The sequence below is a fragment of the Gavia stellata genome, chromosome Z (genome assembly GCF_030936135.1).
Source record: "Gavia stellata isolate bGavSte3 chromosome Z, bGavSte3.hap2, whole genome shotgun sequence".
Classification (NCBI taxonomy): Eukaryota; Metazoa; Chordata; class Aves; order Gaviiformes; family Gaviidae; genus Gavia; species Gavia stellata.
This window is the reverse complement of record NC_082637.1, coordinates 56,158,506-56,302,684: the sequence shown is the minus strand read 5'-3', so window position 1 is coordinate 56,302,684 and position 144,179 is coordinate 56,158,506. Positions and strand designations below refer to the sequence as shown.

The 144,179-nt window shown below is 45.3% G+C and overlaps 2 protein-coding genes across 3 annotated transcripts; one reads left to right on the top strand and one right to left on the bottom strand.

Moving 5' to 3' along the window:
* Window positions 1–28,244: 28,244 nt before the first annotated feature.
* Window positions 28,245–35,237, top strand: LOC104251619 (protein NipSnap homolog 3A). Its single transcript, XM_059834304.1, has 6 exons — window positions 28,245–28,325; window positions 29,736–29,943; window positions 31,877–32,038; window positions 33,599–33,748; window positions 34,136–34,222; window positions 34,337–35,237. Exons 1-6 carry the CDS (start codon window positions 28,245–28,247, stop codon window positions 34,411–34,413), a joined length of 765 nt encoding a protein of 254 aa, XP_059690287.1. The 3' UTR covers window positions 34,414–35,237.
* Window positions 35,238–41,569: 6,332 nt separating this feature from the next.
* ABCA1 (ATP binding cassette subfamily A member 1) lies at window positions 41,570–120,882 on the bottom strand. 2 transcript variants are annotated; one of them, XM_059834142.1, is made up of 49 exons: window positions 120,803–120,882; window positions 115,102–115,195; window positions 111,043–111,184; window positions 110,038–110,159; window positions 91,672–91,793; window positions 87,416–87,607; window positions 80,050–80,136; window positions 75,257–75,497; window positions 74,528–74,667; window positions 73,721–73,837; window positions 70,521–70,709; window positions 69,460–69,665; window positions 69,192–69,368; window positions 68,380–68,602; window positions 67,805–68,026; window positions 66,986–67,190; window positions 66,335–66,448; window positions 65,685–65,856; window positions 65,017–65,148; window positions 64,367–64,506; window positions 63,205–63,342; window positions 62,440–62,660; window positions 61,898–61,970; window positions 61,155–61,357; window positions 60,037–60,085; window positions 59,012–59,125; window positions 58,519–58,670; window positions 57,938–58,062; window positions 57,441–57,539; window positions 56,088–56,277; window positions 55,838–55,932; window positions 53,206–53,238; window positions 52,534–52,639; window positions 51,754–51,828; window positions 51,162–51,331; window positions 50,074–50,251; window positions 49,410–49,525; window positions 49,177–49,321; window positions 47,803–47,926; window positions 47,048–47,177; window positions 46,803–46,923; window positions 46,553–46,615; window positions 45,983–46,089; window positions 45,066–45,207; window positions 43,645–43,779; window positions 42,813–42,916; window positions 42,593–42,685; window positions 42,171–42,414; window positions 41,570–41,966 (listed from the first exon to the last, which is right to left on the bottom strand). In XM_059834142.1, exons 1-49 carry the CDS (start codon window positions 120,866–120,868, stop codon window positions 41,826–41,828), a joined length of 6,789 nt encoding a protein of 2,262 aa, XP_059690125.1. In that variant the 5' UTR covers window positions 120,869–120,882; the 3' UTR covers window positions 41,570–41,825. The 2 variants fall into 2 exon arrangements, with proteins under 2 accessions (XP_059690125.1, XP_009810137.2); XM_009811835.2 differs by having other exon boundaries at window positions 58,519–58,667.
* Window positions 120,883–144,179: the final 23,297 nt, after the last annotated feature.

Here is a 144,179-nt window from a genome sequence, read left to right as displayed (position 1 = left end):
GTTCAGTGAACAGTAAAAAGCCCCCCCAAAAATCCCACACCCCAAACCCAAACCACTGTACACAAAAGCAACTGCAAGAATTCATGTCTGCAAAGGTGTAAAAACCTGCATTTCCGCTGTGGCAAGGGCAAACTGTAGAGCTACAACACAGCAACAGACCATGCAAAAAGGGGTATATATCTCCCTTTAACTTAGACATAGCTCATTGACCCTGCATGATTATTTCCTATCACGTATTTAAATTAATTTTACAGCTTTCACCTAAATTCTTTCTGAGTCTTATCTAGATTTAATGGAAGTTATTTGGATCAGAAATTTGAGTGAAGTTTGATCTGAGCCATCTTCTCCCTGGCACAACTGAGGCAGAAGCTAGAAGTCACACCAACAAATTTCACATAAGCTTCCCGCTATGCAAGCGCAGGGAGACTGAAAAGATGTTGTTGCAAGAGCAGACTGTTTGCTTGTTAAGAAAGAGTGAGGTAAGGAGTGTCAGCACCAGCATCCTCAGGCAGCTGTGGCCCTGTGAATGGTCAGGAGCCACCACACAGTTTCAGCCATGGCAGGAAGGCAGAAGACACCAAAGGTGATACATCCCCCACAAGCAGCACAACGTAGGCCAGCTGGCACTAGTGTCCCACTCGTGAAGAAGCTCATATTTCTTTTTCCCTCATTAGGCCACAGCGAGGTCACAGACGAGAAAGCTGATGAAAACCAGAACTTGCTGGTACTAGAATTCGTTTTCTTTTGAGAAAAGGGCTTTCCTGGTAAGGAGTCTTCCTTTAACACTGAAATGCAGCCATACCCCAGGCTTAAGTGCATCTTGCCATCACACTTGGCATTCATTCAGCCTGGGAGATACAGTTATTACCCCAATGACCCTTCCTGTTTGAAAACTGTTGTAAAAAAATAATGAGTACAATTTGGAGATAAGCCACCTCTGCCACTGTGCCATTTCACACTAAGAAGAGAAAGCAAGCCCCATTCATCACTTGTGCAAAAAGGGAGGCTTGCACTGTGCTATTTGGCTTGTTTTCTTACTGCTCCCAAACTACTTTATCACGGACTCAAGATGACGCCCTTTTGTTCAGTCCTTTCACCAGGTGTCAAAAAAATTGCTGTGGCTGCAATGTGAAGCGCTCAGCAAGCGTGACAGTGACCAGTGTGCTTCTGCCTTGGCAGCCCATCCTCAAAAGCCAGCTCCAGCCTGGTCTCCTTAGGCTTAGCCCAGTGACCGCAGCACTGAAAATCTTTCCGTACAGTTATCAAAGCAAGCCATGTCAAACACCACGCACTTCCCGCAGCCGGAGCTGGTGGCTAAGGTGTGCGATGGAGGTGGAAATGCAGAGCTCCTGCTCTGACAGACAGCTTGATCTGGTGCCCTGGAAGGTTTGTTTGCTTACAGCATCCAGGAAGTACAGCCAATTCAGGAGCAATTCAGGCTTCAAGGGCTATATAATACCCGAGCTCCTCTGACTCCTGCCTCAACCCTGTGGCAACCTAGCCTGCACTCAGAGGGCTGGCCCTCACCCCACCCTGCTTTTAAGCCCCATCCACGACCTGCCTTGCTCATCTCTGTAATGCAGACAATAAACGCTCAGATGCATTAGCATCCCAGGAGCCTGTGGCCTCTGACAGGAGCTGGTGCAACAGCAAGAGCCATCTCAGAGCAAGGAGGAGCTGTGCTCAGAAAAAGCACCTGGAATCATACCGTAGAAGCATATTTCAAATAGTCCCATTCCTGAGAGGAACAGGACACTTAATGGCTGGACTGAAAGTGTCAGCCAGACACTTAGAGTTGGTCTCAAATAGCTCTTTCATCCCATGGAAGCATACAATTTCTATCCTCCCAACCTCATCTCACTGCAAACACAAAAAGAGGACTGGAGACAGCCTCTGTTACCATGCGTGCCAGAGGACAGGAATCCCCTCAGAAAGATTCAGATGTTTAAGACAAAAATTGCTCAAGACCTAAATTTGTCCATATGCGGCCCCACTTCTCTGCATGGTGAGAAGAACACATACCCCCTTCTCAGCCAAACTTCCAAAGGGAAGGACCCCTACGTATTTTTACAATACACTGGGACTCAATGAACACCCCAGGCCACGGAGCGGATCTGGGTGGGAAAGCCAAACCATGAAATCCCTGCTCTGCCAGAAGCCAGCTTTCCATCAGGAACCAGCTGCAAAGAAACATCCCTTCAAGGAGAACTGGTGGCAGATGTCGCTCAGCCCAGGGATGCCGCTCCCATCTCTTCTGGCCAAGCCCACAAACCTCGCACCGATCAACTCTACTGATCAACTCTACCAGCTGCTGCATCCTGAGGATCACCAGCACTTGCGTCGCAGAGCTGATGTGGAGCAGAATACTCTGGCTGGTGGCTGACTGCCCTGACCTTTGAGTTTTGGCAGCAGTTCACAGGTTTGCCCAGCCTCAGCTGGAGCACAGCAGCTTGGTAGATGGCTCTCTGGTACCCTGGGGACCCACCTAATCTTACTCTCCAGACGCTACCCCCTCCCTTCCTTCCTTGGGCTCCCTTACCTAAGCCACTACATTGTGCTACCTCTAAATTATCTTTAAATCAGCACCCAGCAGTACCCAAGGCTCTTGCGCTCTCTCAGGACCCTTACAACTAAACAGAGGAACTCCAAAAAGAAACACATGCAACGCCTCAGAAAAAATCACCCCGGCTCCCAGGTCTGCCAGCCCATCTCTCCATGGAGCAGGGATCCTTTCAAGCAATCAACTCTGCTGCATGCACAAGGACAGTTTATCAGCCATGGCCAAAGCATCCTTCCTCTGCACCAATGGCCGCGTGCAGGATGTGACTTGTGCCGCCTCGACTCAGCCACAATGCTGAAGCTCCCAGCATGGAAACAACTGTTTGTCTGCAGAGATGCTCCGTGGCACTGGTCCACGGCACTCCCACAGACAGACTGCCTCTTCATCCTACAGGAATCAAACCCCAAACCATCTCTTCTATCAAAGCTGCAAAACAAAATGCCAAACTTTCCTGGTAGGATGGGCAAGAATAGAAAGCGCCATTTTTGGGGGGAAGCAGTAAGGGGAAATACTCTGAACGACATCCAGATCTTTCAGCTACGCAGCTTGACAACAGCAAAGAAATTCTTGCTGAAAAAAAAACACTAGCATGTTCATTAGGATCACTGCTCTTTTCTTTCTCAATTGGATGGCACAGAAATAGCAATAGTAAATCAGATAATCTGCTCAAGCACCAATAGCACAAGAGGACCCCTTTCACACAGGGAAGTTGTGCAAGCACTTTCTCTATTTATCAAGAAGTCCTAATTTTTTTGTTGTATCGAGTTTTGAAAAGAGCAGTGCGTAAGTTTCTTGGAATTGTTTTTAACATTACCACTACCGCAGAGGATTTTCTTATACTCTTTTCTGCAATGAACCAAGGCTGTAATTGAAGGGGAGCATTTGCACAGGGATTCCTGCTTGGTTTAAGCTCACCTTCTCTCCCACCAAAGGCACACCCCAAAACCAATGCCTCTATAGCCAAACTCTCAGTCCATGTAAATCAACAGAGCTAGGTCAGATTCATGGCTAGTATTGAACTGGTAACATCTGCTGAAACACATCAGCTAAGGATATGACTGATGGAAAAGCATTTGGAGTAGACAGAGATTTCTTTCTGCTAGCTAAACCAGAAAGGCTTGGATGATTCTCAGCAGCCTATTATAAGTGCTTCAAACACTGGGTGTGCAACCAGCAGTTTCATTAGAAATATTGCATTTGACTTTCTGTTTTAATGGCCCTACACACAGACAGAATTAAAGCATGACTGAAGCTGCAAAAGCAGTAGTAATTGCAGTTGCCTATTACACACCCAAATCGCTTCAATAACACGTAGATGTGCTCTGCCTAGCAAAGTACTAACTGGCACCCTGTGGGAGCCAGGTAATTGCTGTTTATGGCACGGAAATACTGCATCTATATGGGAAGTTAGCATCTTCGGTGAGTTTGTGTGAAGTTCAAGCTCATTACAACTCTATGTTTATGGTCCTGTTGAGAAGCATAGCTCTACTCCCCAGCAGCAAGGATGAAGGTAACACCACAATTGCACAGGAGCTTCCCTGCGTAGTTTACTGTTCTAAAACTTTACACCTTTGGTGAATTCATCTCAACCCCACTCCTCCCCAGAAAGCACAATGCTACTACTCAGCCAAAGATGCTGGCTTTTTCACGACATCTCATTTAATTTGAGAATTTGGTGTGATTATGAGAGCTCGTCCGTGCAGCAACAGTGCTGATTTGTTACACAGACAAGTTACATGGAGACAGAAGCAAAACCAACCACACAGGATGCAGGTTGGAGGTCCCAGCCCTGGGGCAGTGCAGCCTCCCTAGTGCAGTTGGTGCCTCTGGGGATCTAGCAGTAATGAGCGCAGAAGCAGGCTCTCAGCTTTTTTCCTTTAGGGAAGTGTGAAAAGGAGAAAAGAAAGAAGGAGAAAAAGAAAGAAGGAGAAAAAAAAAGGAGAAAAAATAAAAAGAAAAAAAGAAGAGAAAATAAGAGAAAATACAAAAAAGAAAACAAAAGAAAAACAGAAGAGAAGAGAAGAGAAGAGAAGAGAAGAGAAGAGAAGAGAAGAGAAGAGAAGAGAAGAGAAAAGGAGAAAAGAAAAAAGAAAATGGAAAATGGAAAAAAGAAAACGGAAGAAATAAAAGAAAAAAGGGGAAAAAGAAAAAGGGAAAAGAAAAAAGGAAAAGGGAAAAGAAAGATGGAAAAGGGAAAAGAAAAAGGAAATCAAAAAGGAAATGGAAATAAGGAAAAAGAAAGGAACTGGAAATAAGAAAAAAGAAAGGAAAAAGAAAAAGGGGAAAAAGAAAAAGGGCGAAGAGAAAAGAAAATGAAAGGAAAAAAAAGGTAAAAGTAAATGAAAGGGAAAAAGTGCCCCCGGCTGAGCGCACCCCCCGCACCCGCACACGCCGCCCCTTACCGCACCGCCGGCTCCTTCCATCTCCCATCGCCGGCCGCGGCGTATCGCTGCCGCCCTCCCGCGAGGCCGTGCCGACCCGTGCCGTCACGAGCCGAGCCGAGCCGTGCCGTGCCGCGCCGAGCGGTGCCGTGCCGTGCCGTGCCGTGCCGCGCCGGGCCGTACCGCACCACACCGCACCGCACCGGGCCGGGCCGGGCCCGGCCGTGGCGCCCTGCCGGCCCGCAGCGCCGGCGGCGGAGCCGGGCAGCGCGGCGGCGGGCGGCCCCAGCACGGCGGGCGCGGCGGGCGCGGGCGCGGAGCGGGCCGGGCCCGGCGGGGCGGGGCGGGGGCGGGGCTCGGGCCGGGGCGAGAAGGGGGGCGCTGCCCGGGAGAGGAGGGAAGGGGAGACGGGGGCGGGGGCGGCGCGGTGAAAGCGGAGGGGAAGGAGCGCACCACGTGTTCCTCAAAAAGATTAAAAAAAAAAAAAAAGAGGAATTATTTCAGGATTACCGAACGCAGCAGAGTGAAAAACAGAAGCCAGACGGCGTGCCCACAGCCACGGCGCTGGGGAGGGACACGTCCAAAGCCGGCGGGGGCCAGGACATGCCGTACTCTGCTTTGCTCCTAAATCCCTTCCCTGCGGCTCTCGCAGTTGCTGCAAAAAAAACCCAACTCAAAATCCTTTTCCAGCCCTGGGGCTTTTCTTTGCAGCCCGACTTCAAAAAGCAAAAGAGCACAGATGTCTTTGGCTTAACCCCATCTGAACGTTCAAAACTAATTTTTCGGGGTTTTTTTCCACAGTTCACTGGAAGTTCTCTTGCATCGTCAGGTTTCTGAGCACGCAGGCACATTGCTGACCAGGAACTCTGCAAGTTGTCCTCTTTAATAAAAGCGGGGTTTCCCTGTCGGAAGCTGCACTTCAGAAAATACCCCCAAATCTGACAGGCCCAGTTAGAGGAGTTAGCTACACAAGTAGCTGACAGACTGTAGACAGAAGGATGTTAGTTTCTGTAGTTTCAGCATATTTGCGTTTTGTTCAGTGGCAGTTGAAAGCTTTATTTTTTTTAACCCACCAAAGTTGAGGATAGGCTTTCTGGAGCACTCTGGAGCAAGGACCAGGGCTCGCTGAACACTTTATGTTTGCTCCTTCCCCTGCACTGGAAACCTAAGCTGAGTGCTAGGTGGAAGGCAAGGTTGTTCCAGCTGCTTTCCTGTTACGGAAGGCTTTGGACAGTCCTGGTGGTAGAAGTGCATCACCATGAAGTCATTGACGTAAGTACCACACCCGGACACAACAGCATCTCTCTGGCTGAGGAGAAAGCGTAAGCCTGCCTTGTTCCCCATTGGCCTCCCAGCTCACCGCTGGAGACACGCTCCCTGCCAGCACAGGGTGACCTCAGCCTTTCAGTTCTCCAGCACCAAAAAAAAAAAAAAAAAAATCCATTTCTGGCAGGATAAGGGTAAGTCCAGGCATAAGGCATGATGCACCCTGGCCTGGAGCTTTCCCTGTTTGGCAGTAAGACAGGGGTAGCAGCACCATCACTCTGCTCTTCCAGCTTGTCTGGAGGCTCCATCCAACAGCATCTTCCCATGCTCCTTCCAATAGGGCTGCGGCACGTAGAGCTCACACTGGTCCTCCTAACCTGAACCCCCTCTTTCTCATCACCTGCAGCTCCATGCTTACCCGAGCACTGCTGCTCCTGCTTTCCACCCATGCCACCCTGCAGAAGACTGCACTGCCTCCGTCGTCTGGGTGCCTTAGGCCTGTGTACCCTCTATCTCGGATGGCATCCCACTCTTTCCTGACAGCTTCCCTATCCCAAGCCTCCCGCTGGCTCCCCAGCACCACAAGCCATGCTTACCCACACATCCCAGGAGCAGCACAGGATCCACCTCCTGCCCTGCTCAGCAGGGTCTCCACCTCCAGTCATTTCCATCCTCCGGGAACAGTTGGACGAAAACCTGGTTTTCCATCCCCCAAAATGGCTGGCACAGGTCCCGAAGAGGTCCCTGCACAGGCCTACAGGCACCGCCTCATCCACCTCTGCCCCGTATGTCAGGGCTGTGCCAGCAGCACATGGGAGCAGCATGTCCCTGTGATGCAGCCCCATGCCCATCCGTCCATGGCCGACACATGCCCATCCGTCCATGGCCGACACATACCATGGACCACAGTGCCCCAACGGGGCAGGATGATATGCTGGAAGGCTTCACCACTCTTCCCCAGCCAGGCCTGCGATGCCAAGGCCCCGGCAGGGTTTTACTCCATCTGTTTCAGGCACCTCCAAGGCCCGCGGAGCCAGTACAGGGGCACAGGCTGCACATTCCCCATCTGTGCCACACCTGAGCTGACTAATGCAGTGAAAGAAGAAACCACCCAGCGTCTGGGTCTCTGAGGAGGTGATGTATGTGCTCTGCCTCCCTCATCCCCGGCAGGGCTGAGGTAATGCCGCTGCAGGCCAGGAGGCAGCTGGGAGCAAAAGTCAGGTTTGAGGGGAGGGCTGGTGCTGCCCCTCGCAAGGCAGCTGCCCATCACCTGGTCCTAGGCACCTAGGTCACGGCTGCGGCCGCTACATTCCAATTTGGTTTTTTTCCCCTATTTGAGTTCAGTCGAGAAGAATTTGACCTTTTCTCTCAGATCCAGGCATCTGGCCTGAGTCACCCAGACATTTAGGCTGCCAGGAATATGTTCTGTGCCATAGGACTGGGAGAGGAGAGCATTTGCTAGCCTGGGGGAGGATGATCCTGCAAGCCTCTGCCACGCTAGCATCTAGCTGTTGGTTTGCTTCACTGCAAAGGAGGGTGATGGGGTTTGGCACCACCTGTCCTGATATTTGTACAAGAGAAGGCGGTATTTCTTGTACCATTGATCATCACTTTCTGCAAAAAGGCCGTATTAAATCCCAAAACATTACCGTGAACAGGCAATCAGCAGAGAAATGGGGTGGGTTTAGTGCATTTATGAAGGAATATGTATTTTTTGTCCAAAGGCTTGATTTAAGTTCCAGTTAGTTACATCAAAAAAATGATTGCAGCAAAAACTGACACAAAAACTGGCAGCTTACTAAGTAGTTATGAGGTCTTGTCACATCTACAGAGTGCACTGAATTGCTTAAGGATTTAAGTTCAAGTATACCACATGTATTTTGACACAGCCCAACCTAGAACAAAAAAAAAGAGGCAGGCACCCAGCAGTCAACTTCTGTGAAGATGGCAAACAGTCAACTCTGCAGGGATGTCCAGCCTGTTTCAGTGGTCAAGCTGCTGCAAAACCCCCAGCCAAAGGCAGTCATGGGGAGCCAACACCACGCAGGTGACCCAGCTGTGGCCTGGGCGCTGGGCTGCGGTTCAGCTAGGCAAACAGGGCAGGGGAAACCAGAGGCAACGTCAGAAATTGCTGGCTGCAGCAGATAGCAGTGTGAAAGCACCACAAGGGACAGCTGGATCTCACAGCTTGGTTAAGGGGGCGTTGTGTGAGAAGTGGCCACACTGCACAGGCAGTTGCTGGAGATATTTTGGGGAGTGGAACCTTGCAAGGCCAGTGGTGCTCCAGTAATCCTAGCAGTTGAGGTTGTTTAGGCAATGGTATTGAAGATACGAAGTTTGGGTATGCCATGTGGAAAAACTGGGACCCGTATTGAAGATACGAAGTTTGGGTATGCCATGTGGAAAAACTGGGACCCAAGGCAAAAAAGTAATTATGGTGGATTGCTTGTTTGCAAGGAGTCTTGGGTGGAAAATGAGAGGTCAAGAAACAGGAAAATGGGTAAGTTACACAGTGCCAAGGGGCTGCCAAGGTGTGCTCCTCAAGCAGCTCCACACTTGATCACCAGAGTGGGAGCAGGGCAGCAAACCAAACCCATTTTTCTGTCCATACCACATGGATCAAACCTGCCTCTGGTCACAATGTGGGACCACAGGGTGCTTTCCCTTGCCAGCAGGGCAGAACCTGCGTGGATGCATGGATCAAGAATCATGGCATTGCTGTGTCAGTGCCTGTTCTAGGCAGCTGGCACCAGCCTCTTCCTACCACTTCCTAAGGCAAACATTAGTCGTCTGGGTCAAAAATTCATGGCTGAAAATACCTTCTCTCACCATCCCACCCCCTCAGAAAAAAAAGACATGTATTACAATCAGTGATCTGTAAAGAATAACCAATGCATAAACTCTGTAATCTTTTGCCTATAAAGGTGCTCTCTTGCTCATTATTCTCCTCTCACAGGGAGATGAGAGGAGTCCAGGAAACTCACTTCCAATTTATTCCTCCTCATTCAAGAGCCAGAAAACCACATGTAAGCCATCATCCAGGTACTCTCAAGAAAATGGCTCAGGACATTTCATTTCAGATCAAATAGCGATTCTCTGTTTCCATGAGGGAGAAGGCAGCTAGCAATAATAATAAAAAAAAATTACAATAATAAAAAAACCCAACCAGAAATACCATTATCTGCAGATGGAAAGACTGAGTTAATCATTTATTGGATTTTCCTCTGGGTGTCTGGATTTTTCTGGACATATCTGGGAAAACATTTTTTTGTTTGTTTTACTCAGAAAAACAGAGTCACCATCACAACCCTCTCTTTCTGAATTAAGGGTGGAAAAGTAGCTGCAACAGCACAAGGGGAACAGCAGATTATAGTAATGCCCAGGGTGACAGCCACAGTGGGCAATGGGTTAATGCATGCACGGACTAGTTACGTTCTTCATGTGTCTTTTTCCTTGCAGATTGTCAGGCTGGGTTGGCCTCCCACCCGAAGCTCCTGCAAACTTCCCTTTTAGGGGTTAACTTGACTCTTGTCTTGCTCCTTCCCCCATTGACAATCCTTGAGAGTCTTGCCATGCCCAGCACTCCAGGAAACACAATTTTTCCAGACCCTCCATCTCTTGTCTCTAGAGAGTTTTCACTTCACTCCCTTCTCCATCTGACATGTTCCTTGGGAGGAAAGGAAATGACTGATACTCCCTGCCTGGGGAGCCCTGTAACTGGCCAAAATTAGAGCATTTGATGGAAATCTCAGAGGCTTGTTATTCCACCCATCAGACTTCGGGGATCTCCAATTTGACATTTATCTCCAAAAACCAGGGACTTCACACCAAAGGTACCTCCCCAGCTGGGCGAGTCTTTAGAAATCTCCTTATTAGCCCAAGCCAAACTGAGGGACACAGAAAACCCTGCTGAGTGTCCCTGCTTTGGCAGGTTCACGGTTACCTCCCAGGTCTCTGCTGTCACCTGCTCTTTTAATCTTAACCTTGGTACTCACCCATCTCTAGCAAATCTCTTTTTGGCCTTCTCTTTAGCAAAGGGCTGCAGGGTCCTGAAATCAGCCCATCTGCAGTGGGTCTGTACTTTCTGAGCAGGCCACCAGTGACAGCCAAGAACACCATCCCTTCCCCAGCAAACAGATGCAGCTCCTGGGATTTTGTGTGGGACTGATGAGCCCACAGCAGGGTCAGGTCCTAAAATCTTTCCCTTGCCAACTGCCTCCAAAAGTGGCAGCCCCATGCAGCATTCTTGGTGTCACCTAGGGGCCCTACTAAAAGCTCTCCAGAGTGAAGAACCCAAGGAAGGGTCCCACTCATCACGAGGCTGGCCATGTTCTTCGCAAGCACCTCCGAAAGTGACGGAGAAATAGTCGGTAACCCCTGGGCTGCCAAGCCCTACTGAGTTCTGCTCCTGCTACTCCCCAGCACTAAGGGTGCAACCCAGCCATCCCTCTGGGTGGGGGAAAGCCTCGCATCCTGCTTCTGACAGGGAAGCAAGAGGACAGGTCTAGGAGTCCAGGATGCTCCAGCAATGGGAACGCCAACAGTGGAGGCAGGGAAAAGCAAAATTCAGCCAGTTCCCAGGAGCTCAGTGTTGCTTCTGTGGTTCGATCTGTGCTAATGAGAGAGGTTTCTAGGGATCAAATCACCAAGACTCCTTCCCTTCCTCCAACTTGCCACATAAAGGGTAAAGGAGAGAATCATAGGTTGGTTTATTTGCAGTGTCATCCATATGGCAAAGGGGGATTTGGCCTTTGGGAGGATAGGATAGAAGAGGCTTTTTACTGCCTTCTAGCACAAAGCATGCATCACACCAGCGTCATCAGCCCCACAAGTCAATCTGACATGCACAGCTCCTCAGCTCTGTCCCAGAGGAGATACTGCCTAGCAGAAAAGCAAAGGAAGAATATAAGGAAAGAGAGACCTTCCTCTCTCAGTCTGAGGCCCACAGCCATATGTTCATTAAGTCAACAGCGCTTTGTTGAATCAGATTAATAAATCAAATGCCATCTCAACATAAGTCTGCAAAACCTCTGTCTTCCTCTCAGAACCTCATCTGCCCTGGACTCAGTGATTCCTCTGCTGTCCCTGCCTTGTGCCTGGCTATGGTAACCACATGGATTCACTAGCAAAGTAGCCCATCTAGACTAAAAAGGACAACAAGGAAGAGTGTTTTGCATGAACATCAGCGGAGGTGTTCAAAAGTGCACTCAATCAAACACACAGGTAAGGGGAGCACACTGTATTTGAGCAAAACAGAAATGTTCCAGGTGGTCTTTTCTCCTCCTGAATAACATATGAGATTCTAGAGAATCACAGAATCATTAAGGTTGGAAAAGACCTTTAAGATCATCAAGTCCAGCCATCAACCCAACACCACCATGCCCACTAAACCATGTCCCAAAGTGCCATGTCTACATGTTTTTTGAACACCTCCAGTGATGGTGACTCAACCACCTTTCTGGGCAGCCTGATCCAATGCCTGACCACTCTCTCAGTAAAGAAATTTTTCCTAATATCCAGCCTGAACCTCCCCTGGTGCAACTTGAGGCCATTTCCTCTTGTCCTATCACTTGTCACTTGAGAGAAGAGACCAGCACCCACCTCACCACAACCCCCTTTCAGGTAGTTGTAGAGAGCAATAAGGTCTCCCCTCAGCCTCCTCTTCTCCAGCCTGAACAACCCCAGTTCCCTCAGCTGCTCCTTACAGGACTTGTGCTCCAGACCCCTCATCAGCTTCATTGCCCTTCTCTGGACACGCTCCAGCACCTCAATGTCCTTCTTGTAGTGAGGGGCCCAACACTGAACACAGTATTCAAGGTGCGGCCTCACCAGCGCCGAGTACAGGGGCACGATCACCTCCCTGCTCCTGCTGGCCACACTGTTTCTGATACAGGCCAGGATGCTGTTGGCCTTCTTGGCCACCTGGGCACACTGCTGGCTTGTCTTCAGCCGGCTGTCAATCAACACCCCCAGGTCCTGCTCCGCTGGGCAGCTTTCCAGGCACTCGTCCCCAGGCCTGTAGCGTTGCATGGGGTTGTTGTGACCCAAGTGCAGGAGCCGGCACTTGGCCTTGTTGAACCTCATACAGTTGGCCTCGGCCCATCCATCCAGATCCCTCTGCAGAGCCTTCCTACCCTAAAGCAGATCAACACTCCCACAACTTGTTGTCACCTGCAAACTTGCTGAGGGAGCACTCAATCCCCTCATCTGGATCATCGATAAATATATTAAACAAGACCGGCCCCAAAACTGAGCCCTGGGGGACTCCGCTTGTGACCGGCTGCCATCTGGATTTCACTACATTCACCACAACTCTCTGGGCCCGGCCGTCCAGCCAGTGTTTAACCCAGCGAAGAGTGCACCTGTCTAAGCCACGATTCGCCAGCTTCTCCAGGACAATACTGTGGGAGACAGTGCCGAAGGCTTTACGGAAGTCCAGGTGGACAACATCCACAGCGTCTCCCTCATCCACTGGGCGGGTCACCTGGTCATAGAAGGAGATCAGGTTGGTCAAGCAGGACCTGCCCTTCATGAACCCATCCTGGCTGGGCCTTAGCCCTTGGTTGTCCTGCACATGCCCTGTGAGCGCCCTCAAGATGAACCTCTCCATAATCTTCCCCGGCACCGAGGTCAGGCTGACAGGCCTGTAGTTCCCCGGATCCTCCTTCCAGCCCTTCTTGTAGATGGGTGTCACACTGGCAAGCCTCCATCATCCGGGACCTCCGCTGTTAACCAGGACTGTTGACAAATGATGAGGAGTGGCTTAGCAAGCTCCTCTGCCAGCTCCCTCAGTACTCTTGGGTGGATCCCATCATGGTATCCTTTCTAAGGAAACGTTAGCCAGTCTCACATAAATCATTCTGGTCTTGACCTCCAAAAGGAGATGCCAAATACTGCCACTGTATGGTATGCTATGATCAAGAGAAGCATATATTTCAAGCCAAGATACTATGGCTTTCCAGTTTTGGCTTTGTTAGACACTGGCATCCTCCTGTAAAGTCCCCCTGTACAGTTTTCCCCTTTTCATGTGTGACTTCTTTCTCCTACCATAGATGGTTCAGACTGGACTGAGACTGCACACCAGATACCAAGCCAATGAGAGGTGAGGGGAAGGGAACATTTATTCACTGGCCTTTTTTTTTTTTTTGGTAGGGTAAATAGCAGCTTTTTACAGCACTACCAGTGTCTGGGAAACCCGAGTCAGAGGAGGACTTGCTGCAGCTACAACTATGACTGCACTGACATGCAACAAACAGCCTTCAGAGTCAGGCAAATGTAAGGCACATCACCCCACTGTCCTCCCCAAAATGAGATCATTATGGCCCGCAACTCTGGGACATTCGTGCAGCAGCCACTGCCTGAAATACTGCAGCAACAGAGGGAATCAACACCACTGAGAAGAAAAGTACTAACAAGATCTGTTTCCTCTGCTTATACAAAGCTGCAACGGATGTGGATGACAAACAGCTGGAAACAGCCGGACGCATCCATACCCCTCCCCAGCTCTCCCCAGGCGGTGAGCACGCATCAGTCACAAATGATGGGTGGAAGGTTAAATGGCGACAATTAAGCACATTTCACTGGGACAGAGTAAGCCCAGCCAACGTGAACAGATCGATAATGACTTTGGTCGGAAGTGGAAGGTCTCTGCAGGCAGGTCTCTTGGCAGATTTTCTAAATAAAGGAAGACACCATTTGTTCCCACAGCAGACAACAGGAGCCAAAGCCGAGAAAGACTGGAGCCGGGGGTATTGTGTGTCTGGCCGGAGCATGACACCCGAGACAGTCACTATCCGGGTGCAGCACCATGGTAACAGCTGCGGTTTGCTCTGCAGAAGGCTGTATCGCCCGGTGTGTGGGGGGCTTCTCCTTCTGTAGCTGGTTTCCTGGGGCAGCCTGCCACACAAGGCAGTGGCATAGCCTCGTGGGCTAACATCAGCCTTGAAGGGTCATCTGAAGAGATGGAAAGTCCTAGGACAGCGAGAACTCCAAGGTGCCTGGGAGGACGGAGCAAGAAGGGAGGCATAGCTTTGCATCAGGTGACAGGAAGCGTATGCCTGGCACTACCCACTGAAGCTGTGGGTAGAAAATGGGCTACCAGGGGAAGATTCCTGTCCTCTCTTCTCGTGTAAATCTCCCACAGTTCCCTGCTCCTCTCCAAAGCAGGACCCCAAGACCTCCTTTCAAACTCTTCCTCTCTCTCTCTTCCCTCCCCAAATGTCAACCTCAGCATGCATCCTCTAGATTTACACCTTCTCACGTATCACCCCACTTCCTCACAACCAGCCCCTCCTCTTGCTCCTCACAGCCCTGGCCTCCTACAGCACTCAAACCCAGACGGCAACACAGGAGCTCTCAATCCCCCTGCTCTCCTGCTACATACTGCTGCTGCCCCCTCAGGGAAAGGTCCCAGCCCCACTGCTGTACATCCCCAGCCTCATGCTCCCTACCACCCCAGAAATCATTTATCTTATTATTATTGGTCTTTCCCCAGCTAATTGTTCATTCCCACCCTGCTTCTAGCCAGAGACTGACCCTCCATTAACGAGATGGGCACTCAGCCTTGACATTCAACACTACTTGAAGTAGCAGGAAAGCTGCTCTGCACCCCACTCTCGTTCCTGCCCACCATCTGGAAGTTGTGCCAAATGCCACATCTAGCCAGGCCCACCCTATGCAGACGGAATGCTCTAGACAAGAAGCATAATTTTCCATTTGAGCTTTTTTCCTACATTTTTCCCCCAAATGAATTGCTGCTATCAACTTCGCTCCCCCCACCCTTTACCTCAGCCTTACTCTTCCACCAGCAACTGGATAAAACAGCTCCTGCTGGTTCCTGTGCTATAGCCCTCAGCATTAGTTTTCATTATTTCCATACATCTTCCTCTGCACCCCAGATAACTGTACTAAAAGCCAGGCTAGCAGGCTATACAGCACCTATCTCTTTTCTCCCCTTACTTCCAGGAAATCCTCACCAGGAATGCAGAAGGCATGAAATGAACAATATAATACTCCAGCATGGAGATCCAATCTCCTGCAAAGCAGGTTTTATCTGAACAACCAAGGGCGTTGGTGGGCATTGCCTGTCATTTCCCACTCCCTATCACTCACCATCTCCATGTGGATCCAGCGCCTACAGGTGAAACAGATGTGCTGCTCCTGACCCCCTCAAATCCAAAAATCCTTCTTTATTCTGTTTCCGAAATCTTGATTTTTTTTTTTCCTTCAGCATCATACTGACTTCTTACAACTCCATCAAACCAGCTTTACAACTCCACCACTATCTCAATATCAAATCCAAGTCCAAATTCAGCCGAAAGAAAAAAGCCGATCACTCCCACAAGTATGTGTTCCAATCCTTCACAACTGTTTTAAATTTATATTTTTAAATTAAGATGCTAGATTTTTGATAGCTAGTGCAGAAGCAACATGCTGTTTTCTTTCCTTTCCTTGATGTCAGAAAGACTCGTCTCCTGGCTTGAAGAGCTTGCTGGATTCCTGTTTTCTGAGAGAAGCAGAAGATGAAGAGGTATGTATGGTGATGAAATGATAACTGTCTGAGACAGTTGTGGGAGATACAAGCTTGGTTCAAAGCCTGCTGGAGTCGATGGAAAGCTATCACTGACTGCTTTGGCCTTTGGAGTCTCCCTTGGTTCTAAAAGCTTTAGGTTCTTCCCAAACTTTGGATTTCCAATGGCTGTCTTAAAAGTAAATTTTCAGTCTGATTCTGATGCTGCTGAGCACATTCAACCTTTACTGCTTTGAGCAGTAGTGGCAAACAGTCAGCTGTGCTCAGTATAAGGCTGTTGTACAAGTGTTTCCAAGTGCAGGACAAACAATTCTTAATTATAGTTTTTAATACTAACAGACTTCTCTGAAGTCCAGGACACACACTCCTGAATTAATCCTCATACATCACTTGTCAAAAAGGCAAACCCTAGCAATCTGACTTCTCAGATGAAACAACCAAGGTAGAGAACTTAAATGACGTGATCAAACCGCAGATGCAAGTGAGTATTACAGTCAATATGAAAGGCTGCTTTTTGCATGCTGTCTTTCAACTTGGCGCCTCTCGGTCCCTACTAAACACATGGTTCAGTCCTACTGAAGATAGTCACATACATGAAATTAGGCAGGCACACCACTGCCTTACAAAACTGGGACCCAAATATCTCTGATTCACATTCACATTTTTAGACACTGGTCAAGCACGTGCTGAAGCATGAGCTCCAGTGCATTTAGCACATCTGAAGTGGCCACAAAATAGCCAGCCAGCCCAGACATCTCAGGAGTGAACTTTGCTGAACTGAGCCCTCAGAGAGGGCCTGAATTTCTCTAGGTTGCCTAAGCTTGAGCTGTTGGAACTGGGTGGAAAAAGAAGAGAATGATATTCTGAGGCACTCATGTTTGTCCCTCCTTCCTCCTGCTTGAATGGGGAACACCTTTCAGTCAGTGACCTCAGATTAATAAACATGACTCACATCTTGGATTTGAGTTTGAGGGGATTATCTGAGTTGGATGGGAGATTTTTGCCTCTTTTTGTAAGTCAGTATTTGTCAACGTGTTAGCAGCTCCCTTGATACCAACAGAAGATCACTGTTTTCTGTAGATAAAATATAAAGGTCCAGCTTTTCCAAATAACTCCTCATGCAGCAAATCTTTAGACACACCTAAGAGAGGCAGACGGAATGGCACTGGAGGTTAGCAACAGCCAAGAGAACAATGGAAAACCCTTCTACTTCCCATAATGGGAATGTGATTATTGCTAAAATAACTTGCCTAAATAATGGACTTGCTTAATTAATGGCTTTGATCTCCAAAGAAAACAAATACTGCAGGCTTATGATGACACAAAACCACCATCTCATCTGGTGGCATGACAGGAATCCTTTTTTGCATTTCCTGCATCCTCCCTGCATTTCCTGCAGGGAATGCATTTTTGGAATGCAACGTGAACATTCTAAAGGCAATCTTTGTATAAGAGCTATGGGCCTCAAGCCATACAGCTGTACTTGATGCAGCCTGAGGATTTCCAGGTTCCTCACCAAGGGTCTCTTCTGGATATGAAACATTCAAACACATGAAAAAAAGCATTGTGGCATGTGCACTGAGGTAACCTGGCAAAAAAAGATTGCCAGAGATATACTTTCTTTTTTTCTTTAGAAAGCCATGTTTGAATTTAGTAAGGCCAGATCTCTGGGATCCAAGGGATACTTTACAAGAATTGGCAGGGGTTGGGCATAGACTCCAGCAATTTACTTTGGCCAGTGTGTGTGGCTGGAGGTCTGGCAGAGGAAGGTATTGCAAGTGAACAGATCGACATCATCTGTCTTGATGGCCACCACAAGCATGGGTTTTCCTATAGATGAGTGCCCATAGGTCTGGGACATGGTAGTACGCACACCATACAACCTGTTGTCTATGACTAATGGATCTCAAGCCACCAAGATCTCCTCTAAAGATGGTAAGACAAACCACCAGTTGAAAACTCTCCACATGGACTGGAATCATCCTTAGGGGAAGGCACTATGTAATTCAAATGATATTGCAGTAACAGACTGGACAGATACAGGGAAAACTCGTATCCTTGGAGTGGACTGGAGAATGAAAGCCATCCTGAAGATGAACACAGGGGAATGCTTTCAAAGACCAGAGCATATTGCAGTAAATAAGGTATAGTACAGACTGACGTGATCAAACCACAGATGCAAGTATTACAGTCAATATGAAAAGGCTGCTTTTTGCATGGCAATAAACCAGATGCCTTTCAACCTGGTGCCTCTCGGTCCCTACTAAACACATGGTTCAGTCCCACTGAAGATAGTCACATACATGAAATTAGGCAGGCACACCACTGCCTTACAAAACTGGGACCCAAATATCTCTGATTCACATTCACATTCTTAGACACTGGTCAAGCGCAGTGCTGAAGCATGAGCTCCAGTGCATTTAGCACATCTGAAGTGGCCACAAAATAGCCAGCCAGCCTTGACGTCTCAGGAGCGAACTTTGCTGAACTGAGCCCTCAAGAAGGGCCTGAATTTCCTTACAGTACAGACCACCCAAAACTATTGATATAGCTACTGTTTACCCTGTGGGAGAGACCAAAATGTGCAGAATGCTTTCTAAGCCTCACTCCTTACCCAGAAAGTTTCCAGTTCAATCCAAGTGATGTTTTTCTAAAAGCCGACATTTTACTATGAATCACATGACAAGGAGCCTAATAAAGGTGCCCTGGAATGCAATACTTTGTACTGTGATTCTGCTGTTCCGCCCAGAATCACAGAATCACAGAATCACTAAGGTTGGAAAAGACTTGTAAGATCATCAAGTCCAACCATATTCTTCAACCCATCGCCTTAACTTCTCCCTCTAGTCCCAAAAGAAGGCACCATCACAGATGGGGACCAACCCCAGTCCTTCTGAACTCAGTCCCACCCTTCAGCCAGAAAGGCGTCTTCATCTCCTGTGCCTACAGTCTGCTGAAGCAGAACCGAGTGCAGTGCTGAACACTGGATCAATGAGGATTCAATCGGACCAGGCTGGGCAGGGATTTTATATTCAGTGTGACCCCCCAAGGAGTCTGCTGGATTTGGCCTCCTGGTTTTTGAGGTGCAGGCTTTCTCTTGAGTGCTTGACTTGACCAATTCACAGGCAGCAACAACTTGATTAAACAGTGCTTGTTTTAGCCTGGTTTTCTATGAAAACAAGAGCTTACGGGGTTATGCTACCTGTTACCTGTTTGTTCAACTGTCTGCTTCCTATAGTATCCTTTGAACTGGTTAGCTAATTTAAAACAAAAGGAGGACAGAGGTCTCAGGGAAAATTAGGTTAATGGAAGTCAGCACTTTATGAATGCTTGTTCCGAGGGAAAGAGAGGGAGAAGCACATCCCTTTGGGCAGCAATCAGCATTGGCAAGTGGTCCACTCATGTAGGCACTTTTTTTGCCTGCCAGAGGTATCCACCAAGACACAAAAGGGAGATGCGAAATACTGATAGGAGTGCATGAGCCAGGGCCAAAAAAGTGAATCGTCAGGAACAGAGACTTAACAAAACATACTTTTTGTTACCATTGGTAGACGTTCCTTGTGATTCATGTGCCCTGCTAGCAGGCAAACAAGGCCACAGTTTTCTTGGTGATGCAACAGCAACAACACAGCTGATCCATTTGAAATTCTGACAGCTCTAACCAGAGGACTCCTTCATTTTCTTTGCTGCCAGACGGAAGAGCTCCTGGTTACCAAAGGGCAACTCTTTGGTAAATACCCAGATTACTGCCTCATCATCACAGGCAGAGAAGGAATTATGAAAAAAACGGCTGAACCAAGTTATGGCATGACATTCACCATTGTCCACCCTTTCCTAAGTCTATGTCAATCTCAGCAAAAACTTCATGGCATACAGGGAGCAGAGCTACATTGCAATGTTTAATCCTGAGGCACCCCTGGTTGTTTCGGTAGTCACTCAAAATGTAGATGGCTCTTGTGGGCTTTCAGCGACAAATGACTGGCTCTTGGCAGTAGCTGCTTATTATCAACACACTGTAAAAATCTCCAGCTATAACTATGAGTAACTTTCTCTCAGAAATTGACATTATCTTAAACAAGATATCTGGGGGGGAAACCAGAAGTCAGGTAGTCAAAAATATCTCAACCTTCTTTAATCAGGAAATAAAAGGCTATAAGCCATCTAGCATTTCAGAACTTGATGGCGATTAGGAGGGATGGTGATGCATAAGTACATTACTCAGCATTTGGTCAAAGTGTTACTATTTTACAAAATGGTATTTTTACTGGTTTTGTCCCCAACATGTCAAATAATCCTTCAGAGCAGAAGGCAGAGATCTGCTACATCCCTGCTGGCTGCGGACTGAGGGATTTCTTTAAATTATGTTCCCACCAGCCTTTCATGCTGCATGGACCCTGCTTGCCTCATGGACTGTTACTCTGTAGTCCATATTCCACAGGTTAAAAATGCTAATCTAGCCCACACCAGCTGTGTGAATGCATGAACACCATTTTAACCATCCCTATTGTTTCCAGGCCTGGATATCCTACTTTCTCCCAGGCAATCTTTTCAAATGTTTCACTATCTTAACAAGTGGAAAACATCTAATCTAAATTTCCCTTCCTGTAATTTCAGCCTGCTGCTTTTGTCTTATCCACCAGGGACAGAAAGAACAGATTACACCTTTCCCGCCTGAAGCAGTCTTGTAATTACATGAAAAAGGATCACATGACCCCCGAGTCTCCTCTTCTCTAAATTAAAACAATCCTGGCTTTTGTTTAGCCTTCCTTGTAAGTCCTTCTGCCTTGGAACTTATTTGTATTGAGGCAGTCGTACCTACCGGATAAAGCAAAAATGCAACTGTCTACTTTCTCATTAGAGCTGAGTAGTGATTACTGCACTGCATTGATTACTGATTACCTGTCACCAAGCGTGAGGAAAATGTTCCGGGCTTATAGACCATACATTTTTGCGACCAGGAGCTGGAAATAACTAGATTCAAACGCAAGCTCTGCTGCTGCCAGTCCGTCTGGTCCTAGGCAAACTAAATCCCAGTTCACAGCTCCTTCACTTGTCAGACAGGTCTAGAAATAACGATTTGCTTAACTTAGCATAGCATGACCAAGGTAATATAAAGTTGGAGATTGTGTAGATGTTGTAAAGTCTGGTGGAAGAGCCCACTGTTATGACAGACTTCTACATGGATAGGTGTTCTCTCTTAGAAGTTATTTAAAAAAAAATTGTTCTGAAATACTACAGGTGTCTTTAAAAAATCGAAGTTCTTTGACAGTGACTACATCAAACTGCTGGGATATCAGCAGCTTCCAAGTAAATGCGGGGAAGTGCAGGACTTTGGAATACCAGGAATCCCACGGGTAAGTATTGATATTTGAAGCCCTCTAAGTGAATGATTAAACCAATTTACCTAACATTGCTGTCACTCACGGGTTTCCTAGCATCAAGCTGTCTCAGGCTGCTGGGGGGATTGTCTCTACAGTAGGTGTATTCCTCCTCCCTAAAAGATGATTACGAGTATCAGAATGCTTTCTGGTTCAGGCTGGTCTTTTTATTTTTGTATCACTGCAGGGAAGATCCACATGGAATAACTCAAACACTTACTGGTAAGACTTTTCCTCCAGACTGCAACTTCCTATACAATCACCTTCCTTTAGTTGTACAAGCCAAGAGACTCTGTATCAAAGCTTTGTATGGAGTTTTACAGGCTTCCTAACCTAAAAAGAGAAGGATTTGGTTTATTCTGGTTTTAGTACATTAAATTATAACAGAGATCTCTCTGCAGTAACAATCACAGAGGCCACTGTTTCAGAGCATTTTCTGAAATAGTGAGGGCACATTAAAAGACACCAATGTTGCTTGTTTTCACTCTTTATTGAAAGAATGAGTCCTGCATGGCTAGACATAAGCAAGCAAAAAGAAGCCTGTATTTTTTTGTAAAAGGGAGTGTGCACTGACGTAACTTACAATCTCCAGGTGAGCCAAGCCCGCTTGCAAACATTCTTCACATTGCATGTCCACTCAATTCATATCTGTCTACCTACAGTTTATTCAGGCACTACACAGTCACTCCTGTGTGGTAGCAGGAGCGCTGAGGTGTATCTCACAGCTCTTGCTGCCTAGTACCACTCTAGGGATTGCTTTGAGGAGCATGGTGGCAGAACTTGTCTGTTGTGCTCGCAGCCTCCATCTACTTAGCCCATCAGTTTATTTAACCAAGCCATACCCTGCTCAACATGTTCAACCTGTGGTAACCACAGCTCACTCACAGGTAGATGAAGTAGTCCAGCCTTCAGCTGTGCTCATTGCACCAGGATTCAGACTGGAAGGACAGAGATAGCAATGACACCACGCTGGACAGATGTGGAGGTAGCTGACAAGTACTGCTGCAAATTTCCCTTGTGTGATTAGCGCAGACCTGCAGCTCATTACCCTAAAGAGTAGAAGTCCCTCTTGAATTTTGGCAAGAGACATTGTGTAACAGGGAAACTTCTCATCTTGCAGTACCAAGAAAAGCAAGTTTTCTAGGGCTTGAGGGAAGAACAACTAAGGCAGAAACAGATACTGATAACAGTATTCATTTCAATGCAACTCCAGGCAAAGGAAGCCTTGAAAGAGGTTATTTACAGAGACTCTAAGAGAGAACAACTTTTCCAGGCAAGTGGGTCAAGACTGTTTTTCTATGGGAAAGACAGGTTTATCTAAGCAATGCATCAATAATTAGGAGAGGTGGGTTACCGGACTTGATAAGTCAGCCTTGCTTAGAGAGAAATCTCACTCATTATTTTGGGCTTTTCATCGATGAAAAATCCTCCAGGACTTAACTTCAAACTCAGGAGTTGAATTAGGGCAGAGGAGCTTGCTCACAACAAGACTTGCTGCCTCTAACCCCAAGGAGGCCAAGCACAGCCATCACAGAGTCCCTTTCATTAACAATGCCACTGGGATTTTCACTGCAGGCTGTGTGGGTCCATGTCCTAAGTAGCACTACTGGTATTACAGTGGGTCACAGATAAAGAGCAAAATACCTAGAAACCACATGCTTACTACGTGCTAGCATTGATGGTTCTCCACCCAGGTTAACCAGGCCCACAGTAAATCAGCAATGCCCTTTTTCCACATTGGGCATTGCAGGGGTCAGGCACAGCAGGGTGGCAGGGGGAAAAGGGGCTAGCTGGTCAGTCAGGGCTTCCCACAGGCACTAGCACAGCAACAAGACAATGTGAGGGGATGCACTCATCTGAGTGGCGTGCTTGCATTCATCTCGGATCCAAAGTGGAAGAGGGTAAAAGAAATCACTCAAGAAAGGCAAGGGGTCCCTATTAGCCTCCCCGACTCTCTTATGCCTGCCCAGGATCATGTCTTTTCTCCACCTCTGGGCTGGGCCTGGCATGGGACTGCAAGGTAAGAAGGTGCCTTCCCCAAGTAGCTGTCTTGTGTTGGACTCCATCTTCCTTCACACAAATCTGAAACAATGGGTACTTTTGCTTGTCTCCTCCATCATGTAAGGCCTCATACAGGTTACGAGGTTATGATGCACAGTATTGTTCCACCCTCAGCTGAAGCCATCCTGGATTTCTCCAAGTTAAACATGTCCAGGTGTGTATGTAGAAGACCAAGTAGAAGACCCAGAAAATACCTGCACAAGGAATGGTAGGGTGGCCCTGAAAGACTGATCTCTACCACCTGGCCTTACCTGCTTTCATACCAGAGAAGTTGGAGCCTGCCTTAAAGCAATACTTAGCTCCCATCTTACACTCACTTCTCTGCAAGAAAACCTGGCTTCAGAACACAAGTGCAAACTTATCTAAATCCCAGAGAAAATCTCCCTCTGCATCTCCAGAAGAGAGCTACTGTATGCAGAAGAGGGAAGCAAGTAAGAGAAGGCTGTAGAGAATTTTAACTTAGGAAAGAGGACCTGGGTATTTTATCAGCATCCCTTCAGGTCTTAATTTTACTGGGGAAAATGTTAATTGAGCTAGTTAGTACCTGTGAAGTGAAAAGTCAACCCAGCTAGGTCTTCCTCATGTAAACCTTCATCTGCATACTCATGTTGTCTCCTTTCCATTCTCTTTGTAGCACATACCTCCCAGTTCTCAGCTGCGTCGTGCCTGAAATATCCACAGTGGCAGAAGCTCCCTTATGTCACCCCACCTGTCAAAACATGCAAGCAGAGCATTTATTTTTTGCCTAATTAACTAAAAAGGGATTGATTAAAAGGAGTATTTCACTCTCAAATTTTAAAAATATCCTTCACAAAGCCCACCTAGATATTCTGAGAGGAACAACAGCAATTACAGTGGCCAAGTAATAAGCATAAGCAATTAATACAGTCTTTAAATACTTTAAATATAGTATTTATGGCCTCTTGATAGGAAAGATTTTTTTTTTAAATCAGAGGTTTGGAATAAAACCATTTTACTGTACAAAAATGATTAGACCATGTCAGTGTGTGTGTTATCTTTAACATGTCCCTTCTTCTGGAATATTAAACCATTACAGATTTCCAGGCAAAAAAAAGAAAGGAAAAATCTATTCACCAAGCTTCTAAGAAACACATCTTCTGAAAAAGAACAGGGAACACATCTGAATGTTTTCTTCTGAACTCAATTCAAATAGATATAGTGACCTGTTACTCAGTTTGTGCTACAGTTACTTGCAAGATGAGTGGAGAACGCTTGATACAGTAAAATTTATCTATCTCCTCCTAGTGCCGATACAAACAATGACACAAGGCGTCATAACATCAAACATCAGGCCCAAATGTTTTTAAAAATCAAGCAGCATGAAGCAGCTCTCTAACTCCCTTCCAGATAGCCATAAGCGCCTGCCCTGCCCTTTATGTTCTTGCTGTGCAGCTCTGACAGGCTGTGGTCTCTCAGCCAGGCCAAGACAGATGATGGACTCCACCCTGGTGTGGTTAGGGGCTGTGCCAAACGTCGGCGCATACTCGGGTGTGAAGTGGATAAATCTGGAGCGGACAGCACAGACCTGCTTCTCAGACAGAAAAAAAGCGCTGTGTTGCTCTTCTACTGCCTTCTCCAGCAAAGTAAAAACATGAAACCAACTTTCTCAATGCTCATTCACCGCCTGGTAGGGCACCTGAACATGCCTCTGGTTCAAGCATGTCCTCAGGCCCTGGGTACAAAGAACACGAACATGACTCTTACCACTGGTAAACACAAAGATGACAGTGGTTCTTGTAGGTGTTCTTATCTGTGCCACACAATAAATATTTATATACAATGCAGATTGTTTTCACGAGATGAGGAATGCAAATCAGCGAGGAAAAACAGGAAAGAAAAGGTATACCGAGTTTGATAAGCTGATTTTCATATGGAACAGCTGAGAGAATGGAAACCAGAGGACATTTACGTGTTCTGGCCTACTGGGAACATACCAAGACATTACATTACATTCAGGAATGTTGCCTTGTGTACAAACCAGGAAACCACTTGTTGCTTGCTCATCCAGCAGCAGAACTAGAAAGAGGAAGGACAGCACTCAGTGTGAGAGATTTGTGAAAACATAACAGTGGAAACCCCCTGTATTACACCTACAAGTGTAATTACTAAACAAGCTCGTTGCACACCTTCCTCAAGCCTACTAACGGCACTGCACTACGTAATGGAAACCCTACTGTCACTGAAAATGAGTGGTGAGTTACACCCTCCTGTGCTTTTCAAAATTGCCTTTCTGGGGAAAGAATTTAAGATGAAGAATTTATGGAGAAATAGAAGGAAACGTCCTTGCTTTAGCCTTCATGCAGTAAGAAACTGAAAACTGTGATTCACAAATGGGAACATCCCCCCTAGCAACGGATCAGGTACTGTGCTTTCTCATTTTCCAAAACTCTGAGTCACTTTCTCTGTGTTTAAGCAAACATCACGAATGAAGTTTAAGCTGATCTTGAAAGCATTAAGTCTTTTGGTACAGATGGTTACCCTTCTTTCATTATCACCATCTCCACTTAGATGTACTCCACTTAGAGTACAAAGGAAATAAAAACATCCTATGCAGTGCTTGCCCACATTCACAAGTCACACACAGGTCAGATTAAGCGTTTCCTGTTCCATGGGGAAATGAAAATGGATGAAAATGTTGCATGCGGGGAGTACAACACATAAATGCACTAATGCACACAAATTGCCTTCTTGCATTTTGCCTCCGTGGAGCTTTGGCTTCCATCAGTAACAAAAGTTTTTAATAAACCATTTCAACTCAGGCAGCTGTGGCAGTCACAGCTACATACGTTGAAAATTTCATTTTATTCATCAAATTCAGTACCAAAATTAAAACTTCCCACCAAAAAGCATTTGTAACAGATACTATCCACTATTATTTCTTCTACAAGATCAACACTGTCATTCCCAGATGTCCAATACCATCTGTGAGTTGTGAAATTTATGTCTATGAAGCACAGCTCCAGTTTACTATTCTGTGTATTGGCAGACAGACCCGTGAGTGGCAGGCAAGAGTTGGAGGTACAATTCTCTCACTTCACCACTGGCTCTGCCACATCCACGCAGAAAGAAGACTATACCCCTGGACTTCTAGAAGAACAGGAAGGAGAAAATACCAGGGGGTACGGTGATTTCAAGTTCCAGGCAAAAATGCAGAGCTGAAAGAACAGCCTTCTCAGTGAATTTTATCTTAGCCACTTCCTTAGCTGCACTCATAAGCAGTTTTCTCAAATTTACTTGCTGTTTAAAATAATTTGCTGAATTGTTTCAGGGAATAACTTCCAGCCTTCACTCAGTTCCAGTGCAGTTTGTTGTGTATTTTAGCTCTGCACTGTGTTGAACTGTTTTGCTCAAATATGAAAATCACTTTCACTTTTCTATTCCCTAACTACACAAAAGAAATCTAAAATCAAAGCTTATTCTTGACTATTCAGGTTAGCAAGAACAAAACCTGCTTTTTATGACTACTCAATTCAAATCGGGGCTTGTGTGATCATTCCTGATGAGAAAGCAAACACAGAAAAAGTTCAAACAATAAAAATAAAAGTTTTTAAAAATGTGAAGGAATTTTCCAGCACAACATGGCTATGAACAACCTTACTTCATCCGTATAATAAGATAAATAAAGGAGAACCTTAAATATTTCGGAGTTTGCCATCTCATTCCCTGCCTTCAGCTGAAATACAATTTGTTCATAAGTGAAAAAAACCCCACGTTAAACCAATCTTAACCAGCAAAAACTGCATCAGTAATCACACTTCACGTGTGCTTCTGCTGTAGAAACTACGAGAATTATTCATGCCGTACTGCAAAAACACTTTAGCATGTATCATGCTCAGGTCTTCTGATATAAAAAACATAATCAAGAATACCACTTGCAAATGAACATACACATGCAGTGCAGACGCTTCATGCTTTCCACTCCACTTTTTCAATGTGTTTGTCAGAACTACTTTTTCTGTCTCATTTTAATTTAGACAATCTTTCTTCCTGGGCATGTCTTTAATGAAGAGAAAAATTGTCTGTAATTGTGAGAAAAAGCATGAAAGCTCCATAGCCACAAATCCATCATTTCTCTCTTCGCCTTAATTCCATGCGGAGGCCCTCGAAATCAATTACTCGGGGTGGAGGAAGGAATGTGCTGTCCCTATTAAGAGGAATCATGAAAGGTATTGCCTTGTTAATTTAGGTAATCTATCATAAACCACGCTTTGCTAGCAGCTGATTTGTCTCCCACAGGTAAAACACTGGCTGCACTGACACCAATGGAAATCGTACCTTTACATTTGTTTAGGCCAATATTTAATTCCGCAAAGATACTCAGTCTCAGCTATCACAAAATCCCACCCTTAGGTAACCGTGTGGTAGTACAAACTATGCAGTTGGCCATATAGCTGCAATGGGGCGACAGTGCTTGGCACTGTGCACTCCTGCCACAAAGCTTGGATTTACCCAAAAGAACGCTACAGAAAAAAGCCACAGGGCTTTCTTCCAGAGGGGGACAGCGGGCGGGGGGTTTGTATCCCTACAATTTGAAGTTTGATCCTGCAAATGCTGGAAGGCGAGCGATTTACTGAAGGATTTGCCCCAGGGCAACCTGTGGGGGATAAAGAGTCCCGAGTCCCCCCCAAGCAATCAGGATACTTTTTTATGGCATTCAGGCACTCCGGCAGAGACAGAGATACCACATTTCAGGCACTGAAGCCTGGTAACTTGAACGCGCATTTGTTCTCGGCCATGCATCCACCCGTCCGTCCCATCCATCCCACTCCCGCGGAATAAAAACCAGGAACTAAACTCCCTTCGCCGCGGTTCAGTTTGCCGCTGACCCACGCTGCGGGTGGGGGGGGGGGCGCGGCGGGGGGCGCTGCAGAGGCCGCCGCAGAGGCCGCCACAATGGCCACCCCAGCGACGCCCGGGCCGCCCAACGGCCGCCCCGCCGAGGCAGGGCCTGCCGCCTCGCCCGCCCCGCCCAAGGGCCGCCCGCCCTCCTCCCTACGCAACCGACCGGGGACCGCTGAGTTTGCCTTCCGCCCGGCCTGCCGCTCGCCATGCTGCCCCCGGGAGCGCTCCACCGGCCCCTCGCCGCCGCCGCCCGCCTGGCCCAGGCCCGGGCCCGGGCCCGCCCTCAGGTAACGGCCGGGGCGCTGCGGGGGGAGCCGAGCGCGGCGGCGGCAGGCAGCGGGGCCGGTGGTGCGGACCGCGGGGGCGGCCGGAGGGCGGGGTTTGGGCCAGCGGGGGCGGGGTTTGGGCCGGGCGGGCGGTGCCCGGCGGTCCCGCCGGTGGCTCTCGCCCTCGGGGCGGGGGCTGTCGGTGTCGTGACATCCTCCTTACCGGGCCGTCGGCCCCGGGCCTTCTCCAGAAGCGTGTGACACGTTCTTCGGACGGGAGAGGTCCGGAGCGGGCCGGTGTTTGCTTGAGCGGCAGAAAACGTCTAGGCTTCTCTTTTCCTGCAGAGACCGGGCGTCGGATGGGTGACTGACAGCCGACTGCGCTCTTCATTGGTCACCATAAGTGTAGGATTACTGCTCGTTTAGGATCCTGAGGGGATTTAGAAACTATAAATGCTAAAAGCAGCTGTGACACATGACAACCAAAACTAGATGTGTAATACTGCAGAGGGTCGTGGGGAAACAAGACCTTTGGTCTTGGCCGTCTGTGCTGTGTGGTTTGAGCTGTACAGTGCGCACGCCTGCTGATGCTCGTGAAATAGGTCATGTCCAAAACCCATCCTGCAGCCGTGTGGGCTAAGGCCAAAGATTTGGTTTGGCCTTGGTTTTTCTCATTTTATGGGAGAGGTGAGTAGCATGTTCCAGGTTATTGAGGCAGTTGCAAAAGTAAGCGTATTCTGGGACGTCTGAAGGGTTTTATGTTGTCTGAATAGAAAACCCGTTCTTGACCAGCCTCTGGGAAGCAGCCAGTGAAGGGCAAGGATGCAGACTTTAGCAGTCTTGTGCTGGAAGGAATCGGCCTTTTCCCAAGCGTCGGTATCTTTTTCTTTTTTTTTGCCAACAATGTCTAATTTGCTAATACTGATGTAAGATAGTAATGAGAAAACAGATTGCAGTAGCGTGAGTTGGTCAGGTAAGGGCAACACAGGCAGATGTTCATGTTGCCTCTGCTTCGGTGGCATCAGCAGCCTTGCCTTTGAGTAATGTGTTGAGCCAACTCTCTTTTTATTGCTTTGACTTTTTGCATCCTGCTGCTGGCTTCCTGAGGAAGGGGTATGAGGAAGGAAAATCCTGCTTTGTTATGGGCTAATAATTAAACAATTGAGTGTGACAAATAAAAGACATGTCATGGTCTGCTGCACTGTCAAAAGGAATTGCGGCAAACAATGCGCATGGGAACTATTTCCAAAGAAAAAAGTCTCAAGATTCTTTTGTAGTGGAGATCACAAAGTACTCCCTCTCCCAGCCACCAGTAAAAAAATTGCGGCTATAACATCTCACTGTTTTAAAAAAAGTCTAGACATTAGACAGAAGACCGTTTTGTGGCTTGAGAATTAGTTTTAGTTATTTTTCTTAACATCTTCTCTTCAGATACTCGCATCCCTTGCTACAGGGCCCAGACAAAAGAACAGCATTTTCTACGAAATTCGCACATACGATATTAAGCCGTCGAAGATGAAGGAGTTTGTGGAAATGGTCAACAAGTACTTTCACCTTCGCACAGCTCACTCGGAGCTGGTGGGATTCTGGTCTGCAGAGCTGGGAGCGATGAATAAGGTTGTCCACGTTTGGAAGTACGGTATGCTCAGCATCCCTTTGAGCTGCTCTGCTTTCTCTGTGCTCCTTGTCTCCTAGGCAAAAAGGCAAGGAGAATGCTTACCTGGCTTTTATTTGTTGCTTTTACTGTAAGAAAGTGTCAAAAAAAAATTGTTCCTGTACCGATTACTGAAAAGAACACTGCAGAGCCTGTCAGGACAATTTTGATATGTTGGGATGAGAGAGTTACACTGTTCTTAAACAGCGATCTCTGCTCAAAACAGGTGTAACAGAAGAACTGCGGCAGAGTGCTTTGTTCATGGTAAATATTTTTAATTTAGGGCCAGTTCCTGAACGACAAATGTCTTCAGAATTGCAAAATGGATGGAAAAAAGTTTGAGACCTCCTTAATAAAATAATACATATAAGTGCAAACAATTTATATGCAATCTGTGTATGTTTATATGCATGTGTGAGTGTTCTCAAATTTTAGTTCGGTTTAACAGTCACTCCCCTAAAACACATGAGCATGCTTTTTGCATGCTCAACTGTGCGGAGGTGGGAAGCCACTCCGCCAGCCCTGACTTCCCAAGCACACAAAGCGTTTCATTGCTGCTTCAGCCTTGGTAGCAACCGGCTTCTTGACAGTATAATCAACTTTTTATGTTGTTGCAGTCGGTGCTGACCTGGAAGGTGCTGGTGAGCCAAGAAAAGCTACAGTTATGTGAGAAACTAGGTGTGCTGGCTGTGCTCTTTGTGGAGCCCAAGGGAACTTGATACTTTGTGGTTATGGAGAGGTGGGAAGGCACATGGGTATAATTTCTTTGTATACCTGTTGCAGTCAAGGGTATATTTGTATGCTGAGACAGAGAATTTTGTTTCTGAAGTCGTCAGTCTGCTCACTGAAATCCAGCATGTTCACAGTACCTGTTTAGAATAAAGAGTCACCCTTTTTGTCCTGCAAGGGTAAAGGGACCAGCCATCTGTCGACAGGAGTATTATGAATTTGCATGCATTCATGGTTAGTAAATTGTCCTGCTTCTCGGAACTTTTTAGCCATGTTCTTTCTCTAGAAAACCCTCCATTTTTAATAATCTGTGAGAAACTTTTAAAATGGAAAACTAAGGGAAAACCTACAATTTTTATTCATTTCCTAATGGTGTTTACATGTGTAAGGTACAACATCCTTTCTCCTTGATTCATCAGACCTCTGCTTATATCGTTCTGGTAGTTAAAAATAATTGGTGTATTTTTCTCTCGGTCCCAAGATACTGATATTTCTCAAGGTTCTTCCCATTCTCAGATGCTGGATTTTTCTCTTGTATTATTGAAGGCTGTCTGCATAAACATACTGCTTAAGATGCCACTGCAGCCTCACCAATTGAAGTTCAGACACTCTTAATTCAGCGGATTTATTTTTAGTTTAAAAAAAAAGAAGAAAAGGATTAGGTTTTGGGCATTTAATAACTTTTTATGTAGCTGAACAAACAAACATTACTTCTACACTTGTAATTTTAATGTCATTTTATATAAGCCAAGACTAATGTTTTTCTTAATTTTCTCTTGGTAGGCTAATATTCCTTCTGAATTTTCTTTTCCACTTCACTTCCTTATCCACTGTGCTTTCTCTGAATCTCTTTGCCCTTGGTAACTATTGCCATGTCCAGCAGTCCCTGCAGATGCCATATATGAATCTTTCTTAACAGTAATATCACTTAATGTGTTTTAACTATTTTATAAACTTTCTTGGAAAATTTGGTTTGGCTTGAAACCATTTAAATCTAAGAGCTAATGCAAACATTTTTGCAAAGTTTAAAGGAAACTTACCACATCTGCTTTGAGCTAATACACTGTTTATAAATTTCGAATTTACATGAGTAGAGCTTGCCTCCTTGTAATTATACATTTTGATTGAGTCTGATGTGACATTATGTGCATTTTTTCGTAATTTTTTTCTTTTTTTTCCCTTCTTACAGATAATTTTGCCCACAGGACAGCAGTGCGGCATGCACTAGCTAATGACAAAGACTGGCAGGGAAAATTCATCTCCCCAGCTCTCCCCTTGATAGAAAAGCAGCACAATGAGGTTGCTTATCTGGTACCCTGGTGTCAACTTGGGAAGCCTCCAAAGGGAGGGGGTGAGCTTATCTTCTCTTTTGCTGATTACTGATTAATTAAGTTACTGATGCTGATGGACTAACAAAAAATGGCTTAAAGTTTAAACCAGGTATTACATGGTTTTATAACCCTTTATGTAACAAGTGTATGTACATAAAGCCATGTGAAAAAGGTGACATAACACAGATGAGGGACAAAGTTTTTAAGAAGGATTTTACACTGACTTACATCAGTAATTCACTAGAGCCCTGATCGTTAAGGTTGTAAAGAGGTGTGTGAATTGCCTAAATGAACATGCAAAATGGTAATGGGGTAGTAGTGGTCAGAGCAGTGGTCCCAGACTTGCTTTGTCCATCTGTCAGTGAGAGAAAGTTACCTGGAGACACTAAAGACAATGAATGTTCTCTTTTACAGAGGTTTTTCTCTTTCATCAATTTGCTTTGATGTTACTGGTTCTTTCGCATAATAGTTTTAAGAAAAACAAAATATAATCCCTACTTTTTAAAGATACATGCACGTCAAGCATACTTTATAACAATCATAGATTAGATGTAGACGTCCTGTTCTGACATATTTTAATTCTGTGTGTAGCAAATGTGGTATTAATAGTATTGACTGTTCCCCAATTTATGAACATTTGCAGATTTTGTTGCATGGAGTGACGTCAAACAGGCCTTGCTTTAACCCTCAGTATGTGCATACGTACAGTAACCTTTGTTCTTTATTTCCCTGTGATTCTGAATTTTATGCTGTTACAATTTAATTTGAAAGCAGTCCAGTTTTCTCTTACAACTGGAGAGCTGGGTTTTCAAACACTTTGTTCCCATTTTAGTTTATCTCCAGCCCGTTGCTGGAGAATGACACCAGACATACATTGCCATATGCCAAGTGTCTAACTTTCTATTAAAGTGTCAGCAATTGTGATCTAGAGTAACTACCTGACCAGAAAGAAGACAGATAACGTGTCTTGTAGCAGGACTGGAGTTTTTTTGGCAAATCATGCCATTTGTCTATGAACAAGGGAGATTGTTTGGCAGAGCAGAGATGCTAAGCTAGTCCTGGTCTGTTGGTTATGCCTTCAGATCTTGCTGTGACCAATTGCCAGGAATCAAAGGGGTTTATTATGTCATAAACCACTTCAATGCCAGAAAACATTGCCAGTCTTAGAAAAGGCCATCTTGCATTGTTCAGTCAGCCATCCAAATCCTGCAAACATGTATGAGTATTTGTCATTTCTGCAAAGTACTCTGAATCACCCCAGATTTCCAGGCAACATTGAAAACTGCTAAGTTGGGCTTTGTATGGAGCCTTCTGTTCCTCAGGGTCCTGGTACTTACATTTGCACTTGAACTGTCTCCAGTTAGTGAGCCACTTGCGTGTGCTCTTGTGAGCCCCTGGATGCTCTGAGATAGTGTGCATGCTGGGATGAAGGGGCAGTTTCATGTCCTGCTGACCCCAAATGGCAGGGAATTGCAGTACTGGTTTCACAATAAGTATGTCATGGCTGTGACACACAGTTTGAGAACTGGCATATTAATTTGTATTTCTTTCCTTGAGGTTATCTTTGCTTTTTCTTCCAGGAGTATATGAATGGGTTACTTTCCAGATGAAGCCTGGTGGGCCAGCATTGTGGGGCGAAGCATTTCGAGCTGCAATCAATGCTCACATCAACACGGGCTACGCCAAACTGATCGGTGTTTTCCACACAGAGTATGGATTACTTAACACAGGTACTACTCAATTTCTGATAGAGACTTTGGCATGGGAAGGGGTGGAGGGAGAGGGGTAAGCCCCTGTCCTGGATCAGGATTGGCCCGCTTGATGAAAATGTTGATGTGGATCACCAAAGTCCTGTAAACAGTCCTTGAACCCAGCTTTGTGTATTGGGTTATAGGTTTAAGCCAGGTGCTGCTATCTTAAAAGACTCTCAGATCTGATGTTAAAGAGTCAAACGTTGCAAAGGCTCAGCAAAGGCTCATCCCACCACTTACTTGCCTGGAGAATTGTTTCTGCTAACTGCAAGGCATCAAACAGGTGAAGGCAGACTGCTAGGACTTACAGTAGATGTTGTATTGCAGCATAACAGTATTCAGCTGACTTTATTTGTACTTTCTCAGTCCACGTGATCTGGTGGAATGAGAGCCCAGATCACCGGGCAGCGGGAAGACACAGCGCCCATGAAGATGCCAGAGTGGTAGCAGCTGGTAAGAGATGATGGATCCAGAGAACTTACTCACTAGTGTTACCTGCATGCATCCTGAGAAAAGTCTTATTTCTCATTGGATTACTGTCTTAATTAAATATGCATTTAATTTCAGTGCGGGACAGTGTCAGATTCTTGGAGTCCCAGCAAAACATGCTCCTGATTCCTCTGCAATGCTCGCCGCTGATGTAACTGATGGCAGAAAGGACAAGATGGCAGTGCTGTCAGCAAGTGCCATCACATGGATTGTCATACCCTCATGAACTGAGCCAGCTGTTCTTCAATTTACAATAAATGGATGCCAAATGCTGATCGCTAGCAATGTAAATCAGTAAAATTTTCCACCCTGATAGCAATTGCTAAACAGAAGTTTATGGTGATGTTCCTACATCCCCAGGAAAAAGAACTCGAGCCATATCACTTATGGCATGAACCACACTTCACCTATCTTTTACTTTAAACCCTCAGTTCTTAATGCTTTACTGCATAGCTAGATCACTTACAAAACCTAGTTAAGTTAAGCGCTCGTTTCCAATATTACAGCTCAGGGCTGGTCTCATTTTCGTAACATACTTTGGTGACTCTTGTAATTATCGCATCTGGGCTATTGCAAACTGGTTTAAGAAGGAATACCCCTGCATATCTGTTACCCAGTTGTGTTTTAATCAGTCTGCTCATTGGGATGCTTTGTATTACTTCTGAGTAATGTAAAACGTCAGTGTGGCTGGAATTGCCCCTAGGAGGTGCTGCAGTGAAGCTGGTCAGGTAGTGGGTCCTGATTAACTCCACTGTGAGAAGAACATTTATTCACTATCTTGTTACAGTTCACTTCAACCCTTTTTTGTTCAGTAAATACATCCTCAAAACTGTAGATTATACCCATAATGCTTTGCCTTAGATATGAAAATATTTGTTTAGGGTGCTGAAATTGGATTAGCCCTTCTTGTTCAATGTTGTATTGGGTTTGTGTGGCAAGGTTTTGGTAGCAGGGTGGGGGGGCTACAGTGCTGGCTTCTGTAAGAAGCTGCTAGAAGCTTCTCCTATGTCCGACAGAGCCAATGCCAGCCAGCTCCAAGACAGACCTGCCGCTGGCCAAAGCTGAGCCCGTCAGTGACAGTGGTAGCGTCTCTGTGATAACATATTTAAGAAAGGGGAAAAACAACTGCGCAACAGCAGCCAGGGAAGAGAGGGGTGAGAATATGTGAGAGAAACAACTCTGCAGACCCCAAGGTCAGTGAAGAAGGAGGGGGAGGAGGTGCTGCAGGCACCACAGCAGAGATTCCCTGCAGCCTGTGGTGAAGACCATGGCAAGACAGGTTGTTTCCCTGCAGCCCATGGGTGTTAACGGTGGAGCAGATATCCACCTGCAACCCGTGGAGGACTCCACACCAGAGCAGGTGGATGCCCGAAGGAGGCTGTGACCCCATGGGAAGCCCGCGCTGGCACTGGCTCCTGGCAGGACCTGTGGACCAGTGGAGAGGAGCCCATGCTGGACAGGTTTGCTGGCAGGACTGGTGACCCCGGGGGGACCCACGCTGGAGCAGTCTGTTCCTGAAGAACTGCACCCCATGGAAAGGACCCACACTGGAGCAGTTCGTGAAGAACTGCAGCCCGTGGGAAGGACCCACGTTGGAGAAGTTCATGGACAACTGTCTCCCATGGGAGCGACTGCAGACTGGAGCAGGGGAAGAGTGTGAGGAGGAAGGCGCAGCAGAAACAACATGCAATGAACTGACCTCAACCCCCATTCCCCATCCCCCTGTGCGGCTCGAGGGGGAGGAGGTAGAGAAAACTGGGAGTGAGTTTGAACAGGGAAAGAAGGGGGAGTTGGGGGAAGGTGTTTTTTTAAGATTTGGTTTTATTTTTCATTACCCTACTCTGATTTTGATTGGTAATAAAGTAATTTCCCCAAGTGCAGTCTGTTTTGCCTATGACAGTAATGGTGAGTGAGCGCCCTGTCCTTATCTCAACTCGTGAGCCTTTCATTATGTTTTCTCTTGCCTGTCCAGTTGAGGAAGGGGAGTGGTAGAGCAGGCTCAAGGGGTGCCTGGCATCAAGCCAGGGTCAACCCACCACAAATGTGTAGTCAAACACAGCTTATCTATACATGCTTACATTCTTTGAAACACTTTGTGCCTGTTAAAAGCCAAGTAAATTTGGATAAAGCATGAATTTTTAGTGTTTACAACTCAACGCTCTTTTTTTTAAACTGTGAAATAATAAACCCTATTCTTCAAGGACAGCATTCGGCAACTCTTGCATTCTGGTCAACAACAGTCTTCATAATAGTTGCTTTAGAGCAAGTGAGCTAGAATAAGTAACACATGGGCTGAGAAGTCAAACATGTTTGTGTACAGTTGTATGGAGCACCCTCTTCTGCAATTGAAAGGTAACTGGCAGAGCGCTTCTCTCTGGAAAAGCAGAGGCTTTTCCACAGGTTAATCACTGACTTGCACTGAGCAATTGCTTTCACATCTTTACTGAAGTGTCTTTGTGCAGTCTGCCTAATGACGATTATTGCTTCTGTAAAGTGCATTGAGATCCCATGGAAAACACTAAAAAAAAAAAATAGCTGTAGATCATTATGCTTATGTCAAAGGTGCATGGATGGCATCCAGCTTCTGCAGTAAGGCAGTGTAACAGGTCCCAGCTCCTGTACCTAAGTCTTCATACCCTCCGCCTTTCAAGAGAGCCATCTTTAGCATTCTCAGCGTGGAACAAGCACTACTTCAGAGACACTTCAGGCCAACGGCATCCTGGCCTGTATCAGAAATAGTGTGGCCAGCAGGAGCAGGGAGGTGATCGTGCCCCTGTACTCGGTGCTGGTGAGGCCGCACCTCGAATACTGTGTTCAGTGTTGGGCCCCTCACTACAAGAAGGACATTGAGGTGCTGGAGCGTGTCCAGAGAAGGGCGATGAAGCTGGTGAGGGGTCTGGAGCACAAGTCTTATGAGGAGCGGCTGAGGGAACTGGGGCTGTTTAGTCTGGAGAAGAGGAGGCTGAGGGGAGACCTTATCGCTCTCTCCAATTACCTGAAAGGAGGTTGGGGTGAGGTGGGTGTTGGCCTCTTCTCCCAAGTGACGAGTGACAGGACCAGAGGAAATGGCCTCAAGTTGTGCCAGGGGAGGTTCAGGCTGGATATTAGGAAAAATTTCTTTACTGAGAGAGTGGTGAAGCATTGGAACAAGCTGCCCAGGGAAGTGGTGGAGTCACCATCCCTGGAGGTGTTCAAGGAACGTGTGGACATGGCATTGTGGGACATGGTTTAGTGGGCATGGTGGTGTTGGGTTGATGGTTGGACTTGATGATCTTACAGGTCTTTTCCAGCCTTAGTGATTCTGTGACTACTGTCTTACATTTTACAAACCAACTTTTTAAGGTACAAATGGCTGATAAACCAACTTGATTCAGAGTGTTGCCTTATGGCAGTTAACTTAAAAGAGGACTTTTTTTTAACAACAAAAAAATGGATTGAAAAATGGAACAGGGAATTAATAGGACTTTTTTTTCCACCCACATGAATGCAAAAATTAAGTTGTTTTATTGTTTACTGGAATAAAAAAATAGAGAGGTATACTAAGAACAGTATAATTTTTTTAGTAAAACTATTTTCTTTGTCACCAACACTGGGAGTAAAGAATACTCAGGATGTTAGAGGTGTGCTTTATTCCAAAGTTCGTTGTTTTCTGGCAAGAGGTTGATAAATCAACCACATTACCCAAAGCACCAGCTGGATACTAGATTAAAACAGAAAAGCCAGGACATTTTAATTGGCTTCTTATCTCAGGATGAATTTTCCTGATGAGTGTAACTTCAAGAATTGGTTGGATTCTGGAACTTAATTGGTTGACAGTGGGACTACCGGCAGTAGAAGGCAAAATTTTAAAATCAGTTTGAGCAGTTTGAGCAACCAGACCATTATTCTGCTTTCATTTGTAAACTGTTGTTCAAAATCAACCTAGTATTAACTTGAGTGATCTTCCTTTAATTTCATATTAGCCAAGGGTTAGCTAAGTTTAGGGTATTTCAGATTCTTTATACTCAAACATAACATTTTGGTTTGTCAGTGAAAACAGGTATAGGGAATTTTTAGCAAAGAGGCAGCACAGTTATCAGTAGTTGCAACTTGCTGCATCTCTATAATGGTAATATTCAGAGGCAGGTACCTGACTTGGGATTTAAACATCCAGGTAGGTTTGTTATGCTCTGCAGCTGGATTTGACAGTTACACCGATCACTTTTTTCAGGATTTGCTGGAGACCTTTTTATTTACTAACTTCAGAAGCTTAAAGTAGCACTTGCCTTTCAAATCTTATACTACCTCACTTACCTTAAAATAGCATGTGCCCCATGCTAATTTGTAGAGATACTGGAACTTGCCAGTACATTATGCATCAAAGTTCACAACAAAACAAAACTGGGCAAAACAACAGCTGCTAACAGCACTCCTCAAAAGAACATATGCAAAAATGACACTTTGAAGACCAATGGTGCTATAACAGCTTTATTTTTTACTTAATACAAGGCAATTAGAGTGCCTTTTAATACTTCACATAACAGTTATTAGCAAATACAAATATATATACTTTTTCCTGCTTTTATTGAAAATGTCCACTTAAGGATTTAACTTAGAAATTTCAGTTGTGAAATATCTCTAGATTTTTGCAAAGTTAACAGATATTCCAGTGCAAAAATGGATCCCATTACAGATAGCATAAAGTGCTTGGAATGAAGGACCAACTATAATTCAGGAGGGAAGGATAAGCACAAGTGGTGGCTTAACCATGGGGAAAATACAACTCCTTACTGAAATACAAATGTGTTACAAAGAGGGATGCAACATGTCAATAGTAATAAAGTTTTAAAAGAAGCTAACACCTCAGTGCAGTTTCATTATCAAGAGTGGTTCATATACTGTATGTGACTCTAGAGTGATTTTTTTCCCCAACAGACACTTAAAGGAGTAAATTAGTGGCTCTCTAAACTTATTCCATTACAAATCTTCATGTGAGAGTTGCATTATGCTGTCTGTTCAGTACGAACAAGACAGATCGGAGCTGTGAAATATCCATGCTTACTGTAACATTTTGTCACAGACAGCAGACTCTGTACAAGCATGACAGTCACAGGGCAACAGGAATCAAGAATCTCTTTTTGGTGGGCTAAGGAAAGAGGATGATTTCCCGCTAAATTTATCATTTACATGAGCAATTACAAAAAGCAAACCCCAGCCCTTTCAGGACCAAATCTGAATCCTCCTAGAACTCATTCTAGTTCTACATGCAGTAGTTTGGTGCAGTGCAGAACTTAAGCCCTTCACTTCGGTGACTTAATGCTGATTTGTAATAGTGATTTTTAGCAGTGGTAAGCCTTCAATACATGCTACTTGTTTCAATGATACCATAACACACCGGCAGCCTGTTATAGAGAAGTTATGGCTTTAGCTCAGCTCTCTAGTAATTTTTATGCATCTGGAAGTCTGGTGTAGTCATCACCCTGTAACTCATCCCCATAGGGTGACGATACTATAAAGGTAATAACAAAGCATGTTTTAAGTGAGGTATACCAATCCCCATTACACTCCTTTCTCAATCCCCTTAGCAATGTATTATACAGATAAAAAAAATAGTATGAAAAAGGCACTTCAGCAGAGCATGTAGTAAGCTCTTACTTTACCCCAAGGCAGGACACAGCATGGACTGGGAACTTGTGCTAAATATTTAACTGTCTGTGTATGAAAAATGCTGAATTGGTCAGTGTTATCAAGTATACCTGGAAATACATAATCAACCTTCTTCAGGCTCATGCCAGCCTCTTCACTGTTTGTTGGGCTGCTACGGGCATTCACAGAAGAAAATGGTCCATGATTGATTCATGGCAGAGTAGCATCAAGAACTAGTACAGACCCTGTATGGGTATTTAAGGCGGAGGCATGACATACAGGAATAGCCCAGGAACTGCACTTGGGTTCAAACCACATTACTGAACCTATTTTCTGAATGTAAAAGCAAGACAGAGGGGCCCATAAGTGTATTAATGAAAGCATACTCTCCCATGACTGTTGTACAATGTGAACAAGAATTGGTTGTTCTTACCATATAATATCCCCTCTAATGTTATTCTGGCTTTGTAAAACTTTAAAAATTATTGACTGATGTAACTGTAGCACTACTATTTTGAACTATCTTGCTCTTGAAGGGGATTTTTACTGAAGCAATTTGTCACACATATAATAAGGGTGTATTCTCCAGTTAGGGATCACCTAATGACTGAAACTACACTGCACAACAGAAGCAGAAACTTACACATTGATCTAATGTTATATCAGTTTCCAAATGGGAAAATTTAAGGTGAACGACTTGCAGTAATTGCAGATAGCGGCTGATTGCTAGAGTCTGGAACTTGGTCAGATCATGAACGTAGCTATCGCTGAATGGATAGAATGAGAGCATAGCATTACAGGCATAATGCAAAGAAATACTGTGGCTACAAAGATCAACTGAAAGCACTTTCAATCCCTAATTATGCTACCTACCTATTTAAAGTCATAAATAATACTGTTAAAAAAAAAAATCTACATCTCATTTCTAGTTTTATCTGGCAAAGCCAGAAATGGCAACATGCTTGTGCTAAGCAATAACTTCAGATGATGGGTACCTTTCTGGTGCAAAGCAGGGGTTAAAGAGCAGATATTACATATCTGAGTGACATCTCGTGATTTAGAATTTGCTCTTGGCATTAGCAGCTTGTACAACTACTGAGTTTGCTGCTGTGGTCCAAACCCTAGGTCTGTTTCCAACCCACTTTCTCCTACTAGGTGTTCATGCAGCTGCTGCGGTACCTCAAAGGAGCAGGAAACTACTTAACTACACAAAAACCTAGTCAGAGTAGGTTATTGGTTGTGATGCTGGTGGGACAATCCTGTGCATTTGCAGGGTTCACAGTTCTGCATATCACCACTTACTGACAGAGATGTATGGATATGATGGCCTGTCTCTTGCCATCCCATCTGCACAGTACTGCTTTGTGGCCCCAGATTTGTCACCAACTGACCTACACCAGTCTAGGAAAAGCAGCTGGTCAGGTAAGTTTTCACAACCTAAGGCTACAACACTGGTGGTGACTTTTCTTGCCACTGACTGTCTTGGTGCATTCATTGCCAGCAATGGATATAGCACCAGGAAATTCCCACTCCTGACATGATTGTTTTAAAGACTAAAACATGCATGTCTAAAATACCTATAAATAACCACTGGCCATGATTCCTCAATGAACTATGTTTGCAAGCCTAGTAAAAACATACTGTACAGGACAAGATACAGTATGGTTGAAAGCCCACAGCATCGAGTGGGTGTTTTACCACAGCTTCAGAGTTATACTGTAATGAGCTAAGTTCAAGTCTTTCACTTGAGAACAGTACAAGACGACTCCACGAGGCACTGCCCCTGTAAAGGAATTTTGTTTTCATTGCATTGAATTGCATTGCATTGAATGGTTATCAGTAGAATGTCCAGTTTATCTTCCTCTAGCTTGTTCTTTGGGAGTATCCTACCCCAGGAAAAGGAAGTTTGCATTCTGCTCATCATTTCTTTGCCGAAATTGGCTCACACACAACTTTCTTTTACCTTCTCATCTTGCAGGAAGGAATTAAGGATTGCAATGTCTACCACAGTCTGGTTTTTGTGCAATGACAGGTCCTTAGTGTGGTCATCGTCGCTTTGGTCCTTAGCAAAATTTACAAATACCTACAAGAAAAAAGGCCATGTCACACATCACCCTGGATTTTCATTAATTCTGGGCATTTTATACACTGGGCTTCCTAAAATAGTCCTGGGATTCAGTACTCTACTCTGCTGAAATGCCCTTAAAAGATAGAAATTCACCGATTTACCAGGCCTTCCTACCTCTGCACAGAGACGATTCTGGCAGACAGGCTACTAAAAACTTACTTGGTCAAGTGTGGTCTGAGAAACGGAGTAGTCTTCTATGTGGAGTCTCTTTTTGTTCTGGGAGAGAATACTGAATATTCTGGCCAGGGAGGATGGTGAAGAGGGAAGCTGGTACTGCAGCATATTCCGATGCTTTTCCTTCAGGACACTTCCAGGGAAGGCATGCCCAAAGAACTCCTCAACAGGCTTCAGGTCTGGGTTTGCCCCTGCAATTCTCACCACTATGGTGTAACCATCTCCAAACCTATAAACAAGAGGGACACGTACAGGAATTAAGTGTCTTTGACACAGAAGTGCAGCTTAAAATCCAGCAGCACTTCCCATAGCCAGCCTAGCAATGGGAATGCTGCATGAGGAATTAAGCCTGACTGTATCCCTAAAAACATGGACAACTCTGGTGGAAGTGAAAAGAAAATAGTTACCTGTTCTTCAGATGCTGGACGCTGCCCAAACACCTGAATCGCCCATTGACCATTATCGCCATTCGAGTGCACAGGGCTTCACATTCTTCCATGCTGTAGGCAGAAGTAACTTCATTAGCACTGCAAGCAGCAATGAAGGGCAGAGCAGCCAAGCAAAGTTTAGCATCCAGCTGTGGTGGATAAAAAACCCAGGGTATGATACAAATGGGCTACTACTTGCCTGTGAGATGTGAGCACCACTGATCTCCCCTCTTTGATTACACTCAGAGCACAGTTCCACAAGAAACGACGTGCTTTAGGATCCATCCCTGTTGTTGGCTCATCCTGCAAAACATACACAAAAACAGGTTGTGCTGTTACATTCTACCAACATATACCTCATCTCTGAAATGACCTGTCCATTCTGATTATGCATACTGGGAAAGATGAAAATAAGCAAGTTTGACTCATTTTCCAAAATGAGAAAATAATTTATTCTCCAAATTTTGAATTAGCAAACATCTTTTTCAGAATTGAGAAGTACTGCTTATTGTGCAATTAGAACATGTTGAAAAATCCAGTTCTAAAACAAGTTAAAGTTAATTAGCTTGTTTAAATAGAGCACTAGACTACTTCCTCCTGTGCTATGAACTTTAGTAATTCTAAGGTTTGTCCTTGATTTTTATGTAAAGAATCCTAAACTATTTCCAATTTTCATTGAATTACTAAAAACACAGGACTGATTCTCCTGCACAGTAAGATTTGCTTGTGTCCAGCAGGAAGGCTGTAATTTTTTTGTAGGTATAGAAATCTTTACAGCAGTACTAAGGTGGTGACAATGCTACACAGCTGGCAGTTTGGCATCATGTTTGAGACACCCACTTCCCCAGGCACATTGTAGCTTGCACCTACATTTAAATAGGGAATCTTTATTTCCATGTGCTCTTTGCTCACATTTAAGTGACTAATAATGTATTTAAACATTAGTTGGCCGTGAAATATCTCATCTTCATTTGAACCTGATTTTTCTGTTTTCCAAGGAAAATGTTAACAAGCAAAGGTTGCAGACTCACCAGGAACACCACAGGTGGCCCTCCAATGAGGGCAATGGCTGTGGAAAGCTTGCGCCTGTTCCCTCCACTGTAATTCCCTGCATATTTTTCTCCATATTTCACAAGACCCAGCTTCCGAATTGCCCACTCGCCAACCTACAGCAGACAGCACAACACCATCTTGAACCAAGCACAGCAACATCTACACAATGAGATTTTCCTTATGAGCTTTGACTTTAAAAACATTGAGAAGGGCCACTCATCTGAGGATCTAGTGTGGCATGGATATGGGTTTTGAAACAGCCTGTTCACCTCTAGATCAGGATATATGCAATCCTGACACTGGAAGGCCAAAAAATCAAGTGGCTGCAGCTTATTGGCCAGTGAGCACGAATTCAACATCAGTTGAGCCATGTTAACCACCGGTGTAGTGCTCTTGGCAGCACCGGCTTTAGCTAGCTTTCCAGTTGCTGTGGGCTTGCAGCAAGGACACAGTGACTACTGACACACAGCAATTCCACTATGGTGCATCTTAGCCCTTCAGACAGATGGGGAGGATCTGGTTTGTTACTCAGGAGTATTACTACAGGTGCCAATAGGCAGGCATTGTTGACCTGGGGACCAAAAAGTGTTAGGGGGAAAAGAGTCAAAGACTACTCGGATCACACCCAGAACTGTGTCCCTTTTTATATGGGGCTGGTGGGAATATCACACAGAGAAAACTCACCAGCAACCTTTGAAGGAGCTTGCAATTTTCACCCATCATCACTACTCTCAAAGAGTGATTCAAGCTAGCTGGACATACCCTAGGCACCAGATCCGGCCCTATCCAAAGCACTGGGTAGAGATGTCATCTTCCTACCTACAGCAGTTCCTGTTCTGCAGCACCCAGGACACCATAAGTGAAAACTGCTGTTAACTCAAGGAAACAGCACTGAGAAGGGTGCTGTATGGTACTGGCAGCTGTCATTAATTGCCTAAAGACTGTTAGTGTAACCTCATGTCTGACTGCTGAAATAGCACCACTTTAATGATGTAGCATGATCAACTGGAAAGATGTAACAGCCAGCGTGAGGCTTCTGTTAAGCTGTAGAGTGCTTGCTCCCTGGGACTTTGAAGAATTAACTCTTGACAGCAGGTGAGGCTGCAGCTCCACAGCCCTTAAACTCTTAAAGGAAAGAAGTCATTCAGTGGAGAAGTGCACCCACTATAAGAATGCAGGACCTAAAGTATCTATCCGTCTGTTTGTTATTTATTACACTTTTCTAGGCAGCACTCAAAAACCATAACAACTTTGGTTGGCCCTGGAAGAAACGCATGGTGGATTTCACCATACAGTATCTTCAGCAGCTTCACATCATAGCATTGCATGTGTTGCAGAGAGGGTGCATACAAGCAGGAACAGTTGTTCACTGGGGTGGGTCTTATGGTGTTCCATTTACCTTGCAGACTTCTTTCTCTGGAACACCTCTCAGGAGCGCAAAGAACTCCAAGTGCTCTCGCCCAGTCAGCAGCTCATTAACAGCATCGAATTGTGGGCAGTAGCCCATGTTCTGATGGACTTCTTGGATGTTGGACAAGATACTGTAAAAGAAAATAACCCTCTGTTAGGATTTCACAAGTACAACGCTGCTATTTTAGGTGTTAAAAGGAGGGAAGTGAAACAGTGGTTTTGGCATCACTGAACTAACAAAAATACAGAATCCTAGAAGTCCGTCTTGGCCAAATTATTTTTTCTCTCTCCCTGTCCTCCCCCTTCTTTTTTTAAATATGACATTTAAACAGTGTGCCCAGGTGGCCAAGAAGGCCAATGGCATCCTGGCCTGTATCAGAAATAGTGTGGCCAGCAGGAGTAGGGAGGTGATCGTGCCCCTGTACTCGGCGCTGGTGAGGCCGCACCTCGAATACTGTGTTCAGTTTTGGGCCCCTCACTACAAGAAGGACATTGAGGTGCTGGAGCGTGTCCAGAGAAGGGCGACGAAGCTAGTGAGGGGTCTGGAGCACAAGTCTTATGAGGAGCGGCTGAGGGAACTGGGGTTGTTCAGTCTGGAGAAGAGGAGGCTGAGGGGAGACCTCATCACTTGATCTTACAGGTCTTTTCCAACCTTAGTGATTCTGTGATTCTGTAAACATGAGAGGGCAGGTATTCAGAAGTGACTACCAGACTAAACCAATTTTCATAAGCTGCTGAAGTACTTTGCCAGACTTGGCAAAGGGCTGAAACAGATTCCAGAAGTTGAAAAAGGGAAGAGTGGGGTAGAGTTTAGACCTTCTAGAAGCAGAACTAAGCCTGTGAAAGCTGAAGGAGAAAGCAGCAAAGGACACATACAAAGCAGAGGAAAGATGCGTGGTCTTTCACCTGTTTCCTTTGAGGAAAGCTTCACCTCCTGTCACATCTGTATCACCAGTTAGCATCTTAAAAGTGGATGACTTGCCAGCACCATTTACTCCCAGGAGTCCAAAGCACTGGGGATATAAAAGAGCAGATGAGCACAGTGTGTTTGAGAACAGAATTCAGCTGCATTATTTTCAGCACTGACAAGATGGGAGAGAGCAAACTTGACCCTCAGGACAGCTGGAAGGAGTCTTCAGTGCATTTCCAGAAAAAAACTTCTGGACCTTCATTTTAAGTATAAATCTTTAGACTGGGAAAAACAACGAACTGTGGTGTCACCTTGGCCCAGTGCCACCACAGTGTATCTGTGCCAAACATTAGAGGGTACCAGAGTTTGGCCTCTGGTCCCAGACACTGGGAGTTCAGTATCTTCTTCAAAGGCAGAGAGACACAGAATCAGAAACTGCTTCAACTTCCAGGCAACTTCCTTTGCTGTAATTTGAATAACATCTCTTTCTGATCTTACCCTACCTTTTACTGTCTGTTGCTCTTAAATACAGCAGTAATAGCAATGAATTTGACAAATAAGTTTACCTCTCCAGGGGGGATTCCGACACAGATCCTATCAACCGCTGGCTTTCGTTTCATTCTGTAAATCTGAAACCAGAAGAAAAATAATGAGACGGACAATGTCAGAGAAATATAACTAGAACTATAATTATTCATATTCAACACTCCAAACACACTCCAGTTTTGATCCCATTAAATTCCTCTGAATGAGGCTTCTGGTGAACTGCATCATGTTGTGCCAACAAGTCTTAGGAACGCAGAACATTTCTGTCACCTTGGTTAGCTCCTTGATTTCCAAAATGTCACTCTGTCCTCCTCCACTAATTATCCTCTGTCTCTCTCTGGTTACATCCTCATCTTCATCATTCACCGGAGGCAGTTTGGCGTAGACGGGCCTGGAGAGAGCAACATGACAAAGCTTTAGCAGAAGATGACAGGACCTCCATAGTTAATACTCCCCCCACTTCATGGGGGACACCAATGAAAACTCCACCTGGTGAAGTGGAGCAGAAAACCTGCCTGGGTTTGATGAAGAACCTGTACTGGATGAGCACTGTGATGAGGAAGAAGACAACACCCTCCACTGCCATGGCAAAGAGGTTCCTTCCCACTAGGTCCCACGACAGAGGGGACACGAAACGATTTTCTCCTGCCAAAATGAGATGAAGAGCACAGTCACCTTTCCAGAGCAATGGGAGCAGGCTAGCATTTCTTTCTGCAGAGCTCACCAAGTTGGGCACCGGTGCAACCGGAGAGCAGCCAGTGGGAGGAGGGAAGGGACAGACCACACAAGGGGCCAGTTGTGGCTGCATGCACATTTCTTACTGTAGTAGAGGTGGGACTTGGGCCCAGAAAATTTCCTCTGCCAAAGAAGCACTGGCTCACCTTCCCAAAAGGTTAGTGAAGCACAGAAAGACTGTGACTCAGGCCTGGCATCTGCATCCCAGAAAAAAATACCCAGCTTTCCAGAATCTCAGCCACTCCTTACACTTGGCCTAATGATCCTTTCCATACAGTTGGCTTTATGCATTTTTATTTATCGCCCCTAATAACTCAAAATTCTGGGGATCTATCTACCAGGCTCCCTTCATTCCTTGTAACAACCTAAAGAGGACAGCTGTGGAGATTTGCCAACTTTGATCAGATCTGTACTGCAAATCATGAACTTTCAGTTCCTGAGAAGTCAGAGGAACAAAGGGTGCTCATCCAGAGCAGACTCGCACTTTCCCTGTTCAGTTCAGGCCACTGTCCCTGTGATACACAATTTCACTTACCAAACCTCTCCAGAGCATCAGCCATGGCCTGGTTTTTGACCATGTCAATGAGTCCCCGCCCCAAGCAGAAATGGGGGAAGATGAGGAAGACAGACTTCAGGATGTCATTGATGTTGTTCAGTTTCTGTTAAGACAAAAATCAAGTGCCAGTGAGCCATCTGACCAGAAAGCAGCCACCACCTGCCAAGTGTGACCCATGTTGTGATTGACCCCTCCCTCCCCCACATTGCAACCCGACAAAAATTCAAGGATTAGAAATTCTCTCCCAAGAGCCAGTGCCATGGCTCCTCTGGACAGTCAGTGTTGTTGCGTTGCTCAAGATGCTATTTATACAAGCAAGCTGCACCAAAGGAAAGATTCCTCTAAATGCTCACAGTCTAAAAGGCAGTGTCTGCAAATGATAATGTGCAAAAAGGCTACATACAGGTTGAGGGGACAGGGAAGTTGTGCTTGCACGGATTGGTTATCTCAGAGGCTGTGGGTAGCCCCTCCCTATCCCATATTGGAGGCTTTAATCCTTTTCCTTTGTTGCCTTCCAGTTGGCTTAGCCCACGGGTTGGTCTGACAGCAGCCTGAGGAGAGGTTCCTGTTCTGGCAGGCACTTATCTTCAAGCACGTACATGTTTTTACTGTGCTAAAACAGGCCTTGTAACAAAAGGGACCATCATCAAGGACTGCCTCATTATACCCTCAACAGGTAACTCCCACAGGGTCTCCTCAGCCTCCTCCCACAAGGAACACTTCGCACCAGTGTGGGTCAAACAGGGCCTGCTAAGACATCTTATGTTGCATACATGCATGAGAGGAACTTGCACCTTCCCCAGTAGGCATCTGGCTTTGGAAAAACTGAAGTGAGGAGCGTAAGTTCCTAATACAGTTAGAGAGGTATCTACCACAGGAGGCAAAGTTGAGGACAGCTAAATGCTTGAGTGCTTGTAGCCTGTAGTACACAGAAACTGCCCCTTATGAAGAACATACAGGAAAATTACATTTCAACGTAAGAAAATATATTTTTTTTTTACCCTAAGGGTGATTGAGAACTGGAAGAGGTTTCCCAGAGAGACTGTGGAGTCTCCACCCCTGGAAATGTTCAAAACCTGATGGCCCTGAGGAACCTGCTCTACCTGACCCTGTCTAGAGGTTGGACTAGACAATCTCAGTAGGTCCCTTCCCACCTTAACTATTCTGTGAACATTGCTGAAGAGGGCTTTAACCGATTCCCATCAGAACCTGTGTTTAAACTGCTGCAGTAGCTAACACGTCCAGGCCAGGGGCTAGCCTTTCTGGAGAACTGGCTGCTAAAGGCAACATGGTACCAACATGGAACTAGACTGTAGCAGCACAAGACAGTGAGGAGCTTCTGGAGAAACATACGTTGTTGGTGAAGAGCTCCAGGACAAAGGTGGCCACACTACCATTGATACCAATGAAGAGGTTCACACTGGTCAGCACAACATATGCGGTGCTAGGGATTTTGAACACGAAGGAGGCTGGATACATGAGAGGGGTGATGGACCACCTGACAAGAGGAAAGGCAGCAACGTCAGGTAAGCACCTTCTGAGTCTAAGAGCCGTCACAGTCATCCTTCTGATGAAAAATCTCTTACCCATAGAGAAACAGAAGGAGAGCCAGCACAGGCAAGTTGGAGGAGGATACATAGGACTTCTGCTGGAAGCAGATGAAGATGATGATGACTAGAGTGGCTGGAACAATGTAATTGCACTGGAAGGGGAAAAATATGGCTTTAGATTTGCTTCCAGATGACAAAATAATGAAAGGTGTCTTTCTACTCTGAACAAACAGTCTTCAACATTATTCAGCGTTCCCAAAGCTCTTTCCAATAGGAGACTCTTAGGAGTGTCACATGTGTGAACTACAATGTAGTACACATGAGTTTACATTTCTTGGTCCCTCTAGAAGTAGTCAATAAACTCTCAGAGGTTCAGGACACCACAGGTTGAAAAAACCTGCTTTGAACAGAGCGGAACAAAGGCTACATAAGCAAACATTTTGGGGCGGGTATTTTAAAGTGACATAATAAATGCTGATTATTGTGCTTATGGTTGCCCTCCCATCCTCTGTTTCATGTTCCTTGTCCCACTGAGGTGAACCACCACCCCAAAAGAGTCAATACAGAAGTCATAGGCACAGCTGTTATTTACTGAATTAACGTGATGCCCACTGGCCCCAACTGCACTTTGCACTTCAGTGCAATGAACACCCTGCAACACAGAATGGAGGACAGTTTAGCACAGTCACAAAGCCCTTACCATATCCCAGACAAAGTTGGCCAGCCAGTAGATCACAGGCTTCACACCACTGATGAACTGCAAGTGTTTAGCCTTGCTGACACGTTCCTGGATAAGGAAGACCACAAAGCTGGCAGGAACAAAGGACATGGCAAAGATCACACAGATGGAGACTAGGACATCCACGGAGGTGGTCATTCTGGACAAAAAAAAGAAGAAAGCAAAGTGTTTGTATGCTAGTGCTGGCTCCTTTGAGATGAATTGAGGCAGATCATGCAGGACAGTGCAGAAACTGTTTATCCTTCTGCTGTCCTTGTTTTGCAGGGCAAAGGATGACCACATCAGACTGTCTTAACTGCACAGTTTTTCTCCAGCCTTATAACAAAGGGAAAATACACAGCCTGTTGGCATCTCAAGGACAGCACCACAACCTGGAGATTGGTTGGTAACTTCAGCATAATAGACTGCTTTCTGCCTTCCTTATCACCACCTCTTTGTTTCCCACTTAATACATTTCTTGTGTTTGTTGGGGGTTTGTCTTTTTTTTTGTGTTGTTTTAAAGTTCAGAGGTATCTGACTGTCATCTGCCACTGCTCTAAGATTTGAAGGATGTATCTGCAGACATCTTATGAGTCCTGACTCCAGTTGTGGTAGTAGTGGACTAGTCAGTGCCTCGGTGGAGTAAGCCCTGTGCATTACTGTGTGCCCCCCAGGTTGAGGCAGTGGACAAAAGTGAACAGGATCTATCAATGGTTTCTAGTCAAATGGTGGCACCTTGGGACAAAAGAATGACCATGTTCATGGCAAGCTGCCTTTCTGGATATGGCTGAGAGGAATTTTCCAAGTGGCATAAGGTCTGAAGATTAGAAAACAGAGCTTCCAGGGACTCAGAGACATAGAAAGCTTGCACAGCAGTGCTTTCAACAGCAAATGCTCAACAGCACATGTTGCCACGTGCCCTAATCATAGAAAATAAGGCCAGCACGTTAAAGCTTAAATGCCACAGGCCACTGAGTGTCCACCAGTGAGGCAACACCTCCCATGTTGCCTGTTCCGAGTCATCAGCAGCTGATGAGCCTGAACCCATCCGCGTTCACGTCAGGACTTACAGGGCCACTTCAGAGAGCTGTTGTTTGGTGAGATTGAGTGGGTGATTGAAGGCAGTGATCCCATAAGCACTAGCATTTTTGCCCTGCTGCAGGTTGGCCCGAAGGATGGCATTGTTGATCACATTCAGGAAGGAGGCAATGGCATGCCAGCCCTTGTTGTTGAACCACACCTGCAAGAGATCACATCAGCATCAGAAAGGCACGAGGTACCTCAGCTGCCCAACAGGCTCCGGAGCCCTGCAAAACACCCCTTCCTCTATTGAGGGCATATAATTTCTTTCCACATCCGTCCAGCTAGTTTGCTCAGGGACAGAACATACAGTTTGATCAATAACCACAAGGGGCTGCTGGAAGCTAGCACTGATCCAGCACTGAACTCCTTCTGGGCCTTAGGCCTAGACTTCAAGGGAGAAACAGATTTTGGGGAAACCCACACAAGAATACAAGCTTCATTTACTCTACTAGCAAATAAAGAGAGTTCTAGTCTGCACATTTGTCCAAGGCAAAGTGCTGGGACTTTTCTAACTAAAAATAACTCCAGGTTACCAGAGCTTCAAATAGCAGGCACAGCAGTGAGGATTGGTTAATCTACCTTCACGTTGTTCTTTGTATCCAGGCCTTTCATGAAACTTGACAAGCTGTTGAGAAACCTATCTCCGGAACTCCCCTGCAAACAGTAAACAGACAGTTACTTCCCCTCTGAGAATACCTTTATTCATGTCCTGGGGTCTAGAGGGGGTCACACTACATTTTTCACAGCTCTGACAGTTTTCTTTCCATTCTGCAGCCTGTATCTGCCAAGCTGGAGGTGGTAAGAAGGCTGAGAAACTGCAGCTTTCCTCCCCCTGTTCCTTTCTGCAGTCCCACTGCTAAGAGAGGTCAGCCTTAGGCCTGTTTTTTTCCCCAGCAGTATTAACTAGGGTTGCGTGCAACCTTCAGAGACATTGCAGCCCACAGACAGTCTCAGAAGGCGGCAGCGGCCCAAATTCTCTTCTGAGCCAAGGCAGACTCAGCACAGGAGGGCTCAACTGAGGTTTTGAAGGAGAGGGCAACCACTTGTGAATTACCTGAGACAGCCCACCCTCTCCTGCCACAAAACACTCAGAGGTGTCTGTAATCCCCACTGGCTTGCAACTGGTGTTGGGCAGAACCCATCAGCAATGTGGGCTGTGTAAGCCTCAGCTGAGTGTGTCCCCACACACTCTGCTGCTCCCAGACACCAGCCTGGGAGACCCCAGCTCAGAGGCAATGGGGAAAAGCCACTGGACACAGCTAACAAACAAGCTCCTCGTTTTATGGCTTCCAAGTAATCTCCCAAGTAACAGGACTCTGACATTAGTGCATCCCAGGTTTATGGGGGACAGATGCTCACCTGTGCTAGCTCCAAGATTTTCTTCACCTGTTTAATGGCATCAGTGACTTCATGGCTTGGAGGAAGCATGAGGGAACTGCTGGCTCCCAAGGAAAAGCCACCATACCTGAAAGTTCAGATAGAAAGTGATGCTAAGACCTGACTACTCACTGACCTCCAGAAAATGCCACTCCTCCTCCCTCCCCAGATGTCTCCTCTTCCTGCACTATATCCAAGGCAAGTGTCTCCACTCTTACATGAAGGGATGACTCTGATCTTCCTACACTGCTGCTTAGCCTTGATGTCTCCTGCTCCTTGTTTCTGGGGTTAAATGCCCATCTTGTGACTGCTCAGTGTGCTGCTCTGTTTAATGAATGCAGCTATCCTCTGCTGCCAGTGCAGGCTAAGCAGGACATGTCCCTGCTTCCCTTGCTTGGAAGAACAGCACCTCCCAGCATGGAGCAGGCTGGTCGTGGAAATCTTTTCAAGCCAATACTGCTCTCTGCATAAGGCAGGCATGCTTTCCAGTGATGGGCTCTGGGGTTGTCCCACTTTATACTTTAAACACCCTCAACATTTGGCATTTAAGAGTCATATTAAAAAAAACTGCAAAGTGGTGTTGGTCTGTCCTGTTTAATACTGTGCTCAAGGGCTAGTGGACACATACAAGATAGAGAAAAGGCAGTAACTCACCTGAACTCATTCACCCAGATCTTATTCTTTAAGCTGTGGAGACAGAAAAGAAAGCTGATACGTAAGCGGAACAAGAGGAGAGACAGACCTACCAGTGCTGCAGGCCCATCGCCAGGGAAAAGACTGCAACAGCCTCTCACATCTGGCATATGTCCCACCAGTCCTATTCAGTAAAATCCCTAGGGTTGCTGCCCAGACTTCCCCCATACTCTGCCTACAAGGCTCAGGACACCCCCCCTTCAGACCTGCCGCAGCACCACTAATAAAGCAGAAACACCACTTGAGCTGTGGATCAGGACAGCCTGAGGAGCTGAGTGGGTCTGGCCCACTGCTGAAGAGTTAGAATCATAGAATCATTTAGGTTAGAAAAGACCTTTAAGATCATCAAGACCAGCCACTAACCTAACACTGCCAAGTCTACCACTAAACCCTAAGCACCACACCTACATGTCTTAAACACCTCCATGGATGGTGACTCAACCACTTCCCTGGGCAGACTGTTCCAATGTTGACAAACCTTTCGGTGAAGAAGTTTTTCCTAATACCCATTCTAAACCACCCCTAGTGCAACTTGAGGCTGTTTCCTCTCATCCTATCACTTGCTACTTGGGAGAAGAGACCCACACCACCCACCTCACTACAACCTCCTTCCAGGTAGTTGTAGAGAGCGATAAGGTCTCCCCTCAGCCTCCTCTTCTCCACACTGAACAACCCCAGCTCCCTCAGCTGCTCCTTACAGGACTTGTGCTCCAAACCCCTCACCACCTTCATTGCCCTTCTCTGGACACACTCCAGCACCTCAATGGCCTTCTTGTAGTGAGGGGCCCAACACTGAACACAGCATTCGAGGTGCGGCCTCACCAGTGCTGAATACAAAGCGACAATCACCTCCCTGCTCCTGCTGGCCACACTATTTCTGATACAAGCCAGGATGCTATCAGCCTTCTTGGCCATCTGGGCACACTGCCGGCTCATCTTCAGCCAGCCATCGACCAACACCCCCAGTTACTTTTCCGCTGGACAGCTTTCCAGCCACTCATCCCCAAGCCTGTAGAGTTGCATGGGGTTGTTGTGACCCAAGTGCAGGAGCCGGCACTTGGCCTTGTTGAACCTCATACAGTTGGCCTTGGTCCATTGATCCAGCCTGTCCAGATCCCTCTGAAGAGCCTTCCAACCCTTAGCAGATCACTACTCCTGCCCAACTTGGTGTCGTCTTCAAACTCACTAAGGGTACGCTCGATCCCCTCGTCCAGATCATTGAGACACTAAACAGAACTGGCCACAATACTGAGCTCTGGAAAAGACTACCAACTGGATTTAACTCCATTCACTACAAACTCTTTGGGCCTGGCCATCCAGCCAGTGTTTTACCCAGCGAAGCATACACAAGTCCAAGCCATGAGCTCAGGAGAATGCTGGGGGAAACGGTGTCAAAGGCTTTACTAAAGTCTAGGTAGACAACATCCACAGCCTTTCCCTCATCCATTAAGTGGGTCACTTTGTCACCGAAGGAGATCAGGTTGGTCAAGCAGGACCTGCCTTTCACAAACTCATGCTGACTGGGCCTGATCACCTGGATGTCCTGTACATGCCATGTGATGGCACTCAGGATGATCTGCTCCATAACCTTCCCAAGCACTGAAGTCAGACTGACAGACCTGTAGTTCCCTGGATCCTCCTTCCAGCCCTTCTTGTAGATGGGCATCACATTTGCTAACCTCCAGTCTGCTGGGACCTCCCTGGTTAGCCAGGACTGTTGGTAGATGATGGGCAGTGGCTTGGTGAGCACTTCCGCCGGCTCCCTTAGTACCCTTGGGTAGGTCCCATCCCATCCCCTAGACTTGTGTGTGTCTAAGTGGTGTAGCACATCGCTAACCATTTCCCCTTGGATTATGGGGGCTTCATTCTGCTCCCCATCTCTGTCTTCCAGCTAAGGGTCTGGGTACCCTGAGAACAATTGGTCCACTGTGTTTTCCCCCACATCCAGTAAAGGACAGAGATTCTCCTTAGCCCTCCTTTTGTTGCTGATGTATATATAGAAAGACTTTTTAATTGCCTTTTACGGCAGTAGCCAAATTAAGTTCTAATTGGGCTTTGGCTCTTCTCATTTTCTCCCTGCATAACCTCAAGACATCCTTGTGGCCTGCCCCTTCTTCCAAAGGTCATAAACTCTCCTTTTTTTCCCGAGTTCCAGCCAAAACTCTCTGTTCAGCCAGGCTAGTCGTCTTCCCCACTGGCTCGTCTTCCGGCACATGGGGACAGCCTGCTCCTGCGCCTTTAAGACTTCCTTCTTGAAGAGTGTCCAGCCTTCCTGGACTCCTTTGCCCTTCAGGACTGCTTCCCAAGGGACTCTGTCCACCAGGCTCCTAAACAGGCCAAAGTCTGCCCTCCGGAAAGCCAAGGTGGCAGTTTTGCTGACCCCCCTCCTTACTTCTCAGGGAATCGAAAAGTCTATTATTTCGTGATCGCTATGCCCAAGATGGCCTCCAGGTATCACATGACCGACAAGACCTTTTCTGTTTGCAGCAGAGTTTGGGTTGCCCAGGCCAATTTTCCTAATCTGTGCAGCATCCCCCATACAGCGAGCAGCATTTGGTGGAGCGGGAAGGGAGGGGATGTGTTCAACAGCTACCTTTTCCCAATGATCTGCACGTAGGTCTTCACTAGGTAGTCTGATATATTGCGGCCTGTCAGATTCTGGAGGATGTCAGCAGTGTCTTGCTCGCGCTGGTGTCACCAAGGAAAACACAGATAAACGCCCATCAGAAAACACAGACGCCAAGTCAAACAAACTGTGTGCAGTGCTGCAGGCAAGAATCGCGCCCAGCTGCTCTGCGCTCCAGGAGCATTCCTCATCGCAGCACCACCACGCTCCCTCCTACCTGTGGGGGTGGCAGCCCTCCTGCACCAGGGGGGCACACAGGCAGCATCTTCTTGATCTTCTCATTGCTGCACTCGCAAGATGGGGAAGGGTTCTCCATGCTCCAGTTGCCTTTCAAGAAGATGTCCAGGACTGAGTCTGGAACTGAAGCGGTGGTCCATTCCCTCTGCCCCATGGTGCAAGGAGTGTCTCTGTGTCAGGAAAGAGGGACGGCAAATGCAGTTTTTAAAACAACTATGATGGCCTTTGCTTGCAAGCCATTTAAATAACAGACACCACAGTCCCTAGAAAGGGCAGGCTGTTTTTCAAAGGAGCCTAACCTCACTGACACAAACAGATCAGAGCAACAGACCAGGCTCTGCAGCTTCTAACAGATCCCAGTGCCAAAGAGACTGAGGTTGACCAACACTGAGTAGTGGTGGACACTCCCCTCTTCTCATTCACTCCACAGCACATGAGTGCTTTATTTCAGTAAGTCCCAGGATGCACAGCATCCAGAGTTCAAGGAGCATCTGGAGAATGCTCTTAGTCATACGGTTTAGTTTTAAGTAGTCCTGGGAGGAGCAGGGAGTTTGGCTCGATGACCCTTACGGGCCTCTTCCAACTTGACATATTCTATGATTTAAGATCATGGCAGACAGTCATTTCTTGGATGACTTTGAGGCACCAGAATACTGCTTTTCCCCAAGGAAGCATCAGTGGGCAGCCTCCTTCCCGTGCCCCATGGGTGGAGTAACCCAGTTCCTGTGTCTGTTTGCAGGATACAGCTTACTTTCCACCACTGGCCAGCACATAGGGCTCCTTGCCCCATTCCCCATCATCCTGTGAACACGAGCGGCAATTCTTCCAGGCTAGAGATACACCATTCTGGACTCTGTTTACCCCTTCTACACTCACGGCCTGGATCTTCAGTGATTTGCCCAAGGCCATGCAGCAAGTCTGGCAGAGCTAGGAAACAACACTAATGCTGTCTGGCTCTCCAGTCTTTCTGCTGGTGTTTGTTGGGGTGCTAACCTAGGTTTCTAGTGCAGCTAGAAACAGAGGATTGTGGAATGGGAATAGCTACAGTCAACAACATACAGCAACATGTTCAGGACCAAACAGTAATTTGAGGGAGAGATGACTGTCTCCTTTCCATCTCTGTCAGTAAGGACTTGTACTCAAACCTCACACCCTCACCATGCTGAGGGCTGGTAACTTTCTAAAAGCAGAAAAATTGAATGTAATTGGAACTCTTTTGCCTTCAATCCTGCTCTGGCCATGCATGATTATCATTCCGAAAAGCCGGCTAAATCTACTGGGTGACCAGAAGCCATGGCTGGGCTTCCTCGTCCCAGCCCAGGTTTCTACTTACGGGATGGAGTGTCCCTGCATACAGCGTGTCCCAAACCCAGGCTTGTTGAGAAGGGCATCCAAAAGCCTCTGAGTGCCTGCATCTTCTGGAGCATCATTGCTGTGGGTACAGCAGAGACACACTATCATGTCAGTGGGATAATAGGCACACAAGTAAATGCAGCAGCAGAGCAACGCTGAGAGCACAGTGAAAGAGCTCAGGAAAAGGATGTGGGTGGAGATCTCCCTCTGAAGAATGCTTGGCCTAGTAGCACACACACACTCCTGGTCTTTGTGCATAGTGTTATTAGAGTCACAGCACCATTCAGAAATGGATATGGCCTTGCCAGTACTTAGAGCTGGCATTTAAAGGTCTAAAGAAAATACCAGGACTCTGTTAAAATGTGCTTCTGAGCTAAACAAATTTAAATAACCTGATAAGGAACTCAGTAACTCACGTTTACAGAGAAGAACAGAATTCTAGGATTTAGCACCATTTCTAGGCCACAAGAAACATACCTAATAAAAGTGTACTGCTCATCATACATCCAGGGCTGTAATTCCAGGCTGGGATACTTCCCAAAGGGAGGAACGATCAGGCTGAACATGAGAGCAATACACACAAAAACAGCTGGCAGCACAATCTGAAATTGCAAGGAGAGAGCAAGCCCTTTTTAAAGTGAATGTTCCCAGAGGCATCAGGAGCTACATGTGAGTCACTTAATGGATCAAAACTTTTTCAAAGTTTCCCAGGAAGGTCTTTGCTATTTAGACCAAGGCATTGTTAGACACCAATACAATATCTGTCGTGGCATTCAGTCAGGGCACTCACTGAATGCAGAGGATTCAGCCTCCAAATGCTGCTCTGAAGACCACATTTGGATTTGAACCTCAGCTGCTGTGCAAGAATACTGTAACTACTTGGTTATCATGTAATTCCTTTCACCTGCACAGGTCCCCTTTTGCTCAGATCTGCAGTGAAGACCAGTTTTGGTTATCCATATTCCCTTGAGGTTTTCTGCCCACCTTCAACTCTGAATACAATGCACGGCCCAGGGCCATCCCCACTGAGGGACCCTGCACATGTTGGGTGCTCTCACCTGAGCAAAGAAGCCCTTACGACTTCTCTTGGCAATAAGCAGCCTCTTCCACAACAGAGCCATAAACTGCTGCTGGGTGAGCTTCCAGCCCTTCATCTGGTAGGATCCTTTCCCATCCATGCCACTGAGAAGGTCTGTCTCTCTGGATTCTGCTAGCAAGAAGAAATGACCCTCATTGAAAAGCTCACAGAGATGTTCTCTGGGCACTTCTGTACTGGAGACACAGGGTGACAGCTGGAGCAGCTACTCTCACCCATCAAAAAAAGAGAGCGGTGAGCAGAGATAGCAACAGAAATTCACATGAACATATTTTCACCCTTATCTCTCTGAGCCTTGATGGGAGGATTGAGCAGGCTGCGCATACTGCACTGCCCACTACTCCTAAAGGCAAATAAACCACCACTCCTTTGGCAGTCTCAGCCTTATGATCTGCAGTATTTATCATATGAAAGAGTGTCCACAAGAAGAAAACAGGCTTGAGCCCCAGCAATACCTGGATCTATGTCTGAATCATTAGGGTCAAATGCATCATCTTCTGTAAATGGACGAAGGCAGCTCTGTCTGTCTCCAAACACACGCCTGTTCCTTCTGGCTGGCAATGTCCCGTCTGAAAATAATACAGTTGTGACTAGCTGAACTGCTTCAGTTAATCTCCAACTAGCCCCAGAAAAACCAAAGCAATATAATTTTCATTTTACATGTCTTCCATTTGCAAACCGATCTGGAGTGACTCCAGTGCGGGTAAAAGTAAAACCAAGACTGTCACTCTGCAAGAGTCACATGTTTTATGCACCATTTTTTGTGCGCTGTCCTAGAAGCTTCTTCCAGTGCACTGGACACTTTTTTGATTTAGCCATGGAAACTGCAGGCTGCTCTCACTGTAAGAAAACTCTCACTTAATATGCATATGACTCCAAGTGCAATTTGCTAGCACTAGTTTATCAGGAAACGCTGGCACAAGCACTTAGTGCAGTGAGCTGCTCTCAGAAAGTAATTTGGTCCCTACTGCGGTCTGACCCTGTCAAGAGTTTTTCCTATTCCTCAGAGTAGACAATAGTGTCAGTCAAGTAATTCACAATACACTCAAACACTAGAAACTCTTCACTATGACAAAATAAACATGCTACCACTGAATCAAGAGAAGGTAACAGTATATAAAAACATGGATTAAATATACTAAGAACAGCTATTTTAGGTCATTAAAAATATTAGCACAGCAGAGTTCCAGTTCATTCTGAAACAGGGACTGTCACACCTTGGCATGTGTCACTGTATAGCTGGACATGCTGCCATACACAAAGGTCAGCCACCTGCCCAAGGCTGGTGAGACCAGGGACACTCCTCATTTGAGATACCCACTAGACCCTTTATTCCCCTAGGAGCTAAGCCCTGCACTGAGATTTTACTCCTGAAATACCTAGGCTTGGTCAGCCTTGTGCTTAAGCAGCACAAACACTATACGAAAAGGTACCTCCCCCTGAAGTCCCCTTCAACACTGTAGGGGACAACTACACACACCTGAGGTTTCTGCATCCACACCGCTATCATCAGCCACTTTCAGGAAGATCTGAAAAGCAATGATAAGTGTCAGTCAAAATTAGAAGGGGACCAATATCATGGGGACTGCTTCAGGAGATATCATGACAGAGCACAAGACTGACAGATGCAGCACGAGAACAGAAGACACAGGGTTTATCCCCTGTGTGATGGGGACATGGACTTTGTGGCTTGTCTCCAGCTTCCAGGAGCCAGCCTGTAACCACATACCAGCTGTTCCCGCTTTCCAATTTCAGTTCTCAGTGCATCTCAAACACAAGCTCTTTCTTATGTCTCAGATAAAGGCCTAGTTACTAAATTTGGGGAATCCCATATTACTCCTAGCCTGAAAGTGCTCACACTCCTGTTCATTCTTGAATAGGCACCTTTGTCGAGCTTGTCCCATGGACTCTCCTAAACCAGAAAAAAAACATTTTCAAATTGCAGATAGCAGCCAAGGCCTTCACAGCTTGGCATGGACTGGGAGGATCTAGAGGGCAACCTCAGTAAATGACACCATCACGGTATCAGTTTCCCTTGACATTGTTTTTAAAAACAAAACAAAACAAAAAAAAAAAACCCAAACAACCACGTTTCACATAAACAGGGGATAAAGTGCATGACACGCTGTGATAAAAGAAAGGGAGACTTGTCAGTTGGAACACAGCCACAAGAAGCAAACCTTAAAATCGTGCCTGACAAGGGTATACATCTAAGTGGTTTCTGTAAAGCACAGTCTCCAATACTGAAATGTATGTTTTCAGTTAAGTGCAGCACAAAGCATCCCTAAAAATACCTCAAAGGTGTTTACACAGTCATTAGAAGCCAAATGGGGGGCCAACCTTCACATGACATCTCAGCAAAGTGCAACTGAGTACAAAGGATCTGTCTACACTTGCCTGTACTACATTTCAGTTTTTAACCCACGCTTCTATGAGCACACACTTGAGCAGGGCAGAACAGGCATTTTGGAGAGGAAGGCAAAGCTGCCTGTCCCACCATAAATGTTTACAGGAAAAGACAAGACTCCGTCTCGTTCTTATTCTGCCATGATTCATTTTGCCTAGTTTAAGTCAAAAGAGAATCTTCAGCTCAGTCACCTCCTCCAGGGTGGTTTCAGAGATCCCGTAGCTGGAAATGCCAAGATCAGAGAGACGGTCATCAATTTCATGGAACAGCTCCACAAAAGCTCCCTCTTTAGCAGCCTTGTATGGCAAGACATAGGTTAATTCATGGCCGATGTCCTCCACCAGCCTGGCCTCAGGAACATGTTTCGTAATGAGATTTGAAATTGCAGAGACATCTAGAAGAACCAAAAGGAAAAGATGGTGTTCATCTTGTTACTGTTCATTATGTGGAAAGAAGAGCTGAGTCTGAAAAGGCTTGCTGAAAGGAAAGGAGGGAAAATGGGACATCTCTGGAAAGCAGCTAATTTCCATGGAAAATCTGGTTTCTTTTTACATTTAACACAAGCTTGGACAAAAGCCTGGACCCGAGGCTGGCTGTTCTTTTCATTTGCAGAATTTGGGAGAACTTTTACATGCTACTGGCAGCCCTGCAAGTCATGACTGTACAGTTCACCAGCAAGCATTACATATTGCTAACAGGCTTAGCAACTATAACATCTTTGGTTATTAAATCTCAGGACAGCTTGAACCCAAAATGGCTCACTAAAGAAAAATGTTCCAGTATTTATGGATTTAAAAATACCATCTCTGTGAATTTAATAATTGTCCCAAGACTGTAGCTACACAGGGGCACAAGGATAAGGCAGGTGTCCACGGTCAAAGACAGAGCAATGTCAGCACTGGGACTGAATCTTACATTCTTTTCCAAGCCTCACCTATTGTCAGTGTGTCACTTTCATGGTCACTGCCAAGGCCAGCGTCAGAGCTGCTCTGGGAGACACTGTCATCCTGGTCACAAAAGAGAAGACAACCATTGTTTCCTGCTGCTTCATCAAAAAGGGGCCCACCAGATGCTACACTCCAGGTAACTCCAACCAGAAGCTGCAACATGCTGGATACTCCACAGAGGAGTCGGAAAGTAACGGTGATATACCACTGCAAAGGGCTTAAATACAAGTAAGAGGTCACAGTTATAGAAGTGAGCGTTACAAAAGTGTGCACTCATCTCTTCTGTATCTCTCCGATCAGCTTTGGACCACTGACATTGAAAGAAACTATAATGGAGATGTACATCCAATGCAACAGTTTAACGAGACATGATCTGGGATAGTACCTATAAAAGCAAGTAACACTTCTTTAAAAGAGTAAGGGATTTCTCTTTGAGACATTCTACCATGTAAAATCTTAACTGCTGATTCCCATAAGCCTAAGATTTTGTGAAGGAAGAATGAATATGAGCAGGAAGTGTCAGCTGTACCTTTTTCAGATAGGACACTGTGCTGCTGCTGTTTCGGCAGGAGCTCAGAGAGGAATCCACATCCTTCTTGACCAGGGTCAAATAATAGCCTGTTCCCAGCTGGTTCTTCAGGAAGAGAGAAGAGCCAACACAGCAGAGCTTGCCATGAGAAATGATGGCAATCCGGTCCCCCAGAATGTCTGCCTCATCCATGTGGTGTGTGGAGAGAATGATAGTGCGGCCTGGAAGAAAGAAAGGGAAGACACTGCTGGTAAGTCAACCACACCCATGTTCCCAAGCCAAAGCCACAGTCATCCGGATCTTGCCATGAAGTTGGATGGGAGGTTGATGCCACAAGTCCAGCCTCCTTTGCACAAGGCTAGCAGTATGGAAGAGGTTCACAGCTGCTGTCATGGGTTTATTCGCCTCACTCCCTGCAGGCCCTCGTCACGCTCAGCAAAGGCAGATTAATTTCATGTCAGCAAGGCTGGTTGCACAGAGCAGAACAGGACACTGCTGCACACCAAGAGTGAATTTCTGACTTTAACCGCCCTCACAACCCAGTGAGGTACTTTGTTCATGAGCTCTGACATGAATAGGATGAGAAAGAAAGACAGATGAGAGATCAGAACATCCTTGTCCTGCATGCTCTTTGTTCATTCCTCAGTACAAGCTACAATAGATTTGCAAAGACACATTGCTGTTTTGAGAACAGTCATGAATCAGGTTGATTTTCTTTTGCTTTCCATGACACGTTCATTAGGAGTAGAGAAAAAGACCACATACCTTGCCGATACTTCAGGAGCAATTCCCATATCCCTCTGCGAGAATAAGGATCCACCCCAGCTGTAGGCTCATCCAGAATGACAACCTTGGAGCCACCAACAAAGGCTAAGGCAACTGAGAGCTTCCTCTGCATGCCACCTGACAGGCACAAGAAGAAAGAGGTGTTCAGGCTGAGGCAAAGATGAAGGCAACAGTAATAGCTGCAGCACAGTGAATAATGAGGTCTCCAAGAGAAAGCAGAAGTGCATAGCGAGAAGACCAAGCACTGCTACTGTTTCAGGCCTTCAGGGTCCCATGACCTTCAGGAAAGGGGATGATCCCTCAGTGGAGTCCAACTCTCCTCCTACCGCAGGAAACCACACCTTGCAAGCCCTTCCATAAGTGAATCATACTATCTCAACATCAGCAGTAGCAAGTCGCCAGCTTGGAGGCCTAACCATATTTGAGGATCTGGAGCACAGGTCTCCAGAGCTTGAGCTGCAGAAATAGGGCCCCAAGAGACACCCCTCCTGTGGAAGTGTGCCAGAGGCAGCAGCAAGGAATTATATTACACTCTTCAATACTAAAGCCAACCTGTGGCCATCTGCTCTCCCCTTCCAAGGTCAAACAAGCAGTCTGTGCTGATAGTTGAGTCAGAAAACAAAGGAGTCTTGGTCCCTCAACTATCTGGTACAGACTGATACAGGAATCCTGCTATTCCTCAACAAGGGGGAAGGACACTCCAGGATGCCAACTGAAGAAGCAGAAGTCCACATAAGAGATGCACATATGATTCACAAACAGCAAGGGACTTGGAGATTATGGTCTGAGCCACTCTCACCTAAACCCATAAACCCCAAACATATTAGTAAGCATTTGGAGAACACATATCACATGTAGCTGTACTATGTTGTGTTGGAAAAAAACACAAAATACTCAGAGAAAGTGAGTGACTTGTTATGGCCATTACATAACAATCTTACACTATCTTATGCTAAGTTTATTAAGATATACTGATTAGGTACTTAATAAATAACTGCTTTCCTCAAGTGCTTAATTGTGTGGTAGTCTATTTTTAATTGGAGGATCCAACCAAGGTCCATGATGCAGCCTTTGTGAAACCCATGAGAATTTTTCTGGGGCTGAGGAAGCAGCTGAGAAATGTAAAAGCAGCTGGACCTACCAGAAAGTTTGCTTGTCCTAGCTTTAAGTTTGTGAGGCAAACCGACATCCATTGCCATCTGCTCCATCTCCTCTTTCACCTTCTTTTCCGGCAGCCCTTTGAGCCGAGCGTAGAACCAGATGTGCTCCTCCACAGTCAGCCTAGGGAACAGGAGGAGGCTCAGGGCACAGCTGAGAGCATGATGCTGGGATTCATCCCCTGCATTAGTATTTCAGCAAGCAGTTTGCTTGCTCAGGAAAACATCTTTTAATGCCAAGGTTTCAGGAAGGAGCTACAAGCCTGGCTCTGATCAACTTGAGCCCGATTTCAGGGTGTGGCTATTCAGCACCAATATAAATAAAGCTCTTTTAAGTGTGCTTGACAGAGTACCCCAAACATCCCAAATCACTAGGCACTGGGGAAACATTTGGCCTACTTAAAAGAAATCTACTCCATGAAATTTGAGAGGTGAAAGATGAAAGCGTAGGCTTTTGCTGATCATTCACAAGCACATATGAATGTGCTAATAAACAGAATGTCCTTGTACCAACCTCACACAATGCACACAGATAAAGATAGGACTGTCCTAGCTGAAAGCACACGACTGTCTCCTAAACAACACAAATGCCTGTTGGATAACACCAGCCTTGTGTCTCACAGAAGCTACTCACAAGTCAAAGAGCACATTGTGTTGCGGACAGACACCCAGGTTCTGCCTGATGGTGCTGAGCTCAGAGCGGATATCTTTGCCCAGGATGAAGGCTGTACCAGAGGTTGGGGGGAACAAGCCAGTCAAGATGGACCTGAAGGACAAACACAATACATAAGCAAGTTCCACCACTAGGAAATGGCTGCTGCACATGCCAGGATGGATGAATGAAGCTCTGGGGAACTCCCACATCAGGAAAGTAGTCTGAGAAACATCTCACTAATGGATTTAAAAAAAAAAAAAATCATCTCCAATGGTTCTAACAGTGGTCAAAGCACATCCACATGACTCCGCTTGAAGGAAGTATTTTCTCCTCTTTTCAGTCCCAACTCATTTCCTTACACTGTTAAGTAAGAATCACAAATGGATTACTAAAAAATGCTGCCAGCAGATTCATTTGGCACAGCCTCAAACTGCACTACCTCCAGTTTTGGTCCCCTGTATCTGTGCATCTTCTGAGGCAGCTGCACAGCTAGGGTAAATCACCAGAGCTCCACTGAAATCAGTGGAGCACCCTAGTCTGCACCAGCTTGCACACTGCGGTTGTACAGCTACCTCTACCATATTGACAGGAACCGTGGTATTCTGAGTCACTTCTCCCACTGTCTTAAAACATTATTTTGTTCTTACATGGTAGTGGTTTTCCCTGCTCCATTATGTCCCAGAAAGGAAGTGATCTGTCCTTCATAGAAGTTCAGTGTGAGACCATCTACAGCAACTTTCTTGCCATCACGATAAACCTTGACCAGGTTCTGGATGGAAACACCAAGGCTCAGATGCATAGGTTCTTCCTCCTTGCAGACTGAAAGAAAACAGAGCAAAGTAGAGAAAGGTATTATAGGTTTTAACAGCAACTGTATGAAGAGTTCTAATAAACATCACATTCCCCCAAGTCTGTGGAGATCCAAGGAGAAATGAGCTATATAAAGAACTGACCACATTTCTTCCTCAGGAATAGGAACCTTCCACAGAATTTGTACTTTAGCACTTCTCTTTCTGTTGGACTCATCTGGGAGTTGGAGATCTCCAGTATCACCAGGGTCAGCAAAAATGGGAGGAATTCTCACCTCCACGAGGCTGGAGTACCCACCTGCACTCAAGTGGGCAAAGTACCTTGGGTTTATCTGGATACACCCACCTGATCAGCACACCTAAACTGTGATAACAAAGGGATGACCAATTTCACCTTAGCCATGCCAGTCCTGCTGTCCTTGGACTTCCCTTTCAAAATGGCAGACCATAAGACTACACTCCAGAAAGGCTCTGTGTCCAGCACTTACCTTCTGAAGGTCCCTTCTGGTCAGGATGAGGGTGCTGCCTGTCCTGTGGTTCCTCACCAAACCAATAGGACTTTGTGAAAGGGAAGTACCAGGGCCTGGGAATCCCGTACTGGCCTAAAGAGAAAAGCATTGCATGAGCCTGACTGCATCTGTCCCTTTTCTCAAATTGGCTTTCAGGACAAGAAGGGAAGTACTGCACCCCCAGTAAGCCTCTAGATTAGACAGAAGTAAGAAGAGATCTTTCGCAATGAAGACACTGTCAGACTTTGGGGGTAAGAGACATTTCTTTCCCTAAACCTCACTTCAGGGTTAAAAGCCCTGGGTTGGAAGGTGCCAAGCAGCCACATGTGGTGCTGATCCTCTCAACTCCTCCCCTGCAGCAGGGTCTGTGGACTCAGCAGTTCAGAGAAGGGAACAGCTGAAGCACAGCAAAGCTTCTGGGACTAGCTCAGCCATCACCACAATGGTGCTGTGCAAGTCACTGCTATTAGCAGCAACAACCTTACTGTGATGCTGGTCTGTGTTTTTCCTCCACGACCTTTCTGCATCTCTGTTTAAAAATGAGCCCAATTTGCAAATGGCAAATGAGTAGGGTGAAAGGATCCATTTAAAAGTCTGAAGACATGATCCTCCCTCAGAAGCGGACCTCACCTGGGAAGACGGACTCAATGTACCAGGTCATGACCCCATATAGGAAGGTGTCGAACAACATCATGACAGCAGATGTGGTGATGCTAAAGCCATCTTCTTCCAATGGGCTCTCAAAGAAGTTGTCCCACTGAACACCAACTCCCTGCTCCTCAAACAGTGCAAAGTACTCACAACCAAAGCCAAAGGCTACTGGAGACAGCAGGCTCTGCAAATGGGAGGCATGAACATGCATTCAGTTTTTCACAACCACTCTCCAATTGGGAAGCTCAGGTCTAGCACAAGACTAAGGGACTTGGTCCAGAAGCCTTATAGGAAAAGTCAAAGGTCCAAGGAGCATGACCATATGTGCAGAGAGGGAGCGGCACACTCAGTCTTGATTCCAAAAACAAGCAAGGACTGAAGTCTCTGCTGGACCACCACCCGGAATTGTTTGTTGCCCTATTTTCTTTCCTTTGCTCTTTAGACTTTTATGTGAGGGAAGAGATCATGAACAGCCACCCTCTCCAGACAGGTAAGAAGTGCTGTGCAGAGGAAAGGCAGCTGGTTCCTTCAGCCTGTGTATCTGCTGGTACAGCATCACAGCGTACAGAGATCAAGGCAGCTTAGTCTGGCTGAATTACTTCTACTACCGAAACCAAGAAAACCCTCCTAGCAGGTTCAGTCAACCTCTTCACCAAGCCCAGCCCTGATAGTCTCTTACACTGGAAAATTATCCTCCCATTGCCACCTCCCCTCCTTGTTATCAGTGTCCATCTGCACAGCTGCTGAGTGCCATACTGGTGGAGGCCCAGTACCCAGGACAGTTTCCTCAAGACTTACCGCAAAGATCTTGAGTGAGAAGCTGACATAGTCCTGCCAGGCAACACACAGCACATAAGGCAGGTACAGCGTGAAATAGACAATGCCCCCACAGGCAGCTGCCAGGTTGGCCCTGGAGAACACGGTGCTGATAAGGAAGCACTGAAGGATGGTCACAACACCGAAGATCGAGAGGAAAACAAACACCACACTAGGGTCACTGTAAGGCAGCAGATTCCCCATCTGGCAGGAAAAGAACAGGAGCATCAGGTTTTGAAAGGGCTCTCCCAAGGTCGCTCTAGTACAAGCACGTCTGCAGAGCTGCTGCTCAGGGGAGGCTAGTCTTGCTGCAATTTGCACAACAGCCTTCTCAAAAGTGGGGCAGTACCAGAGGCACATTTTTAAGAGCACTGGATCTACTACAGCCCCTCCCACTGTTTTCAGCCACTCAGCTCCGTTTTGTTCCAAAACCCTGTTCCCAAAAAGTTGCTGGTCAACCCACACTAACTCCTCCCCAGTGTGCCAGTGCAGACCACTGCTTAGCAGGCTCTCAAGACTCTAGATTCTGTTGCCACGGACCAAACCAGTCAACTCACCTTAAGTATCAGCACCAGCAGGCCTGCACTCATCAGGAGAGGGATGAGGCTGCTAATGAACCAGCTTAGCCAAAGGATGCCATTGTCAAGTCCCATAATCCTCATCGTCTCCTTCAGCCGGGCTTCCTTCTCATACACAATGCCCTTAATTATGACAGCCACTGAGTAGATCCAGGCTAGAGTCATGAAGAGAGGCATGGAGCGGCTCATGACACGCAGAAATCTGAGAGGAGGAAGGAAAGAAGCCAGGAGAACAGGATGAGAAACATCACTGCAACTACAGGTACTGCTCAAGGGCTAGCAGAGCATGGTGATGGCTAACGCTTCACTGCACAAAGCAGCCCATGTGCAGAGCACAACACAGGATCAATGTCTCACCATGAGGTAAGCCTGACAGGTCTAGAGCACATCACCAGCCTGGAGTGGGAGCTGGAGTTGCAACTGTCACTCAGTGGAAGAGCGGGTGCAGAGACCTGGCTTTCCTGGGGACTGCTGTCACCTGTCCCCTTCCCACTCTCCCATGCTTAGGTCTCTGCTTTTTTCCCCAGTGCTATTTCTGCCTGTTTTGGGTTTGTGGATACGGGCAGATCTCAGGAAGGCACTTTGTATTTGAATGTCCTGTACAGACAGTCCTTTCTCCTGGGAAGGACTCTGCAAGTCATTACGTATTCTAAATCCTCCATGCAGGTGCCCTAATTCCAATTCTAAATCCCTAATTCCAGGGATTAGGAACACTAAAGAGATTGCTCCCCCATTGATAACAGGGACATAAATTCCCTCCTGGGAGCTTTCAAAGCAGCCTGCATACATACATGTCATCCACGTAACATGGATAGGGCATCTGCTGCACATAAACTCCTGTCTTCTTCTCCGTGCCTGTCTGCACCCGAATGATGGCCTGTTCCACCACATCCTGCAGGTAGGCAAAGCCTCCCCAAACATAGCGCATGTCTTCAAAGGGATCAGCACGGGGGCCAGGATCCCAGTACCTGCATGGAGGAACAAGATCTTTCTGTTAGAAATCCTCATCACCACATCCCTCATAAGAAATGGTTCATAAGGCAGCATGTCAGGGCTCACCCGTCCTTGATCTTGTTGGTCCTTTCCACATTATCAATGTCCATGCGTATCTTGTATTTCACATGTTGAGGGAGCTCTATGCTGTTCGGAGCTATTTCAGTGAAGACTATGCCAGCCCAGAACCTCCTTTCATCCAGAAGCTCCAACGACTTGTTTATAAGCCGGACTTCTGTGGCCACGGGCTCCAGTTTGTCCAAGTTGACACACTAGACAGGGACAGATTTGGAAGCGTTTATGGAATAAGTTACCAAACCAGAATGTACTTTGTTTACGTTTGGGAGGGAGAAAATAGGAGAACTCTGCCATGGTAATGCCATGCCCAGGAAAAGGCTGCAGCATTGGACTCATGGTAGACCAGCAAGTTGCCTCAGATGTCATTTTTCCCTGCTTGATGGTCACCTGCCAGTCAAACATATATCACTGAGAAATGCCCCAGCAAAGGCATTTTCTGAACAAGAGGTTTGGTAGCATTGTAATACTAGCTATAGGATCCTATCCAAGCATCAATTTCCATAGATAGTCTTATTTTCTCTGTTACCAATGAACTAGTTCTGATTCAAAGCCTCTAAAAATCAGCAGAGACACCCAAAAGCTTTGGACCAGGCCCTGACAGGTCAAAGTTTGTTTCTGCTTGCACCCATCTGCAAAGATGACCAAGTGACAAGTAGAACAAATTCTCTATGTCTTCCTCAGCTTAAAGCAGCTGCTGCCTTTACCGCAGTCCCCAGCTAAAACCCCAGATCAAAATTTGAGCTGTCACACTGCTGAAGCAAGCAGGAGCTCTCAGTCGCCCAGTAACAACAGGGTGGGAAACCACATGCAACGCCCAAAGCGAGAGCTTCAAGAACAAGGCCTACAGTTACGTTCCTATATCTATATTTAGGCACCTGAATAAATGATATTTTCTAACATGTGTGCACTCAGTCCTACTAAAGCCTGCTCGTTGACAGAAAATGGGCTGAGGAACGCCTATCTTCCCTTTCCAGGAATGCCGCACTGCACGAGTGGAGACCAGGCTGCTGCCCTCCCCCAGCTCCTTGCCCACACTAGCAGGATCTCACCTCCATGAAGCGGGAGATGGTCTGGATAGCCCGGTCTGTCTCATTGAAGGCGTCCACCCAGGTATATACCGAGCCATTTGCTGTCTCAAAGTCCTCCGGATGGTTTGACAGAAAACGGGCAACGTCCTCCACTGTCCAGCTGGAAGCTGGCAAGTGCAGGTCCCAGAGAGCTTTGCCTTTCAGCAGAGTCTGCAGATATTTTGTTTTCAAAAGAGAAACAGTTGTTGAGAATTAACGTTAGATTTCCTCTCTCATCATGAAAACTAGTACTACCAAGGAAAACACTTTTTAAAAAGGTGCAGGGAGAGGCCTTCTGCCATACTGAGAAGGTCAGCATGGTGGGGTCCTTCCTCTTACCCTCCCACTGCAAAGGATGTGCGTCCCCAGGCACACAGCTACACCATCGGGATGTGCTTTGCAGGCTGGCTGGCTGCCTCCATGTTCTGCCACCCGTTTCCCAAGGAGAGGGCAGCAGAGAGCCACGCACAGCTCTGCACCCTGCACATGCAAACCAGGTCTTGCGCCAGCAAAACAGGGAAGAGAGAGATACACGTTCAGGAGAAACGCGTTTGGCTGATGGTGGGTGCCAGGCTCTGCTCACCTCTCCCGAGCAAACCTCTGCTCTCGGCTGGGATGGAGAGGGGCTGTGGCATGGCTGGAGGCTGAACTGTCACAGTGCTGAGCAGAGATACCAGCACCAGAGGCCGGCTGGCTTTCCTTACATATTTTGCTATTGCGCTATCAGAGCTGGCTGAAGCAGCCTTGTACAGCCATGACATCCTGGATCTCCTGCCTCTCTGTTCTATCTGGGACAGTGCTTTTTTCACCTGGTTTAACTGCTAGCTTTCTGAGGACGGGCTATTGCCCCACTACGTGTAAGTAAGCACAATGCCCCACGCAAGTGCAGTCCAGGTAGAAGCACCTGGCATTGAAGCAGAAACCAGTCCTCTGGGCAGACAATAACACAGCTGGCAGAAGGGGAGCATTAATTGTAAAGGACACAGTTGAACTGAAGTAGGGGAGAGAGGAAAAAAACCCTGCACGAGAGAGAAAACCTTAAAAATGCTAACCAATAAAAACACGAAATGGATTTTCTGCCAGAACAAAGAATGAAGTGAAGAGGCGAGGAGCTTCCCCATGCTCTGCTGTTATCAGCAAACCAGAAAGTAACAGGTCACACAGTTACAAAAACAGCATCACGAACTCAGAAAACAGAACAGGCCAAGCTGGCAAAGAATGTGCAAAAGGGAAATGTGAACAAACAGAGATCGGCTGCGCTCTCTTCACATTTGCTCTCCCCAGGTTGGCTTGTGCCATGCTCCCCAGCAGAAAGGGCACCATGCCTGCAGGGAAGGGGCTCAGCTGCGTTGTGTTCAGCAGCAGTATTAAGGCTTCTTAACTCCAGGGACACATGTTGTCCTCCCTGAAGTTAGCAGCTGCATTAGCATCAAGCTGGAAGTGCCAGAGGTGGGCCAGCAAAGCACTTTCCTCTCCTTCAGCAGGAAGCAATATGCCAAACAGATTGCACACACAGAAAGTTAGGTAGTGATGACTGGTCAACCAGGAGCATGGCAGCCTCAGAGGCTAACAAACAGCAAAGGACTGACCTCCCCCTTCAAAGCAGCCACAAACAGGCAACTCTATATTTCAGCCTGTTCATGTACAAGAGATCTGTGCTGCACCTCTAAACTGAATGGGATGCTGGCCGGGAGCTGCCCAGGCACTGACAGTGAAGTACTCCTGCTTGTGTGAACTGCAACAGGTGACAACAAATGAATCCCTGCTACTGTGCCAATAGAGAGGAGGAGAAGATCAGAGTGCTGGGAAGATCAAGAATTAACTACCAGAGCCAGCAGTGTTAACCAGAAGCATAAAAGACAAAACCAGAAAAGCCCGGGGCTCATTTAGAAAAAAAAATTAAAAAAACATACAGCAACATTCACTTTTCAAAGGACATGACTGCAAACCAATATCCAAACCTTGACTTTCTGTCTGCACTCTCTGCAGCAAACGGTTCAATTTACAGTTGACAGCCCTGACTCTCACCTCCCTGATACCAACATCTACAGAATGAACTTTCATAAAGCCAACAGAGGCACAGGAGTGATAAAAAGGATGTCTCTCACCCTCTAGTATGTCATGTTGATGCGGAAGTGCAACAGGGCAGGTCAGAGGCTATTCAGTACAGCATTACATTGCATTAAACAAGGAATGAACTTCAAGGATTAAAAGGCCTGGGGAAGTCTCTGTATAAACGGCTGCACTATGACACCCAACCAGCTGCCTTGCCGAGACAGCAGGAAAAGGTAGTCTACGACTGCTTCTCTGTTGCGCAATCCCAGTTTTACACCACTGTGCTTCCAAAGACACCAGCACAGGGTGCAAAGATCCACACCTTAGAGTTGCACCTGAGGGAAGCAACAGTGAACTAAACCACTTAAGCAGGTATGCCCCAGTAATGCAGGTCTAACATCTGGCACAATGCTCCAGGGAGCGAACAGGTTAGCAGAAAGCATGTCAAATCCAAACAAGACTCCCAGACCCTTCTTCATGGTCTAGCATGCATGGCACGTTATGAAGCGATCAGCGGTAGGGTGTTTGCTCTTCTCCCATGAGCACCAAAGTATTACTAAATTAAGTGTACCATGCAACTCCAAACTAAGTTTTTACAAGATTTATGCTAGATTACTGCCAGGCATCTAGGTTCAACTCTAGCATGATAACCATTCAATTCCTACTGTACCCAATGGGGCCCAAGGCCACCTGGCACCTTCAAGGATCTGATCTAGGTATACGACCGCTTGCTTTGCTGCTATCACGAGAGCACTGTTATGGAGAAGTGCACAGCACAGGCAGCTGAACATGTCGTCAAGCCCACAGGTCCCCAGTTCACAAAAATATCCCAAGCTATATAGTCATGCCACATTAGAGGAACACTGTGGAAGAAACAGCTCATTTCCCCAGGCAGACTAGAAACAGGAGTTAAACACACACTGCTCCTGTTTGCAGCAGGTTGTTACATGAAGGAAGGAATGACAAGCATAATGCAAGATTGGTACAATCACAATGTGTTTCAAGAAGGGGTCCTATCGATACTGTTTATCTGCCCAGCTCAGCACTGAAGCACCATCTAAAGTAAGTATTTCATCACTTATTGCAGAAGACAACAGTGGTGGTTCTGGCAAGGACAGCATACTGACCCGAATGAGATCCATTTCCTGACTACTTTCCATAAACGTCCAAATCTTCGGGCTTATCTCCTCCCACATCCCTCCAAGGTCACGAAACACACCCAGCTCCTGGAACGTCCTGTTCACCTGTCGGCAAAAAGGAGAGGAAGGTTATTTCCAAAAGCTGGCAGAGATCCACTGTGGGCTGACAGGGTGCATTGACCTGTCAAGCGAAGTACCGAGTGTTGCTTATATTCAAGCAGCAGCTCAGCTTCTGCAAGGACCAGAGTAAGGAAAAATCAAGTGCACTTGGAAGGAAAACAACAACAGGGAGTGTGGATGCCTGCGGCTGAGCATTGCCTTTCAAGGCTTGGTGGAGAACGACTCTGTCTTGGAGATGAAGGGCACACAGAGGCAGCCTCTCCCCATGTGCTAGAAGAGTCTTGCTGAGGGAGGTTGGGGAATTAGAGAGCACATTAGGTAAACCACAATCGGAAATGATTAAGGATCTGCTGACCAGCCTGCAGTGGAGGAGAGGGAAGGACACCTGAAGGCTTATCAAGGTCTTCCCCACTCCCATATCCCACATCAGAGGTGCAAAGCCTGTAGATAATCGAAAGGCACCACCAGAAAAGCTTCCAGCCAAGTCTAGAAAAAGAGTTCAGCCTGGCCTTTTCTCCCTGAGCCTTCAACAGCAAGTGCATGGGAGGTGAGAGACTAGGGAGGCTGTGGTTTGTAGGCAATCCTTTCTAGGGCCTAATTTAACACAGAGCAGCTAAGCTGCACTGCCAGAGGACATACCTCATTCTACATATCAGAGGATAGGGCTAGAGTTACCTCAGTCATGACCTTCCTTATGGCTGGTGTGTCTGGAGTATACAAGATCTTCCCAATCAGCAAGGGTTTCAAAGCCCTCCAGATAATCCTGGAAAGCGGGCTGGATTCCAGGTTCTTCATCAGCTCATTGCAGTAGGGCGCTGAGGAGGAGAGGTCAAGGGTGAATGGCTGAACGGCACGGTGACAACTGCAGAAGGCATATGCCCCACTTGTGCGGGCTTTAAGGACAGTCACAGCTGAAAGCACAGCATTTGTCAGACAACAAAAACCCCCCTCTACTGCAAAGCTCCACAAAAAGCCCCTTTCAGTCCAAGCCTCCACGGTCTGCCCAGCAAACTTGAAGCATCCAGGTAGCCTCCAGCATTAAAAGCCACACTGCTAGTTCTGCACCATTATCACAACCCTGCTGCATGGCACAAGCAAAATTTGTCCAGAAAAGGCCAGATTTCCAAAGACTGAACAAGACTGCACTCCTTCTCCCCCTGACAGAGGTCCACTGCATAGCCTTCCGTGGAGTCTACACAAGGACCTTGGGAATCTCTTGCATGTTGATATCCTGACTGGCCTTAAGAGCTTGTGCAGGAGGCAGAATGCACATGCCTTTCTGAAACAGTGGAAGGTACGCTGTCCCTCAGGGCCACCTGCTTTCATCTGTGGAAGTTTGGGAAATACTAGCAATGACAACCGTGAAGTAGATGGGACCTTAGGCCATGCCAGGGTTACACTTACTTGTGGAGTTATCATAGAAGTTAGTTACATCGTCTTCAGTGCTGTTGCCTCCAAACAGTGCTTTGTAATTGTTATCCTCATACCAGTTGAGGGATTTAATTTTGAGCCCTCCACCCTCGGGATGGCCACACACAATGCGAGACACAGCCTGGTAAATCTGTGTAGAGGAGTTTGAAGCATTCACATTGGTCAGGAACATCACCTCTTGTCTCATGTCACTCCAGCTCTTCATGCTCAGCAACTGGAGAGGGAGGTGGGAGAAAAGAGTGGAAGCAGGGATAAGAACAGGATTAGCGAAAGGAGACAATCTTGCCATTCTCCTTCAAATCACACATCTGGTTTTGAACAGATAAGAATCCCCTTGAATGCAACATCAACAGTAAAGACCAGGGAAAACACATTTCGCCCTGCCACAGTGGGAGAACGTAGAGGGAAGTCTCTTCTGTGCATGCATAAGGAATGTGCCCTTGCCAAGCTCTTTACTCTTAAGTTTTCTCCTCCAGTGCTGTGGGTGCTTCCTGCCCTCCCTGCCCTCTCACGTGGAAGCCACTTCTCCTCCACTTCTCCTCCCAGTTGTGCAATGGCTCACATTCAAGTGGAGCCCCCTCACACCGGGTGGGGTGGGGTGCATTGAGTCAGAAAAGGGAGTAAGGAACACCACAAAGTGAGTGCAGCTCATGGGACGAAGGCTGGATGATCTGCAAGGCCCCAGCAGTGTCACCTAGAACAATTCCACCAAGGTCAGCAAGCTTTCCCTCATTTACACCAGGCAGCCAGTTTGACCTCCTCGATTGGTGTCACTTGTCCCCTGCCCCCAGCACCTCCCTGCCCTGTTGTCAACTGCATTCCCAGAAAACCCTTGAAAACAAGCCAGCTGCAGCCTGAGGCCTGATCATAGCATGAGCTGTGCACGCAGCCAGCCACAGCAAGGAGCCTTCTCCTGCTCAGCCGGCCCAACACCAGGCTCGAGGTGACAACACACAGCTGGACAGGATGACTAGTACATGCAGACTCATTTGCCTGGCATAAGCACCTACCTGCAACATGTCATGAACAAAAATCACCAGGGGCTCACTGCATTAACGTTGCCGTCCACAGAGGCATGACCAAGCTCACCACAACATAAAAAGCAATGTACCTCCATGAACACTGGTTTCACGCTACACTTGAGCATTGCTCTCAGGCTCCCTATCTGGAGATGTAAGAAAATCAGCAGATATGTGTCCATACTGATTAGAATTCTGTTTATCTCAGCAACCTCTGTGATGGTGACAAGAAGTGGATGTTAGGAAATACAAGGCAAGGGCAAGAGTGTAGGATACTTCCCCTAAGTAACCTTTCAGCTTCCATTTATTTTCAGCTCAGGGAACTTCTATTTCCTAACCTTCAATGAATTTCTTCCATGGTAAACTCCTATTTTGAACATCCACAAGCATTTAACATCCAACACATCACTGGAAAGAACCTCTTCTCCCCTCTCCTTAAGTTAGCTGTGCTTAGCTCCATTTGGTGCCATGTTTTTTGGACTGGAAAAGACAGTGAACATTCAAGCCATATCTCTTTCTTCTGAGCCACTCAACTCTATAGACCTCTGTCATATCCCCAACTCATCTTTTTTTACAAGCTGACAGTCCCAGCCTACTCCCTTGTTCCTTGTGTGAAAGTCATTCCACTTCTAAATGTCCTAACTGCCCTTCTCTAAACTATTTCCAGTTCTGCTACCCCTTTTTGGAGAGGAAGGGCCTAGATCTGTATTCCATATTGAACAGGATGGCAATCCACAGTTTTATATAATGCCATGGTAACATCTTATAGCTAGGTCTCTATCCCTTTTTAAAAATCTTTTCTAGCATTTGATCTGATTTCTTGACTGCTACTGAAATATCAGGTGACATTAATTTGGATGTTCTTGCTCTGCTGCCCAGAACAGCGACATGCACTAATAAGGGCAAGCAGAGCTGCTGAGACACCTATTTGTAACTGCTCATCAGTTGCATCTCAAACAACTTCAGATGCTGTGGCCCAACTGGCCTGTTTTCAGAGACAGTAACAGAGTCACTCAAAACCACCTGCCAGTTTTGCTCACTGTGTATTGGTTTTGTCACCTTTGTTTAAATAAAATGCAGATAATCAAAGTCTAGGACAGCTGGCAATGCCAGCCAGCAGCAATGCAGAAAGCGACAGGTGTATGGGAATGATTCAATCCAAATTCACCCAAGGAAAGCACACCTGGAGTCTCTGGCCTTACACTGGGAGACAAACCTGACCCTTCGTGTTCACCTGTAGCACTGTGCAAGCTTTCCATGTGCCAACATCTGGACAAAAATTCTTGATGCTAAACAACAGCTACTATGTGTCACATACACAAGGAGCCTCTATTTTTAGCTGCCTGAAAACACGTGACACATTGATATGATGGAAGACAGCTGTGAGAACAGCTAAAGCCTAGGGATTCAGTACATGTGCCCAGAGGGACTGCTTCAAGTGTACTTTCATTTCCTCACTACTGCCTTTGTCTGCACCCTGGTGCCACTCAATCTGGCTTCACAGGTTCAGGGTGACTGACAGGACACTAGCATCATGGGACATGAATGAAAACATGTCACACAACAGCTTTTGTTGGTTACATATGATCATGTGGATTTTTGGACTTGATGATTCCTCACCCAAAAGGCCAAGCATGCATTTCAGGTGTGACAGTTTGAGTGTCCAATTCAAAGGGACCCCTTGGGGAGTTTTTGGTACCTTAGGTAGAACAGCTGATTTCTTCCTCAGCAGAAAGTCAACTGCTTTAGCTAAAGTACCATAAACTCCCCAACACGAGCAAAGGTACACAAATAGGAAGTGCAGCTAATTCCCATAAACATATGAGGTGGCAGCTGTCTTGCAAAAGGGGCTGCATTAGCAAATATATTTTTTACACATAATTTTAAAGAGTTTGAGCTAGGAGCTTTGTTTCATCTTTTGGCACCAGCAACTTTACAACTGACATGCAAAGCTGCTCTGTTCACACCACTGGAAACAAGTATCTCATATGTGAAGGGTTACTGAGCTATTTTTCCTCCCGGACATCAGACCTGGCTCTCTAAGTGTTTCTTGTTGCCCTTGCTCTCAGTGTTTAATCTGCCCTCCTAAGCTGATTTAAAGAGCCCAGGGACACAGACCCAATCCATCCCCATACTCAGAGACAAATATTTTGTTCAGATCATTCTCAAATTAAAATTCCTTGCTAGAAAGGCTCCTAGACATGGCACAAACAATAGTTCTCTCCACCCCCTCAAGCTGCTGCCCTTCGTAACAAGGGAGCAAGTCCCTCCTTTTCACACAGAAATCAGCCTGCCAGACAATAAGAAGTAACTTTCGGTCAAGCCATCTGGAGCAGCTCACTCTGTACGCAGAGGAAAAAGCTGCCTTTGTTTGCACAGCAATAGGGCGAGAATAAAAGGTAGTCCTACCCAAACCATCTGCCAAGCAAAAGGCATATTATCCTGGGACATTTTCAGCCACATCAGCAAACTGAGTATCACATGGTTTCAATTATTTTTATCCCAGACAAGAAAAAAAGGCAAACTTAAGTGACGTAACAGGAAACAGCTGTGATCAAACTCTGAAGGGCAGCCTCCCCGCTAGCAGCAAGAGCTCTGCCATGGTCTTAACTGAAGCTGATCCTGAAATCATCTTAATTTCACTGTAAATGGGACCCAGCAGCAGGTTGTGGGACTGGGAGAGCAATGCGTGCCAGGAATCTTTGGCTGGCACGGTGCTGGCTCCCGGCAGCCGCCTCTCTGTGGGAGTGGAGCGCACGCTAACCTGAAGTGACCCGCTCTTGTGCATGCTCTCAGAGGTTACTGCCGTTCACTGCTCTGAGCTCTCTTGCTCTGATGCAAAGACAGAAGACTAGCAAAGGGGAGGAGGCGGCAGCAGCATTGTTTAGTTTAGGTGGTTGTGATTTCTGCTTCAGGGAAAGAATGTTTTTGCCTAGTAGCAGCACTTCAAAGTCAGAGCCAGCCAAAAAGCAACAAAGATAAGTTTCTGGCTCACAAAAACCCCCCAGTTTTGGACTTCTGACTCATGCTAGGCATGCAGGGCTTTTTTCTTAGTCTGTCATTTCACCTGCAAAAACAAATCATTTGCAGTCTCTATAATGTCACTTTAGCTCTCCAAATCGCTATTTATGTTTTGCCAGAGCCTCACAGCCAGTGTTGTGATGCCATTACACTGAGTGCCCCACAAAGACCCAAAACCAATCTCTGCCCCAAAAAGCTAGCTAGACAAAGAGCAAACAGCTACTAATTTAGATTAGAACAGCCACAACATCTTTTCCACATGCCATACCCTCACCATACCCAGAGACCAGCAGATACAACCAAGTAACAACCCTGACATGTTTGGCAACTGAGTGAAAAAACTAGAAAGGAGGAAAACCTCCGCATGCAGTTTGGAAGGCACTGCTAGGCAGCAGATACATTGCAAGCCCAACAGTTGTACCACTGCTGGGAAGACAAACCCCACAGAAAACATCTTAATTCCTGCTCCTCCCGTAAGGACCCAACCTTTAGCCACGCATCTGATAAACTCCTATGGTGTTTATAACTCGAAGTGCCAAGGGGTTGCAAAGTGTGTGCTGCCTCTACTGACTCAGGGAGAATGGCCGTAGGATGGAGGGAAGTTTCAAAACAATCACGGGATTTGACTTTGAGTTGCCCCAAGGAGACTCATGCTTCTTGTACTTGATTGCAGGCTAAGACAGCAACCATGGTGATGTGTTCTCCTGACACAAAGGCGCTCCTTACCTCTTTAACAAGCTTCCCAAGGCTCTCTCTCAAAGCTTCCACAGTTTCTGACAGATCACGCAAGGAGGAATTGAAAGAAAGTCGTCTCTGCAGGAAGAGAGAAAAGGAAACTAGAAGTCACTGCAAGGCACAAAGAAATTAAATTCTTGTAAACATTCTTGTAAAGAAGAGTGGTAAGGACTGTTTACACAGCAAAGTGCTTGATGGGGAAGACAGAGCTGGCTTTCTGTGCAACCTTGAGCTCAAAATACCCTGGGCTTCAGCACCCCACAGTGCAATGGGAACACCCTTTTCCTTCCTCCCAGGTTACATATGCAGATGCCAGAACCAGAATCATTCCAATAAAATGCTAAATGTGTGCACGTACACTTACAGTGCAAAGGATGGCTTGCATTCCAGGTCACAAAACAAGCACAGCCTACAGGACAGCATGTGGATAGACCTGAAATCCTGCAAGCCAGTGCTGAGAAGGGAAAGCAAAGTCTACACAAGGGAGGAAAAGACCAGTTGGTAGACACAAACTTTCAGTGGGACTCCACAGATACCAGCTTAGATACAGAGAACTCCTGCTGCAGTGTACATCATCTTCATCACTGAGGTCCTCCCATCAGGCCTTGACCTTTTTTATCTAAACCACGGATATATTTTAAAACATGCAGCTTCCATGAAACAGCTGACACTCACCATCATCACAAGATAAAGACTGACATGTTTCCAGAAGTGGCAGGTACAGCTTTCGGGAAATGATGTGCTCTAGGCAGGGAGTCACACTGAAGACAACTACTTGTTTCCATTTGCTCTACCTGTAACTGGTGGGCCTGGGTTTTGGTTTGTGAGGTTCTTTTTCCCTTCTTTTCACATATCTAGATTATCTTGCATGGGAAACATTTGGACACAATCCTTCTTTCAAGGGAATGAAGATTAAGATAATTTCCTAAGATTTCACATTAGCAGCTACGTGTTGCAGCATTTGAAAGCATGCTAAAGTTACAGCATTGTGACACACAGAGGAACAGCCAAGGCCCTTGATTTTACCACACATCTTTTGGGGTGAAGCTTTTAATTTTCACATCTTTCCTGGGGTAATTTCTGGAAGCAAAGTCTGGAAGCTTTCACATGTTCTAGTTGATTTGCTGGAGGGTGATAAGACCTGGTCAGTGCCAGCTGGAGTAAATGGGCACTGTTCCACTGATCTGCTGGTGCATTTAAGACACAGCCAACTTTTCTGAGTGCACAGTTAGCGCCCACTCCAAAGCCAGTTGCAAATTCAGGGAGAGTCTCTATAACCTCTACGGATTTCTACTAAACACAGTCCTTAAGGTTCAGATAAATCAAAACACATCATTAGGGCTAAAAGAAAAGCAATTAAAACTCCCCACAGGCTAAGACCTTCGAGACATATTTAAAGAAATATAGTCAGCAAATATCAAAACTACACAGCTGCACTACCACTTCAGCAACAAGACAAGGTAGAAAGTCCTAGGCTTATGCATAACAGTAGACATGCTTGTTCAGCTCCATATATCTCATCAAGCTCTACACAGATTTGGGCTGTTCACTGTATTCAGAGGTGATTCAGGGACAGAGTTGATGAGGAAGAGTTTTCTGATGATACTAATTGGTTCAGAACAGTGAAAAGCCAAAAGCCAGTTGCAAAGGATTACTGAAAGGCCTCATTCTGACACAGCGTTATAATATGCCAGACGAAATTCAGTGCTGCAAAGTGAAGTACATAGGGAGAAGACAGTTCTACCTTAAGATACCCTTTGATGGCTCTGAACTAGCTACTGCCACTCAGAAAGGGAGATCTTAGAATCACAGTAATAAGACAGATCAACATCAATATAAATTCACAGTGCAGTCCTGGTTCTCAAGTACTACGTGCAATTTCACATTCTCCATCTGTGATGGAATACAAGTACAGAAAAAGGCCACAAGTATGATTCAAGATAAGAATGGCTTCTGAAGGAAGAACAATAAACCACAGTTCTTCCAATGGGACTTGTAATGACAAATAGAGGTTATGACAGAGGTCCGTAGAATTACAAGTGGGATGGCGAATGGGAACAGGGGATGATTGCTCACTGCACGTCATCACACAGGACTAGAGGGCTTCCAGTGAAAAGATCAGTTTAAAACACACCGAAGGAGCTACTGCACACACAACTTAGTCAAAATGGAGGGATTCTGTAGATACTATACGATGCTGAAGGTACCAAAAGTTAATGTGGGTTTGAGAGAGGCTTAGAAGAATTCATTAAATAAGAAAAAGCTTATCAAGTGCTATTAAGCACCAAGATCCCAGCAGTAGCTGAGAAAGTTTGAGTTGCAAACTACTGAGGAACAGGACATTACATTGAGGAAGTGTTACTATATACTTGCCCCATGCCTGCATTCTCTCACATGCCTCTATTATGGGCCAGTGCTGGACTAGCACTCAGAGGACACTGCGCTGAACAGGACTTTGGTCTGACCCAGTATGCAAGTCTTAGGTGATTCAAGGAGCTTGCAAATCTTACCCTGAAATGTGAGGAGAACCCACCTATCTTTTCACACCCCACCACCCTGACCTTTCTTCCCTAACAAATTCAATGATGCTGTTGCTATGAAGGGAATTTTGCTTTCTTTACCACCACCCTTTGCACCCTAAAGCCCACTCGGGGAGCCTCTCACAAGTCATATGTCCAGAGACAATGATGAAAGTCAGTCACAAGTGGCCAGTCCTCTTTGTACAGAAGAGCATGTCATGAATTTCCCTGGAAAATTACTTAACGAGCCACTGCAAAGAGTTAAGCAGTTCATTATATTCCTAAGAGTCCTCTAGATTCAGGGCAGCCCTGGTAAGATTGGTCCCACTGTAAGAGTGTCTTTAGTAGGTGTCTGCACTACATCTTGGGGAGGAGCAATGACTCATTTTCCAGTGAAATGCAGCAAAAACATCACCCATCCTTTCTAGGCACACTGTGGAAAAGCAAAGTCCTAGCAGGTTTTGAACAGACCTGCCCTGTACAATCACTGTGATACCAGCTTGCAAGTCATGCCTTTACCTAGATTTGTCTTTCGGGGCAACCAACATCATAATACTCTTGAGGTACAGATTGCACTGAGTGGACTCTGTGCACTTGTATGTGCATGCTACAAGGCTTGAAATAGAGACAGATACTTGAGATGACTAGAGTTGACTGCACAGTCAAGACAAGCCTTGAATAAGTCAACCTGTCAGCTCCTGCTAGAAAAGATGGACAACTCTGTTTCTTTAACATGTAGGAGAATGCATGTGTTTGAAGTGTTGGGAGATCATAACAAAATTCACCCACTGTCTGCATCATACAGCTGTTTCTGCTTAATGAGACCACTTTACGACGTTTGCTTTGAAATAGATATTACAACTTTGTACTGATCTTAGCAGAAACTTTACACTGAACTTAGCAGAAAAATCACATGCTTTAAGCTCCTGCTTTTGTTTCCTGGGAGTGGAAGTCCCAAAGTACAGCTGCTTGAAAGCATGATATCATTGTGCTTGACTGAAAACACTCAAAAGAGCAAGGAAAGCCGCAAGTTCAGTTGCAGCATGTATTTACATTAAAAGACCTTTTCTAAAGTAATTTTTCAACTGGGATGCATTATTCAATGCTTAGTTCATGTTCACCATGTGACAAAATACCACCCATATTACAAAGGGAGAAAAAACAATTGGATTTTCATGTGCTCACCCACACTCCTTCAAGGACCACTACAGTACACAAGCCACAGCACATTTATGGTTTATTACAGACCCACACCACTGGAAGTGAGCATGGCAAAGCCCTTCTTAGGCAGCGCTACAGAGATGAAATCCCACAGGACCAATTTGAATTGTCTTTGCCATATAAACTTCCGCCCAAATCATTTTCAAAACTGGGGAGATTTGCAGAGGGAAAGCTGTCCCACATACAGGTATTTTTATGATAGAAGACAGTCCCCACCCATCACAACACTAGTCCAGTGGGACAGCTCTGACTTACTGACATTGCTCTTGCTAAGCAGGGGTGCCTGTAACCTTTCCCAAAGTGTGTAGTTCTTCCATGGGACAACTGCTGGCCTAGCACAGGGAGAAAGCTGAAAAGACAATTTACGTGCATGCAATTAGAGGTACTGTTTCACTGTTGTTCTCAAACCAGCTTTTCCTGCCTCACAGTCTCACTGACTACACCCAGTGCAAGGCAAACCTCAAGAAGAGAAGATATGTCCAGAACGGGCTTGTACAAGATGTCCTAAGCCCCACAGTACTTATCATTGGCCAAAAGGCTTCAGAGAATGGATGAAGATTAAGACGTGGGTCCTGGAAAAGGGAATCTGACTTTTTGAAACACTTGTTGCTTCTGATGGAGTGAATACTCATTCAAGAAGGAAAGCTGATCCTCTGCCTTGGCGCCCTGTGATCACTCCCAGATATTCTGCTGGGTTTTGATCCAAACAGCCTGCCCCAAATAGGTTCTTACATAAGGAAGAATAAGGAGATACACTTTAACCTCCCTACCGTGCCTCTATAGGCTTCGGTCTGTTTTCTCATCCTACACAGCAGTCTAAATTGAAGTCATACAAAGTATCAGTGGCAGAGCTAGAAATCCTAGTGGGAAATTTTAATTAGAAGTCCTCCTTTGTCTTAACTGTACTATTGCACTTTGGGCAACATTCAAGCTGTTCTGGATAGAACTGATGAGCAGGTATGTAAAGGAAAGTGTTTATTTTTTGCCTTTCTTTTTAAAAAAACTTCCTTAGCAGTGCTATGTCATTTAGAGCTCATACATTTCACCATGCATGCACTTCAATTTCCTTTTTAAAACTGTGCTCTGTCCATAATTTACTAACAGTTGCTGTTTTGCTCTGAGTTACCCAAAACACTTATAGTTTCCCTCAGGTTGCAAATACACACACAATTTAAGCCAGCAGAAGCAGGTGTTGACCTCAAGATCTCAGCCCACACACACACACGCCTTGACCACTGAGTTCTCAGTCTTGCATCCTCCCCTTCACATTTCAGCACAAATGTTTGTAAGCACACAACCAGGTCAGTCACTTTTAATCCGGATCAATTCCGTGATGTAATTTACTGCATTGTCTTGCAGACGGAACAACAAAACAGGAATGCACAGGGGCGTGAACAAGCAGGTGGACGCTGGCCTGAGTCTTCGGGATTAAGGTAGTTCAGAAAACTATAGCCACCATACTGCCCAGATACTTGAGTAGCAAAACTTCCTATTTCACTATTCAAGCCCTTGGTGTTGAATTTACACAGTTCTTGCACACTGTTGCAAGTCCTTTTCACCCTAATTGTATTGACCTAATCATATTAAGATGCTGCTTGTCCATACATCACAGCACACTGCAACCAGTGAAGCCCAGGTCCCATTACATGAGCCAAAAACCTGCCTCTGAATTGCTGTTGTACCTGCATTTGATTTGGCCCTTACTTTTACTTACTGAAATGCCATGCTATGAAGTACATCAAGGGGATTAAGCAAAAAAATTAAAAATAATTTTCTGGGCAAATTGTTGGCATCGGTTTACAGGCTCTGTAGTAGATAAGGTGCATGCTAGCTTCGGTGTGCATGTCCAAGATTTGATCCACAGTGCCTTTAATGATAAGCTATGTCCAAAGCCTCCTTTGTTCATGAACAGAAAGTTCACTCTCTGTTCAAAGATGTTACTGCAGGTCAAGGCACTTTTTAGCCTTTGAAGACACTAAGTTTCAAACGTGTGGGTTGTGATCCTAGCGTTAATTTATTCATTTTGCCTGGCCGCACTGAAGTCAGTTGGTTTTTATTTCACTCAGTAATGCACTACAGCAGCTTAACAAGAGGGTAGCCTGTGACATTTTTCTGAGGAAAACTGTGGACCTTTACAAAACAGCGTACAATACACAGCAGGTTTAGAACTGCTGGCTTCTGGAGTTGAGCTTTTCTTCCTCTGAAGCCAAGACCATGAGCCTGCTTCTCAGAAGTCCCCCAAAATTGCACATAATGTCTTAATCTACTTTGCTGTTGCCAAGTGGCACAGAGTGGTTTATGACTGCTTTCTTTCACCAGCAAACAATATAGATGTAACAACACAGATACACTCAGTACCCACTTCTGTCAGCTAAGTTGTAGAGACTTTCATAAATGAGAAAAGCAAGACTGAGTCTCTAGAGGGCCCAGAAGACCAATACTGAGCTGTACTACAGCTGGCTATTTTCATCCCCTTCGGTCCCCAAAATTCTAGCATCTCTGAATGATTTAAAGTAAATGCATGCATATAGATCTACCTGAACACAAGAAACTGCTTATAGCCATTCCTTTTCAAACAGCCCATCTTTGTTATGGTGACAATTTTAGTGCTGTTACCTCATCTCTTAACACTTATGATTATCTTGCTCTTCCAGCATGAAAGAAAGAAATGCAGACAGAGGACACGAAGAAAACAGAAGATGAGCTGTGGGGGGAAGTAACTGACCACTATGTACCATGCAGAAGAGTAATATGATTCCAGTACTTGATAATGATCCTCTTTGACCTGGGACAAAGCCAAGCAAGTGGTACATGACTTTCAGTCCTGAAAGGTTCATCAAATCTGGAAACTCACGCAGCCGAAGTGTGTGTTTCTTCCACAGCAGACAATAAAGTGTTTGTTTTAGTGGGTAACAGAATGGATTCTGTAGTCACTTCTCTCTACTGGTATTTCCAGCACTAACTTCCTCAAACTTTTGTATTTTACCAGATATTGCAGACCTATAAGAAAGCATCACTGGGGTTTCCTGGATAAACAGCTAAGTTTGCTCCAGTCTCCAATCACCCCTAAATAACGTATTTTCCTGAAATTCATTGAATTCTTGCTCTAAAACCCATTCACAGCTGGTCAATCTTTGAAACAGGGCGTTAAAACTTGACTCTTCTTTGTATGAATTAAACCTGCTCAAAGGTTGTGGCTTGCCACTGCCTAGAAGCTTCTGCCCCATGGTAAGGGCAGAGGGTGATGGTTTTAGCACTCAGCACAGACCAGTCTAACATCTGGGCTCATTCCAGCTAAGACACAACATCTGACCAAAACACAGGGACAACTAAGTGCCTGTTTGTTACTACACAGCATAAATATTTCCCTCTTGACAAACTGAACTGCAGATCACACACATTTATTCTCCGCAAGTACCACACTGCAACAGGAAGGGTAAGAATGACAGGAAAAAGTGATGTTGTTCACACTTCAGTGATAAAGACCATTTTTCTTCTTTCTTACTGCCAATGAACAGTTCACTCCCGAAATGCAGGGATGAATTCCTAGACTGAAAGCCCTAGAAAGTGTCACTGTGTCAATGATAGCCTCTCACAGGTGGGACCAGTGGACTCACCTGAAGGGGCTTCAAAGGATTCACATTAGCACGGAAGGCTTGTTCAGCTGCATGCAGTTTTTCCTTTGGCAAGGTGCAAATGAAGGCTTCAGAGTCCATGGCCACTGTCTGATTTTGGATTGTAAGAAATTCAGACAGTGCTGAGCTATTGCAGAGATCTCGCAGTCGCATTCGGTAACCAGACACAATGACCTGGAAAAGTGGGGAAAGCATGTAAGTCTCCCTTTGTGTAAGATTCACAGCACAAAATTGGTTATCACCTAGACAAAACTAACCATTCATAACATTTCCAGATAGAGGTAAGAGAGCATTTTTATCTACAATTTGCATGGTCCTGACCCAAGCACAACTCGATTCCAAGAAAAACATGTTTCCCTGGTGAGTACATGGGCGAGAAGTCCTGTGGGAGGCAGGTCTCTCTCCACTTCTCCACACACATGCACAGAGCAGCAGTGATCCTGTCCTCCACAGCAGCCATCTCCTCCAACCAAGGGTACACTCATTGCCCAATCTTCAATCTTCTGGGAACTGAGCCACAGAGACAAAACAAGCCTTGTGACCAGACACAAGTCTGGCAAATGTATGTCAAGGGCAAAAGACCTATGTCCCAAACTCCTTAGATATATCTGCCAGACACATTTTCTGTACTGTTCTGGATCAGGATCACCTTCTCCCTTAGCTCTGAAGTATCTCTTTACTAACTGCTGAGAGAAACATTTGCAGTGTTTTGGGGCAGATAATGTATCAGTGAAAAAAGTTATCTTACTGGCTGCAACAAACAAGAGATAAGATCCTAGATTCTCCTTTCACAGGTGTATTTTACTTAAGGTGATGGTTTGCTCATCAATAATGTTTCCTAATCTACAAGCAACCACTTATTCATGAAAGAAATGCATAAAATCCCTCTGAATTATCACCAGTCCCTTTCAGACTTGATGGCCTAGTTTCTTTTAAGTTACAGGATTTAGGCTTGCTGAACAACAAACAGGTACATGTCAAACAGGTGCACACTTCCTAAACGTGATAAACACAAGGGAAATCCAGAGTCTTCCATTGGAAAGAATTTTGTTTGCCTTGGGGCTGGGCATAGGGAACAATTGTATTGCAAATGCACAGTGAACAACAGCTTTACACTTCATTGCTTTTTTCTGTTCTTTTGTAATACCCAGTGTGCATTGCCCAACCACGAGCAACAACTAAAGAGAATTGATCTACATCCCAGAAGAGTTAACAGTTCCTGAATCATGCTGGCAAGTCTGAAAATTTTCTCGTCTTTCAAAACTAAAAGGGCATCAACAATCCAGGGGGAAAAAAGCGTGCTATGTTCAGAAAACAAGCAGATGGAACTGATAGGAGAGGGAAGAGATTTATAACGCAACACTTGTGCAAACCTTTAACTTTGGTCTGCATCCATATGCCAAAAATAGGATGTTTCCATGTGGCACACTCAGCTGAATAAATGGGATAGCTCTTGCATCAAAAAGGCTGGCCTTTTGAAAAGTTTGGGTGGGTTTTTTTGCCAGTAGAGATACTACCACCATTGCAGCCATGCTGAAGAGGGGATATTCCCATGGCACTGGAATGACACTCAGGGAGACCTGGGATCAATCCAAAGCAGCTTCCCTGGCTGGACTTACAGAAAACCAGTGTCTCCCAGTGCCTCGATGCTCACTCAAAAAAGTGAAGGTGAACAATCCTTTCACCATCCCCTGTGTCTGTCCACCTTTTTTTCACTCGGATTTTAAGCTCTTTTGGAGAAAAGCTGCTCTTCCCAAACACAGCAGGGTCCACAGCATGTGACCCTAGAACAAAGGCCCTGCCTACCCGCCCCAAACTAAAACACCAACAGTCACATCAAACCAATTCTCTGCGACCATTTCAAGTCATCTGAACCCATGGTGTCTTTAACAGGCAAGTATATTCTAAATGACAGGTTAAGTCCCCTAAGGACTCTCAAAATGCCACGTTCATGTCTGAAAGCAGTCACAGGTGACTGTTTTGTGCTCACAGGTCACATCGTTCTCTCCTGGGACTGTCTCTGCTGTATGAAACAGGGAGATTTGTTCCAGGCAGTGTACGCCCTGGCTATCACTATTTACTCCTCACTGCCATTCAATGCGTCACACTGCAGCCCTGGCCCAGGACCTCACTGTGCCCCTGCAACTTTTCACAGGGATAGGACCTACTCCTGCCATCCAAGCCATGTTACAGCTGTCTGGCCACGCCTGGACAACAGCAGCATAATAGACTTGACTAGATAGCTCCCTGCCCACTGCTGATCCAGGCTCTTTCCAAACCCCACACCCTTCTGAGCACACATGCCACCATCGGAGAAATGCAAGGTTGAGCCACTCTGCCCCAGAAAGCAACATGCCCATCAAGACAAGGCTTTGGCCATTTTTATGTATTTGCATTGCATTCAGTATACTGGATACACAACTCTGCTTGGCCATGTTGGAGTCCTGTCACTACAGTAACACCAGTGAACAACAGTCCCATTTCCCTGGTGATCTCAGTTCCTTACTTGCTTGCAAGTCATAACTTCTGGGCTTGTTGAACAACCACAGGACACTAACAGACTGCAGGAGAAGGCTGTATTCACTGCGAGAGGTTTGCGTACTCTAAATAGGCCCTCCCATATGACCTTGTGAACAAAGCTGTGACCCACTCCTACAGTCAGAGGCCAAACAACTATTGCCTGTTAATACTGCAGGCACTATACAGCTCAGTGAGGTCAGATCTCCACCCTAGATCTCCAGCAAAATCAAAGGGGTCCATTTTGTGAGTTACATAAAGCCACCCTGCAGGAAGAGAGCTCTGCCTCTCAGTTATTGTCTGTATTAGAGAAGTGCTCAAAGAAAGATTTGGTGGGCCACTGCCCTCCTCTGCAGCTTACTGCCCTGTTGCTCTTCCTGCCATCCCAGACCACAAACTGCTGTTAAGACTAGAACACATCACTCCCAGTGTCCTGGCAGAATCAGCACAAGAATTCTACAAACAAGAACAAAAGCATTCAAGCAAGAACTAGCTGACTGATTACCCCTTCACCCTTCAGATGCGTTACATAGATAAAAGCTAAGCTTTTCTTCTCCTTCCGCTGGCTTTGCCATCTACAACTGATATAATACAGCAGTCACATGACACAAGGTCAGAACTAGCTTTTTGCCCCTTTGGAAATTATTCTGCCTTTCCATCAGCTTAGGGAGAATGACTATGTTGCTGTTGCTGAAGCCTTCTGGTTATCCTTCCATCCATAGCACAATTCTCTTTTAATCTAGCATGAATTTCTGGCAAATTAGTTTCAAGTAAAACAAAACTTGCAGCCTAAAATGGGAAAGAAATTTTTTTTACACTTTTTTTAACTTGTAGGATTAATTATTGCACTAGAACACACTAGAACAAGACAATGTGTGCGAAGGGGGACAGCATCTGTAACTACATGAAAATTAAGTCTGAAAGGACTATTAATTAACTCCAGGTCAAAGAAAAGATCTGATCTGGAGTTGGGAGGCAACTCCTTTTGCACTATCTTAAGAGAACAGGTCTTCCTTTGAAGTCTGAAGCAACCAGTTCTGAATTCTGCATTAGAGAGTATAACGGTGAACTAATTCATCCAGCCTAGCAAAAAAACATATTCTGAGCTTGACAATGGCAGACAGCAATCCCAAAACAAGGGCTCCCCCCTGTCACTGCTGCTTATGTTTATGAAGGCAATCATGGGAGCACTCAGGAGTTATTTGAGATCAGGACTCTGTTGTACTACATAATGTACAAGCTCACTGTCTGTCTTGAAGAGTTGGCCACAGACCAAAAAGCACGCCTCCTTCCGCTGCACAGGAAACTAAGGCAGAGCAATACTCAGAAACCCTGCTCCAGTCCATGCTGAGTGACCAAACAACCACCCTGTTTTTACTTCTAATCAAACAATTCGAAAGCACTAGCAACCTAATTAATGTTTTACTTGAGTAAAAAAAAAAAAACAACCAGAAAAGAAGAAATTCAGTTTAGCCTGAAGGGTACTAGGCTATTTTCTTATGCAGATCAAAACATTTGTGTGTGAGTATCAGAGTCCTTTTACAGCTTACAACCAAATAAGACAGTAAATTGAGAGCAAGAGGGAAGAGAGAAGCAGGGATTACATTTTTCTCTGTGTTTGTACAACAGTAGCATAGAGGGGTCCTGCACTGTGGATCTTGGCACTACAGTTAAACAAACAATAGCCAAGCATTATATTAGTGGTTGAAAGTGCTCTTTACCTGCTGGAGGTTGACCTCTGCATCCAGTAGCTCCTCTACTGCAGATGATGGCATGGACACATTATGATGGAGGAAGTCTGAGAACGTCTCGTTGTCAACCAGGAAATCCCGAAGTTTCAATTCTGGAAAGTGACAAAACAAGCAACATTCTGGTCAGGGCAAAGCCAAAAGGAAACTCAACGTGAGAGCTCTGAACAGGAAAAGCAAAGCTGACAAGTGGGGGAGAAGGAATTACACAAACCATAGCACAAAGGGAAAAGAGGAGCTGCTGGCAAAGTGCTCTGAAACTTGGCAGCTTTCAGAGATGCCAATCCATGATGTCTTGATCTCAAAAAAAATAAAGAACCTTTAAAAACAACTCCCTGTAACATCATTACTTCAGCTCAATTTGCACATATACACACAGAAGAAGCAAGGCACACCAAGCTACTTCCCTGATCTAGGGTGAAACCTACTCCAGCATTAGCCTTGTACAAAGAGTCAGCTTCACTTAATCTCTGTGTTGTTACTGAACACAGGACTGAGCTGGTGCATGGACCACTGAGGGATTTACTAGCCTGTATTTAATTATGGTAATAGTAGATGTACTCTACCGTAAGTTTCAAAGTCTGACATGTGCACACACAGAGATATGATACAGAATCACACACAGATCTAGGAAGCAATCTTAACCACTCAGCAAAATTCCTGCAAATGCTTTTTAAAGCTTCACCTTCTGAAGCCATTGGTGTTTCAGCTCTTGGCTTTAAAACAAATTTGTATCTCCATCACAGCAGAGGGGAACCATCTGGAAATTATAATCCATGTACGCTATTTAAGTTCACAAACCTGGAGCTTAAGCAACTGACCCTCACACTGTTTTGGGTTGTGTTTTTGGTTTTTTGTTGTTGTTGTTCTTGTTTTGGTTTTTTAAGAGAGAGAGGACAATTCTATCTTTACTATGCTTAAATAAGCAGCAATGAGAAAAGCAGCTATGCCAGGAGCAGCTGAGAGAGCAAGTCCCATGGGATTTACCAGGGTGAAGATTTCCAGGCTAAGCCAAGTCAACCAGCTAGGTGTCACACTGCTTTTCTATTCTAGGAAGAGAGGATGCCACAGCCCATGGCAAACAGTGGAAAACAACGAACTCTAAAGGGAAAGTAATGCAAGGGAGCCCCAAGAATTTGTACCTTCCCCCTCCTACAGGGAACAGCTGTAACAGAACATTTTTTTCCCCCTTGTTCGTGTTTTTTGCTTAGCTCAGCAGGCGATACCCTCAGGAAAGCCCAACCCTCAGGAAAAAGCATGCTGGGCACTCAGGGTGCCACCGGCGGTAACAGGGAGGCTGGCGGTCCCGGTGCCACTTCTGCTTCCCAGGGCCCGAGCTTGGCAGAGCAGCTGGCGAGGGGAGGAAGCCACGCGCTCTGCTCTTGCTGCAGTAAGCACGCGGGGTTACTGACGGTCATTGCTCTCTCGTCTACATATCCAGTTACAAATTCCCTGTTGCCTTTTTGTTCCACTGAAAAAGTAAATCACCCTCCTCTGCTGAGGCTACGCAGAGGTTACTTTGGGACGAAAGTTTCTCCCTTGCCCTCCTCTCTCCCCCCCAGCAGGACTAGTCAGCAATATACTGGTTTTGACCATGCCATGCAAACGCCCCACTGCACCCTGTCACCAAAAATCAACCACCATCCCCTCTCCCAGCCCGGGGAAAGGCTGGAAAAGAGCCGGCTCCTGCATTAACATAAAAATGTCCTTTTTTTTTCTCCAGCAGAGGCTAAAGCACCCTGCTTCACCACAACTGGAGGAAAAATTCCCTCCACCCTGATTCCTTGGTTACTTCCTAAATGCGCTGAACTCCCTGAACGCTTCTGCAGTTCGTTTATTTTTTGGTGAGGTCATCAACAGTTCGCAAACTCAGATGGACAGAGGGGTAGCTGGCTGAAGGCACACTGGCATGCACAGATCAGATGTTTGCAAGCTTTTTCATTTAATCTGTCCCAGTTTAAAGTAATTTTCAAGCTCCTCTTAAAGGGCCACACACCTTTTAAAAAAATGTAACCAAGCAATAATTCTCCTACTTTTCTGTTTCCTCATCATTGTTTTGCTTTTGGGTTTGCCTAGGCTCTTTTGTTTGTGGGTTTGGTTTGGGGGCTTTTTTCCATATGGAGCAGGATTTTCTTGGCTGGGGACATATTCTACAGGTAATTGCAGGAAAGCAACCCGAACTTCATTGAGATTCCTGCTGGCCTGTCTGTAATCATGATGGAGTAACAAAGTCTGCCCTCTTCCATGGCTGTAATTAAGCACCCCAGGATTAACAGGGCATTTCTCCCCTGCCTTTTTGTCATGCTGAGCATTTTCAGACTTGCTCAGCACTAGAATTTGCTGCAAATCAAAGCTGCCTCCCAAGGCAACTTCTACAAATGTCTGAAGATGTTTCCATCATCATTTGGAGAAAACACGAAGGGAACAGAACATAGAGTTACCGAAACCACTTGTGGGACAATGCTTGGCTTCCAGCTGGCTGGTCATGAACCCACACTCACTGGTCATAACCCTTGTCTGCCCAAGACCACATATGGAAGCTCTGAGAGACCGAGGGACTGAATCCCAACACCATGGTCCTGCTGCAGTGTCCTAAGCATATAGCCAGCCTTTCTTACCATGTATTTTCTCCCCCACCCTATCTGGTCCTACTTCCAGCACTTGTGGCTCAGTGTCTTACGCAATCCCCCTCAATCATGGAGGCATGTGTAATGACTTACACGTGAAACCACAGAAAAGCACCAAACACTACAATCAGTCTAAATTCCTACACTGGATACTTCAAAAAGACCAGCGTTAATAGAGGTTTCCTCTTGAAAACTGCCATTTCTCCTCCAAGACTGCTTGCCCACTAGGGCCTGAGGAAATACAAGAGCATTAGTTAAAAGAACTCCTCCAGAAACAGAAAACAAAAGAAACAGGCAAGTCTTTTGAAGGCGTATACCAGGTTACCTAATAATGCAAACATTTGGAGTGGAAGAACACATTTTACAACCAGAGGCCTACTACTGCAATATTTTCCTGCCATAAAAGCTCAGGAACAGTATCAAGTTACTCAAAAAATGTGAGGCAAAATATGTGAGGCAAAATATGTCAGCTAAAACGTGATTTAACTCACACATCTTTTCTCACAATTGAGACTGACCAAGAGCATTGGTATGGTCAGCTATTGCAAGCTGGCTGGCACAGAGCAATGCAGCTGCAGCATCTGGACAGCACATCTGGGAGAAATATCTCCATATACTTTCACGGATGTGGATGTGCAGCCTTTCCTTCCCTCTCCCCTTCAACTTCAACAGAAAACCAGGGGAGCCAGAGTCCTGCAGGCTCCCCTCACCACAGGGTACCGCCTCCTGGTTGAAACCTTGGGCCCCAGCAACGGAGACAAGCTCTAGGCACAAATGCGGAGATGAACTTGATGTCAGATTGAGCAACCACGCTCAAAGACAGTCAGATCTGATGTGAATCATCTCACTGATTCAGTGGTGGGATGCATGTCTGCAGAAGAAATATGAGGTAGCTTGTCCTCATGGTAGACTACTTTTACAGTTTCAGTCCTGACCCCAAAGGAGCAACAGCAAAACAGCAGAGAACATAAACAGAGGCTTTGCTTATAAACCATTCAGATAACCTCCAGTGCCAGCAGGCCCAGTGGGGCTGGAATGCTTTTGTTCTGCCTAGCTCCAGCTCGGGCACTGTACGGCAGCAAAACAGGAGACAGTCCCCATCCACATGCAACAAGCAGGAGAAGTCCATTTCCCAAGCGGGGCAGGGAGAAAGGTCCTCCCTACGGTCACGTAAGAAAGCCTCCAGCAGAACTGAGAGCACCCAGTGCTGGAGGTCTTGTGCCTTAACCACAAAACCACCCTTCCTCTCTGAAGTCACAGGTCAGGATTAGACAATTGCACGTGGCAGCATTTCTCAGATACTGACTTCATGAAAGGCACAGCTGTCCTTTGTTTCCACACAGTTCAAATCAACCTTGGGGGCTGAATTCTGGGCATGGAAACAAGAATCTCATGATTTTTAGATTGCAGAGCATCTTCTACGGGAATAACACACTGTTTTAAATCTTTTTAAGATGTACATTTTCCTGACAGCTCAACCTTTTCCAGCACCTTCACGCCTGAGCACAGACCTAGGCTGGTCATTCCTTGCTTGAGAATCAAATCATTGTGACAATGGAAAAAAAAAAAACCTGCTCAAGGAGCTCAAGACATCTACATGAATTATCAAAGAAAAACAGAACCTCCATGCTTGCTACACTACTTGTTAAATCAAACAGCAAAACAAAAAGTGTTCATCATATAAAATAGCAAGTCAGTGCTATGTGGGGTCTCCGTTCCATGCAGATCAGAACTGAAGCACTGATTGCACAGTGAAGAAAGTGTCCATGGTCCATACGTTCTTCACTGCCAGAAGTTTAGTGTCCTCATTCTAGAAACACATCCCCAGTTACTTTCCCAGTTACTTTCACAAGCTCAAAAGATGGCTCAATGCAGGAAAGAGGAAGAGAAACTACAGCCAGAAACCAGTTTTAATTTGTTGATCTTACTACAAGTATGACCACGACAGGTACCACAGTAAGTGGTGACCATTTCCAGCAATACTGGGAAGATCCCCAGGCAAGTGGGACGAAAAAGCCTGTGCGGGCTATTCTCAAACTTCTCTCCCATTCTTTCTTGCTTTACTTGGAAGAACAGAAGGCTCATACCTTCCTCCAGAAACTTAATGGTGCAGTGCCTCTTAAAAGTAAACAATAGGGTAGAAAAACAAAACCCCATGGAAATTGTGGCTATGGTTTTCATATCCTGAATGCTGCCTTCTAAAAATAAAAGGCATGCAAGTGGTATTTCACTGTATCTCAATCCACCATAAAGCACAAAGCTCACCAGATCTGACTTCAATTTGTGGGGTTCCTGCCCAAAGGGTTTGTGCCCATAATCTACAATAAACCAGATTTTCAGCCAGTTTAAAACTAACAAACTCAGTGAAAACAATGTGACAGTCACATACAATGTTTACTTCCCAGCTTCACATGCCATAAGTTAATTCAGAAGCTAAGAGGAAAGTAGGGCAGTGTGTCCTATCTACAAACACGACTATTTATCTTCAGGGGATTTCACTCCCTGCTGATGGAACACACAAGGCAGAAAACAATTACGTTATTTTCTGTATATCCATTGCGGTTGGAGGATTTACTAGCCTTTGGCTAAGCCTGTATTCCTCACAGCCTAGCATCAAGGCAACAGAGAAGCTGGTGTTAAATTATGATGACCCTTTATTTCTCATCACAGAGACTGCTCATAGGGCAACCCAATCATTTTCATAACAGCAGCATTAAGGCATAACACAGCAAGATGAAATAGTGAGACAGGATGGGGCATGAGAAGCTTTAGCTTCGTTCTTTAGAGTCAGCAGGTTTCCACAAGTGCCCGAATGAAACAAGACAGACAAGTGGGTTCCCAGCACAACACAGTCAGAGGCACTTGTCTCCACCAGTTAACAGAAGGAGCAAAGCAAGGAAGAGTGGCAAGTGAGCAAATAAGGCATTTTCTTCTCCCTGCACAGAGTTCAGATTCACAGCTCCCAGTTCCCCACTCAGGTAAGATGGCAAGGGAGGTGGGTGTGCGGCACATCCGTAGCGCTGTCACACAAAGGCAGTAACTCAGTCCCCCACACCAGCCTGATTGCACAGGTGGCTGTCAAGCCTGTGTAACACCGCTCCACAGCACCCAGGCATGACCAGAGGACAAGGTCACGAGGCTCCCTGGTCACACAGGCCTGCTTCACCCAGGGCATCGCTTGTTCACCAGAGTTTTTGCAAGACACAAGCACATGAAGGGGCTGAAGCTGAGACCAAGAGCTGAAGCTCCAGCAGCTGAAAGCATTTACTGGTAGCACATGTGACCACTACAAGGACTCTGGCTAGAAACCTGCCTTAGCATTCAGCAAGCCCTCACACGGTGAGAGGACCAGGGCAGGCAAACCAAGTGCAGCCTCAGAATTAGCTCATACAACAGAATTTTGTATTAATTTTTCAATTAATTACCTGCAAATTATTCCTCAGGAATACATGACAGGTGCAATTGAATACCTCAACTGATTTTCACGCTCATTACCCATCACTGTGATTCATAGACAAAAGGTGTCTGAAGCTACTTCCCATAAAAATAAAAATGGGCTTTCAAACAAGTTCAACAGTAGAACTGAAGACTGAATTACTTGTGAATTGACAACGATCCAGAGGAAACAGCAATCTCCTAATGTTCAAGCCTGTTAGAGCATTGTACCCTACTGAGCCGATGACCCTGATCTACAACGTGAAAAGCAAACCTTTCAGATGGGCCAGTGCTAGGCTTGGCAAGGCAGCAAATTTTCATCTGCCCTCATTATATTCTTAACTTTAGACAACACATCCAGAAAGCATAATAAAATAACATTTTTTTAAGGTTTTTATTTTTTTTAAAGCAAATACTTTCCTGCAAGGCACTCTTTGCCCTGTGTGGTGGGAATAGCTCTCAGAGCTGCCTGTATGCCTATTGATACTGGCAGGAGCTAAAACTGTCCTCTGAATAAGTTGGACAGCTGAACCCTGATTTGCTGACAAGAAATCAAGCAGCTCAGCAGGCCTGTTGTGCAGGATCAGCTAGTGTGAAAATACAAGCCTAATTTGCTCGCAGTTGAAGTGCTGTTCCTTCTGCAGCTATGGCTTGACCTGTTTTTATGTAACGTGACAGCTCTCTGCTCTGTGCCCAGACATGTAGCAGTGCTGCTTCTGCAGACATTAGATAATACCCAAGTGAGCACCCACTTAACCAGAGCTCGTCATCTTCATATCTTTGTCATGTCAAGTGCTGATGTGAGTAGAGAGGAGGCAGCCTGCTGTCCATCTCCAGCAGCTAGGACCTCTCCTGAGAGAAAGAGAAATGTGCGACAGGCCCAGGACTTCCCTCTCATCTTGAGACTGCAGACACTGGGACCATCTCCATTCCTCTACAAGTCACTATTTTTCCTTAGAAGATCTTTAAAAATAGTGGCCAGCACAATCATCACGGCAAAAAGCACAGCTGACACCACCTGTTGGTGCACGCACAAGAGACCAGTCCTCAGTTAGCGTTCACTGGGGGTATGTTGGCTTCAAGGATGCAGAGCCCATTCAAACCAGCTGAGATCCCACCTCCAACCTGCATGGAAACTCAGCAGCAAACACAAGGCTCATACCTCTCTTTGGGTAGTACTTTAAGTCCCAAATGTCATCAGCCCCCCCTCCTGTATGACACACATGACACTGGAAAGACACTGCATCAGAAAGCAAAGACACAAGGCACAGAAGCAAAAACCACAGGCTGGTCACCAGCAGTCCTGCCAGCAAACGCAGCCTGCAGAGCTTCTGTCTATAAAGGGACGCACCCAACCACCTCCCTGGGCCCTGTGTAACACCACAGAAGAGATATTCTCACATCTTCCCTGTTGCAAGCCAAATTCTGTTATCAGCACAGACAACTGTGAAATACAGCTTGCCAATGAAAGAAAAAAAATTATTCAGGCTTCTATCAGTGCAAAAAATCAAGCAGGCTTAAAGGAAACATCCTAAGTATCTTCACTGTATTCCTTTACGAAGCAAATCCCAAGCAGAGCTCCAAATTGCATGGCAGATATAACTGGTTGAAAATTCTCCTGCTAATTTCCACAAAATAAGGACAAACTGCAAATTTCTCAGCCTTTGAATTGGCTTGTCAGCCGCAGAGATGATAGACGTCAGATCTGACCAGATAAAATACTTTACTATTACAACAAAATTATTTTCAGGAGTGGTATACAGAACACATTTAGGGCTGGTACAGGCTATGGAGGTGGTCTCTAAAGTTCAAATCCAGCTCAGAGAAAGAGAAATGCTTCTAAAGAGACAGAAAGTAAGGGTTTGCTGTTAAGATTGGAATTTTGACTGCACTAGGACCATTATGCCCTAGGTAATATGCAGATTTTAGACGTTTCAAAACATCAATTCAGACACAGTAAAAAACATTTTAAAAAAATCAATAGACAGATTGGAAGCCAAATGCCATGGTCACATACAGCCACATGCCACATACCACTATTCTAATGGCAAACACTGGTGTGAACATACAAGGAATGGCATTATGCTGTTAAAAAGCATGGAGCTAAGCGTAAGTTAAAAGTATGAGCTGTGACGAAGGAGGACCCTGTCCCAAATCCCTTGTACTTGAACAAGTGACCTTAAATTCAGTGGAAATTCAAGTCACAGGAAAAAGGACTGGACATTTTAATCAAATGACCATTGCTAGCAGCAGAGTGTTTTCATGAGCTGGCTCTGTGAACAAGCATCTGGGAGACTCCTGGTTCAAATGGAAACAAAAGACGCTTACATCAGAACTGTTTTGAAGCCCCAAAACAAGCAGGCAGAACCACCCCAGCAGTATCACGCTACTTGAAACTTATCACAGCACCAGCTATCCAGTTTGAAAAGCTTCCCCCATGAAAATGGCAAGGGTAATGATGAACCTCAAGCAAAATGGCAGGCAGAGCTGCCCAGGATCAAAGCGGCCTGACTGTCCTGTACTTAGATCTGTTTAGCCTTGTATAGAAAGGCTGCTGAGAAGAGAAAAAGCCACCCCTCCCTTGGGTGTGAAGCCTCACCCTGCCACGGCTCCCTTCCCCTCACTTGTCACAATATTCAGGGAACCTGACTCTCAAAGTTTAACAAGATATCAAGTCTGCAGTCAGCAGATCACAGAGGCTCCTGCTTCCCCTCCTTTCAGGAAGACCTGTCACTTCTGGATTTAGTGCTAAGTCCTAATACCACTCATCTAGCAGGAGGTAGCAAAAATTGCTAAAGATTAACAAGGATAAGCCAATTATAGTCCAATTCATTTAAGCAGAAACACTGTCTACTTATGCTGAAAACACACCTACATCTAAATTATTGCAACCTCCCATGATTGCTCCCTATGTTTCAATTTAGTTGGTTGTTGGAAAGTTATCCTTACGGATAGTAGTTTTGTTTTGCTTTTGAGACTCAAGTCCAAAGGAAGGGAAGGAAAAAAAGAATCAAGCTTCAGCACTAAAACAAGACATTATGTTTTCTCTACCTAGTTTAGGGCAACCTTTGCAACCATTCAGCCCCTTCACTAGTATAAATCAGACTGTTGAGCAACAGCACTTCAAAATAGAACTCAGTCTTTGGGAAAGACTGGAAAGCAGATGCTTAGTAGATATGGATTGCCCAAATTCCCACAAAGTCTTGGCTAGAGATCATGACTCTTGTATCCTAAGTGCAACACTATATTGCTGTTCACATTTGGATGCTCTCAAGAGACCTGCCTTGGCAGTCTGAGGAGCTCATCCTTCAGGTTGATGTTCTTCTGGACTGTCAATATACTAACCATTCCTTTGCTTCAGTACTGACATAACTTGCTGGCTGAAAAGACACCTTGGAGTACTTGCACCAATACCAGTGTCCACTGTGTTTTACATGGAGGACAGGAACATTACTAGTAGACACAGAAAACAGTAGTGCCTCTTGTTGCTTTAGGAGCCTGGTCCTGTGTACCAGAGTCCCAAAGCAGTGCAGTTAACTTGAAGAAAACTGAGTGTGTACTGCTGGAAAGGTCTTGTGCATTATTTATATGGATGCACTGGTAAAATTTGCACTTTCTTCAGATAGCACCAAGAGATAATGTGAAAAAGGAAGGAACAGGACCAGACAGGTAAAGACACTTGTGGTCTTAAAGGGCTACTCTATTGTCCTGATTTCTGTTTTCTGGCTTCACAGCACACTTTTCCCCACCTGCTGGGCAGTGGGCAAGTATGTGAACAGAGCAGGGTGATAACATCGGTGAGCAGGGATATCTGATGGCTGCTGACCATGTCATCCCACAGCTGTGCCTTTGCTATGAGGTAACTTGTTGGGACAATGCGCTTTCATGTCTGCATCTTGTCTCAAGTGGCAAAGCACTAATGGTCTGAAGCAGCATTTTTTTAGGTAGACAACAGCTGCTGCTTTCCTAAGCAGCTGGTTGACACAAGTCAGAACAAGCACTCAGACTTGAGATACTGCTGCCTTTACAGTACACTGTCCTTGCCCCATCAGCAAATCCCCTTCTGGCGTACATGCATGCTCAGCCAGCCTCAGGTATGGTCCAGTTATGTTTCAGCTGCCCTTGTTAAAATAGATGGAGAACTACAAGGAAAGGACCACCTGAGATGTAATAGTTTATGCTTATTAAGTTATGGCTGTCTGTAGTCACACAAACCTTCTGCCAGTGTCAACCAAAAATGCATCTAAGGACTAACTCAGGTAGTATTTGCCTCTAAAATACACCTTAAGAAGAACAGAAAGGTTCAGGGAGCGGAAAAAATCCCACCCCACAGGAAAGGGTCTTTATTTAAAATCCCTTGAAAGGGTCTTTTACTGCACCATCCTTAAAACTAAATTAAAAGGGGAAGGAAACTTTGGCTGTTTAGAGGGATGTGTCACAGATCAGCCTGACTCTCCACATATAGCTTAGTACTGCCAGGTCAGCACAAAAAAAGCTAGGGCAAGATCTTCAGCTAATAGAGGAGCAACACCAATTTTTCATCAGCTGAGGATCTCATGCCACACAGGCATAAGCAATAAGTAGTTTTAACAACTCAGTTAATTATTAACACTCAATTAATACACAAAAATATGTATTTTTTTTTATTCTGCAACTTTTGCATTTAATTTCAAAGGATTTTTCCAGACTTTGGAAACAAAACATATGCAAAGTACGATACAAGCATAAAACCTGTAACCAGAACTAAAAATGCATCTCAAACAAGGCACAACCACTACTTGATAAAACACAGCAACACAAAAAACTCTAGGGTTGGAAGTGCAGAATGTGGCAGTTTGTTGAAACTACAAAGACATTTAGCACCAGGAGGTAGGATACATTGTTTGATTTTAGCCAGAATCCTGGTATTAACACTCACTTATTTTATGACTAAAAGTACTTAAATGGAACAGCATCTGTTTCCCATTAAAAAGGTTGCCTACAAAAATTGAACTCATGGATTTTCAAAAAAATTTGGTCAAGCAGTGCTCTATCCTCTTGTCTGGGTGAAAATGAACTTTGATTCAACTTCAACAATATTTCAAAGCCACCACCTTTTATTGCATCCTGACTACACTGAAAACTGCCACATCCTACTGTGTTTCAGAATGAGGGCTCCAGTTCCTTGACAGGTGTTTATTTATTTAGCTCACAGCAATGCTGTAAAAATTAGGTAATAGTGTTCGTAAGGCACACTGAAGATGAAATTTATTATTACTAGAGAAGGCTCCAAAGCTGAATAGTAACTTGAGAGACACGGCAGATCAGATCCAAATTAGGCACTCTAGCCTCAGTACCAAGTTGGACACAGAAGTGAACAGGGCTTTTTCCAACTGTGGCAATTTCATAACAGCCACTCTCATGAGAGCTCAGCCCCACGGAAATACCCTGAGAAAGCTGAACTCTTTACCAGATGAAAGTGCTACAAATTTCCTAGGGGTCTACTCACACCAAGCTCAGTGTGAGAAGTCTCTGTCCTGGTCTCTCAACCAACCTCAGACTGTAGCTTAAGTAAACCAAATGCAGTCTTCCACAAATCAGGCAATTTACTGAGATTCTGAGATGAGAAGTTACCAAGAACAAATCCAGAAATTGTGTCAGAGTGGAAAACATAGAAATAAATGCAAATTGAAGTTAACACTGAGCATAAGTTTTTGGCAACATAATGCTGGTATTAGCAAGCTGTACTGATAAGGTTGCATACAAAAAGAGGGAGATAATAGGAGAGTGTGAAAGGTGTAATTGTTTTACTTAACACTCTCCATTTTATTCGCTGATTCAAAATAAAAGTAATTGTTGACAGATGAGGCTGAAGACTGTTAGGAGACTAAAGAAAGCACCAGAACTTTTTAATACTGTCGTGCTTCTGCAGAACATGCCAACATTACTTATACGGTGACAAGCACAGTAAGCAATTCTTGTTGTCTTTTTAGAGACAAGTTAACAGCAAGATAAAGACGGTGCCTTTAAGGTACAGTAATTTGGTATCTGTTGGAATAGCTGTGTTGCTAATTGTAGATATGGGCACTGTTGGCTTCCCTGCATGCAGTCAAACCATTAGCTGGCATGATCAGGTTAGCTGGTCTTAAAGCAACCAAAACGCCAGTGCAGCCCTTCACCAGTGCAGACCAATGCTGACATACTTGTGATTCTCCTCATGTGTTTTTAACAGGGCTCATACAGTCTTCTGTGATAGAATTCTCAGAAATGTTTTTCTCAAGCTCCTGTCACCTAGTATCGAGCAGACACTACAGCAAGGCCATATTTAACATAACACTCCATGGGTTTTTTCAATTCCACTTTCAAAGGAGCTTCAGTCTTTCCCTCCCACCTCCATACACACCTAAAATCCAAGCTGGCATAATTTTAAACCTCTCACTTCAAAAGCACCTCAGCAGAAGGGAAGTTCAGACCAAAACCAGGCACCAAAGCCCAGTTCTGCAGAATCAGAAGACAGTGATGCACATTATGCTGTATCTGTATACCCACCTCAACCTCTAAGCGAATCATGTAGTAACTGTGCTGTTACAGACAAATAAACCTCTGAAAGTTCATGGACAGCCCCATGGGAAACAAGTATGGTTTTCCTGGTAACAGATTTAATGCTGCAGCAGACCTTTGTGCCTAAATCTCTATCAATATCGCTTTATTACTTTAATCTCATCTCTGGCTTCAAAATATTAAGGAAAGTAGCAGTAGACTCTATTGAAAGTGGTAACTGTGCAAATGCGTAATTCAGCAAACTTCATGCCACTTCACTAATAAAAGCTGCATAGCTAACTGCCCAACACACAACTTGGGACCCACACTGCCATAGAAAGTCTTCCCTACCTATGCCAATCTCTTGACTGTCAGCCTCCCAGTTTCAGTTTAGGACAGAAAAAGTAATGGACCTATTGGATTCACACAGAAACTTTAAGTCCCTTACTACAATTAGTGGACAAAGTGCCCTTCCAAGAATGTTTTGGAAAGGTTTTTCCAGAACATCTGCAGTTGCCTGCACAACTTCCATTCACTTACCAAAAAAAAAATAAAAAAATCTAAGGACACTCAGGTCTGTACCTGCTCATAGATCCAATGATTTGAAGAAAAAATTTATTAGGCGACTGTGGGAAACTACCATGTGTACCTGAATCTCCTAACTGCCCAATCAACAAGGCACACTACAAAACCCTTTGTGCAATCCAAGTACCCAATACAGGCGGCTTGTTCCACTTGCTCCATCCTGACAGATTGCATCTGACCAAAGCAGAAAACACACTGGTTCCCCACGCAGGCCTGGGCTCCCCTTCCTGGCTGGATGCTTTGGGCTGGGAGGCAGCAGCAGGCAGGAATGCCCTGCGGAGTTCTGCTGAGGGCTAACACAGAGTAACCCGTACTGAAAACACAAAGGTAAAGCAGCCTTCCTACCCGCCCCTATGAGTCAAGATCTCTCTACTGATACCACAGGGCAGCATTTTTGGCAACCTCTTCCCCAGCCTAAAGGAAAGGCAAGGACCTGTGCGTCATGATGGAGCACAGTATCAGAGAACCCAGCTGTGTATTTACCTGCAACCATGCGATAGCGGGAATGCCACTCTGCCACAGTTGGTGTCTGCAGGTGTTTCCGGGGGTGAAGGCCACCTGGACATATGGTTTGTTAGTCCTCATTCTAGCCTGGCTGGTTTTTACTAGGATTCTTCCCAAGGGAAGTCAGGGAGGAAACCAGCTTAATTAGGGAGAGATAGGCAGGTATAAGTATCAATTCAAATGTTTAGCTTGAGGGTGTGGGGTAATTTTTGTTAGGGAGAAGACACTGAGGAGGGAGTTAGCTATCACCTTAATGTCATCTAGCAGATAATGTACAACATCCTGCTTCCCTGAGCACCCTGATAATCATACAGCAGGAAACACGCCACCAGAAAGCCTCTCCCAAGGCTGCTTTTCAGCCCAAGACCTCCATCATCCTTTACCTCTTAAAATAAAAGTAGCACTATTAGGACTGACCAGACAGGCTGCAAACTCCTTCAGTCTCAACATCTGTCTGTGCAGCCGGGTGCAACATCAGCAGAGGATGACACCCAGCTGATGTTTCTCCTACATCATGAACAATGATGATCCAGCAAACAACTGGGAAAGGCAGGGCACATGTGGAGTAATAGCCTGAGATGTGATGCAATTTCTTAGGCCATGTTTGTTTCCCGCTGCCTATTTCATTGCTCCATTTTTGTTTAGTTGGGTTGGTTTCAAGAAAAACAGAAACATGCTCTTTGGGATCACTGAAAACTAAGAGCAATGAAGTAAACACCAGCTAGACTGGCTTATATGTGCAACTGTTAGCAACCAAAGAAGGCGGCTTTAATTTTACCTGTTGATTTATTAGCCCATGGCACTGCAGAACAAAGTATTTGGAAGCCCTGTAGAGAGAAGGAAGAAATAAAGTGTGCCTCAGAGCCAACAGCAAGCTGTATGGCCACCTTTCAAAACAGGAGGAAAGCTTGTTTCCTGCAAACACTGTATCCTCTGCTAAAATGGCATTGAGGCCAGTTGCAAATCCAGCATCTGAGAGCAGTGAGCCAAACCTACTGCAGGTGGCAATCCCAGCAGGCATGTCATGCTCTTGGAAGTTCCGTCACCAAGGTCTTTGACTCTCTGTTCTAATTTGTACTCTGCCTTATCATGAGTGTTGAAGACCTTGGTGACATTGCTGGACAGAGATGTAACAAATGCTGGGAAGGAGAGGGCACCTGGCACCTGCCTGCAAAATTGATTATGTTAAGGTATGTGTGTGCTTGCACGTAGATTTCACTGCTCAGGGCTTGCTGAAAGTGGCCATAGAACAGCTGCACCCATACAGCATGACAGTTGCCTGTGCTGAACTCCCTCACACCACCAGTTAGTGTGGTGTGGCCAGAAAAGTTGCCACATGAAGCAAGGGTGGGCTGTTCCCTACTGATAACACCTTCCCCTCTCTCTGTCAGAGAGCTCTTCTGGAGCTCCAAGCAGAGAACAGGATCCACTGCTCAAACTCCTGGACAAACAGTCCTGTTACGAGGGATTACCTCCCATCTCATCAAGAAGTGACTAAGCTACAAAGCCTGTTGGCATGAGCACACAGCACTACCTGAGCAAAATCTTAGTGTCCTACCTTGTCTTTAACCAAGACACTGACTTGCAGGCACCTCTGTAACCACCCTGTCATCTTAAGCAAGTCTCCCTCCCCCAGGGTTCAGCACATGCCTAATTTCAGATCAGACAACACTAACAGTCACTCCTTGTGAGGGTTGTTTTAAAGAAGCTTGAAGTGAAAGGACTTTGGCAAATGCTCTCTAAACAGATTCAAACATCTGAAGCCAAATACAGACATACATACTCTGCATGACCAGCATTAGAACAAAATCTATACCACAGCTCCTATTTGTATGCTAGTAGTGGAAGATCACCTCCTGAAGCCTGTTTCAAACCCATCAGGCAGCAGTGGAAAGCGTGTGTGGAAGCAGGACATCACACCAGCGTGAGAGGGGATGAGGGAGCTGCAGACTTCAGCAGAGCCCACATCACGCAACAGGGAGCATACAGTTCTTCCCACTGGGGAAACAATGAGCTGCAGAGCTGCATCTGTCTGCACCACTGATTCACGGGGATTCAGATCCAGGCCAGAGCTGGAACAGAGGACGTATTACAAATGTTTTCAATTATTAGCTCATCAGGTAATTAGCCTTCCTGCTAATTAGAGTAATACATGTATGAAGGCGGTGCTTTCAGATTTGGAGGTGTGCTTATATCTGACATCCACTCCTACCGTCTTCTTAGGTTCCCAGAGTCACTGGAGGAAATGTCCTACAGAGGAAAGGATTTAAGCATCTCTCACACCTCATCATCAACTGCAGCTGAAGAGTTGACCTGTAGTTCCCTTCCTTGCACAGGAATTAAGCACCACTAAGCATAAATACACAAGTACTTCTAAGATTAGAGGATGCTGTTCTATGCATGCTGTCAGAGAATGAATCAGGCAGCCGAGGAGTGGGCAGCAGCGACCCCCAAGTTGGAGGCTTTGTAAATGAGCATAATATGAGAAGGACAAACAAGCTTTGTTCCCTATAAGCCTTACCAACAATGGGCAGTCTGTCATGCTAATGACACAGAGGCTTGATTTTTTTTATTACACACTTGAAATATTTTATTACAGAAATACAATCTTTGATGACTGGTCTGAGGCTTATTTTTGCAGTCAGTCCACTAGTCATTATAGTATAGAGAAACATGAGCCTTCTGACTTTCGACTTAGACAATACTCCCTATGCGAAATGCTTCTTGGAATCACTCCTCCCCCTCAAACCCTCCCAGCAATGACAGCTTCGGCTTATGGCTTTCATAGTTTTCTTGTAAACATCTATGTCTGATGTTCATTGCATGTTTCATACAAAACACCAGTATCAACTCTCATTGGAAGAGCTAACTTGCAGATACTACTGCAAGCCTGAAGTGTAAAATCCAGTTACAATATCCATCATTATGACAGAGCGAGCTTGTTCCCACAAGACCACCAAGTCAAACCAAGGGTTTGAAGAGGTCCATGAAAAACAGTATTAAACCTCTCCTTCGGAAATAGTCATCTTAGCTCATTTTGGCTGTGTTCATTATGTGTCCATCTCTGCACCCTCTCCCCATTAAAACTGCTGCAGATTTAGGTAAAGCATGACAATGCTGCTTAACAGTTCTCAGAGTAAAAAGTGGGGAGCCTGGCAGCACAGATATTGAGCCCAGCAAGAAGGCGTGTCCCTTACACATAAAAGTATCAACTAATGCTCAAAGAGTCAGTAGACCACAGTATCACCTGCAGATCTCATCACATCAGGATTCTGCATAGCCCTGAAGGGGAAAGAGGAGGGTTATATATCCAAGACAAATCACTTGCACAGTTCATGTCGGTACATACAGCCACCACACATCTGCCAACCTGTCACTAACAATACAGATTATTTCAAAGTGATCTGCAAGGTACTGAGCAACACAGGAAAAGATGTAAAAAACACCACCTCTGCTTTAAAAGTGTGCTCAGGACGCATCAGACATGAAACTATTCACATCATACCAGGTCAGATATTTTTCTTCCTGGTGCCTGCCTGAGCCACACTCAAATCAAGAGAGCTAGGAAGAACCACAACTGTAAAACAAGGGACAAGTTTCATGAAACACTACAATACTACCTACATTCAAAGAGCTCCACATGCCTGGATAGAGGCTGTAGGTGCAGACACTCGATGGCTGTGTTCCCTGCTCTATTTCCCTGCTGTATTTCTTTCTAAACCATTACTTTCCATCACTTCCAATAGACACATAGAGCACTAACACAGCAGCCAAGAGAAATAATCTTTCAGAGAAGAGTACCCCAAAAACATCTAACAAGTTGCCATGTCAGAGACCTGGCAATAATGAGAGACCTGCCACATTTCCTAAGACTAGACAGAGCTGTCTCATGTCCCAGCTCTGCTGCAAGCTTCCCGTGTGATCTCACGCTAATCACTTATTCATCTGCACGGGACAGGAAAGCACACCAGACCTTCTTGTGCAAGCTAAAAATGGAAGGATTCTCATTTTTCACTGCAAATGGGGCTGTGCAAACCCCCAAGACAAAACATTTTCTTTTGGACCTTGCCATTCAAAATCCTGCCAGACAATAGCAGAGAATGAAGTACCCTACACCAAACAGTCACACAGAAACAAAAAAAAAAAAAAAACAGAAGGGAAATGGAGATTTCATTGTCAGATAATAATCAACTTTGAATTTGTAAACTGGAGGCCAACATCAGCTTTTCCTCATCTGTGTTCTTCCAGCACACTTGCCTCTGGAGCTCATGGGGTAGAGCGCTAAATTGTAGCTACATTGCGTTCACTGTTTCACTGACCAAATAGCAAAATAACTAGTGTTTTCCAAAAAGACACACTACTTGGACCCCTTTGAGAAAGTCAGCATTTTAACTTCAGCAGGCTGATTGTAATTTCACATCCAAAACAGCTGCTATTCTTGGCATTACAGACCACCCCTTTTCTCTTCTGCTGAAGAAGCTAAAGAGTACACAAAGCTCTGACACAGGAGAGGCTTAAGGTATTCTGCAGGATTGGAAAGGGTTTGATGAGCTGTAAATTATAACCACGCACATTCCCATTATGGTACATTTTTGGAAATTTACACACATGCAGAATTAACCACACCAGAAATGCCAGACGTAGGTGGCTCTTTCTACCATGCTGTTACCTGAGCCAGAGAAGTTTCCCAGCTTGCGCAGTTTTCCCAGGACCTTCTGGACATCCTTTATGCTCGTGTCCTGTTGGCTGTACAAGAGTAACCTCTTGGCATCTGAGAACAGGCGGGAAACACTGGTGACGGGAAAACACAAAAACAACCAGCAGTCATCAGCTCTGTGAGCCAGCATCCACAGATACAGTTTTACATCCCAGTTCCAAAGTTCAGTTATGCCACTGCCCTCTCCAATACAATAAGCCCTTTCTTCAGTGACCACCCTGGGACAAACCAAGGAGCCTAATAAAAGACTGCTGCTAATGCAAGGTCAAACAAAGTTACATCGGGAACCTCCATGCGTTTGAAAGCTTTTATTTAAGACTGGGATGGAGAGGGCCTCCTGCTGCCTGTAAACTACTTCCTCTCAGAAGCACAATAATCTCAGTATGTCCTTGCTCCTTTCAAATGCTTCTCCAGGTTGCAGACACATTTTACTCTGCATTAAGCCTAACTGGCCTGTCAGTATGAATGCAGCAAGCAGGCCAGGGTATAAGGAAGTTGGCCATAAATCGAGCTGTCTGCAACACATTAGCCAGTAATAAATGACAAATGTCAGGGAGCATCCCCCAGACCTGCTCTTCAACTGCCTCTCACTCTACTCTGTCCATCTCAGAGGTTCATTAACCAGGGATAGAGGTTCTCTGAAAAAAACAGCTTATGCCTTGCCTTTTTATGGGCCAAATTCTGAGCAACCAATAGGAGAACGGACTCAGTCCTCGCCAGGCAGAGCTTTTCACTTACCAAGAGCTTCAACTGCTTGGATTCAGGGATACTGCACGTCTACCAGCTCTCCGCTAGCCCCTCTGAACTTGGTAGCTGGAGAGCTTGGTGCTTCAGTGCCAGCAGCAACAGCAAAACCCTCCATAGTGTAGGGTTACACAACTAGGTGGCGACTTCCAAATATCCCTTTTCCACACGTTGCCCCCAGAACAAAGATCAGGAAAAAGCAGGCAGACTCACATGGAGGCATTGAAGTTTCCAACAATACCAGGGGATTCCCCAGGAGTTGGGTAGCGGAAACAAGGGTTGTTAGCATTGCAGATGATCCCCTGTATCCATGGCAAGGTTCCTGCTGAAGGCATAGCTTTGTTTGGGAAGTGACCTAGAACAGAAACACAAGATTTAGGAGACACACACAGGATACAAGCCACTACTACACAGCACTGCATTTGAAGGACAAAGCTCACCCTGTGCTGGTTACTGCCCCAAAGTGCTTGTGAGAGAGCAAACCAGCAAACACTAAGAAGGGTTGAGCTCATGTCAAGTTCCCCACACAGCTCTGGCATCCTCCACTTAAAAACTACACTTTGTTAAGCCTGTAGGAGAAGCTCTTTGCTATGCTTGTCTTTGCAGCATTGTTTTTGGCCATACTGACAAGCATGACAGTATTTCTTACTGAGGAATGCCCAACAGCAGGCAACTCCAAATCCTGGCAGTAGTGAGCACATGCACACACATGCTTTCTAACCAGCTGTGGTTCTCTGAATTTGTATGCTTAACTAACACAAGGATTTGGCTTGAGGCCACATGGACAGCACCAATCAAGGTCTGGGTTCTGAAGACCCGTAACATTTCTATTCAGGCCTCTTGGTTTTCAAAATCCACTCACCTCAATTAAACACACTGCAAACATCAAGCAAAGGGTCAGCAATTGTGGGGTGGGTGCCTACATTGGTTTCCCCAAGATAAGTATGCCATTGCTGCCTCATATTGGCTTGATTTCTAGACAGTCTTAAAACTTCAGAGTTCCTAAAGCATTTAGGCACCTGCCTGACATATTTCAAATCTTTTTCCTGAAATCTAACTCCCACTACTAAAGACCTACTTAAGTCATAGCCCAGAGTTTACGTCCTGTTTAGATTCTGCATTCTGATGAAGAGTTAAAGCAGTAACAAACTGCTCGTGGCAGATCTCCACCAGTACGCCAGTCGGGCACTTGTGAATCCCTTACCCTCCAACAACAGGGCAAGAAAGGCTTGCCTTCAGTAATCCTGCACCTTAGACAAGCAGTCAGGATGCTTTCTGCAGATGAACTCACTTCCTCACCCCCACACGAGGGAGGGGAGCGCGGAGGAAGGTTATGCCCTTTCCTCAGTATCTCTCACAGCTACTCAAAGCAGCTACTCAAGGCTTTGACCATGAGAAGCACATTCTCTCCTCTGGTGCCCACCTCGTCCTTGCAGCATGCCTGCAATCACATGGGGGGCTTGGTCCCTACCTCCACAGCCACAATGGAGGTACCAAAGCCCAGGAGGAAGAGAGGTCAAAGCTGCTGAATTACAGCAAGGCTGTTTAATGTAGGTGACTGAAGGAAGACGGGGAGCTTATCAGCCCTCCCTGGAGAATGCCAAAGACTCTGTCCAGGAGAAAGGTGAAGGAACTGAAGGTTCATTGTTTCCAGTACCCCGGGGGACTGTTTGTTCCCAGTTTTCTGTTTAAAATAGAAAAGCTATTTACCTGAGCTCTCTGGCTTTTGTTTCATTTTGCTTTTTTGTTCTTCTTGGCTGAGGGGCTTGGGGGATCAGGCGGAAGAGGAAAAATGCTAAGACTTTCAGATTCTTTTTGTAAAATTTCCCAGAGAATCACCTTGTCTCTCCTCCCTACTTCTATTTTACATGGCTAAGAACTCAAGGAATCTATTGAAAGCAATATGAAAAGAGGAAGGGTGCACAAGAATTCATAGTAACTTTTACATACAGTGATGCATGTAACAGCAGTTTCTCAAAGAGTAAAGCAGGAATCTGCCAGTTTTCAGTCAGAGGAGTTACACAGAAAACACAGTGTAACAGCACACTGTTTCCAATAACACTGCTGCAAACACCTAGCTTTCCACTAGAGGTTAAAGTCACTTTTCATCAGATTTTTTTTTTTTTCACATATGAAGTGCATTTTGAATACCTTAAAGGGTCACAGGAACAGAAAAGTCAAGCTCCACAAGGCACAAGTCAGTAATACTGCTCAATAGCAAGCTGAGTTGTCTTCTCTGGCTGGTCTGGTGAAAGCTGTGTAACTATCACTTAAGACCTAGTAAAATTTTCCCCCATGTTTTCAGAAGAAGGTTCCTCACACTAGGCCAAGCTGCTATAAATAAAAAATCCTGACTGGAAAGTTGACCACAGAAACAGCCCAATCCTTGGTAGTTCTTCTCCTCAAACAGGAAAAGAGAACTGAAAATCTTATCTGTTTGTTGAAAAAGACTACACCATTAAAATACTGAGGCTATCTGGAGGCTACAAGGCACTTGCATGCAGCTCTGTTGCTGCTATCGTTAGGCATTACCTGCAAGTGATTTCATAACAGCATACAGCACTGCCACTACAGATAACAATCCTGTTTCCCTTAAGGCATCCACAGGGTTGCCACAGAGTTCACTATGAACTCAAGGTTTCTTTCTATCTCTGCTCACAGTTCAGCAAAAAAATGTTCTACTATACAACACATCCGTATCTGTCAGCATATAAGTGAGTGTTCAATAAAACCAATCCAGACTTAAATGAAATAATTTAGTTACCTGTTCTCAGAAGCTTTTAGAAAAATAGAGAGGAGTTAACCATAAGAAGTGAATTAAAAAGTTACCAGATGCCCTACACTCTACAATTCCTGATGACAACATCGGGAGAAGGCAGACAAAACAATGTCAGTCAACATAAATGGGAAAGAAAAAGGGCTGCAGGTGAAAGACTCAACTCTACTTGTAACACCAGGGTGCTAGAGCAAAGGATTTACAAGGAGGCTAATGACTAACAAGCCCAGTCTAAACAGCTCTATGAAAAGGCAGCTCTTGCTAGGTTTGAGTTTCTATACAGCGCTGCCACAGCTGAGACAAATTACCATCAAGGCTGCTAGATATTTATACCAGCTGAGTAGACTGCTCACTACTTCTCTTCAGCCTCATGTCCATATTACACATATCTCTAATGCCACTGTAACATTCAGTCAGAAAAGGCAATTCAAATGCTATGCAGCAAAGTACAATATTTAGTTTAGGAAAGCTTCAATTACCCTGCCAAGCACTATAGAAAGTTAGTTAGGCAGTACATGGGACCAGCAGTGTCCAAAGTGTAATGGGAAACTGCAAACATCATTAACACTTCAGCTTTGAAAGGATCTTTGCTAGCTCGAAAGCCTAGCAAGCAGCATAAAATGCCCCAGCCACTGCAAAGAACCACAAGGGTAAGTGCTGTAAGAGCTAGTTCTTTACCCATTTTAAGAATGAAACACTTCAGAGTGCCCTCTAGAATCATGTTGTGCTGACCCTTAAACCTTACCTTGCAGTAATCAGGCAAAGGAAAGATAAACAAAGAGCTCTTCCACAGTCAGCTAATTGCAGTATGAGGCTCTCACCAATCACAGTAAGACAAATAAACAAGTCATGCTTCCTAAATCAAATGGCAACCAACACAGAGGCCTAAAGATTGTCATTGGCAAAGCAAGAATAAGCTTCCTTTGAAAGAAAAGGAGAAATGTGCCCATTTGGGATGTAAAGAGAAAAATAGAATAGTTTTTCCCCACAAATGTATAACTGCTGTATCTACTGAATACAGAACTGACAGTCTAATGGTTAGAAGGAATGGAATTGCTCTTGTGCTCTTAAATGTGATACATTAATTCATATTACTGCCTGAAAATGAGATTGCTTTCTTACAGATCTAAACACTCCTTTCTTTTTATACTAAGTCACATACAGATGAACAATGAGAAATAAGACTTGGGTTCTGTGTGGGTTTTGCAGACTTGCACAGTTCTACAGCAAATTCTCTGCTAATACATTATAAATGCAAGAAAAGAGAAATGGCAAGAAAAACAGCAGCAATGTGCAGTACTGGAGCAACAGTAACATGTCAGAACACACTGCAGTCCCCAAGATGGAAGGAAAGGAGCCATTAAAACTTCCCTAAAGATTTCTGACTGAAGTATGCAACCACTGCTCCTGCTCTTTGCGTCTTGCCAGCTGCATTATTACCTTCCAACCATGAAACAACAACCATTCTGGGTGCAGCTGCTGTGTTTGGTACTTACATTCATGCTGCTCATAGGGCGGATATGAAAGTCTTACGGAGATCAGGATGAAGAAGATAAACAGAGGCCAGGCAACTTCGATCAGCAGCTGGAACTGGAAACAATAAAGACAAAGTATTAAGACATCATATTTAAAATACAGGACAGAACAGAGGTTCCAGAACAATCCACTTGTAAGCCAGGACCGTTTTGCAAGCACTGCCTCACTTTGCTTTGCCTGTGCATTCCAGGACCAAGAGTTTTGTTTCTCCAGCTTCAGAGGATAATCTGCAAAGAATTGCAAGCTTTTCTCATTTATATGTGCCAGTTATGGGACTAAACTGGATCTGCTTAAGAGCTATTTTTGGCTTTTTATAGTTCTTTTTGTCCCCTGACTGAAAGAAACCTCCCAATGAATCTTCCCAGCAATGAGCTGAATTTTTTGCCTCATATTTTAGAGGTAGTGGGAAGTACTTGCATCCCATTCTCACAGTAAACTATTGAGTTTCTACCCTAACATATCAGGTGTGGAAATTGTGCCGGTGCATAGCTATGCCAAGTATTTCAGTTTCAGTGCTGCAGAGGTATATTGGTATCAGGAAAGCAGAGGTACTAAGATTAAGCTCGTGCCCAGTTATTGTTTTGTTCTAATGTACATTTGTTTCCAAAGGTGGGCACCCACTGGTCCAGAGTACCTACAGACAGGCAGTGAGTGTCAGGTAAACATATAAGGAACTCAGATATTTAGAGGGACTAGACAAGAATATAAGAAAGGCCTGCTATTAAATGCAGAGCATTTTTTAGACAGGGAAGTGAAGCACAGAAAGATTCACTGAGATGTGCCACATCCCACAGAAGCATGTGGACAAAGCAACGCTTCAGCCTAGAGCTTCTGAGACACAAGGTGAGGTTTCCCAGGCTTGAGCTTCACCAGCCACACCCCTCCTTTCCCACTCCAGAAAGGCTTCCTCAACATGCATTTTAGGTAAGCCATGAGACAAGGAAAAACTGAAAGCTTTTTAAGCTGCTACTTCTTATGTTCTTCCTCCTTTGGGAGAGGGAAACCAGTGTTTTCTCAGTCAAGTAAAGAGAAATCTCTTCCCCTTCTTTCCTGGAAAACCCCATTTTTTCTAATAAGATGTCTACAGCATTCTTATTACAAGCCAGATAGGATAAGACCTGCACCCCAGTTGGAGAGAGAATCCCCACAAATGTGTTTTCCCATGTTACCCCATGAACAGCTAAAATTAGGCTCTTGTCACTCAGTACAAGGCGTTCCATACAAACTTTGAGGTGAGACTTCTAGGTGACTACTGTACCTCAAAATAATCTCACACTGTAGAAACAGTGCATTAAAACAAATGCCACTTGATCCAGCAGAGGAAACCATCTAGGATGGCTCTTCACAGACACCCTTAATGGCTGACATCCAACCAAATGGCAACCCTCTCTAAAAGACATAAAAATTGAGCATCAGAGTCTCCCAGGCACTCCTGGTAACAGTGCCAGGCTCTCCAAGATGAGTTTGGGATATTGCTTCCCACCTGACATACTGTACGACTACTAGATGAGAAACTCCACTGAGACCACATTAACAAAGATGCCAGGAAGATGCCTCAGTATCTTTGGTCTCTGTTTTTACAGTAAATAATGTAGTGCCAGCACAAACACAGCCATTAACAGTGACAGCCTGGTTCCTTCTACATTAAACAGTGGTCTGGCTCCCAGAGATGCTCAGACACTGACAACTTGTCTACTCCTTCCCTTTTCAGGATCCCCTCACAGCTGCTGCCAGGATGGCATAGCAGGACTTTTTCTCCTCTTGACAGAAAGGTGGCTGTGAAACCAGGACAAGCCATTCCCTCCACCAGCATCGACAGCCATGCTCTGGCACACATGACAGCCCTCTGCCACCCTGGCTGTGGGCAAGGAGCATATGCTGTGAGCGACTGCCACTACAGTCTTTGGGGAAGAACGGTGTCAGCTAGGCTTGTGGAGGCTTTTCAGGACGACCATGGTGGCCAGATAGCCCCTCGCAGCCCTGCAACTGCTACAGAACCAGCAAGAAAATGCTGCCCTTGAGACCAAGCCACAGCTTGCTCAGAGAAATAGCCCCAGCCCAGCCCCAGCCACACCACGCTGGGGTGGACAGCAGTGCCCGAATGGCCCCTGTTGAAGGGGGAGCCTGGCCACCTGCACATATAGCTCCTCGTCTGCATGCCTGATTATGGTTAATTACACAATCAAGACCACATGTGGGCTGCATGCACAGCACTGTATGCGTCTGCACACACAACATGTCTAACTTCACAGATTGACAGGCTCGGGAAGGACAGAGAAAGGAGGGATGCAGCTCGGACTGACCGAGTTGCACCTTTACAGCTGAAGGCTGCTGCATCATGTCGGCCACTGAAATGCTACTTTGAGAGACAGCTGGCAACTGCTGCACCAGAGGCTTGCACAGGGTCAAGCTCCATGTGTCACTAGCATTTCAATAGAGAGTTTGGACTCCGTGGCCAGCCTCTTGTGCTGTTCAACAAAACCTGAATTCTCTTCCTTTTGCTCCTAAAGGTCAGTAGGTTCCTTCCCCTACTGCTTCCCAACCTTCATGTGACAGCACTTTTCATCCACCGTGGCCTTCGCAGGACACAGAGATACTAAAGGGTACATGTCTCACTCAGGTTCATTCTAAGTAGATGCCGAAAAATCAAGTCTCCTCACCCACTTTTGTGCTGCAACTACTAGACCAGCCCAGTAAATAGTGAAATGAATCTTCAAACCTCCAACCCCTCTGCCACCTCCACTCCATCTGGAGTTGAAGGAGGAACATCCCATTTGCACACGGCAGGTGAATTCAGAGGCAGCACTTGGCCAAGAACAAACTGAGGCCAGTCCCCGAAGCATGCCCAATTTATACCAGTTGGCTGATGATGCAGGATACCATTAAACATTGAGATTTACACTGTGTCAGCAAGAAATCTGTTGAGCAATGACTAACCAAACTATCACCCCATCTCACTGTCAACCACCCTCCCCACCTTTATGGTCCAATTTCAATGCAGGGAGCTACCAGCAGCTGACCCGTCTCTCCATGCAAGTTTGAGGTGTCTCCTCATTTGCCAGACAGCAGGGAGAGAGAAATGTTTTTACACACTGACCCCTGAACATGATTTTTCTTTCCTCCTCTCCCCCACTCCAGTGCTGTTGGAACTTATCCAGTACAAAGTAACGCTTAAATTGCACACGTCAGGCTGAGCTTTGAACCCAGCTTTTGCAATGCAGCCCAAACTCACAGTAGCCAAGGAGAAGGTTCAGTGGGAAGCAAAGGCTAGCCCACACTTCTTGTGGGAAGAAGGGTAAGGATCAAATTATTTCTGGGCTACATCTTCAGTAAGTATAAATGGGAGAGAGGCATCACCAGCACACCCAGCTCAAGGACACTGGTCTCCTAACAGTAAAGCAAATAGATGAATGACTCTGCATCCATCATAACAGCGTGGTGAGAAGAGATGTTCTGCTACTTTTCTGCCATTTTCTGTTAAGTGGCCTTCTCCTTCTGACATCTTCAGGTAAAGCCCAAATGGGAACCATTAATGAGAAAAAAGCCCACAGATATAGGAATCCCACAAAAACAAGCGATGTCTCAGACCTTCATTGTGAATTGACTAATAGTATCGGTGTGGAACAGAGACTATGAGAAGTTTCATGCCCTTTGGGCTACTTGATGGGAAGCTGGTAGAGAAGCTGCTAGAAGGTACCAAGGAATAGTTAAGCAGATCCAAGATCATGACAAACCTACAAGCAGGAAGGTGTTTTTCACTGACATACTCTTAGCCTACTGTGTTTTTGTGGCATTGCCAAAGGATCCAAATGCAGCTCTGCTGCCCAGTAAGCTAGCCTACAGCTAACTGACAGGACATGCATGCTAGACTCAGACCTCTTCAAGTAACCTTCAAACCTCATGCATTATTTTCAGAAGACCCTAACAAAAAAGCCATCATCCTCAGTATAAAACTCAACTCCTCTGAAATCTCCTCCTGGTTTAACCAGTTTAAGCATTTCTGCAGAGGATCCATCAATATCCTGCTAAAAGCAGTTTGGGAGAGGTCAAGAGTAAGGTCTCTAGTAGCTAGGGAAGAGATTGTTTTCAGCTCTAAGAGCCTAGGTTACATGGGCAAAAGCTGAGAACAGCCTATCTATCTAGTTTTGAGACTACCTTCCCCAGCTCTGCTGCAACATTCTTCTAAATTATAAGGCTGTTCACAAGGTCAGGATGCTGGCCCATACATCCAGATAGCAGACAGCCTCACTCCTTGCAGCTGGCACAGCCCACAGCCTCTCAGCTGGGCAGTCCTGTCCTGGGAGATCAAGGCTCCTGGGGTAAGGACAAAAACATGCAAATTGCATAGAAATTCCTGCCATCACTGGCAGCTCTGTATACCACAGAGGTATACAGGAAAAGTCAAAGTCAAAGATGCCACGAGCCCCCTTTGTCTGGTGTTAAGAATGGACTAATTCCAGCTCTGAATTGACTGGGCACAAGTCCTATGAAAACAAGCCTCAGACACCTGAGCAAAGACTTCAGAGACTGCCTCCATCTCCAGTGGTGAATATGATAGCCTCCCCTCCCTTGTGACTCCGAGTTTCTAAAACAACCCAGCCCCAAGCAGCTGGCAAGCACCCTGACATTTGCAGGGTTCAGAAAGCTTATCAGAGAGACCACTTTCCACTCACCACCTCAGTAACTCATGTTCCCTTCACATTCCCTACTCATACCTCCTCAAGGTCAGATTTAACAGGACAGATCCTCTGCACAGGCCTGTTGTACAGGACATGCCCTTGTCCAACACAGTTATCCCCTAAAACCCTGGAGGGGAAATAGCACATTTTCTCTGGCTTTTAACTGTCTGCAGGAATTACAGCATCCTGTGAAGTCTCATTAATGTAAACGCAGAAGAATTTTAAGAACACCATACTGGATTCATGCTCCTGTGCCTTTGTCACCACAAGGAGAAACTCTTGTTGCATATTGCCTATCTGAACAGGTACATTCCCAGACTGCTAACAGACGGTGACGCTAGCACTTAAACTAATCAGAACGCACCTTGGTAGAAGAACATCAGTTGCCTGGATTTCTCTCCATGCCAAGGTAAGACCATGTCTCATGCCAGTCACTTAAACGATACCTCCTGTTCTAAAGTTATACAACAGGCTTGGGTTTCTCTCCCTGATTACAGAGACTGAAGATGCCTGATCTTCCCTCCACCACTTCTGCCATTAGAAATGGCAGAATTTTGTTGCTGTTCTTGCAGCTTACAGCATTGAAAAGCTTTTAGACTCAAACGCACATCCCTCCAGTCTGGCAATGCCCCACCTGCAAAGCAGAGCAGGTCATAGCTCAGGTTTTCATTGTACAGCTTTTTTGCGGCACACGGCAATTGTGCACCCTCTCTGCCTGGTCCGACATGAGTGTTTCAGTACTCCAACACACTCTTACATTGGGATTCAGGACAGAAGTCTTGAGCACCTTCAAGCCCTCTGCTTTCTGTCCACCCACCACTTTCTTCAATTTGAATCGGGTCTTTCCAAAGGCAGACCAGTTGCTCTGCCAGGGACCTCTAGAGGTAAAACGTTAAGACACAGAATGTTTCCCTGTTTTGCTTGAAGAGTAAGCTACATGGCTACAACTTAGACCTCAAAAAACCCTTTGGATAATACTTACAGTCTGTCGTCTTCTGTAGGTGAAGTTCTTCCATAGCAGCAATCCCAGCTGAGTCCAGAAAGCCATCTTCCTTCAGCAAAGCCTAGAAACTCCCTTTGTGCAGCAGCAGTGGCAGTACACAGCAGAGATGTTGTGGCTGGGCATTAACTACAGGAGGGAAAAAAAAAGGAGTTGAAATGGAAAAGCTGTGTCAGTCAGAACAGAAAAGGCGACAAGACAGGGAAAGGCAGAGGCTGCATTCTGTGACCCCATGTAACCCTGCACCCCACCATGGCACTCCCCACTGCTGCCTTCTTACCCCGTGCACTCCAGGCAAGTCTCATGGGTCTCAGTAAGCTTGGATTTAGACTCACTGTCTCTTACCTCAGAGCTCCGAAGCACAAAAGAATGCAATACCAGCAGAACAGCAATTTTCTTCCTGCCCAAAAATTCCAAGAGCACAACGAGGAAAAAAAATCATAGGCTTTGAAAGCTAACTTAGAGACCCCTCTGAAAGAGACTGAACCATACAATTCAACCATTTTTTTTAAAGCTTCTTTCCATATTTACTTTTATACTGGTGAAAAGCCTGCTGCCAAATTAGGAAAGCCTTTGTTTTGAAGTCTAGTCAACACCACCACTTGTAGGAGAAAATACTATGCACTTAACAGGCAAGGGAGAAACATCCATTTCCTTGAAGGTAAGTAACTAAGAATGATCCTGCAGCCATTCATATTTGGATAAAGTTAATGGAAAATTGCTGTTGAGTCAGTGTTCAGGTCTTGCAACCACCTGGCCTCCAACACTGTTGTGAATTGGGTGCATTCAGTCTGCACCTTGCAGAAGTATGAGAAAGTATAAAGGGTTAATGCTAATTAGTAATAGCATGGTATAGGCTTGGGTACTCAGAGACTTCCAGGAAGACTCAATCAAATGGAAAGGTGAGCTTATAGTACATTAGTTAAACTTCATTAAACCATTTTTCCACAATTAATTTGGCAAAGCTTAATTTACTTTTGAGTTTAAGGCCACTTCAGATTAAGAGTAGTTTCATTCTGAGTAAGCATCCCTACAGGTATTTAGTTAATCCACATCAAATAAATTCTGATTTATGTACTTGAATACACCCTGTTGACAGGCTCAGTGTTAACAGTACAGCTAGCAGCCGATCCAAACACAGTGAGAGAACGATTCCCTCCAACATGTGTTAAACCGGGAACACACATGCTTTTGATTCTAGTGTCCCACATACCAGTACCCTAGCCCTATGATTCAGAGTTGCATGCCTGATTGCAAACTGCATTGAAAGTGTTCCCAAAATCCATAAATGTGCTAGGAACTTAAGACTTCCTCAGGAAATGCTCTGACCAGTCCTACACTGGAGTAAGACTAGATGATAAATGGCAATTCTGGATGTGAGTTTTGAGTTAATGAACACTCGTGGCCTTTAAGTCTCATCCAAAAGTAAATTCCATTATTACAATGACTTGCAGATTAAAAACTTGTCTCTAATAATATAGGTCTATATTACAAAAAAAATTTCCCTAACAAATTAAACCCATTATGCCGAGTTCTACAGATAATTATACTGTAGCATCACAACAGGACAACAGTGCTTCTTAATGCCAATACAGGGAAGCAAAGAACATTAACAGACGCCTACAAAACCCTACAAATTGAACCTCATGCCAGCATGCAGGCAGCCCAGTGTACAGTCAGCATGGGCTCATTAACTTCTGCTAGGTACTGCTGTAATTCACTGACGCGACCTCTGCGGACGCTCCTTCACAGAGGGACATTGATCCTTCACTGATCTGACAGGAGATCCTTCCTCCCCTGCCCAGTGCATCCTGCTGGTTGGAGCACCCCGACACTTAACACCTTCCAGCTGCATGCACATCTGGCTGGTAGATAGCGCATTCCCAGAGTGAGGCACTTGACAGGCTAATAGCACGTTCACAGCAGGAAGAAAACGTGCCCTTTGTGGACAATCTCAGAGGACAAACCCTGGCTGCTGAGGACTGTGCATGCATGCCCATGGACCCAAAGCACACCTTTGCTTACAGGCTTAGATACTGGGGGCTTTGCAGCACCTCCTCTGTGTGTCAGTAGTACACATTTAAAGCTGCAATTAACATGTAACCCAGAAACAAAACTAAGTAGGGAATATCATCACCTCTCCTTTGTACCCCCCTCCACTGACCTGTTCATGCTCACAAATCAGGGAATTTGGCAACAATGCTTTTACTCACCCTACTGAGCAACCTGGACCGCTAGTCCGGTAGTGCACAGGCGTCTGTGCATCACTTGGTGTAAAAATCTTTCTGAGAACACTAGAATTGATCTTTTCAAGCATTTTCTACAAGGATACCGGTCTGTGGGTCACAGATCTCCATTTGTTTTGCTGTGCTCTCCAGCATGCCACAAAACATAAGCCCTTCTGCCCGAGTCGAATTCTGCAGCCACTGGACAAGTTCAGCATGCAGAAGTAGAGGACAGGAAGGGACTGCACAACCTTCTGCAATCACTGGTAGTTATGCAACAGATTTTATCCTCAGAAGGGTGTTCAGAGTACCCATTCCATATTTCCCCCCCTCTATAATACTGTCAACTCTCTGCAGCAAACTACTTTCCAATACTTTCCAGCAACTACAGTGAAATACCAAAAACCATGAGTGTGAAGTTCCACAGAAAGACTACAGGAAGGATCTCAGGGACAGCCAAAGAGACCTTTAGCATTCTCGTCAATCAAAATATACCCAACTCCTGTGCCTTAATACCCTGTACAGAGGCAGAATAAAATTTGAAGCAGTCTGTGGGATGTTTCAGCTAATCACGGGGTAGCTGGTTTAATCCACGTCAGTGAAAATCCAGACATTGGTCCCTTGCAACTGCAGTCAGTCCGCAGGATCCAGAACACAGAAATACTGCTTTATAGAGGTTGTAGGGTTCACATTGCACTAGCAAACTGTAGTGAGGTAAGGGCACATATCTGATCATTTAACACATCTCAGCTGATCAGCAGAAGCCTGTGCAGCCAGGAAGACTCAGCTGTGGCCATCTGCTTGGACTCTGTCTTTACTGGGAACAAAGCAAATGTTCTGGCCTTCAAATAAGGCCAGTTTGCCTGGATACAAGTTTCAAATGAAGCAGAAATACTGATTTGTAAGGACTGTACCTGAAGACTGGAAAATCTCACACAGATGTAGGCACTACCAGCTAAGTCTCTACATTAAACTAGCAGACTAATCACCAAGAGTACAAAACCTGAACCTGAAGCATGCCCAGTTCATCTTCCAGCCATGCTGGGGTGACAGCTTCAAAGACATACTCTGCCCCAGTGTCTGTTACAGACTGGGTAATATAGGTTTGTTGGTGCCTAGAGCTGTCTCTGATTTTGATCCACAGAGGCTGACATATTTGGTTCACTGCTGATACAAGTTAATGAGGTCCACTTGAATTACTAATGCTTTGGAAAATGCTCTGCAAACTAAGAATCTCAGAGGAAAATGAGTTAGCACACTTTCAGATGTTCTTCCAGCTGACAATAGGCAAGAATTGGAAGCCAGAGATGCAGAAAACTGATAGACCCAACACTCCCAGCTCTGTTGGAGCTGAAGTCCATCTGTATCTCCACTTCAGACTAGTCTGATAAGTTCAACATAGCTGGGAAATCCAACTTGCCATTTAGCAGCACAGTGCCAAAACACACAAATACCAGCTAGTTTCCAATGCAGGCTTTTGTGTCTCACCTAAGTGAAATTCTGAGCCAACAGTAGGTATCAGTGATCACTCCTGACACTTACCCAGAACTGACTAAAGCAGCAATACTGTTTCTGTCTAGAATCACAGAGTCATTAAGGTTGGAAAAGACCTGTAAGATCATCAAGTCCAACCATCAACCCAACACCACCATGCCCACTAAACCATGTCCCGAAGTGCCACATGTACAAGTTTTTTTGAACACCTCATGAATTCATCACCATAGCATAAGTTTTCTGTGATGTAAAAGTACCACAGCTCTGCTGAAGAGAATGGGGATTTATACCTGCCAATACTGGACCCGGCCTTTTAAAGTACAATTTCTTGGTTTTATAAAGCACTTACTCCATGAAAGTAGGAAGAATTCCCTCAACAGCAACAAATAGTGCAACCTAGTTGTGTAGAAGTCTTTGTGTACGACATTCAATTTTCACATCCAATCTTTTCATTGTGTGAACACTAAGTTTTCCACTAGAGGTAGATGCCAATATACAACAATTTTAAGCCTAGAGGCATCAAGCTTACCTCTCTTCATCACCCAGAAATCTATTTTTGTCTAGCTCTGCTTCAGCATTTCTCCACCTCTTCACCAAAACATACAACACAACTGCAAAACCTAGACTACATGGAGCACATCAGGGGCAACTCGAATTGCCTACAACGTCAGGGTACACCTGGCAGCTGTCTAGTAACTCAGGTGCAAACTCAAACTGCCACCTTACCACAAACAAAGAGATATCATCAGAAGGGGCTGCCTGGTAATGGAAACAAGTAATGCATGTTTGGAATAACAGCCTGAATCCAGGCATATGTCCTATGCAGCATGTAGATACAGCAACAAGCATTCAGTTAACGAGCCAGCCAAGAAAAAGTAAGGATTAAGAAGCCATTTTGTATTTAGCCACCAAATAAATGGTGGACATCCAGTATACAAAGGTCCCTGCACGCTCTACCAACATACCACTCAGACTTGTGTACACTTCACAGGCTACTTGTCAGGCATCTCAAGTTTTCCCAATTCCTGACAAAAAACACACAAGAGGGATCAAATAAGACATCCACATACTTACCCAGATCTTCTGACAGAGTTTCCCCCAGCCTGTTCCTAGGGAAAAGCTTAACCTTACAATAACAAAAGAGCTTGTTTAGCCTTCAGTATCAGTGGACATCAGAGGATGGGCAGAAAGTGAAGAGCAATCTGCACATACCTTCTGATTCAGCCTGGGGTTCCTTCTTTGCTCTTACCAAAGTTCTAACACAGGGTCAGGACCTTCTCTACTCACCCAGACCAGCAACCATGACATCCACAAGCGCAATTAAAGCACAAGGTCTGCACACTTGTCCCATGGTCCGTCTTTGCAGAAGACTCTCTGCACATGACATTTCCCCCCACTGCAGAAACCCTGCATGGCCTCCAGGCCTACAGAGCTGCAATTCCATCTCAGTGTGCAATTCAGAAAATTGCTCTTAAGAGAAAGTTAGGCTACAGGGCAACCTCTGAAAACACTGACAGTGAAACACATACTTTGACCAACCCTTTCTTTCTAGATCAGTGCTACTCACTACTTGGAAGTATAATGGCTGTTGAAAAGTCCATTAGCTGGTACACCAAGGGTCTCCAGACCCAATCCATCTTAAATACAAAGCAATGTATTTTTACAGCTGTAGATTTAAAAAGGAAAAAAGCTCAAGTGGCAGAGACTCAAATCCCCACCCCCATGCCTGGTGTCTGTATTAAGTAAACATAAAACAGCCTTCAAAAGCAGATTTCTGCAAACAATGCAGCTGTTTGCTTTCTTTTGGGGGCAAAAAACCTTTCCCCTAGAGAAGAAATCACTATTTAGACAGGGAACAAAGCGAACTTATCAAACCTTATGAGACTGGAACATTTCAGGATTCTGGCAGGAGGCTATAGACCCTTTATGTCTCCAGCAATAACTTAAACACAGTCCTGGTCAGCAGAGCTAAAAGCTTTTACTAGTTGATGAAGGTTCAGTGGCCCACATGAAATCAGCTAGCAGCCTCTGTCCCATTTTCTTGGTCAGATTTTCCACATCACAAAAGCTACCACCACTGATGGCTCTCCACAGGCCAAGCAGCCATGGAGAGTACCAATCCAATATCTAGAGATTATGCCCTTCCGAGGGGAAAAAGGCATTATTTGCTGGACACAGCACAGGTTTGAATTACTAGAGTCCGTGCTGTTCCTCTCCCATGAGCAGACATGGTATAGCACTTCATGCTTTCTGCCTCAGTCGAAAAGTTGTACATCTGCTTAACTCCAATAGCTTTTGCCTACGTATGTACCAAGTCAAACGAGACCCACTTTGGAAGAAAAGGGGCAACTAAAGCACAAACACCAGATTTCAGCAGAAATATAGTCCTCTTGGGGAATGCTGAGAAATGTCTTAACATTCCATTTCCTTTAGGCAGTGTCAGGCTGCATTTTGTGGAGCAAGCAGTATCATCAGCCATGTCAACTCTTGCAAAGCCCAGATCCAAGGCCAAAGTCCCCCAGTGCTCCATACGCCATCAGTTGAGAGCAGGTCCCATGAGGGCTGTGAACACCAAGGCAGGACAGAAGTGCCTGCTTCATGAACTGACATTGACTCAAACAAGACAAACCATCAGAGAACTAGTGGCTTGGATGGGCATTTGGGTAACAGAAGTGCAGATTAAGCCAAGAGTCCAGAATTAAATACACATCTCCCAAATCAAGGTCTAGGATCTTGGCCACTTCTCTGCAGAGCACCAGGATTTTGCATCTTCCAGCACAGTAGCTACAACCAAGAGACTTACTCTTATACAACTACATCCACTTTGTATCACCTATGGCTGTGCAAGGCCATAAGAAGCTCTCAAGGCACAGGTATTTGGAGGACACCTTCACCATAACTTCCACAATTCTCAGAAAGCAAAAAGTACTTTGCATCTATGCAACTTCAAATGAGACTAAAGGAAGAGGAAAAACAGCATTAATCCAAATTCTCTTGAGATTAGGCTAGATAAAGAGCAGCTGTAGACAAATGCAAGCAATTTTTTATCCTGCTGTTAGAAATATAATTGGAGATTATATCCACAGCCAGTGCAATGTCCATTCTGTGATCAAAACAACTCACACAAAACTTGCAAAACCCACAGGAACAAATCTGATATTCCCATCTCTAAAACTTCCAAGAAGTCAAAAAACTTATGACATCCACTGGAGCTCTAGAAAAGAGGGGAAACTGCCACCCATACAATGATAATTTTATAGGAATAACAGTATTGCTCTTTTAAAGTAATCTTTTAACCCAAAGAGCCTGAGCCAAGTTACAGAAAGGTGCCAGGAGAAGTGTTAGCAGCACAGAGAGTTCAAGCAACTCACCTGCGGCCACAAGCAAAGCAAAAGCAGAGATGAGAATATAACCACCAGATCCCACACGTCTGTCCCCTGGTTTAAGCACTGCTACGCTCTGTAGCAATCACAAGCAATGCAGGATCAGCAGTGGAGGTGTGAGCTTTGAACCTACAGCCTGCTGCCTGGGACACAGGATCGTTATCAGTGGAGCCACACAGATACTAAAAGCAAGTCTTTCATAATCTCCCCACAGAGGAAATTTCTTTCCCATTTGCCAAATGAATATAGGACACCAGGTTTCCCATTCCATCTAAAAAGTCATTCATTGAGAAGTGCTTTCTCTTCAAAATCACCCAGGTCACGACACAGGGTTTACACCAACTCCTTGCTGCTAACAATGTGACTGGAAAGCTGCTGGGTCAGCAGGCAAGAATTTAATTAGGACCACAAACAACAATATTTGGGTGGCAGTTCTTGGCAAGATCCTCTACTAGTTTACATCACTTTACACAGACTGACTACCTGGCCTTAGGTTAGGTAGTAAACAGGTTCTGGCTTTGTTCTCCAGTGCTTACTAATACTGAAAGCGACTCGTAGATTGCTTTCAACACAGCCATCCCTCTGCCCTCTAAATAACAATGATTTGTATGACAGACACACTTTAAGGTCCACCTTCATGATAATCCACAACCAGTTTAACTCATTCTCCCTCCTTGGGAAGCATGTCAAATTTTGTAAGACTAATATTTAAAGGACAGTGCCAAAACACTGTGAGGCTGATGAAACAGTCTCATGGAATCCCTCTCGTGACCTCCACCTCTGGTCCAGACAAAACTGAGACACATAACATCTCACTCGTCCACAGGATCCTTAAGGCAGCATGCACACAGATACAAAACACTGAATAAATGACTTCCCTTTATGAGGGCCCAACCCCACAGAAGCTTGGAGACAACCAGTAGAAAAGGACTCCTCCTTTTAGCACAGGCTGACAATAAAATACCTATTCACAACCCACTTTAACTGCTGCTACTAAAACAACTAGTGACATAACCCGAGCCCAATACTAGGTTCTGCTTGCTGCGCTAGGTACTACACAGAGAAGGGAGCCTGGATCTGGCTCTGGGAAGAGTTGGAACTAATATAATGTCATGTTAGGGGGCGGAAATCTGGCTTCCCACCTGTTTAGGCAAAATGGCAAGGGGTTTCTAAAGGTACTTAGCCTTGGCACCAGGACTGAGCGAATGGATTTATCAGAAGTCAATATATTATGTGCTGAGCCTTTCTGAATGCTCCACTATGAACACTCCACTACGAAGAGCTGAGCAGATGATCATTTTGAAAGACCTGGCCCAGAATTAGCATAACAAGCACTGAAATCGCTGGCCCTGAACTCTTCGGAGTATCTGCCTTCCCTCTTCTGTCAAAGCCAACCTCCTAAGATGTATTTCTGGGCCACAGGTGGGCCCATCCCTACCCATCAGAAATAAACCATAGAGGACAGTTTCCCAAAGCGTCAAGCACTAGCTCACAAAGTACTCCATAATACAAATCGGACTACATTTTCCAACGTCCTCAGTGCCTCCTTAGACATCTACACAAAGCCACATTTTCAGAAATGGCTGGTGTTTTATAAGCTTGCCTTGTGACACAACATGCCAAGCTGTTTTGAAAACCTGTCCCAGGTCACAGGGGTGCAATGTCTGCCTACCAGAATGACCACAACAACTGGTTCTCATTACTTCTAGCATGCTCAAAAGGCTTATTGGTGAAAACAAGCGCAGCTCCAATGCAATGGAAGATGTCAAGCTTGCATGCACCACAGCTGGACTGACCCAAACAAAAGCACGTGCAAGAGACTGTGGCATGCACTTGGGCAAGAGGAATTGCTTAAATGTCAAGTATACCACTCAAGATGAAATGCAGTCATCTATTTTACAAAAAAACAGCTTCCACTGCAAGGTTGTGAAATACGTGAAGTATTTCAACTTTCAACATTACACTGAACTCCCCTACTTTCCCCATACAAAAAAAAAAAAAAAGCCAAAATCTAGTCCATTCTCTGGCAAAAACAAACACAAAAGCTGATTTGCTTTATCACGGCCAATGTCCAAAAATCCATAGTCCATATTAGATTTTTTTTCCTCTCAAAGAATGAGCTCTTCTCTAGTGGAATCCAGATATAATAGAACATCCTGCTAAAATAATAATTGCGACATTTAAGCTCAATTCATGCCATTAAGCTTTGATCTCTGAGCAACTATAGTATCGTCAGTACAGAGTCTGCAAAAAGCTGTGTTACACAGCTCAGTCACTTTTTCCAGCTGATGACGCATCCTGTTTAAGGACGCTATCTTTGCAACTAGGAAAAAGGGTGAAGCATTTCACAGTGCAAAAGGTACTTTTCTGCTTGGCAGCAGCCTCCAGGGAGAGAAGGAAGACAGGGCTCCCCCCAAGAAAGTCATCAGCCTCACCCAACTTTTAGGAAAAGAAATCCATGCACTCAGAGGGTGTTAGGACAGAAACACTTTTGACCACTACCCCTTCCACAGCACACGCTAGTCATTGAATCACTTCAGACAAAGCAGCCGTAGATCTGGTTTAACAAAGTGTAATATTGATAGGTGCTCCACAATCCTACCGCAGAGTGGCTGGACCATCACTGGCATGCCTGTATCTTCTACTGAGCACAGTTACCAAACCTTGCAGCTTTGCCTCATGTACATAAGGCTTTTTTTGGAAAGGAATGTCTTCTCCTACGTCTTGTTTTTGTAACTTGCTCTTCATCTTGGGAGAAGTCAAGGACACAAACTGTGCCCAGTACCAAGATTAAACTGCAGTTTGAGGTGTATTCCTGCCCTGTAACATCAAAAGAAACTTTACTTCATTTTTGCCATTTGGGACTATCATGCCATAAACCAATGCGTGTTTTCAGTAACAGAGCAGAACACAATACGCCTTATAGTGTAGAAAACATCCCAGCGGTACCTTTGAGATTCACTGGCACAAAGAACAAGCTGTCTGTTAAGCTTGATACCTACACAACTGCACTGATATCTGTGGCATAGGTGTAAGTAACAGCAGATGAAACAAAAATATCCCTGAACTATGCAGAAAAACATCTGCCAAGAAAAAGCCTTCAGCACAATCAAAGGAAATGACATTGTCGAAAAAAGCAATAAACTCAAAGGCAGTATTCAACAGCCATTGTCAGTTTAAGCAGAGTTTGATCCTTTAAAGCCTACAAGAGACAGGGCCACAAGACGACCTCGGCTCCCACATGGCCACCATCTAACTGTACGGATTTGAGAGCTAGTAATTCACTAAAGTGATTAACAGTCGAAGTATTTTTGAAAGCAGTGAGTGTAAGCTATGAAGAGGAATGAATTTCTGATGAATCTTGGTAACCAATACAGAGTTCAATAGACACTTATCTCTAAAGGTACTCATAGAAGAATATTAAAATAATTGGCACACACGGTAAGAAGGAAGCCTGCTGTGGCAGGGGTGGCACAGGGCAGCCAGCTAGGAGCACTGCCAGAAAGCATGTGCCAATCTTCCCCATTTTGCCTGATCCACAGAAGAAACAGTTGTTCCACACACATATATTCTTTAGCTCCAGCTGTACAACTCATACCCCCATGGCTGAAGCTTCACCCCTTAGGGTCTGCGTGACAGTTAACAGACACGCAAAGCAGGCCAAAGGATGCCTATTTTAACATCATGAACAGAGAGATCTAAGAGAGAAGGATGACAGAATTTGTTCATGTCCTAAGCTACATCCCATGATGCAGAAGGATTCAGGACAGAGCTCCATTAGTTCACTCCGATAGTTTCAAGGGACCAAGCACAGATGTGAAGAGCTGTGGTCTACTCAATTTCAACCAAATTACCTGAAGTATATTCTGTTCTGACTAAGTGCAGAAGTGGCATGAAATACCAAAAGGAAAAGCAATAAGCTTGCAAGAGAATTGTAAACAAAAGTTTTCCAAGTTTTTAATGGATATAGGATCCAAAACATACCTTTTTTTGTTGAGCTTAAGATATCCTTAATGGTGCTGGAAAAGTTCCGCTGGAGTCAAAGCATACTCCCACAGACAGTCCAGTTGACTACCATTATTTCTGGTTTTATATATAAACACAACTGGGAAGATAGATGTTACGGTGTGGAATATTAAAAGCATGTCACAAGAACTGGGAGCGAAGCTCTGGAAAACATGGCAATCATGAGAACAAAAAAATAACCTGGGAAAATTAAGATCTGAAGAAATTTGAAAACAGATGGTGTACAGGTGACGGTATCAGTTTGCTAGAATAAGGAAGCAAGTCCAGATCTCTCCAAAGACAGCAGAAAAACTCTACTGCTTACTTTAGGATGAATATTTAAATATAGGTTTGAGAGAGCTGAGAAAACAAAGCAGTAAGAATTGCTACTCTGATTTAATACAGTAAAGAATAATTAAAATATCTAAAATACTTTAAAACAAAGAAATTGCATAAAAAGCATATCACCCATTGGTAGAACAAAAATACAAATGCAGGATTAATTTAGTTTATTAAATAGGAACATTTCATTTAGGGGAGGAGTAGATTTTGAACTTTGACTCCTGTACTGCTACCAGAATGAAATGCCCATGCATCTGTGCTCAGAAAAGGTTGGTGTTGCCCTATTGTTTGGATGAGGAGAGTTTTGGGCTTTTTTTAAACCCACTCAAATTTGGTCCTAACTCTGCTTTTATCAGCAGACATAGCCAAACTCTTGTTATGTGAGCATAATTACCATATGGGGAAGAGATAAAACCACCATCAATAGATCCCTAGAATAGCAATATATTCACCATGAATACAGCTCTCAGACAAAAGAAGATGTATGATAATTTGCTTGCTTCTTTTTAAGGCACAAAAATTCACCTGGAATAGCAGACGCCTCATCTGAGAACCTGGGACTTAAACCCAGGTTGCTGACACTAGCAACACAGCCTACAGTCACCTGCTACAGATGAGAAAAAATGCACTGTCACTTCTACCATGAAGACTATAAACTTCTGCCATGTCATTGTTACAATGATGGTGAAAGCGGGTAAGAGGAAACAGGGGCAAGTCATCACAAGAAGATGGGGACAGGTGCTGGGAACAAGGTTCTCCTGGTCCCTAGTCCTGCTCTTGTCACCTACACCACCACCACTGCTGTTCTGAGATCTTCCACATAGCTTAATTTTGGCTTTTACTAAGCTAACAACCAAGAATGCTAATGAATTAGTTGCACAGTTTGCTTGCCTGCTCCCAGTAACAACCATTCACTTGGAAATGGGCTAGTAAAACTGCAAATTGTTTCAGGGAGCCAAGCAAGTAGGGTGATAACAGGTTTTGGCCACCTCTAGCTTCCACACAGCCCTGCCTCCTATTTGCTAAAAAGGAAACCAGACCTCCGGAATGATCTCTGAACTGTGTGGTCAGAGGCTCCGACTTTGTTTGTTGTTTCCCAGAGAATGACCTTGCTATCTAGCCCAAACCAGAACAGTCTTGGAAACGCTGTTTTGCTCTCCTTTTTCTGTCTAATACCAACTGTTCCCTAATAAAGTTAGCATAACACAAACCTATCTCATTGCATTAGGTAGAGCTCTGCTAAGCAACACTCCTCCAGAAAATATCTGTAGAGGAAAAAGGTCAGCTTGTATGTGGATATTTATGCCATTCAAACTGATGGGCATTTTTATAATCTATGATCAAGCTTTTTCACTAATAACCCAATGAATAAAGACCTGAATGCTCCCATTTTTCCTACAGTGTTGGCCTGTTGTGTCAGGAAAGCTTCATCAACAGTTTTCCATCCTACTCTGTCTCGCTCTCAGTCCTTGAGGCAAGCTCACATGCTTTTTCCCCCAATGACACATGCCAAGAAAGACAGGACTAGATTTGCTGCCACCTATTTTAAAGAAACAGACCCAAAAAAATAATAGAGAACAGGGTACTCCAGTCAGTAGTTCAAATCATGGTAATTTTTCTGAGTTGCTCTGTATCGCTTTTGTATCACCAACAGAAATACAAGACATGTAGCTACAGAATATGAAATATTTTAACTTTTTTGTGGTGATCATCTTTTGAACACTACGAGTCCTACCATCGTATTTTTAATCTATACTCTTGATATCAGTAACTGCAGATGTGCGTGCTTGTTAACTACACAGAAAACTTTCAAGCATTCAGGATCCAAATCCTCAGCTGGCATAAATATGAGACAATATCAGAGAGAACAAATTTCTACCATGTCAGACCTGGAGAAAGTGGGTAGAGTCCCTAGCTGCCTCAGATGAGCAAGGAAAATACGTCATCTGTATAAAATATGTTCTACTAAACAGCAGGTCCTGACTCTAGCCCCTCTCATAGCAAGAGTCATGAAGAATAACCAGCTTAATAGAAACACGCTGGTGTTTGGTCAGCCATGGCCTCTGGACTTATTTCAGGATTTGGTGTGTTGCCCAGCCTAGGAGACCTATATAAACACCAAGGGTGCTTGCTCCGAGGTTAAACAAAGTGGTAGCCTGGTTCCCTTTCTGCTCCGCTCCTGTCATCATCTTTGTGCTGGCACCAGTACTCACAATGTCATGAGAAGACTCTGAACACAGGATGCTGAAAAAAGAAATTATCAGCAAGCAAAAAGAAGAGAGTTTGTTCTCAGTTACTCGCCCTGGGTTGGTGAACTCCAGTACCAACACGGAGGATGAAGTGGATGGGGAGAGAAAATAGAACGGACACTTGGGGGAAAATGAAGCAGGTCCATTACTAGCTCACTAGCAACCTTCAATTACTCTGGATTAAACTTCTGAAGAAACCACACCCTAAGAAATATTGTGCCTGCATGGTGCAATGCATGTGATAAACACTAGCAGGGCTGATCACGTCTGACAACAGATGGATGAGTTCAGTACCGACCCTCCTGCTGCTCTGTCTTTGTGGGTCCAACTCCTCCAGGTGAACTCTCTGGTGAGACAACAGGCTTGCAGAGATGAAGGCAAGGGAAGACTTGCTTTCTGAATTGTGTATATTACGCTTGATTAATGCATGAGAATGCTCCAGCCCAGAATCTGCATACAAGGTCCACAGCTGCTTTCCTCAAGTCACTGAAGCTTATTCCTGAATCACAGCAGACTGTTTTACCCTTGCATATCCAGGGAGAAGTTCAGCCTAAGGAACACTAGAGAAAAGGCTACTCCTGGAACAAAGGCCAAAATAATTTTATTGACCTTTTTTAAACTCATGGCATTTCATCTTCTGTAGTTCAGCATTTCACCACGAGCCACTCTTATCTACACCATGATGGTAGATGTCGCATTTGGTGGCGGACCAAGTCTCTGCTCACACAAATAGCATTGAGCTACACTTGTTTTTGAAAACAAGTTTAGCATTACAAAAAAGGTTTGCCAGCAGCTGCCTGTGGCAAACTGGTTTATAAACATGCCTCAATTTCACTGGGTGAAGAGACCATTAAGAAACTTTCAAGATAACCCGCTTGCATTGCTATGTAGCTGTATTCAGAAGAAATTTGGAACTGATATGCAAAAGACTACTGTGACTCCTGCAAATGCCGGAATCTCACATATAGTTGCCCCCAAGGTGCTTGTTTCAAACAAATATCATATGGCTAAGTGTACTTCAGCAGCAACTTCTCACGGGAAAGTTATTGTGAATGGCTGGGTCTAGCTGCTTCATTATTACACTTTAACCCCTGATGACAGCAATTGTGATCTCTTGCAACCCAGAGGCCAGCAGGTATCTCCTCAGAACACCTACAGTGAGCATAAAATGCCATCAATTTTTATTATTTTTTAAAGCTAGGCATTCTCAACTTTAAAAGTTCAACTTAAATTCTACCATACGGCTCTTGTGTTCCACACTACCAAACTTTTATCCACACTTTGTTAAGGGTTGACTTCTAATTCTTACCATAATCAGCCCTACCAAACTATGATTACGTGAGAAACAAGGTGCTCCATGTCATAAGTAAAGGCATCAGACTCCTGCCCCTACTTGTCCAGACCATACCGGATACAGACTGTATCATACCACTCTTACATAAATTAAAATTCAAATTTGCACAATATATTGTGAAGACCCACCAAAAGCATTTCTATCTGTTATGTCAATAACATGTTGCAGAGTCCCAGGTAGTACCCATTTAGCTTAAAAGCCTACAGGAGCATCACAGAATCACTCACTGATCTGTGTTTTGGGAAAGTCTCAGCACACATTATCATTCCCGCTTGTTAGGGAGGCAAGCTGTGCCACAAGGGCCAAGCACAAAAAGCATCTGCACTAAGTGTTTACTACCATGACCCCCTTTCAAAACTGAGTGAGACTGCTCCTTTACAAAAGCCTTTCGACAGCAAGTTGGCCATCTGTTGTTAACGGAACGTCCCCAAGACACGGCTGTTCTCTGCAGTACGAGCATCAACTCATTTTCAAAGGCACCTCCAAACTGAATCTTCGTGTGTTAATGCGTATCAGTAATTTTCAAGAAAGTCCAACTCCTCTTTAGGTTTCAATTTAGCACATGTTTACAAGTATGTAAGCATGTGTTTACATCCCTCTGGCTTCAGTAAGGTCTATTCCAACACACTAAAGATCAACTTTGATCCTCCAAGGAAGTTATTTCTACAACCTAAAATCTCCAAGCCCAACAGCTGGGGGGGCAGCGGCACTCCTGGTTTATGTTTAAAACAGGCAAATATACCGTTTAGTAAGAACTTTTAATTTATCTTTCCTGATACATTTTAAGCATCTGGGCAGCCGCACACCTCCAGGACTAAGCAGCAGTATTTTGTAACAGGCTGCTGATAGGTTGCAATGTAGCAGTCCAGACTTAACAACAGCCTGGCACGCAGAAGCAAGATTTGTTGCGTGCAACTGAACCTCCTGCCCACCACAAAGGCGTACGGATCGATCTTTTGTTTTTACACTCCCCCTCACCCCAAGGCCCGGCCCTCCCCTCCCCCCCCTCCCCCCCCCCCCCCCCCGACTTTATAGGATTCAGGTAGGAGTGAAGGGGATGAAAACCCTCCCGTTATCTTCTAGCACCCACCAGGGCTGGAAGAGGCGGCGGTAAGGTGAGCCACCCTACGCGAGCGCTGCCAAGTCAGAGTCGCTTCGCTCAGGATAAGCTAAAATAAAGTAATTATAAAAAGAATAAGCACACACAAGAAAAGCCCCACTATTAGCCCCCTCCCGATCCCCCGAAAGCCATCCTCCGAGCCACGCTCCTGACACGCTGGGCACAGCGAGCGGCACCACGCCGGAAAACAAAAACAAAACAGAAAAAAACCACTTACTTGCTTTCTTTCCTCTCGCTTTATGCCGCCTGCTCCGGGCGGAGCGGGAACGAGCGGCGAAGCCTCCCCGCGACAGCTGCCCGCGGCGCGTCCTCCCCGCCGCTGCCTACCTCCCCGGCCGGCGGACGCCGTCGGTCCCGCGGGGGGCCGAGCCGAGGCGAGCCGAGCCGAGCCGAGCCGAGCCGAGCAGCGCTGCTCCGCCACCGCCACCTCCGCCCCGCGCTGCTATCCCGATCCCGACCCCGATCCCGACCCCGATCCCGGCCCCGGCCCCACTCCCGCTGCCGGGCGCTCGCGCCCCGCAGCGCCTCTTATAGGGCGGCGCGGAGCTGCCCGCGGGGGGGGGCGCCCGCCCCTTCCACGGCCGGGGCCGCCCAGGAGCCTGCTTCTTCCCTTCCCCTTTCCTCCGGTGTCCTCTCTCCTTTTCGGCTTTTTCCTCCTTCCCTTCCTCAGTTTCCTCTCTTCTTTTCTCTTCTCCCCCTTTTTTGTTCTCCCCCCCCCCCCCCCCGCAGCGGCTGCTGTTGGGGGGGGAGGGGCGGGGACGCGGCGATTTGCATGTGGGCGTGCACATGGCAGCCAAAAACAAACTGCGGGTCTGTGTATGTCCGCCTCGCCCCTCCCCGGCGGGACACGGGTGGCGTGGGCCGGCCGCCTTGCTTTTTGCGAAACTCCGCGCTGCCAGGTGCGTGAGGAGCATCCCAGCCCCTCGCGTCTGGCTCCCACTCCTGCCCCCCCCGCCGGCCCTTCCTGAGGACCGTGGGCAGAAGGAACAGAAACCCCGGCGCCGGGTACCTGCGAGGTCACTGTACTCCCACCGCCCTCAGCTCCATGCCTGATCTGCTCCCCGCATCTTCAGATTTGAGCCGGTACAAGCTGGGCACAGCTGCATCCTCTGCTGTCCAGCTACAGAGCGTACCAAGACCGCGGGCCTGGCAGGAATCAGTCGATAATAACCAACCTCAACAGGACCAGAATTTGTCTTCCATGTCACTTACGGCAAGGAAAAGGCAAGGAACTGTGAAAGCTAACCCTTTGACACTTACCCATAAATAAGGATGCACTCAGTTGTGTCAGTTCTTGAAGAAATTGACAACCACTCACAAACTTAAAAAAAAAAATTCCTCAATTTATTTTTAAAGGTTCACACTACCCAACTTGACTTGCTCCAAACACAAAATCCATAAACGATGGCGTGTTTTAGCTACCTCAGAAATGGCCAGTGTTACTGATCTTAATTAAAGTCTCAGATGGCTGAGGGTGTCACAGTTCCTTGTCCTCCCAAATGGACTTCTCCCCTAGAAACATCACACATCACACAACCCCTTCCAATTTTTTTGCTTGGTACGTGGTAGGAGCACTTAAAAACACTGCAGTGTAATCTGTGAAAGTGTAGCAGTGCATTTTCAATGCATAAAATGCTCTGTCAATGAAAACAAGTAATGCACAAAAGGCCAGCAACTCTAAATTACGGTTCCCTTTACAGACATAATGCACTGCCACTGCTCTTCTGCAGTGAAGTTGTTGATGTTATCATTCATGCTGCTAATGCTTTGCCTTATTATGAGCAATCTGGATGATACATGGTTACTGAGGGAACTGTATCTTCGCGTCTCCCGAGTTGTATTTCGATGCTCAGCCTACCACCATCGTATTTCTTCGAGTGGCATAGAAATACAAATACCTGAAAGCAGACTCCAGAGAGCTTGGACTGATTGTAATCTGAAATAATACCATGCACCAGGGTCTCACGGATAGCAGTAAATATTCAAATTAACAATGCAGACCCTTCTGCACTGAATAAAAGCTGACCTGTTCATTTTAGCAGTGACCCAAGCCCCTTTCCTCAATCACCATCTCACAGAGGGGCTCAGGGCTGGGCAAGATGAAAAAGCTCCTGGTTCTGATCTTGGTTTGCCCAGTGCAGCTGCTACGTAACTTCACTGACTTAAATGGATTCATTCTGTTTGTACCTTCATCTGGTTGTAAAATTGAAATTAAAATTGGGTCTTTAATGTACAAATGCAGCAGTGTGTTTTTCTCTATGTACTAGGGCTTTCCATCTTTACACATTTCCAAACATTTACTGGATTGTAATTTTAAATTGTAAAATAAATGATTTCAGCATGTTTACTCAGCACACAGAGAGAGAGTACATTTAGTTTACTATCAGCAGAGTGTTAGGGCTCATCCCATGTAGTAAAGAGAGTGCAGTATACAGGATAGGATTTTCAAAAGAATTAGTGACCTGACATCAGTGGAAACAGCACTACCTCAGTACCAAAGAGCTGAAAATTGCCCTGCTACTGGTGTGTCCTTAAACCAGGTTCCTCTAAGGGAAGTGTGGGATTTTTCAGTATCATCAAAAGGCTGGATTTTTTAAATTCTGGAAATCAGTATCTGTGCCAACTGTTAAAGCATTTGGACATTTTCCAATAAAGCAGCTAATATACAGCTGTTCATGAGAAGCAAATGGAGCATTTAATTTAGTTTGCTCTGTTAAAATAACAGCATTTCTCCACTTTTGCATTCTCCTGGTAGCAAGACAGTGGCGTCAGGTCACTGAGAGACAAGCACTGACAAATGGTACAGGAAGGATGACAAGGGAAGGGAGCAGTTAGATCTGATGGCTAGGCTGTACAAACACAGAGTCAATAGCCACGCTGGGAATAGTTTCTAAGAATAACACTGACTATACTTATATTTGGGTGGCTTGAGTTTTCAGAGTGGATGAGTACATGTGGCTCCTAGAGATTTCTCTGATGCATTTGCACCTCCCAAGTCTTATATCCATAGCAAACATTATATTGGCTTTTGTGTCCTGTGGCAGGTGTGACAGGTCTTTGCAGGCAAAGCAGTCTCAGTCAGGGAATTCTGCTTAATTCAATTTATTGCCAATTAAAATTTCAACTATTGATTCAGATATTGAGGAGAAAAAAAGATATAAGCAATTAAACACTTAGGGAAAGACCTTTCCTCCTCCCTCCCCAAGCTCAGCTCCTAGTCTCAACATCCCTTGCTTTCAACAGCTGTTATGCTCAGTCCCTCCCAATTCCTTCTGCGAGGCACTGGGCAGTGTGGAAAGTTGGGGTCAGCGTGTAATTGTTTCTTTCTGCTGTTCCTTGCTTCTTACTCATTTTCCTCCAATGCTCCTTGCCTCTTACTGTTCCTCTGCTTCACAGTATGTCTGCCATGGGCCAAATCCCTCCAGGGTGTCCCTGCTCTGGCATGGAGTGCCTCCTTCCAAGACTGTGTCTCTCCCTTCCATGTGTCTCCTCCACTTCTTCCTCCTACATCTCCTCCCAGATCTCCTCATGTCTCCTCCAGTGTCTCCTGCTCCAGAAGCTCCTGCTCGTTCTTAAATATGTTTGGGCAGAGGTGCCATGAGCTGTGCTCAAAGCTGGATGAAAGCAGCTGTGACTGGCATAGAGGAGTTCACGGCCTCCTCCTTTGCAGTCCCCTCCTACCAAAAGCCTGACAGTTATGCCAAATACACAGTTCCCATGATACGCACTTCCAGATCAGACCTGATCCTTTCTTCTTTTCCAAAGGCTAGTCTTCTTCAACCTGTTCCCTCACTACAATGTCCTTTTGCAAGTATGAACAAGCAGCCCACACTAGGGTCCAAGGCTGGGTGCAAGGGAAGAGCTACAGAGCTGCAAAGGGACTGTAGCTACTCCAGATACCGAGAGGTCAAAGAACATGTAAATTGCTGTTCATGGAAAAGACATTACGTAGTGGAATGAAGGGGTGGAACTGAAAATAGGAAAACACACTGTGTTCTTGCTGAGGAGGAAGTTGTTTCTTCGTACTTGTAACTTCAAGGCAAAACACACCATTGTTGAGCCTGCAAGACTGATGGCTTCTAACGTCAGGATACTAGAGAAGACTGTGGGCTTAGTCAAGAACATCAAGAAATGCCTTGGTATAAACTGAAGAGGTCTAAGACAGATTTCAGCAATGAAGAAAGCCACAGTTTAATACACCTTTTGCAGTCAGCTGTTGAGGTATTTCATCTGGAAATCCAAGCTCTTTTGAGCCCTAGATGACCTAGTTCGGACTCAGTTCAGGAAGCAGGAAAGAGAGCAGATTAGTAATACTTCTATTCAGAAAATTACTTTTCAAAGAGCTTTGCTCATCTCTTTTCTATTACTTGACGGTTTTGTAGCACAACCATAGCTTCAAGATTCCTCACTATTGTATTTTGGGGTACACACTGAAGGTTAACCTGCATTTCAAGCATCCGCTCTGTCTTGTTTTACTCTCTCCCGTGATTTGCAATGTCTGAGTCAGAGGATGGTAACAGCTTTCATAAGGTCTTCCTGGAAGGAGATTCCTAACTTTTAGTAAGAAATAATTGCATTGTTATTATTTTATAGCAACATAAGCTCTCACTGAGCATCCTAGCTTGGGTTTATGTTTCCTAACACAGGAGTTAGTCACTTCAGCCTGGTTTACAGCCCAGTGAGTACAAGTGACTGCATCACACTGTTTACTACCACCTGCCACGCTCACTTTTCTTCCCATCCTTTTATTTACAGAAAAACAAATAACAGGTAGTTGCTGTTTAGCCGTTCCACCTGGAGAGAAACAGAAGCACTGACTAAGGTTTAATGGCCCCTACGTCCTCCATTGTGCCCTGCGGTGGGGAAGCTTTGACATGCTTATCTGTGCCATGTGAAGCAGTGTATCTGGGAAGTTACTGCCTTCCAGACAAAGAACGTTGCAGGCCTGTCCCAGTGCCTGCTGGGGGCAAAAAAGCTTGCTCTCGTCCTCTCCGTCTTTCAACATAAATGTAGGCTTCAAACTGGCTGCAATCATTAACATGATGCTTCTAAGTCCTTTAAATAACATACAAATATATTGAAGCTCAGATATGAGCAAGCCCCAATTTAAGCAGTTATGGGTAACGTTTTGTAATGTAACATATCTCATGTTTAAGAAGGGTGATTTAAAAGCCATCTCTCATGAGGGTTAGTTGCCAAATCATTGCTGTTATTTTAAGAAGAGAGCCCCTTGCCACAAGCATAGCCTTGTCATTTCTCACAAACACTTCACAATAAATATAAGCAAAATTACATCTGCAGTTAGTTATCTACATAAAACAAGGTGCTGTGAAGCTCACTGTTAACAAAAGCACTACATTTTGGATGTAAAATATACATGCAGCCAAATACTTAGGTGGTAAAAATTCTTTGATTTTGCCAGAAATAAGGTGATTTTCCCAACCGTGGACCTAACCTATAGTTTGAAGAGCAAGGAAAGTATATAGAGTCACCAGCCAAAATACTGGAAGCTTATGTAAGGTAGTAATTTTAATTTTATATTAAGTTTCTTCCTTTCGCAGATTCCCCAGAGGTATATTTTATAATGGCATGCAGCATGAATGTTAACGTATTTTTACGTTAATGTTTCAACTTTCCTCTGTGCAATTGTCTATCTTTTAAAAATTAGCCCAAAACAGGACTCCTGCAGAAATATTTCAGTGTACATTACATGTTCATTGCCAGACAACTTTCATAGGATAGACTGGCCTGCACAAGTCAGGGTTTCTGTACAAGCAATATGATTGGATGGATAGCTATGCAGAATGTAAAAGTGCAATGTGAACAAAGCCCATGCTTTAAAAATTCCGCACTTCATCTCCCGTGATATATGTTCATGCTAGTAACATCCCCAGTGCATGGAACAAGGAAGTAAAAATTCATCACAAAACAGAAGTGAAGCCTAGTAGACATAGAACCTGATCAAATGCAAAGGAAGCCAAATAAAAGGATGCAGTGCAGTCTTATTTTAGTTTAGGTACTGATGGACAAATCTTCACTGGTGTAAAATGGACCAATCAGGATGTAAACTTCACCAACTTAGCCCTTGAGATCTTTTGCCTGAATGGGGACTCCTACACTGGACCCGTTACTGCAAAAGCTTCAGCCTTTTACACAGAGACCATTTATTAGAGTAGCTCCATTAAGTCAGTGGAGAGGCGTGCTTGGGAATTTAACTGCATACACTGGCAGTGCCCCCTCTAAATTTTAACTGTAGATAAAGAAGTCAGTTCCTGATTAACAAATCTTTCACCCACAGTTCTACAGCTGTAGACAACAGCATTCAATGCAAATCTTAGAGGCAAGGGGATCAGTTGTAGGAAGTGATGCTTTTCCTTCACTAGATAATGACACTCAAGAATGGAAGGAAATGCACCGTCAAGTGTTCAGAACCAGAAGGAAAGTGAAAAGGGGACTACTCCATAACTGCACAGCCTGCTTCAGCGGCAGTATGACCAGAGGCCATGCAGGGAAGTATGCTGTCCCTCGCCTCAGATCTTAACAAAAGAGTTACGCTCAGAGCAAGCCATCCTCAGGCCCTGGAAGGTTTTACTTAACTAGCCTCACTGCAAAACACAGGTCAGTGAGCCCCTTGGCCTCTACCCAAGCAAAGGTGTGCTTTTAGGATCTTCAGCCTCACAGCAGCTTCCTCCAGCCCACTCTGTACCCATCAAACCTCCAGCATGGAGCTGGAAGAGTGCCTCAGTCCTTCTCCTGACAGCATCTCCATGTCTATGAGAAGGAAGGATACAGGCCGCTTGTCTGCCATGAACTACAGTGCCCTTAAAGAAAGAGTGACACTTTTTTTGTTGTTGTCGTCAGAGCCATTTCCTCCTCTTTTCCCATCCCTGGCCTCTACTCAGCTCATTAGTACTCCACATTACTGAGCTTTTGCGTGTCCACGCCATCCTACAAGGACTTGGTTTCCAAGAGGCAAGAAACACCTGGTTTACACCTCGTTTTCCAGGAGTAACTTTTTCCAGAGATAGGACTGAGACCAGGTTTTGCCTTTTTTCTCTTTATATAGCTGAAGAAGCACCTTCTGCAAGTGAGCTTTAAAGGTGTCTCTTCAAATCTTCAAGTTTCCCTGGACATCAAGACAAACTTATACTGCAGAATGAAGGATCTCTACTCAAAATCTTTCCAGA

Excerpts from the sequence above, each read along its gene's own strand:
- LOC104251619 (XM_059834304.1), top strand. The coding sequence starts at position 28,245 with ATGCTGCCCCCGGGAGCGCTCCACCGGCCCCTCGCCGCCGCCGCCCGC. Across the intron at positions 28,326-29,735 it reads GGGCCCGGGCCCGCCCTCAG|ATACTCGCATCCCTTGCTAC; the intron begins GTAACGGCCGGG and ends TCTTCTCTTCAG. Across the intron at positions 29,944-31,876 it reads TGTCCACGTTTGGAAGTACG|ATAATTTTGCCCACAGGACA; the intron begins GTATGCTCAGCA and ends CCCTTCTTACAG.
- ABCA1 (XM_059834142.1), bottom strand. The coding sequence starts at position 120,868 with ATGGCTTTCTGGACTCAGCTGGGATTGCTGCTATGGAAGAACTTCACC. Across the intron at positions 73,838-74,527 it reads TAAGGAAGGTCATGACTGAG|GTGAACAGGACGTTCCAGGA; the intron begins GTAACTCTAGCC and ends TTTTGCCGACAG. Across the intron at positions 42,686-42,812 it reads GTGGTGCTCACATCTCACAG|CATGGAAGAATGTGAAGCCC; the intron begins GCAAGTAGTAGC and ends TTCTGCCTACAG.